The sequence below is a fragment of the Leptodactylus fuscus genome, chromosome 1, assembly GCF_031893055.1.
Source record: "Leptodactylus fuscus isolate aLepFus1 chromosome 1, aLepFus1.hap2, whole genome shotgun sequence".
NCBI classification, from domain to species: Eukaryota; Metazoa; Chordata; class Amphibia; order Anura; family Leptodactylidae; genus Leptodactylus; species Leptodactylus fuscus.
In genome coordinates, this window is record NC_134265.1 from 262319027 (window position 1) to 262429115 (window position 110089).

At 40.4% G+C, this 110089-nt stretch overlaps 1 protein-coding gene across 1 annotated transcript; it reads left to right on the forward strand.

Annotated features, from left to right (window-relative positions):
• Window positions 1-697: 697 nt before the first annotated feature.
• On the forward strand, window positions 698-104742 carry EGF (epidermal growth factor). Its single transcript, XM_075286825.1, has 21 exons — window positions 698-1265; window positions 21041-21240; window positions 23800-23981; window positions 24727-24951; window positions 27291-27490; window positions 29756-29860; window positions 36635-36757; window positions 39303-39425; window positions 41936-42061; window positions 42180-42316; window positions 49462-49610; window positions 59399-59503; window positions 61832-62055; window positions 67157-67324; window positions 75442-75603; window positions 77449-77565; window positions 80090-80215; window positions 85652-85799; window positions 88952-89113; window positions 97305-97382; window positions 103894-104742. Exons 1-20 carry the CDS (start codon window positions 1136-1138, stop codon window positions 97357-97359), a joined length of 2967 nt encoding a protein of 988 aa, XP_075142926.1. The 5' UTR covers window positions 698-1135; the 3' UTR covers window positions 97360-97382; window positions 103894-104742.
• The last annotated feature ends 5347 nt before the right edge of the window (window positions 104743-110089 follow it).

Sequence of the window (110089 nt, forward strand, 5' to 3'; positions counted from 1 at the left end):
GTAAGATAGTGGACAAACAAAGCAGTTTTGCTGAAGCAGTGTTTTTAGGAAAAGTCTTACATTCACATTAACAAGCAGTATAGATAGGATCCTTGTGATGGGACAACCCCTTTAACTTTCTGGTGCCTGCCAGGACTCTTTCTACTGTAGCTATGACCGGGTCCCTGACATCAGTGGACCTACATGGATCACATATCGATGAACTATCTTGTGCATAGGTCATCGGTATGAAAATTCTATATTTAAAAGTTTTTTGTTGCTTCCCTGGTGCTTCTCACTCTCAATGGTATAATTTTATTTTTTTTGGTTACCTAAATTTGCTATATCACGCTCTGTCGATACTCATCTGAAGTTCCCGACGTCTGGGTTGCATGAGTAAAGAATAGGTCTCTTATAATTCTTCCAGTACAGGACAAGTCAGACAGCTTTGTTTTGCAAGAGGTCACCTGTCGCTTTCACAGTTCACATTTCTTTATCAGGAAACATTAAAGTGGATTTCAAACATTTTATGAACCAAAAATGTCCTTGATTTCTAGCATCAGACTCATTAAAGAGTATAAAAACACATAAAACTGTCTGTACACACCATCCACCGTGAATGAAAAGAATTACAAGTGCTTGTGTGTTTGTTCTCAGTCTGCATTCTCTCATTCCTAGCAGGGAAAGGACCCAAGACAGGCTCCACTCCGCTGGCACTAAGGAGCTGGGAGGTGTGGCAAGAAAGCATTTTAAAGGAGGCAGTATTTGGGGAAGACAGACCCTGGCATAGTATTCACCACCATGAGAAGGTTATCACAAAGCAATTTGCTCTGACACTGTTGAAGAAAATCTCCCCAGAAGCATTCGCTGAAAGTGCTATATTTGTCACTAGGGTGCCTGGCATTTCATACTTTGCTTCGAAAAAAAAAAATCAAGACACGTAACTAATTAGAATAGTTGTGTACTGAGAGAGGTCACGGTATTGTCGGAGTAAGGAAAAAAGAAGGAGGACAAAGATCTGGGATTGCCACAAAAAATGATGTTGGGTCTGAAAGGTTATGTCCAGGAGACTGCGTGCCCCTCAGACACAGAGCTGCAAAGGATGAAAGACAAGTGACATGTAGCTTATGGACAGAAACCACAAGAAGAGGAGATTATGTTCCTTATATTAACTGTTTTCTGGACATTATTTTTATTCACTAGTTTACATCACACCAAAGGAATAGAGCAATGGGATTGCCAAGAACATTATCCCTACCTAGGTAACAACCAGTCCGCCTGTAATGGTGAGTACATCATTATCAAATATATCCATCACTAAAATGGAAATGTGGCTTAAAATGACTTGTTCTGTGATCATGCAATGTATTAATATTAGTAAGTATATGCTTATCTAGTGCTGCCTGGGCTCTGCTGGATATGAAGGTTTCATATGATCAGATGTTGCTGAAATCAGAGTTTGTATAGCAGGTGCTAGGAAGTGAAAATGATGATAAAAAATGTCAAATCCATAAGGTTACCAACAGCTCATAATACTGTACAACATCCACTTAGCATGAAATACAAGCAGCCTTGTGATAATTGTGGGTATAACATATCCTTATGTCACATGGTCTGGATAGGGAGATACTGTGATGTGTGAAAACTGAACTTCTAGACATAGGGCAGCTATGATATTAAAAGCAGACTGGGTATACCATAACTGAAAATGTTTTTAAAAAAATTGCCATTGGCTAAGGATTGTCTAAAAACATAAGATTAAGGGCTGCACTATGACAGTCAGGCAACAGGCTGTCATTGCTACAGGTTTCAGGTGACTATTGAACTCCCATTCTTTACAATGGATGTATGGTTGTTAGCCATGTAAGAGAAATAAGTGACATCACTTACAGGATAAAACTATATTTTGCAACTTTGTCCTGTATAAGCTTTGTATAAATCTTGAACACAGAAAATGATAAAAAACGGTATATTCAATCATTTTTATTTTATAATACAACATGATGACCGATATCAGTGTAACATGCATCATTATATGTATTATAATCTATATTGGTATTCATAACTATTAATGATCTAAATACAAAAATACTGAGCAGAAGATATTGGGGTATATTTATGAACCATTTACAGCAGGTAAGCAATAGTTGGTGGCTTGCAACAAAATTCCTTTGTCGGTGCAGGAAAAATTCCCCAGCTCTCAATCTGACTGAGCATATGTGAACTGTGCTCAAAAAGCCAGTATGATGCATAGAGTCCCCAGTTTCCAACTTAAAGGATCTACTGCTATTATCTTGGTGCCTGATATCACAGGACCCTTTCAGCGGTGATCTGGCACCCTAGATTTGTCAGCGTTGTTTTGGCAGTATTAGAAGGACCCAGGGTCGTAATATTCAGAACTTGGCCCAGAGGAGTAGGGGGCCCGCATCCAACTGGAAATGGCTGGGGTCCCACAGCATCATGACAGCAGTCTTGTAAAGGTCAATTCCCCAACCATTGTCCCCTTGTAATGATAATGCACCTCTGGCAGCAGAAATTGGCACTCTTCACTGATGCCTATGGAGGTCACTGTACTGAACTCTACTGGCAATAAAGATGAGTGCCAATCCCTGTTGCCGATAATGTATTATCTTTACAAGGGAGATAGTGGTCGAGGTATCATGGACCCCTCAGTGTTAACCCCTCTAAAGAGGTGTTGCGGTGTTCCAGTTAACTGCTGTTAATCCACAGGATAAGTCATCAATAAGAGATCAGTGGGTGTCCAACACCCAGAACAACAGCTAACTAGCTGTTTGAAGGGACTGCCCCATGACACCTTTAGTATTTACATCACATAGTCTAGTCCTATAGGTGTGAATAGGATGTAATTACATCAGATGGTCATTATGTGGGATGTAAACACTGAAGGAATCACAGTGCTGACACAATCAAACAGCTGATCAGCAGGGGTCACGGCTGCTTATTTGTGATCAATCCTGAGGAGCATCAACACCAAGTAACTGTTATATGCCTTTATAAGGGTTATCCAACTTTTAAAAATTGATGACATCATTAAGATAGTCCATCAAATTTAGATCTGCTGGGGACATGAAGGTTGTTGTTTAAATTCTGGGTGCTGTGTTGCATCCCTTTCAAATCTATGAGACACTGCTGCAGCACCCATAACTGCTGCTGTCAAAAATATGTCAAAGGATGGAGTAGTGGGCCACTGCTTGTTTAGTAATACATCTGATAAAGGATAAAGCTGGTCATACACATTAAATGTATGTTGATTAAACCTCCGATTTCAACAGGTTTCGCTGATCAACTAATATATATGGGGTCCTCCTGGCACTCCCCTGACAACAAATGCATACCTTCCAACTTTTGAACAACAGAAAGAGGGACAAAATTAGCCCTGCCCACTTTTATGTTGACTCCGACCATTCTCTTTCATTTTCCATGTCCCCCAACACAGTATAATCCTCCTACAGTCACCCGTACATTGTATGTCCCCACATTATAATGTTCCCTTCCAACTGCCCCACAGTAGTAAGTCCTCTCCTGGTGCCCCAGTTTAAACATGAAACTGGATCAGCTGGAGGGGGACATTAGTAATGGGGGTAGTTGGAGGGGGCAATAAATAAATGGCAGATGAAGTGGGACATTAAACAGTGGGCAACTAGAAGCAGACATTAAACTGTAGAGGTAGCTGGAGGGTGACATTAAACTGGGGGCAACTAGAGGCAGACAGGTCCCCCTCCAGCTACTCCCACGGTTTAATGCCCTCTCCAGTTGTCCCCCAGTTTAAGTGCCCCCTTTATCTGCTCCATTTCATGTCCCCTCCTCCATCTCTGCCCCCAGTATAATCACAAACACACACACACACACACACACAGACAGACACACACACACCCACACACCCACACTCTCTCTCTCCATCCTGCAACCCAGATCCCCCCTTCCCCCTCCCTTCTCAGTACCTTACACAGATCTCTTCTTCTCTTCACTGCACAGGACACTGACACGCCCACCTAGTCACATGACCGTGTGATGTCACACAAGGTCCTTGAACCATAGTAAAGCATTTCTCCGATCACCGCAGCCTCTTATCTGTTATAAGAGCAGGCGGTGATCGGAGGAATGATTGATTAGTAAATTATTAAAGGGACATAGCAGGACAAGTAGGGAGCTGTGCGGGACGGCGGGACAGGGGTAGGAAAGCGTGAGTGTCCCGCGGTTGGGCGGTATGCAAATCAGCTAGTTGGAACTCAGTTGCTCGATCCCTTTGCTCATGGGGGATAACTGTTATGGCAGCAGATTTCATACCTCTCCCATAGAGGGGGTCAGAGGTGCCCCATGTCAAATGTTTGCCTTGGGGCCCAGCCATTCCTACTTACGCTACTGTGCAGACATCATGGGGCATATCAGAGCTGGTTGTGGCTGGGCTGAGGGGGATCTCTGGTATAATTGGGTTGCACTATTTCCTATTGCTTTGTAGCCTGTGTGACATAGAAGGGGATCCTGAGTCTCACTATACAGCGCCACCTAGTGTGTCTCACACATGTATCACACCTCCCATAGGATTGAATAGTAACCAAATGTCCAATCGGAGGACATCACCTGGGTAAAGGGGAGGATTCAGCTGATCACTGCTTCCCATAGTAACACCCCTGCAGGAACTTCCTGTGAGTGTGTGAGGAGATGAGGAGATTGTGGTGTTAGTGAGGAGATGGTGGAATTGTGAAGTAAACAGAAAGCTTAATCCGGATGTCTGAAGTTGTAGACCAGGGGTCGGCATCCCCTGACATGCGTGCCACTCTTGGCACATGTGGCATATCTTGCTGGAACGGCAGCCAGCACAGGACCTATATATATATTAACCCCTTAGCGACCCTTGACGTAACTGTACGTCATGGGTCGCATGGGGATGTATGGAGCGAGCTCACACGCTGAGCTCGCTCCATACAGGGCAGATGCCGGCTGTATCATACAGCCAGGACCTGCCAATAACAGCAGCGGTCGGTGCCCGAGCCGATCGCTGCTGTTAACCCTTTACACACTGCGGTCAAACGTGACCGCAGTGTGTAAACGGCGCCGGCGGCATGGGCGCCGCCATGTTTTGCCGATCGCCGCCCTCCTGAACGTCACAAGAGGGCGGTGATCGGTTGCTATGACAGCCGGAAGCCTATTGAAGGCTTCCAGGCTTGTCTCTGCACTAGATCTATTAGACGATGCCAGAGGCATCGTCTAATAGAAGTGCTGCGATTTTCCTATTCACTGCAATACTGTAGTATTGCAGTGAATAGTATGAGCGATCAGACCCCCTAGGTTTCAAGGTACCTAAGGGGTCTGATCATAAATGTAACAGAAGAAAAAAAAAAGTTTTTAAAAGTATTAAAAAAATAAAAAAAATATAAAAGTTCAAATCACCCCCCTTTCCCTAGATTAGCTATAAAAGTAATTAAAGAACATTAAACATAAACATATTAGGTATCCCTGCGCTCCAAAATGCCTGAACTATTAGAATATTAAAACATTTATCCCGTACTGTGAACGGCGTAGCGGCAAAAAAAATAAAAACAGCCAAAAAGCGTTTTTTTCAACACTTTGCCTCCTATAAAAAATTGAATAAAAAGTGATCAAACCATCAGATCTTTCCCCAAATGGTATCAATAGAAACGTCATCTTGTCCCGCATAAAAAGACACCACAACCAGCTCCATACATGGAAATATGAAAAAGTTACAGGTGTTAGAACATGATGACACAATTTTTTTTTTCTATTTTGCAAAGTTTATCATTTTTTTTAAAAGTATCAAAACATTTCAAATACTATATAAATTTGGTATCACCGCGTTCGTACTGACACGTAGAACACAGGTAACATGTCATTTGTACCAAACAGTGAACGCTGTAAAAATTAAACCCATAAGAAAATGGCGCAAATTCATTTTTTCTCCAATTGCACCTCATTCTGATTTTTTTTCCAGCTTCCCAGTACATTGCACAGCATATTGAATGGTGCCATTACAAAGTACAATTTGTCCCGCAAACAATAAGCCATCATGTGACTCTGTGAACTGAAAAATGAAAAAGTTATGGCTCTTGAAATGTGAGGAGGGAAAAACGAAAATGCGAAACCAAAAAATGGCCTGGTCCTTAAGGGGTTAAGAGGAGAGGGAGCGTCCCTTCAGAGCTCTACTACAGCAATGATATAGGATGCTCTCCTTTACCTTGCTAGACAGACAGGAAACACTGGGCAGCACAAGGACGAGGAGAGGAGAGCAAAGTGAAATAAAAACACAGGTACCTGCTGGTGTTACTATTTCTAGTAATGTCAGACATTTGGGGTTATTAATTTAGTTTTAGTAACTCCATGTGCCTCATATTAATGGCAATTAACCCCATCATGTCCCTCACATTAACCCCTGCGTGCCTCATATATGGGATACTAATATGTGAGACATACATACATAGGGAGGCAATAATAAAGGACCCTATTAATGAAGATACCTCATTATTACCTCCATATGTCCCACATATCATTAACCCTTATATGAGGCACACAGGGGTTAATGTGAGGGACGTGATGGGGTTAACTGCTATTAATATGAGGCACATGGAGTTACTAAATTGTAATGCACATGACCAGACTTTTTATCTGTAATTGTGGATAAAATTATTAGTTATTATATTTCAGTGAACCCGTACATATAGATGGCATTGTTTTTGCGGTTGTGTGTCCAGGCCAAATTGAAGAGCTGCAAATTATGGAGCAGGTCCTATATCTGTCCTATAGCTGTCCTATATCTCTCTGCATTTGCGGCCCTGTCAATTCATTTTTAATGTATATGTCAGTAAAAACCACATCCGTACTATTTGTGTGCAGGAGGCCTAAGACTGAACATTGCGGAAATGCAGCGTTTTTGTTGCATATTTTGCTTTGTTTTTTGAGTCAAAGCTAAGAATGGCTACTAAAGGAATTGGAAATATCTAGGAAGCTTCTTATATGTCTCCCTTCTGCTCAATCTACTGCTTGCTTTGGCTCAGAGAAACGTAGCAATATCTACAACAAAAATGCTGTATTTCTGCAACGTGGGGCTTAAGTCTTAAGTTGAGACCACACATTGCGGAAATGCAGCTTTTTTTGTTGCAGATTTTGTTGCAGTTTTTTGAGCCAAAGCCAAGAGTGGATTGAACAGAAGTTAGAAGTATAAGAGCTTTCTATACATTTCCATTTGTAGCCACTCTTGGCTTTGAATCAAAAAACCGCAACAAAATCTGAAACAAAAAAAGCTGTGTTTCCGCAATGTGGGGCCTCAGCCTTAGACCTCCTGCACACAAATGGTACAGATGTGGTTTTCACTGACATATACATTAAAAATGAATGGACAGGGCCACAAATTCAGACAGGTATAGGACACAAAGGCTGAGGCCCATGCATTTCCATAACATGGGCTTCAGCCACGCGCGTGTATCTTGGCAAAATACAAGTGTAAAAAATACACGTGTAAAAATAAGACTCCCATTGACTTCAATGACATTTTACACATGTATTTTGACGTGTATTTTCACATGTTTTTTTTTACACGTGTAAATAAATGTCATTGAAGTCAATGGGAGTCTTATTCTTGGCAAAATACACATGTATTTTGCCAAAATATACGCGCGTTTACTCTGTGTGAATGGGCCCTAAGGGCCCGTTCACACAGAGTTTACGGGCGTGCATTCTGGCACGTATACACATGTCAGTATGTGCGCGCTCAAAACAGATCCCATTCATTTCAATGGGTCGTTACGGGCGTATAACGCGCATAATTTTGTGCGCGTTATACGCCCGTAACGACCCATTGAAATGAATGGGATCTGTTTTGAGCGTGCACATTCTGACACATGTATACGTGCCATAATACACGCCCTTAAACTCTGTGTGAACTGGCCCTTAGGGTGTTTCTTTTCAGGTAGTGACACTGTGATGCAGATGCAGCTATAACAAAATTCAGTTATTGGGCACCAGTGCTGTCACTTTGGGGTAATTGTGATTCTCATTAATTCCCGACTGGTTTTGCTGTTACCACCAGGAATTAAAGGTGGCTGAAATTAATCCATGTTTCACTTACAGAAAAGTGAAAGTACCGATGGCCAGGGATGCAGCATCCAGGTACATCGTGTGTCACCACCCTACAGGTGTTGCCTCACTCTGCTACCAGTCACATACATTTACCGTATATGCTCGAGTATAAGCCGAATTTTTCAGCCCAGTTTTTGGGCTGAAAAAGCCCCCCTCGGCTTATACTCGAGTCAGTAAAAAAAAAAAAAAAAAAAATTTTTTTTTTTTTTTTTTTTTTTAGGAGGGGGGTCTATGACCAGCCACAATATTAATGTACAGAATCTCCCATAAAATAGTGCAAAAGAAAAAAAAAGAAGATTTAAAAAAAATTAAAACATAAAAGTTGTAAATCACTCCTTTCCCTAGAGTACATACAAAAGTAGAAAATTACTGTGACACATACACATTAGGTGTCCCTGTGTCTGAAAGTGCCCGGTCTACTGAATATAGGGGATCTGCAGTGCTCCTGTTCCATCGGGAAAGTGTTAATAGGAGCACTGCAGATACCCTATATTCAGCCAGACTGAATTCCAAGTGGGGGGAAGAAAAAACCCCAGTCCTCAAGCTCAGGGAAGGGGCAGACAGACAATCAAAACACCCCCTCCCCTTTCCCAGCACTTACTGCACCCAACAACTCCGACCATTTTAATTTTTGAAATTTTCCAGTAGCTGCTGCATTTCCCCCCTAGGCTTATACTCGAGTCAATAAGTTTTCCCAGTTTTTTGTGGTAAAATTAGGGGGGTCGGCTTATATTCGGGTCGGCTTATACTCGAGTATATACGGTACCTTTAATTGCGGGTTACACATGTACTTACATTGCTTCTAATGGACAACTACAAATGTATCCAGGCAAATAGTGGTAAATGCATGTGGCTGGGAGCACAGTATGACAGTACCCCTATGTTACAGTTTCTGCTATAGGACTTTAGTGTAGGGATCGTCAGCCTTACAATTATTGCTCGGCACTCCAAGGACCTCATCTGTGGTTTTTTAATTTAAATTTGCACGCCGAACAAAAAAGGTTGTCTACCCCTGTTCTAGACAGACCAGGAAAGTTGGGGAGCTGACATACTCCAACTATTCAAAAGATCCTGTCCCATCTGCCTAGCCAATGCCCTGAAGGAAATCAGGCATCATCATTTTGTCAGCATGAGACTGTAGAGAGAACATTCTGGAACAGGTGCTCCATAACAAGTATCACAGGATCCAGGGACCAAGGTCAGACCTGTGGAACATCCAGCCACCCTGATTAATGCACCCCAAACTCTGAGCTATCAGGACCACATAACGTGAGTGGGGAATATTGTGTGCTAATATGGAGGCGGGCATCCTCCTATGAGCCAAATAGAAACCCAGATGCACCTTAGGGCTGTAACACTGAAATTTTAAGGGCTAGGAACACCTTTCATCAAGACTACCCTGCACTCCAGGACTTTGTTGTGTCACCAGGTGTACCTTGTTATTGTGTACTGAAGAAACTGTTTAAGCATTTGCGCCTCCACACCCTTGGAAGAGTCTTAACTAGAGATGAGCGAACACTATTCGAAATGGCTGTTTCGAATAGCATGCACCCATAGGAATGAATGGACGCAGCTGTTACGCAGGGGGTTAAGCGGCCGGCAAAGTCTGTGTGCCGGCCGCTTCCTTTCATTCCTATGGGTGCGTGCTATTCGAAACGGCCGTTTCGAATAGTATTTGCTCATCTCTAGCCTTCACTAAAACTTCAACTCTGTTTCAACTGTTACAGTTGTTTCTGTGTCTTGATAAGTCGGGAGTGAGCGCTTATATAAAGGTAAATGAATGTACTAGAATGTCACATAATGCACTGTGTGAACCAGTTCATATTATAGATTTTTTTCACTGGCTGGATTAGCTCATTTTTATGACCACGCTGAAAGCTGGCAGAGGTGAATGATAAATGTATGTTTACAGGAGTAAGCTCAGAAGCATATGATATAGTGTCCTAGAGAATGCAGTGTTTAGAATACACAAGTATACCGGAATGTGCATTTAAAAGAAAATTGCATGACCGGATTTTCAGTAGAGAGAGTAGTGTATACAATGTGCACATACTAAAATACAAAAAGTACGGTCAGGTACTGCTAGCAAAATAAAAAAATAAAACATCATATCAATTATATACATTGACATTGAACATGGAAGTATCAAACTAATGCAACTATATTGTGATCAGTACAGTAATATACAGTGTCTGGTCCTGTTGAAATGACACTGCTGCAGCTGCTATGTATACATACAAAGGTGACAGCTGAGCCAGTGCAGGTAAGGAGTGGAGGATACATTATAACCCTCTCCTGCTACCTGCATTAAAAGTTATGATTTGGGATAGCCCTTTTAATTAATAATACCCCTGTGCCCCATTATGTAATTATCCTGCTGCTCAATAATTCCCACCTTACATTAATATAGCCCAATACCCCATAGGTTAATTCCCCTTACATAAACACTGCATCCCAATAGCCCCTTATATTAATAATATCCTCTAATGACTTATTTGTATTACCACTGCTTGCCTCAGTGATTCCTTATACTAATAATACCCCTTATGTTGTTATTGCCCCTGAATATTAAGACACCCAGCTGCCCCCCAACTCCCCAAAGACAAAACTCACTTGCCTTCAATCACCTGATGCACGGACTTGCCACCACTACTTCTTCACATGCCACTTCAGACACCGTCAAGACTGCAAGACATCAGCCTCTCCGAACATGAGAAGCAATGTGATGATGTCATTGCATCTACCTGTCTTTAGCTGTTGCTGGGGCACTAAATGGTAGTGCAGTAAGCAAACAGCTACCTGCTTTACCATGTATTAAACTGTCCTGGATACGGCGATACAGTTGAAATATCTATGTGTGGTCGCGGCGGTGTCTGGCTGCTGACACTTCCCCTGCCACACTCCCCACTAGATTTGCTTCTGTTGCATTCCACTTAGGCATTTAGAAATAAAAATAAAGTTTGCATTGATTTGTAGCGCTTTTGCATGCTGTCCCACCATTCTCTTTATCCATCAGCTTGTTGTTTTTTGGGCAGGCTAATTTCACATTGAATCCGTGCTGTTTACACAGTTGCATATACACTACATTGAGAAAAGTATTGGTTCCACTTCCCAGCTCTTAGTCACTGTATTCTGGTATTTTGTTCAGTCCCCTTGCCACATGTACATAAATTCCATCACCTGCCATGCAGTCTGCCATTACGGATATTTCTGACAGAATGGGTTCTTCTATAGACCTCAGACTACAGACAGAAGTCTGCTTCCCAGTGCAGATGGGAGCCATGACATCACAGCATTGCGCCTATTGTACTGAGACACAGATATCTTATTTGGGCGCCTTGTAAGTAGGCCTGTAGTAGCTTGCAGTTTACAAGTAATATCAAAAAGTAAGAAGATGTGGCAGAAGCTGCGGTTCCATGCATCAAGGGATTGGAGGCAGGTGTGTATAACTTTTATTATTTTTTGTTGCACACTTTGTGGGCCATTTGAATTGTCATTTTTCTCAGTTGAATTTTGTATTGTATGTGATGTTTTATATTAAAAGCGGGATATTATATTATAATTAGCATATTATAAGTGGCATTATTAGTCATATAAAAATGTATCATTTATATAAGGAGCCCTTATTAATGTAAATTAATTAAAGGGGGCACTATTTATTAATTACGATGGTGCTATTTTAAAGCGGTTGACCAGCTAATTTTTATTGATTATCAATCCTCAGGACAGGTTATCAATACGATATCTGTGGAAGACACCTGATGTCACTGTTGATAAGCTGCTTCAAGGAGCCACGATGCACATGTAAGCCTGGTGACCTCATCATGGTGTACATTGCTGTTTTATAGTAGTCGTACTATGTAAATACAGCCTCATCCAATAGAAGTGAATAGGATGAGGCTGTAGTTACAGCTCATGCCAGTTGTGAAATAAACATTACAATGTAAATAGAGAAGGGGGTTATAGCACTTACACAAGCGCTGTGGTCCCTTCAAATAGCTGATTAGTGGAGGTCCTGGGTATTGGACCCTCACTGATTTTTTTATTGATCACCAATGCTAAGTATAGGTCATCAATAAAAATTAGCAGGACAACCCTTTTAATGAGGAGTGCGCACAAGGGGTTCATTTCTTTTCCACTGGATTTTTATATTACATATTTTATAACTGGGGGTAGCTGTAGGGTAGGGATTTTATGTAGGTGAGGAAAATATGGATTGGGTGCCTGGAAAAGTAAGGAGCCAAAGATGTCTGTGTTAGAAACTTTACAGATTACGAACGATTACAGACAGAGATGCAGCCTGTACGTCACTAGGACCAGGGCTACAAAGTAACTTTTTGTAGCACTACAAATTGATTTTAATTTCAGAGCTACACATGAAGTCTAAATGAATACCCTGCGGCTGCAGCTGTCACTCAATAGTAGCACTGCAAATAGTCGTAATGTAGCCCTGGCCTTAATGTTTCCACACTGTATGAACCTAAATGGTCTGCAGAGCCCTGTGTGAGCAAACCAGTGTTACTCACCTATCCGATGCAACTCCATGTTGTCTTTGGCCTCTGTAGTGATGTCACAGACGTCACATGGGTCAGGCCCTGGGCCACTTTAACCATGGGGCAAACGGATCCAGGCACCAGACTTTCTGCCCAGGACAGCACCACTCATAACTGTATACAGTTGAAACCTATGACAAGGCAGAGAGCTGTGTGCTCCTGCCCTGGGATCTGTAGACGTGACGTGATGAGGTCACTCACATTGCGTCTGCAGCTCCCTGAACAGTCCGTGACAAGAGACATAGAGCAGAAGGGGAGTGAGGAGAAGTCTGTATCAGTTTTTTATTATGTTAAACTGAGGGAAGATGAAGAAGGGACATTAAACTAGGGGCAGATGAAGGGGGGCATTAAAATGGAGGCAGATGAAGGAGGATATTAAACTGGAGGCAGATGAAGAGGTGGCATTAAACTGGGGGAGATGAAGAGGAACACTAAACTGGTTGGCAGATGGAGGTCGACATTAAACTGGGGGAAGCTGAAAGGGGCATTAAACTCGGGGTAGGTGAAGGTGCAGTAGCAGCCCCAATAACAAAGTCCACTGACTCATCAATTTAGAGGCTCTCAGGATTTGGATAAGACCTGAAGAAGCCATAAGAACCGCACTGCAGCAAAGGAGAGGCAAGTAATACTATTTATTATGTTTGATCACTTCCCCTGGGTTTTAACATGTTATACTCTAGGGCAGGGGTATGGAACCTTGGCTCTCCAGCTGTTACAAAACTACAACTCCCAGCATGCATACTTGCTCTGCTGTTCTTGGAACTCTGATGGAAGGGAATGGAGCATGATAGGAGTTGTAGTTTCACAGCAGCTGGAGAGCAGAAGGTTCCCTACCCCTGCTCTAGGGTCTTAAGAGTATAATAGCAGTTTTGGTTGCAAAGTGTGCAGCCTAAACAAAATCACTTGGCAAACCTTGTGCAATGAATTTCAGCGAGATTCCTCTAACACATATTCTCAATGCAGCCCAGTGGCCTCCACTCTGTAGTTATAAAGCTACCGGATTGCACTCTGCAGCAATAGTCAGGGTAATGGGCCTTGGGGCAGGTAGCCCAGTGATATACATGGCCAGTCCGCCCCTGGTTGAACTCCATCCTGCGGTTATAATATCCTCCGCACTTTTAGGAAGGATTTCCACACAATGTTTAAGCGTGTATGTGACCATTTATTGTATTGTTAAAAAACTGTAATCTTTTCACATGATATACTGAATTAAACAGAGGTTGTATGTGAAATGTGACTGTTCTCAACATTAAAATTGTTCTTTTTATTTTTAAATTACTGTTTGCAGCTGTTCAACTAATGGTGGCCCAGTGGTTAGCACTGCAGCACTGGAGTCCTGGGTTCAAACTCTGGCTACTCTGGATTTTTTTTCCATCTTCCTAGTACATTGCAGAGAATATTAAATGGTACCATCATGAAGAAAAATTTGTCCAGCAAACATTAAGCTTTCATATAGCTCTGTTGATGGGAAAAGTAAAAAAAATGTTATGGGGTTTAGAAGGTGGGGAGTCAAAAACGAAAATCGATAACTGTCGCCAGTTGGAAGGGATTAGTACACTGCCTGTTCATGCTACACAGACTTGTTTTAGATTTCTGTCATTTATGGAAATAATCATATTGGAAGTAGGACCAATTTAACACAATGGGCCCATTGCATAGGTTTCATAAACTTTGTACCAAGCCTTGTAGTCTCAGGGGCAATGGCCTCTCTACAACATGAGAGGACTCCAATATTAATATAATATTTTGCATTTAACATCAACCCTTTAGATGCCTTTGTCAAGTGTGACTGAGGCATTAGAGGACTGGTAGTGCAGCCTCAGATCACTATCTCCTAAAGCGGGACCATATCTTAGGCAGACTGAAATAGAAGGGAATGCATTTTTCAATATACTGCAATGCAGTATGGATTTTGCAGCAAATTTGTGGTAAAATATCTTACAAATTTTGTTATGTCTTTCATTCTTTGCATCTGCTGTGAAAATTTGCAGAAAGAATTGGTGCACTATAAAGATAGATAGATAGATAGATAAATAGATAGATAGAAAATCTGCTTCACGTATCAATTTCTGTGCTGAGTTTTCTTGCAGCATGAGGATGGAATTTGTTAGAATCTCCTCCAATTTTACACTATTGTAATATTCTGCAGATTTTTTGCCTTCAAATTCAGTTGATAAATCTGCAGCACATCTGCCACAATATGTATGATGCTATAAGTCCTCCTATTAGGTAGTGACTCATGTAACTATGATGCAATGAGATTGGGTCTCTGGACAGCGCTCAGTCCAGGAAATACAATATACAGTTGAAGAATATGATGTGTTGTTTTGAGCCAAAGCCAAAATACGCTTCAAAATTAATGGGAAATATATAGGAAGCACTTATACTTCCACCTGTTCCTAAAACAAGCAGCTTTTCCACGATATGTGTTCTCAGCCTCAAGTAGTTTAAGGAGTTAATTTAGCACCATTTAGATAAATGGGACAGTCTGAAATTTTTTTGCAACAAATTTGCTACATGTGAATATACTAACATCGTATACTTTGTACTTCTTCAACTCCAGTCTCCAGGATTGTTTCCAGTGTGATCCTGAGAGTAGACGCCAAGCACAGAATTCTCATGGAATTCTCAATGATCATTCTGTAGCCAAACACATTGCATTCAATTGCATATTAGGGCTTATATTTTTGGGCAGCCTTTTGTCTGTTTTCATACTCATGTGATCTGCTCAGAATGGATGAGTGAAGAAGAAAGCTTTGTCCTCAGCAAATGAACTGTAAAAGCAAATCCTACCAATAACTATCATATGCGCTGTTTTTACTGGCATAAAAAAAGTTACCTCCTCTGTACTCGTATATCGAATGTGGATGATCCCTTTAAATTACTCTACTGTTCTGAAGTGCTGAAGTTCCTTTTCTTGAGTTTATAGGGGTTCAACACTATCTAGAGTGCAGCATACACTTGTATTTATCGTTTTTAGCTTCAAAAGTATTGAATAACAGCAAAAAGTACAGGATACAGATGCAGAAAAATGGCTAAAAAAATTTCAGAATGCCATGTACATAAAATATAACTTTTACTTAATCAGATTTAAAATAAACCATCAAATTGACAAGGATCTAAGACATGTTAAAATCAAATGTATAGTTTACGCATTTCGGGAAGCCACAGTTAGTCCCTTACTCATAGTAGCTAGGACTCGAAGCTACGAGTAAGGGACTAATTGTGGCTTCCAGAAACACATATGCTATACATTTGACTTTATCATGTCTTGGATCCTTGTTATTTGGACGTTTTTTTAATCTGATGAAGTAAAAGTTATATTTTATATATATGGCATGCTGGAATTTTTCGTATCCATTTTTCTGTATTGTATCAAGCTTCTTAACAGTCCAGAGTGTTTTTTTCTTTGCAGCCCACAGTTCATACTCTGCATTTAAAATTGCATATTTTCCTTATAGTTGGTCAAGCGATATCACTCTTTTGTTGTTTTTACAGGATACAGATGGTAACACGACATTAGTATAAACACTAAGTAATGTAAATTGTACATGTGATATTACAAGAAAAGAATAGTGTAATCCAAAATGCTAGAGCTTGTAAGTAAGCGGGATAAAAAGGAATATAACCAGCACAAACATAAAGGGATAGGGGAGAGGGTATACAGTGCCAAGGTGCATAGGTCAGGGGGGAGGGAGAGAAGGGAGACCCTTCCTAGGGGAAAGCATGTCACTTTCACCCAATGGGGTGTCAAAGCTGGGGACAGTATGACAGACTCGGGATATTGGACCTATCAGCCAAACCTTATGAAATTGTGGGCATGTATCCATTGCTTTTAATGGCACTTGCACTTAACATTATCTAAACTATTCTCATCTAAGAAACGGCACTGGCATCATTATCAAGTCAGTGTTCAATGCCACTAGCTACAGGTCCTTGTGTTCTTTTCTGCACATAGGATTGTACTGAGCAAAATGATTGGTATACATGATAATCATATCAATTGTGGTACTATAAGGGCCCGTGCACACAGAGTTAGCACGAGCGCATTTTAGCATAATACACGTGTAAAAATAACACTCCCATTGACTTCAATGAAATTTTTTACACGTGAAGTCAATGGGAGTGTTATTTTTACACGTGTATTCTATACACGTGTATTATGCTAAAATGCACTCGCGTTAACTCCGTGTGCACAGGCCCCATGTGTGTAAGAAACACAAAGTTTGTTATGAACTTATTTTCTACATTAGTATCTGTCCTGAACCTATGACTTCACATTCATGTCCCACAGTCTCTTCCTGCTTGGCATACTAATACCCTGCTCTGCCTCATCAGGGTCTTTCTCATGCCTTCAGATAAGTGTAAACTGTGTGTTTGTCTACAGTACCATTGAGAGCTGCCAAGGATTTCAGATTGTTCATTATTCTCACTTGTTCCTCTAACGCATTATGCGTTAAGGTAACATAAAGGGGCTTTTCATTCCTGCTTCGGGCACTTCATTCTTCTATTCACAGCAGCCTGGCTCGATGCTGCAGAGTGCCTTTGTATTTTGTTAAGCTACTTTTTTCAGGACACGGCCTCTATAATACCACAGTTGCCGGGATACCAGGGGCACTAAAATGTCATGGTGCGTCATGCGTAATTGAAAACTATGCTGAATTTATGGCGATTCTTGGTCATTGTGACTGAAGTATACATTTTTCAGATTTTTTTTTTTTTTTTACAAATGGTTCACTGATACAAAAAGAGGAATGTAACATTGGATGGTAATATTGTAAGACTTTGCTAGATATATTACTACCAAGTACTGATCTAAGCTCATTTAATATGATTATGTTGCTACATGCAGACTGTTTGCTCTCACATCAAGGTGATAATATAGGAATGAGATTGATGTTTCTGGGGTGTATTTGTTAGCTTTATATTTATTTTACAAAAATAAATTTAGAGTATTTGAAGTTGTTCAGATTTTTTTCTGACAGATGTACTAAACCTCTTGGGGCTCAGCTATTCGAAATCCCTCTCTAATATAGCATATTAAAAGGGGTACCTTTCGCAAACTTCCCAGAGGGTGCAAATTAATCCATTAACTATCGAACCTGTCGGGAGTGGATACTATCCCTGGCTGCTATTCCTCGGCTTCCTAACAAACTTCATAGTATTCGCCTATATACTGTATACCACTAGAAAATGCTCAATGAATACACATTTTCTTCCAAAATCAGCTGACAAATGTAAAATGGCCCCAGCTTCTCAGGCTACCTTGTGTATACTCTGGGTAAGAAGTGGGGTCTTCCTGGGTATCCTACCATACAGTCCCTTTTCATTCAGACGCCGACGGATAGTACGGGTTGACACTGTTGTACCCTCGGACTGCAGGGCAGCTTGAACTTGTTTGGATGTTAGTCGAGGTTCTTTATCCACCATCCACACAATCTTGCGTTGAAATTTCTCATCAATTTTTCTTTTCCGTCCACATCTAGGGAGGTTAGCCATAGTGCCATGGGCTTTAAACTTCTTGATGACACTGCGAACGGTAGACACAGGAACATTCAGGTTTTTGGAGATGGACTTGAGCCTTGAGATTGCTCATGCTTCCTCACAATTTTGCTTCTCAAGTCCTCAGACAGTTCTTTGGTCTTCTTTCTTTTCTCCATGCTCAATGTGGTACACACAAGGACACAGGACAGAGGTTGAGTCAACTTTAATCCATTTCAACTGGCTGCAAGTGTGATTTAGTTATTGCCACCACCTGTTAGGTGCCTCAGGTAAGTAACAGGTGCTGTTAATTACACAAATTAGAGAAGCATCACATGATTTTTCAAACAGTGCCAATACTTTAGTCCACCCCCTTTTTATGTTTGGTGTAGAATTATATCCAATTTGGCTTTTGGACAATTCTTTTTGTGGTTTTCCATTGAAGACAAATTAAATGAAGATAATAATACCAAAGAATTTGTGATTGCAATCATTTTCTGGAGGACAATGAGTATTATCTGACAGAATTGCAGGGGTGTCAATACTTTTGGCCAACACCTTAGATTTCTTTTTGGGAAGTCCACAAGCGGATTTGAACTGGACACTTCCACTGCTTTTGGATAGACCAAATGAGAGTAGGTGGGCTACTAAATCACAGTGAGCATAGAGTAGCATGTGGCCTTTTTACAAAAATGAGGGGTCTGGGAATCCAAGGAACCATGCCAGGAAGATTAAAAGAGAGGACAGCAAACATAGTAATTATGCATTATGCACCTACTGTGAACTTTTTTTTATTGTGAATCAGAAGTTTTCTTTAAGTTCAACATTACCTGTTACAAATCTGTATGTAGTGCGATCTTCCTAGTGTTGACTGCAGGTAGCCAGCGTTTTATAATTTCACATTATAATAGTGTGAAGAAAAACAGAGATTTTATGAGTATAAGAAGTAAAAAGTACCAAAGTGGACTTATCACAAAACTACAGTACAGTGGTGAAAACACAATTACTATAAGAGGTCTAATACATAAGTACAACTACCCAGCTGATATGATAATACACCTACATACTGCAGAATGAAATATGTATATTTATCCTGTTTATCACGTGGAGGAGACTATGCAAAGAATGATGGGCACTGACACTGAAACAAAATATGTGACACTTGCATATCTCCTAGATACTATTGTACGAAAAGATACGTGAATTATACATGGTATGAGGAATAATACTTCTATAGTACTTCTATTCAGAGAATGTCTCATATAAGTCAGTGTCAGTGTCAGCAGTGCAGATATGATTGTGAATACTGCGGATCCAGATCTGATCTACCGCAGGAGGAATGAACAGGTTCAGCATATATCTGCAATTTACGTAAGCAACGTGTACATTTTTAACATATTCTCACACTACATCGTTCAGTGTAAACAATCTGCAGCACGGAAACCTCTAATTTAGGGAATATCTCCACCAGTAGCCAAAATACTTGTTATGTGGAAACTGGTCATAACTAGTAATTTTACCTTCTTTGCATAAATTCTTTTTATTTTTATTATAAGAAGAGTAGGCTGCCAGAGGTCTGACCTTGACAATTAGAATATTATATGCGAATGTTCCTATAGACTACCAAAAAGACAGTGTATAGGCATTTGTTTGCCCATTAAAAGGGTATTCCCATCCTAAAAAAGTTAGGGCGTATTGCTAGGTAATGCCATTACAATTATGGGAGTTCAGCATCCAGGACCCCAACAAATCCAGAGAATTAAAGGGGTTGTCCACAGAACCTTAACGTCAGTAACCTCCAGAGTATAATGATTGGAGGCCCAGGAAGGTGAGTGAACATAGAAAACACTGTTACTTACCTCTCCTGCACTCCGGCAGGCTTCGGGCCTGTTTGGTGATGTCCAGACGTGACGTGGGCCAGGCATGCATCAAATGTTCACCTTGGCGTCCAGCCATTCCTAGTTACGCCACTGTTCATCTCCATAGTTATGTCAATTCCTAGACAATCCCTTTAAGTGATTGTATCAATAATTTAGCACTGTATCACATTTTTTACTTTTCCCCATATCCTGTGTAAGGAACTCCTAAATTACCGTAATCACTTACAGTTCTCCACAAAATGGATGGTTAGGGCGATATTGTGGAGAAAAATTGCTAAATTAGTGCTAAGACACCTTAATTCTCAGAATCTGAGAGGTTCCTGAAGTTAGACCCCCACCTCTCATAAAGTGATGGCACATTGTAGTGATTTGCCATAACATTATAAGATTGAAATGCACCTTTAATGGAGTCTTAAAGGGAACATCACATACACTTGAGACACTAAACCACCAATAGCGGATCAGTAATTTAGAGTCTCAAATATAGCTATATCTATAGGTCAGCTTGCATCCAATGCAGCCATAGTATGTGTATTTGTGCAATAAAGCCCGAGCACCTCCCTGACCAGAAGTGTACCTCTCTGGCTTTACCAGAGATAAAGCTGGTGCGACTCATTAGACTCATCTCCAGGTAAACATAAAGATGTTTTAAAATCCTGTGTATGAAGTCTTAATATATAGTGATATCTGGAAAACTAAACCATCAATCCAAAAGGACCTCTTGTTTGTTTATGGTCCCAAATGTAAGTGACAGGTAAATGTCATTGTACCACTGCATAATATAGTAAAACCTCATTGAGATGACCCCCAAAAGGAAGAAAATGGCAAGTGTACATTGTATATGATGGAACTGAAAATCTGGTTTAGATAAAGAGGTGGTCTTTTGGAAGGGTTTCATGCTTGAATGCAAACATAACGTTGGTGTCCTTATGGGCTTTAAGTGTGCACGGCATTCCCATTACTAAACAAATGAAGACGTTTTTGGCACATATTTTCATAAAAAATGTATAATATCTTTCTACTCTATATTTATAGGTCCCACACCTCTTCTACTTTTCAGCCGTGGAAACAATATTCTTAGCATTGACATTGATGGTACTAATCTTAAGACAATAGTGGGTAGCGCAGGACCGTCGGCGTTGCTGGATTTTGACCTTCAAGAAGAAAGACTCTACTGGCTTGATCCCAACAGAGGTTCTATACAGAGGATATTTCTGAATAAAACTAAACGTGAGGTAAATTTCCATTAACCAAGCAAAGTACTGAATGTAACTGTATTCACTATTATTTGCCATATATCAGCAAGACTAGTATAACATGCATACATCATATGTACATAGTTATGTCACAATATCATTTACATTTTCTGCTGTGGATATTCTTCTCTGCCATGTCTTACATAAGATCACATTCCTCCCGCCATTTCTGGTACATGTGTGAGAATGTTGCACTTGCCTTGCATCAGATCTAGAGGGCTGGATACTTTTTGTGAAAGATATCAGGATAAAGCTAAACCTAATCGCTGCTGCTGTATGTGACTGTATACTGCTGCATCTATTTGCAATAGATGAAATAAAATGTTGGGAATAAAATTTATCAAAAAAATTATAAGATAAGTTGATAATATAATTCAATTACCATTTTATTGTAAGTGTACCCCAATTTAGGCGGTTATACAAGGTCATTTACTGCTCTTGGCAAACCTACCTAACTGTACCAACCCATATGCCATGTGTTTGTTGTGTGTCTATTTGTATTGGTTTGGTGTATTGAGTTATGTGCATATTTATTGGGTCAAATAATTTAACTGCCTGTGGCTTGAAGCCTAGGACTCTATTGTCTGGTCAGTTCCTGGTGCAATAACTGGTGTCTCTATCCTTGAGGTTTAGTCCTTAGCTGGTCCAGCCTTTGATGTGCTTCTGTCATAGTGTCTATTATTTTGTGGGTCCAGTACCACACGTCCAAGTGCTTGTGCCTCACTTCCTGGTAGTGTTTTGCTTTCCATTTTTTGATCCAGTTGTTTTTATTCCATATGCCCTAATGGATAGGGGGGGTTGAGGGGTGATGTTAATTCCCGAACACTCTTTGCTCGGGGAAGGTATGTCACAATACATTATGCTCTCACGTTAACTAACTAGTGGTTCTGTGTCATATTCCTGGGGCTAACAGTATGGTTTCCAGTGGTGTTATGTTTTTTTGTCCCAGACCCGGATGTAGTGCAAGTATTTCAGACCTCGATGTCTAGTGATCATGTGTCCCAGCCTCTGTCCGTTAGTTTTGTAATCCCTTTCCTTGTGTTGGCTTTTGGGGATGATGAGCAGTGGTTTGTTGTCTAAACCTTGATGTCCATTGCTTAAGTGCTCCTAAGTAACCAGTCGTTTCTTTGCCTACATCATACTGACTACATGAAGATTTGTAGACTGCCACCGATATCTGCCACTGAGTGTGCAGTAGTTAACTAATGTCTTGTATTGTTTCTGTTGGTGTCATAGGCAGCTGGATCAGCCAGTGAGTCTGTATTACTGGTGTTAGTGCGCTGTTTGATGTGATAACTGTGGTGAGCGAGACTGGGCCATGTAACATACTATTCTAAGATTATGGGTTAATTTGTATATATTGTAGTATGCATAAGTTAATTGCTATGTCTTGTTGTGTTACTTGTTATTTTTATTATTTTGCTTTTTGTTAATAAAATAATTACAGTTTACAGTAGGACATGATACACTGTTAAAGGGATCCTATCATTAAAATGCTATTTTTTCTGACTTAGGGGGCGTTCACACTACCGTCTGTGTCCGACAGGTAGTGTCCGCTCCTAGTATCCATTCAAAATCTTGCACGGACATTAGGAGCGGACACTAGCTGTGTCCGTGACACTTGTCATTCACTTAAATGGCGATCGGGTGCGTTCTTTTGCACTCTGTGCCCTTCCTTCACTGTCCGCTTTTAAAGATGTCCGACTTTTCAAGCGGACAGAAAAAACCTACATGTCGGGTTTTTCTGTCCGCTTGAAAAGTCGGACATCTTTACATGCAGACAGTGAAGGAAGGGCTTGGAGTGCAAAAGAACGCATCCGATCGCCATTTAAATAAATGACAAGTGTCACGGACACAGCTAGTGTCCGCTCCTAATGTCTATGACAGATTTTGAATGGACACTAGGAGTGGACACTACCTGTCGGACACAGACGGTAGTGTGAACGCCCCCTAACATGTAGGAATAGCCTTAGAAAGGATATTCTTCTTCTAACTTTAGATGTCTTTTCCACGTCGCCATTTGGTAGAAATCCCGGTTTTCTTCGGAATGCAAATGAGTTCTCTCACAGCACTGGGGGCGATTCCCAGCACTCAAACAGTGCTGCGAGAAAACTCTCCAGCACCACCTCCATCTTCATCTGGAATGTCCTCTCCCCGCGTCTTCTTCCAGCGCTGGGGTCAAGCTTCTACGCATGCGCATTCAGGCCCGAAGAAAACTCATTTGCATACCGAAGAAAACCAGGATTTCTACCTTCTAAAGGTAGGAGAAGAATAGCCTTTCTTAAGGCTATTCCTACGTGTTAGTCAGAAAAAATAGCATTTTAAAGATAGGATCCCTTTAAATGTAATGCTATATTGTAATAGGGGGTTGCAAATTCCTTCTTGAAGATTCAATATTCTGCTTGTTTATGAGGAAATGAGCTTCTAACTTTTTTATTCCCATCATCATCAGCATAAGAATAATATTTATGAGGTAGTGAAAGACCTTGTTTTACTAATATTTGACTTCCCCGTAATACTGATGATTTTCTATTTCAGAGAATGCGTGCTGCAGTACAAGGGGCAACACGGTTTACAGTGGATTGGAAAAACAAGAATATTTTCTGGTCTAACCAGCAAAAGGGGACGATAGAGTGGACTGACATGAGTGGAAAGAAAGCTAGAACCCTTTTGAGAGGTTTAGTTCATCCCACCTTCATTTCTGTTGATCCAGTGGAGGGGTATATTCAACTTTAGAACTTTAATGATTTTCTAACGAAAAGTTTTTATATCAGATATGTAAATAACATTCATCTTGGCTTTTTCCATTAGTAATATAGAGTTTGGGTGGAGTGACAACGCAAATGTTCCATTCAGCTCCATCTCACTGTGGTTGTGTGGTCAAGGAGGAACAATTGAATGAGGACTCCTGTTCTAGTACTTGGTGGTGCCCCTGCGGTCAAACATTTATGACCTATACTTTGGTTTGGTTATAAGTGTATATGGTGGGAAACCCCTATAAGCTGACCTGAGTAATTCCAGCGTCTAAGTGACATTACCATTATAAATGGTGCACAATGTCTTAGTTATGAAATGTGTTATAAAGGCTTATTCACGTTACAGTGAATCAAGCCACCAAAAAATTGTTTTTGTCATTTTATACATCTATGAGGGATCTGTGAAAACTGATACCTTACACATGGAAATTGTCTAAGGACTGTGTCATCCGTTTTCAAAGCTGATTTACATTTGCCCTTATGTTATATTAAGCCATTTATTATCAGTTATTATCATTCCATGCAAAACAAAAGTATAACAATAGTTGGTTGGTTTGTTGTATTCAATATGTGTGTTCTACTGCCCACTAGTGGCCATAATGCATATTGCAACAGCAGAGATATTCTAAAACCACAAAATATTCTTCAATCTATTAGATTACACTTGGATACAACATTTCGGTTTATTAGATATTTTTCTAATTTTCAGGTTACTCTTCTGGACGTCTGGTAGATTGGTGTCAGTGATTCAAAAATCCAACTTGAATGAAACCGCTATAATATCTGTCAATGAAATGAGAGGAGATATTAAAGCCTTTGCACTGGACACAGCTGCCAAGCAAATATATTGGATTTTATCTAAACAAGGAGAATCCAGTATTGGCACTTGTACTTACTATGGAGATTCGATAACAATAATCAAGAAAATAGGCCAGTAAGTTTTGCATGTAAGCCTGTTGTGTGCACATGAAAGTTATTAGCAGCTGAATTAGGTCAATGGCTAAGGCTGCTTTCACACTGTATTTTGCAACGTCCATTTGTTGAAACAGCTAGTGATTCATATTGTTTGTTAAAGAAAACCTGTCACCCGGAAAATGCAGTTTAATCTGCAGGCAGCATATTACACTGGAGGAGCACAGCAAATAGATATATAGTTTGAGAAAAGATTCAGTATAACTTGTCATTTATTAATTGAAATGTCTGCAAGGAGGCAGCCTTATCAATGATTGGCAGCTATCTCTGTATGTACCATCTTAGAGGGGAGGATGTCAGTCAGTGATACGACTACTTCCTTGCACTGCATTTTCCTGGTGACAGGTTCCTTTTCAATGCTTACAAAAAGTGTCCTTTTAGGCCTGTTTTGAGTTACTATAAATTAATATACCTTTTGCTGTTGTATGGAATAGGTGCTGCATTATTCCATACAGAGGCCCCCAGCAAACTTAAACCTTTTTCCTGCTCACTGTCTGATAACACATTGCTTGATTCAGTGCACAGCACGGACAGATATACCACGTGTACAACTTATGCAGCTTCTCAGGGGCCTTGTAGGCAATGATCATACCACCAAGTTCAGAAGAAAATAAAATTAAATAAGTAATCATACACAGCACTGTTTTTTTTTTAAATAATTTAATTTTCAAGGGTTTCTACAAAAAAAATTGTGTGAGCAATCACAATATGTCACCTGATATTGTTTTGCAGTTCCAACTCTTGCCACTAAGCCTAAAATAGTTTTAGAACTTCCTGTCTCCTGGAGATGAGCTAGGGGCAGCAAACCCTATTTACTTCTATGAGAGAGTTTTGTAGACATTCTCTGTGACCTCTGCAGAGGTTAGGTCATTGTACAGAGAAAGGAGTAGACATGTTGTAATATCACCTATTGTGACTGGTAGATTCTGTTTCTTATTTACATATACATGATAGCTGTGGTTAGCAGTGTCCTGATAAGTGAGGGGGCTGCTGCAAAGAAATCTTCTACAGAAAATAGCTATTGTCAGCATCTTATTTGGCTTAGTGGCCAGAGTCAGAATTGCAGGATTTTTTTTAACTCCTTCCCGATATCTGCTGTATTTCTACGGCAGATAGCAGATCTTTAAAGATGGTAGCTGCCATAGCTACTGGGTCTCTGCTTTAATGTACAGTGGGAATGTGGAGCTAATGCCCGCAATCAGAGTTCAATGTGATTGCGGGCATTGCTCTTTGCTGTGGCCCCCCCAAAGTAAAAAACAAAAGTGGCGACTGACCCTGTCATTGCAGACTGGCTTCAAATATATAAAAGTAATGGTGTTAGAATATGGCAACTTTAAAAATATTTTTTTTTTTTAGGAAAGCTTTGGATTTTGTTAAGGGGCTAAAATGTTAATAACACCATATAAATTTGGTATCCCTGGAATTGTACCAAAACATAGAATACAGATGACATGTCATTTTGGCTGCACAGTAAACTCTGTAAAAAACCCATAAGAAAGTTGCACAAATGTATTTCTTCCCTAATTGCACCCCATTCTGATTTTTTTTCCAGCTTCCCAGTACATTGTACAGAATAATAAATGGTACCATAATGAAGAACAATTTGTCCCGCAAACATTAAGCCCTCATAAGGCTCTGTGAATGGAAAAATAAAAAAGTTATGGGATTTGGAAGGTGGAGACAAAAAAGAAAATTTAAAAATGCCACCAGCAGGAAAGGGTTAAAAATATAATTCAAAAACCTCACAAAAAATATTTAAAAAATATGCTTAATATAAAACTTGATAAAAAAAAACGCAGGTCATTTTCCCGTGACACATTCCTTTTAATAATTAGCTTGGCTAGTATTGGGGAACTGCAATCCAGACATGGGGGCAACCAGTGAAAGATTAGCTGGAGAAGCAAGAGACTGATTCCACAATGATCCCTAAGGGGTTTCTTGCACAGAACCCTCTGCTGCTTATGTTAATCCCTACTGTGGATTGATAAAGGTATCTTGCTCATAGACAACCATTTTGTTATCTGCTGCCAATGCAAACTATGAAGGTGCTGTACATGTTAAAAGGAGTTCCTCTCTGTCTGGGATAACAGTAATTTAAATTGGCGACTGCAAACATTTTATGTCTCCAATCTCAACTGTATAGAAATGAATAAATGAAAAGAAGTAATCTCGGGCATTGTTCAGGAGACTGTTACCCCATGTTTGTTTCACAGGAAATAAATTGATATCAGGTCTTCTTTAAGCAAGTTTAGGAATGATGTATAAAATATATATATATTTTTTTTTTCTTTTACTTTATAGCTCTACAAGACAAAGCAGTTGGGGGCTTTCACTATTCTCCGATCACATCTACTATACAGAGAGAAAATCTTCTGCCATCCGGACTCTTAATAAATACACTGGAAAAGAGACTGTAATAATCACTTTAAAACCCTCCATGGCAGACATCACCGATATAAAAATAGTCCCTCAGCTAACATCAAGCTATCCTTACAAGTCCGGTAAGTTAACAGATTAATATTCATACTTTGACACAGCTTGTAGCTAAACTCCAACTAAGTACTAAAGTAGTGTTTTCATGTAATATCCTGCTCTATATCAAAAAAAGTTAGCACTGAGTGTATGCACTCACTAACCAGCAGGTAAGGCCTCGTTCACATCTGCATTTGGATTCCGTCCGGGGGAGTCCGCATGAGGACCCCCCTGAACGGAATACCGAATGCAATTGCAAGCGGTGTGCCAGTGAGAGCACACGGACCCCATAGAGTATAATGCGGTCCATGTGCTGGCCACCAGATCTCCGCAGGGATCATGCAGACAGGAAAGTAGTTCACAATCTACTTTCTTGACCGCAAGATTCTTGTGGGCAGCGCGCACCCAGCACATGGATCCCATTAAAGTCTATGGGGTCTGTGTGCTTTTACTGCATATGCTTACAGTTGCGTTTGGTATTCCGTTCAAGGGGTCTTCATGTGGACTCCCCGAACGGAATACCGAACGCAAATGTGAACGAGGGGTTAGGGGTGTGATTCTGAGCTCTGACACTGTCCACCTCTGAATGAAGCTCTTACTCACACCTCTTGCTGCTCCAGCCTGGCACCGCCCACCTGACAAGACAGAGGTAGCACATCAGGCACCAAAACTAACTACATTGGTTACTCTGGAATGGTGGGAACTAGAGAAAAAACTGGAGTTGGGGGTGGTGAAAGGTCCTCCTCTATAATAGCCAGTATATGAAATGCAGAGAGATAATGTGCTAGACATTAAAAACAAGCATTTCTCGTTTGAACTGCAATAATTTGGAATCTCGTACAACCCTATTTTATTCACAATAGATCATAAAACACATATCAGAAGTTGAAAGTTGGATATTTTTCCATTTCATTTGAAAAAAAATCACTCATTTACAACAGCAGCAACATATCTCAAAAAAGTTAAGACAAGACCATGTCTACTAGACTAAGGCCCAATGTACCGGGCCACAGCAAAAAAGCACTGCTGGAAAAACCACATCGGCAATGCATCATGGTTTTTCCCAGAGAGCTTTTCACAGACTTTCTGCTTCCTTTATACCTATAGGGAAACTGCTGGCACAATTTCCCTATAGTTTCCACCGAATCCGCCCCTTCCTCACCCAGGAAACTACCAAGATGCTTGTCCAGGCCCTCATAATCTCCCGCCTAGACTACTGCAACACCCTTCTCCATGGACTCCCAGCTAACACCCCCGCCCCCCTCCAGTCCACCTTAAACTGCGCTGCTCGCTTAATCCACCTCACCCCCCCATCTTCATCGGCTGCTCCCCTTTGCCAGTTCCTCCACTGGTTACCTATAGCCCAGCGAATTGAGTTCAAGCTACTAACGCTAACATACAAAGCCATCCACAAACTGTCCCCTCCATATATCTCTGAACTAATCTCCCGCTACCTGCCCACACGTAACCTCAGATCCTCCAATGACCTCCTACTCTGCTCTGCTCTCATCCACTCCTCACACAACCGTCTCCAAGATTTCTCCCGTGCATCCCCCATACTCTGGAACTCCTTACCACGACACATAAGACTGACCCCCACAATCACAGGATTCAAGAAGGCCCTGAAGACTCACATGTTCAGGAAGGCCTACAACCTCCAATAACACTATCACCGCACTGCCATCTGTACAGTCTCCCCCTCTCCTTCTGTCTCTACCTCCCCTCCTTCATAGATTGTAAGCCCTCGCGGGCAGGGCCCTCTACCCCACTGTGCCAATCGGTCATTGTTAGTATTATACCTACCTGTATATTTTGTGTATTGTATGTAACCTCTAAATGTAAAGCACCATGGAATTAATGGTGCTATATAAATAAATAATAATAATAGTTTCTCAAGCACAAGGCAGTCAAGTGTACAAGATTTTGAGAAAGGTGGGCTTAGCTATCAAGGAGACTCCTGGTACCAGGTATACTAGATATGTGATTTTGTTATGTAATTGGTCTCTTTTACTAGTATGTCATTTTTTCCAGGTCATTTTCATTTTTTAGAGAATGGACAATAAAAGAGTTTACTGTCTAATATTATAATTAATAGTAATATACGTAGTATGTAGTTACCATCAAGGCTCCCCCTAGTGTCTGCTGCATGATATCTTTTAAATGCAGGGGATTTGGAGCTCTGTATGCAAAACATAAAGCTGCAACACTAAACATATATTAAGACCCGGATTACCTAAAAAGACATAATGGTAAAAGATGGCACTGAATTATTCTAATTCATTCTATCCTTCCAGAATCAGAGGTGTGCACCTTGGTCAGTGACCAAATCACTGGAGAGAGCCAGCAGTGTAAATGTAAAGAAGGTTTTCAACTTTCCTATGATGGCAGACAATGTGAAGGTAAGATGTGCCATGTTTATATCAAAATACAGACTCGATGCTAGGTCATAAATCGTCACATTGGGTACTAGGCTTCTACATGAAATGGTTGAATAAATATATCAATAATTAAACTTTTTATGTATAATATGAAGGGTGGATAGACAGCTGAGGGTCTCTGTGCAAGATAAGTTATGGCCCGTTGTTTTCTAATATTTCAGCATAGAGCGACCTCAGTATATCTCTAACAATCGTTCAGTGTTCATTAGTCATGACGTTCATTAACAATTGACATTTACTAACAGTCTAATAAACAGTAGAAACCTGCAGTAATTGTGATAGGGCCCCTGACCTACCCGACCCCTGTGCAGCTGCATAGTTTGCACCAATGGTATGTCTGCCCCTGATATTAACTATTGATATTAAAATGTATTGTCATATTAACATACAATATAACTAAATATTGCTATATAGCAAATAGGGAATATGCGATTTCTGGTAATGTTGGCAGTCTTGGCTCTGCAAGAAAAAAAACTAACTAAAAAAAACTAACAAGCAGCCCCAGTGTACATATAGCAACAATAAAAATTAAATATTAACCCCTTAAGACCAGGGTCCAGGTTCCACATCCCAACCACACATAGCAGAAAAAAAAATCTGCAGCGGAAACACTTGCGGTTTTGTAAATCGCAGGCTGTAGCATGTCATTTGTATCTATGGAAATGCTGGTGTTTTTGCGTATAGGTATAATAGACGCAGAAAGTCTGCAGAGCAAGACCTTGCAGTTTTTCTGTGCAAACTGGTGTGTTAAAAAAAAACAAATCAATTAATAGTTAACATTCACAATATGTCAGCTTTATGTCACCGTCATTTTTTCACTTCATTCAGAACAGGGCCTGTATTGAATTTGTCCACGCAGCAGCTTTTTTCCTTTTTTATTTTGAGATTTTAAAGCTATAACATTATGTTATGTTTAGGTTTTACTAATGGTTGTGAGGGGGCTGCATGAAAACAACCCTGTAATTTTATGACTGTTTTGGAGTTTTACTACTTTAACAAAACAAAACCTCAGTAAAAAAAAAAAAATTAAAATTCTGTGCGGCACCAAATTTTGCCCATGACGTTTTGATATATCTATGGTATAGCTTTTATGGCACTACCAATTAATTTTTTTTTAAAAATTATTTAGGAGTAGTAATTGAAATTCCACATTAATTGAAAACAAATTATTTTAGAATTTTTGTCAATTTCTTTTATTTGAGCAGTACTATGTCCTTGTAAATGAAATACAAAATATTGTTATTTTGTAGCGGTAATATTTTTAAAACTACACTTTTTCAAAACTTTTTATAGTTTGATATTTCATGTACAGTATACTGCAACATTTCTGAGTGGCAGAATGTTGTCTTTTTCAGCTACCTATTAGGTCAGCTCTGTTCCTGCAGCTAACGTATTCATACACAGGGTCATAGTAACACATTAGTATTCCCCTTGACATAAGTTTATGTCCCCTCAATTGCCAGACACAATATAGTATCCCCTCAAATAGCCACCACATAATGCTCCCTGTTACCTAGTGACGATTGAATCGATATATGACCTACAAATATAAAAAACAAAAACAAAGTTATATACGGTACTCACCTAATCTTGTTCCCACTAAGTTGCCTGTAGTATCCTTCTGTAATGATGTCTCTGGTTCAGCACTCATTGCGCCTCCCTGACACAGTCATTATCAGTTGAAGTCTGAATGGTAGAGCACAGAGCTGCCATATCCGTGCTCTACCACTGTATTCAACTATAGAGTTGAAGTTGCTACCTGCTGCACCAAAGTGTGCGACTCTCTCTCTCAATCTGGGCCGGCTGAGTGGTCCCACACTACTATAGGACTTGGTGTGGATGCCCCGCTGTATAGTTAAAGCGGCCCTGTCCTTACATGACATCCTGGAAGTCATTGTTAGGCATCCTTCATCCTCAGTCTGTATTAGACCTAAAGAAAGCAAAACACGTTCAGCTTTTCCAGTGACTGCTGAATGCCTTCTATGTAAAGCCCAGTGAAAAATGAATAATAAAAAAAGGGTGCCTCAGAGGTATTTTATGAATAAATAGTGGACAAATTATGTAGCAAACATATGATAAAATAAAATACAAGTAAAGGTTACAAGCACCACCAAATGCAATCCATTGCCATAGCTGCCCTGTGTACCCAAGACTAAACTATATTATATGTCAAAATGAATGTAACACAATAGAGAAAAATAAAAGCACTATAAATTGTCAAAAATTGTAGTATTTCACTTTTTTAAATTTATCTAAAAATAAAACAAATCTCTCTATAAAGGTGTAATATAGCCCTTTAAATAAGAAGGTTAACCTTTTCGCTGCCAAGGGTCTCTGGAAATTTTGCACCTCCAGTAGCCAGAGCAATTTTCACAGTTTTGAGATGGACAAATCAAACCTAAATTGCAACATTAAAAAAAGCATCCAACCCCCCATACCTATATATTTTCTTAAAGTAGACACCTGCAGCATTGTCATAATGCCACTTGGTACTTTATACGAACAGGCACCTTCATGCGATCTTGATTTAAAGTGAATGTTTTATGAAAAAATGCAAATAAATGTATATTAGTTGTTAAAAGCGGAAACCAAACAAAAAATTAAATGCACCAAACCTCCTAAAAATAAGAGTTCAACATGTGCAGAGTTCATACATATCACTATGGCCTGAACCCGCATGCACGTGTCTTCAGAAAATAGCTAGAACTGGAAGGAACAAAAATCTGCTTTGAAGCTGGAAATGTTAAAAAAGTATCATCCTATAAAATGTAGGGATTACACACCATGAAAAGTAAGTGAACCCCTAAACCCTATATATTTTTTGAAAGTAGACAACCTGAAGATTACAAATGTCTTAATGGGACATCGATAGCCACATCCACCTTCATGCAACTTTGCGACCAACACAAATAATTTTTTGAAAAAATACGCTAAAACACATATTTGCACCTAAAACTCATGTTCAATCTCAGATTCATATACAAAATACTTTTAAAATAATAGCTTAAGGTGTATACAATGTGTAAATATACTATATGTACCGCAAACATCAACTACAACAAGAGCTCGGACTCCCAAAAACACGAATACAGAAGACAAGCAGGATTTTGCTGTTGTTCACTAATATGTTAAAAAGCTATACTGCACCTACCAAACTGTGACTGTGATACCAAAATCTAACTTTTTTCAGAGTACACAGCATACCGTATATAAAAACACAATTTAATAGTTTATATATACAAGCACTTTCATTCAACTTTGCAGCAAACAGAGATTGCTAGCAAAAATTGTGCAAAAATTCAAATTTGCCACTAAAGTGCGGCTCAAGAAATTCCTTTCTGCAAACATAATGTACTGTACATAAAACTGCAATATGTGAGGAGTTCATACATACCACACATGTATATATTTACAGGGGGTGTTAAAGAATCGCCAAAATCGCAGAAATGCGCCATCCCATTTTGTGCATGCAAATTAAATAGGACTTTACATAAAAATGTTATTTTCCATCCCCCTATAAAAATTTTAGCAATCTATGTGTTCATCTCTAGTGATAATCGTTATTACTATTATTTTAGTGTGTAACGGATATCACTAGAGAAGTATTTTACTGTAGAAAGCTCAGGTATAGACAGGACAGGGATTGGGTGAAATGTAAACTTTATTTGCGACTTTATGTATATGTTGTGTAAGTGTTTGGTGCGACTTTTTTTTTTGGCGCTGCGACCTGTACAATGGTAAACGTCTGGGTCACAGCGCCAATAAACTTCCTGGTTATGTTCAGGAGGTATAACATAAGAATACCCCACTAGTAAAGCTCAGGGGGGAATTACATTATAACTGTATGTGACAATCAGAGACAAATGTATAGTATGTTCTCTGATTGGCAGGAGAAGGCTTAATAGGGACAATAGAGTCCCTGCCACCCCCCTCCTGCTGTCACATACAAGTTATGCAGAGAGTCAGATCGTTTCAATGTCTCTCTCTCTCTGCTGAACTGCTGGTGTCCCTCTCCCTTTCTTGTTAGAGATCGCAAATTGCTTGCTTAGACAGGAGGGGGGGGACACTTTGGAGCTCTATATCTTTGGACTGCATCAACATATCTTGATGCTTTCAATTGCATTTTAAAGAGGAGAATCCCATCTTTAAAATGATATCAAGATGATTGGATGTACAGTTTTGGAGCGATTCACTGTTGAAACGCTGTCGGGAATTGAGATCTGCAGTTGGATCTCAATGCCAAATAGTGTTTTCAACAGTGAATCACTACAAAACTGTAAGTAAAATCATCAAGTTCCTGGTATCATTTTAAAGATGAGAGTCTCTTCTTTAAAATGCATTTTAAAGCATCAAGATATGTTGATGCAGTCCAGAGATATTGGCATTAGTAGGGAGGTGGCTACTGAAGTGCCACCTTGGGAGCACGTATAGCATACGTGCCTGGCGATGAAAGGGTTAAAGGAGTTTTCCCATATCCCTCTCTCACCAGTTTTACTGCTGTTCCTTCTTTTCGCTTCCTGTATTCTTCAACAAGCTGGTGGGCAGGCTTTCACTATGATGGCTAGTCCTTCTAATATTATAAATGTGAAAGTTTGGATGTTTGTGTATTTGTTACTCTATCACGCTCAGACCACCAAGCTAAATAATATGGCACCACGTTCTGCTTTCAGCACACAGATGAGCACATCTATCATGTTTATGTAGATAAGACACAGAATCCAGCAGTTATAAGAAGTAACTTCACAGCTTGTTTACTCCTCTCTAATCATAGGTTACAGAACAAGCCTGGAAAGCTCTTCTATAGAAGTCAATAGTATCTATTTCTATGGTTCATAGTCCATCACCAGGAAGTGACAGACTTTTTCTTTAGTATTAATCATAGACAGTAACATGGAAAATGAAAAACAACATTGCTAAAATTTCTTAAAAAGTATGTTTAATATACAAGTGTGATTTAAACAATAAGTCATTTTCTGGTGACGCATTCCTGTGAGGGGGTTGAAGGAATCTCCAGTGGTGCTTTAGAGGAATAGCTAGACTTGGCACGGCATTCAGCTCTAGCTAAGTAACTCAAGTAGTGGACTTCTTACTGACATATCCTAATAAGACAAATGAAGTGGGATGTCTAAAACATAATAGTAGAAAGTAAAAATAGTGAGAACTCCTTCTGTATAAGGCGGCTGAAGCCCCACATTGCAAAAATGCAACATTTTACAGTAACTGCAAAATGGATGGGATGCTGGCTAATCCCATGCACCCACTGCAGAAAAAAAATCTTCAGCAGCTTTTGAAAAACAAAGCGTGTCAACTATACCTGCAGCAACGCTGACATTTACTGTATTCACATGGAGGAAAATGGACTGGATTTGGTGTGGAATCAGCCTCAGATTCAGCGCTGAAAAAAAGCCTCCTATTGACTTCAATGGGTTCCTTTTTCTGCTTTTTTCAGCTCTGAAATTCCACACCAAATTCCTCACCCTTTTCCTCCATGTGAAAAGACTCTAAGGCTAAGACCCCACGGGCCGGAACCACCGCGCTAAATTGCTGCTGGAACAACCACGGCGTGAACACACCGCGGTTCTTCCCGCAACGCTTTGAACAGAAAGTTCACAGAGTTTTCCTCTGTTACAATTATTTCTATGGGAAAGCTGCCGGCGTAGATATAATTGACATGCTGTGATTTTCAAAACCGCAATGTTTTTGGAAATCGCAGCGTGTCCGCGCTGTGATTTTTTCCACAAAGTGGCCATGGGATTCACATGAATCCCATCCACTTTGCAAGTACTGTAAAACGCCGCAATTTTTAAAACAAATATTCCCAAAACCCAAGTAAGGCCCCTTTCACATCAGCATTCGGGGAATCCGCTTGGGGACCCCCTGAACGGAAACCTATACACATTAAAAAGCTGTTACCTAAGGAAACCACTTGGACCCCATAGACTATAATGAGGCCTTTGTGGTTTCTGCTCGGTTTCCGCAAATGCTTGCAGTACTTTTCTCTCTGCATGTTTCATGCGGAATCCACACAAACCCCTTAATAGTCTATGGGGTCTGCGGTAGAGATGAGCGAGTACTGTTCGGATCAGCCGATCCGAACAGCACGCTCCATAGAAATGAATGGATGCACCTGGTACTTCCGCTTTGACGGCGGCCGGCCGCTTAACCCCCCGCGTGCCGGCTATGTCCATTCATTTCTATGCGAGCGTGCTGTTCGGATCGGCTGATCCGAACAGTACTCGCTCATCTCTAGTCTGCGGGTTTCCAGGTGACCACTTTTTAATGTGTATAGGTTTCCATTGGGGAGAGGGGTCCCCAAGCGGTCTTCCCGAATGGAAACCCAAACGCAGATGTGACTGGGGCCTATTAACACACATCACATCAGTTGTCTTCTACGTCTTTTTTTCCCCCTATTGCTGTCAATGTGAAAAGTCCCTGTAGAAATGCCATTGATAGAGTGTGCTGTGATAAAGAACAATATGGAGGTAATAAGCACAAGGACTTTGTATATGAGTTATGTGTAATATTACTACAGAGGGGAGCAGTCCCAGCTGTTTAGCTCTAAATGTTTACTGGAAGGGGTTAAAGGTGGCCTTGTAGACTTTCACATTCAGGTGAACTTAAACATATTTAACATGGAAAGAAAACAGGCAAGACAGATTGTTATCTTTATCTTTGGAGGACTGAAGTGCAGGTATGTAACCAACGCTGCTGAAGTTTAATGTTCTCTGTCATTAGATATTAATGAATGTGCCTTATGGAGCCATGGCTGCACGCTTGGCTGTGAAAATATCCCAGGCTCCTATTATTGTAGCTGTCCCAGAGGTTACGTCCTTCTCCCTGATAACAGGTCATGCCATGGTAAGTAGGGAACTGACAATATTTACTTGCTGTATCTATGTAATGAAGTATATTTACATTTATTGTACATTGTACTTTGTCTCTGAATGTTGTTTGTGCTCATGTTTGCTAGTCCAAGTTCTTACGTGTCCACTAAGTCATATATCTTATGGTTTATGCAAAGATTTTATCCCAAAGGATCTGTTTATTTGTTTCTTGGTGTGCTTGAGACATGGAAAAAATACTAGACCACATGCACGATTTTGTTGAGGGAGTCAATGGATGCTTTAGTATACCTCAAGAGAGAGCCCCTTGTGTGGGCCAAAACATTGTGTATTGCTCTTTCCAATAAAAGGACATTTTCATTATTATTATTATTTTTTTAAATGTTGATGGACATTCTATCTATCTATCTATCTATCTATCTATCTATCTATCTATCTATCTACAGTATCTATCTAATGTGTGCTGTTCATATATTTTTGCTAAACCTACCTTGCCCCAGTTCCATCAGTTCTTTTAATAATACAAGTATACTATGATGGACAGAATGACCAACATTTTTTTACAAAAACCTGTTAGGTAAGGCTTAGTTCACACTGGAGACTCCATTGTCCACCTGACTTTTTCCTGCACTGCTTTCAGTTTTCAAACAATGGACACCCAATGGACCACATTATAGTCAATAGGTTCCACCGGGCTCCATGTGTAAGCGCTATTACAGCAGATTCTAGAACAATGAATAGGCCAACACTAGTGTAAACCTAGTAAAGACAAGCTGAGAATGTCATGGCTTCTCTGCAGTAAGGAAGAAGTTAACCAACTATCTGTCCATTATATTTGTTACTACTGAATTTGCTAATGGATGATATGCCAAAATAAAATTAAAAAAGAGAAACCATAGCAAAAAAAACAAGAAATGAAGCACCCGGCCTCTCTCTTGGTATATTCTCACCACAAAAACTATTACTTGTATAGAGTACAACTTGTAAAATTAGGTTATAATTAGTGTTTTTCTCATAGTTATATTCAGCAATTATTCCAACCATTAATACAATTGCTTAATACTAGGAGCAGCCTCATAGGAAACTGTCAGTTATATTAGATTAGGAAGACTCTCACTACAGTACAGTCACTGCAAGCAATGAAATGAATGATACATTACACATTTATGGCTGGCATTATTCTGGCTTCTAGTTACCTGCTTATTAACATACATCAGCAAGAACAATTCCTCCACAAGATTACACATTTCCAGTAAATGCTGCTTTTATTGGTAACTAGACCTTCTCCAGCCAAATGAATTGCTCTTTTAATACGAGTTACTTTTGTTCCCCATGTTTTACAGGCATATTCAAGCAACCATAATATACCAATTACATGAGAACTCTAAATTGCCGTATATATACCGGTATTAGCTCCAAGACACACATTTAACTAGCCAGCACTTTGCACACGGGCTAAGCAGCTATTATAGTAACATGCTTGGCATCCATAATTCTAGGACAAAAGAGTCATAAATAGGGAAGCGGCTTCTGTATTACAATAACAGCATTTCATAAAGTCTCTCTATGAGTTGTAAACTTAGAGAAACTGCATTTTATCAGCAGAAAGATATTAAATATACTCTGTATTTTAATAGAGCTTTTCCATTACAGTGTAAACACATTGTGCGCAAAGATATATATATATATATATATATATATATATATATACACACATTAGCATATAACCTATAAAGAGCTGCATTTTAGATGCCACTTCGAGTTGCCCATATCTTTGGTCTGACTCTGATACCCACGATAACAAAAATTTTACTGGGAGCCCCTGACATTAATGCAGGAAACTTTATTTCATATGCAGTTGACAAATTTCCTGGTTGGTGATAGAGATAATAGCCATGAAGAGTAAAAGCCACACTGGAACAGCAATTGTACAGCTATACAACATCCACAATGCCTATGTGTTAACTGATCTGTTTTAATGTTTGACACTATTGTGGTGAGTTATACTATTACATACATTGGAGGCTCCATCAGAAACCTCCATTGAAGATAAGTTCAGAAAATACAGACAAATACTATATAACAATGTGCTACACTAGTTTGTCCAGTAAAATGATGGATACCATGATGTCAACCCAATGGACCTCAGAGTCAATGTGATCTGTGAGGCATAATTTGTATTGCCATTCAACAAATCTGGTAATGTGAACATTGCCTTATACTGTACATACCATGTATGCACCGAACCACATGAAGTATTTAACTGCTGAAGAAGAACTTCCTTTATAAGCTTATTTCCTTTAGAATCTATTGGCCTTTCCCCCATAAACCGCATTAAAAACCGCCACAAAAAACTAGTGTTGACACAAGGCTCAGGCTCCACATTGCAAAGCGCAACAAAAAAATGCTGTGGAGAAAAAACGTGGGAAATGCATCCCAACCGCATTTTTCATTGTAATTTTGCCTGTATGTGCTTTACTTTCATAAGCAAAATTTTCAGAATGTTACGAAGTATTTAGAAAGTATTTCTAGTATCAGACATTCTTGTTTGACTCTAGCAGATGAGACACTGTGCTTACAAGACAACCGGACCTGCAGTTATGGCTGTGTACAGACCGCTGGAGGACCTGTCTGTTTCTGTCCTGAAGGGTCTGTTCTTGATAGTGATGGCAAAACATGCAGAGGTACAGTATAAAGAAAATATGGAAAATAGTGTATCATTTATTGTGCGTCCCATATTCCCTCCTGGAAGCATGACATCACTGAGTCCATACACATGGCATTTCTGCATGAATAAAGCCATATGCCCAATTATCCTGCATCATACACATTAGGATAGCTATAGACCTGGACCTGCTGGCTGATACTTCAGATAATATATTTACTTTATTCTTTAGTGTCCTTAAGATTTTTTTCTGTAGAATTTGATAGAGCAGGAATGAACAGTTTGGCACCACGCAGTACCAGAGAGTAAGAAAGTTCTGCTTACTAACAACATAAAGAAATAGTGGGTAAAAATCCAATAGGATTTAGTGGAAGACATCCAACAGAATCTATGAAGTGGATTCCTTTTTGCCTGGCAACTCACATTAAGTAACATTACTGTCACAATGGCGTAATTAAGGAAGAAAGGGATTATAAACGCCAGTCTTTATATCCTCTGCGCCAGTAGAGGTTGTGACTCATTTACAATAAGGCAGACATTTCTTTACAGTCCTATGAAAAAGTTTGGGCACCCCTATTAATCTTAATCATTTTTAGTTCTAAATATTTTGGTGTTTGCAGCAGCCATTTCAGTTTGATATATCTAATAACTGATGGACACAGTAATATTTCAGGATTGAAATGAGGTTTATTGTACTAACAGAAAATGCGCAATATTCATTAAACCAAAATTTGACTGGTGCAAAAGTATGGGCACCTCAACAGCAAAGTGACATTAATATTTAGTAGATCCTCCTTTTGCAAAGATAACAGCCTCTAGTCGCTTCCTGTAGCTTTTAATCAGTTCCTGGATCCTGGATGAAGGTATTTTGGACCATTCCTCTTTACAAAACAATTCAAGTTCAGTTAAGTTTGATGGTCGCCAAGCATGGACAGCCCGCTCTCAAATGATCTGAAAACAAAGATTGTTCAACATAGTTGTTCAGGGGAAAGATACAAAAAGTTGTCTCAGAGATTTAACCTGTCAGTTTCCACTGTGAGGAACATAGTAAGGAAATGGAAGACCACAGGGACAGTTCTTGTTAGGCCCAGAAGTGACAGGCCAAGAAAAATATCAGAAAGGCAGAGAAGAAGAATGGTGAGAACAGTCAAGGACAATCCACAGACCACCTCCAAAGAGCTGCAGCATCATCTTGCTGCAGATGGTGTCACTGTGCATTGGTCAACAATACAGCACACTTTGCACAAGGAGAAGCTGTATTATAGGAGAGTGATGAGTAAGAAGCCGTTTCTGCAAGCACGCCACAAACAGAGTCGTCTGAGGTATACAAAAGCACATTTGGACAAGCCAGCTTCATTTTGGAAAAAGGTCCTGTGGACTGATGAAACAAAGATTGAGTTGTTTGGTCATACAAAAAGGAGTTATGCATGGCGTCCAAAAAAAACAGCAAAGAAAAACAGCAAGAAAAACACTTGCTATCCACTGTAAAATTTGGTGGATGTTCCATCATGCTTTGGGGCTGTGTGGCCAATGCCGGCACCGAGAATCTTGTTAAAGTTGAGGGTCGCATGGATTCCACTCAGTATCAGCAGATTCTTGAGAATAATGTTCAAGAATCAGTGACGAAGTTGAAGTTACACCGGGGATGGATATTTCAGAAAGACAATGATCCAAAACACCGCTCCAAATCGACTCAGGCATTCATGCAGAGGAACAATTACAATGTTCTGGAATGGCCATCCCAGTCCCCAGACCTGAATATCATTGAACATCTGTGGGATGATTTGAAGCGGGCTGTCCATGCTCGGCAACCATCAAACTTAACTGAACTTGAATTGTTTTGTAAAGAGGAATGGTCCAAAATCCCTTCATCCAGGATCGAGGAACTGATTAAAAGCTACAGGAAGCGACTAGAGGCAAAAGGAGGATCGACTAAATATTAATGTCACTTTTCTGTTGAGGTGCCCATACTTTTGCACCGGTCAAATTTTGGTTTAATGCATATTGCACATTTTCTGTCAGTACAATAAACCTCATTTCAATTCTGTCCATCAGTTATTAGATATATCAAACTGAAATGGCTGTTGCAAACACCAAAATATTTAGAACTAAAAATTATTAAGATTAATAGGGGTGCCCAAACTTTTTCATAGGACTGTATATATGAGGTGGACTCTCCCCCAGGACATGCACCTGGACTGAAAACTACACCAGTTTTCTGACACACATGATAACAAATTTGGCAGGGCCCTCTGCACATCCTCACCAAGTCCCCTTTTTGGAAAGTTTGTGTGTGTGTGTGTGTGCATAAATGGTGAATTTCATTTCTACTTACTTGGGCAGACTCTTGGTCCCCAAGGCAGTCTGCATAGCCTTCAAAATGCTCCTTTGCCAGATATTACATATATTTTCTATATGGCAGAGGAGTCTTGTGGTTTCCTGGGCCTTGGATATGACTACACTGTCTGCACCTCGTACAGCTATATCCCTGTGATACGGTATACAGTAACCATACAAATGCTTTTTCAGGATGTTCCTCTCCAGATAATGGGGGATGTAGTCAGGTATGCAGGAGATCCAGAAATGGCAGCTGGATATGTGACTGCTTTCCAGGATATAGTCTTCAGAAGGACAGGAAAAGTTGTCTTGCTTCAGGTCAGTTAAAACTTTAGCGATTTGTCAGTGTAAAGGTTGACATGTCCATATATTAATTGTTATCATGTTCTTATATATCATACTCAACTTTGAAAATGTTTTTATGCCTCAAGTACAGGTCCTCGGCCATTCCTAATGTTTGCAAATGGGCATGACATACGGAAGATAGACTTTGATGGGACACATTATGAAAGTGTTCTAGACTCACAAATGGGGAAAGTCCTGGCACTGGATTATGACCCTGTGGAAAATAGGGTAGGACATCCTTATTATACTGCTTTTCTAATGACATTTACCATTCATTATGCTATATTGCTACATTGTTGGTTCTGATATGTCTTTTCCATTGTGTAAAGCTGGGCAAAGATGTCTTTATGATGTAATAGCAGAGGAAATGGTGGATTCAGGGGCAAGTCTCTGGTTTCTTTTTTACAAGTATCGGGAAGGGTTGTGAGATGACATAAACCAACACTACAAGAAAGTCTAACTGTTGTTATTTTGCCAAGACTCCCCTCTTCTCTTAGGCCTGGTTAACATCTGTGTTCGGTATTTCGTTTGGGGATTCTGCTTGAGGACCCCCCAAACAAGAATACCAAAAGTTTTAAAAAGCGGTTTGCTAAGAAACCACATGGACCCCATAGACTATAATGGGGTATGTGTGATTTCTTAGCTAACCACTTTTTAATGTGTTTGGTATTCCATTCGGGGGGTCTCCAAGTGGACTTCCCGAACGGAACACTGAATGCAGATATGAACTAGACCTAAGTTAAACATATTGTGGAAAATTTATCATGTTTCTGGCTCAGTAGTGGATTATAATATGGCCTTTTTTGGGCAGCTGCATGCGGGGCCCATCACCACTTAGCAGTGGCCTGTGGAGGTAGTAGAATTTTGTATGTACCTTTAAATACATGCAAGGCTGCTACTGGTTTTCCAACAAGCAAGGGGGCAGCATGTGCAGTGTGAGTCTACTGGGGAACCTGCTGTTTTTTTCACAATTAAAGGGGCTCTATCAGCAAAATCCTGCAGATAGAGCCCTACATATGCGTGCATAGCCTTTAAAAAGGCTATTCAGGCACCGTAAAAGTTAAATTAAACTACCCCCCGTTTTAAAATAAAAACTTAAAAAAGAATGTTCTCTACTTACGGAACGTGCACCCTGGGCAGGCATTCTGGGTGCGTCTTCATCTTCTTCCCCGCCTCTTCTTCCTCTGACGTCTTCGGGTCCCGTCCTCCTCCGGCGCTTGCTCGCGGACACTGATAAAAAAAAATAGCCCGGGCGCATGCGCAGTAGCCATAGTAGAAGCTGCGTGCTACTGCGCATGCGCCCGGGCTATTTTTTTTTTTATCAGTGTCCGCGAGCAAGCGCCGGAGGAGGACGGGACCCGAAGACGTCAGAGGAAGAAGAGGCGGGGAAGAAGAAGACAGCACACCCTGAATGCCCGCCCAGGGTGCACGTTCCGTAAATAGAGAACATTCTTTTTTAAGTTATTATTTTAAAACAGGGGGGTAGTTTAATTTAACTTTTACGGTGCCTGAATAGCCTTTTTAAAGGCTATGCACGCATATGTAGGGCTCTATCAGCATGATTTTGCTGATAGAGCCCCTTTAAAGGGGTTGGCCACTTTCAGACAAATATTGACAAACAAATGTACAATAAAAAGATATACAATTTTCCAATATACTTTCTGTAACAATTCCTCCTGGGTTTCTAGATCTCTGCTTGCTGTCATTCATTCTGTTACTTCTAGAGGATAAAACTCTGACCATGGTCATGTGATTTACGGTCCATGGTCATGTGATGGGCACACAGGTGCACAGCTGATTACCAGGCAGATGTCTGATTACTGTGCTGTGACTGTAACGAGCAGCACTTGTGTACATCACATGACCATGGACCCTAAATCACATGACCATGGTCAGAGTTTTATCCACTAGAAGTAACAGAATGAATGACAGCAAGCCGAAATCTAGAAAACCATGAGGAATTGATACAGAAAGTATATTGGAAAATTGTATATCCTTTTACTGTACATTTGTTTGTCAATATTGATCTGAAAGTGGCCAACCCCTTTAACGTTCTCTCTTCTTTACCCTGTGGCGATTAAAAATACAGTTCTAATCCTTGAGTATGGCATATTGTCAGGTGCATGTTGTACATACTGCACGCACTGTTGGTATATACATACATTTTATGCAACAGTATAGACTTATTGTGTTATACTGTGTTGGAGGAACTTACAGCTTCCGGACACTAGTTGGCGATGTTATTATTGTTATGTGTTGAATACATGTAATAATATGCTATGGAGACTTGTCTATATCTAACTATGCTGCATCTATCTATGGTTAGTTCTTTCCAGTCATTTCATTCATTTCATTTTCATTTCTTGTTATATTGCTATATAGACATGCTGATGTTACCTCATGTTCTGAGAAGTAAACTGAAGATTAACCCATATAATCTACTCTGAAGCTTTCTTCTGCGACTGCACTCTGCAACACGCACAATGTACTGTATAAAGCCAATCTAGCATTCCTATGATTTCTCATTCAACTGATATCAGCCCATGGTAGTTTTCATTCCTCCAATCTGGATTGAATGTTACCAGTATTTGAGGCAAAGTTGTCAAAAGATTAAGTGGTATTGCTCAATTTGTTGGATCTTCATACTGAAATGCATGTCGGGACGGTGTCAGCGGGCGACGGACCTGGGCTTTGTACTTGCTTAACATATGAGTATGTCTCTGCTAATATTTGGTCTATGCAATCATTTGTGTGCTATGTCATATGACTGGTTGTCTGTGATGCTGTAGTTTGTGTCCCATACCACTTGGGTTTGACTACCATTTATGATTGTTAGTTGGGAGCTTTGCATAGTTGTGCAGCACTAACAGACACACAATTTTGGATTCTATTTTCTAATCATATATTTGGGGACATACATTATAGTATTTGGTGCTTTATATAGTGTAGCATCTGCTGTCAATTTGGCATCAGTGTGCGGGTGTAGGGTGAGGATGTCAGGTCTAATAGCTGTCTGTCTGACACCCTTTTTGTGCTTAGTCTGTGATACTTCTTCTGTTTTCACCACATCCCCTATTGGAGTGAGATTGTGCAAAAAGTTGCAATTCATGAATGTGTTTAAATCCTGGCCAGCAGCAACATGTACTTTACATTCACTCCACTAGACTATGTGGGACACAGTGAAGAGTGAAATGTATTTGCATATACAGTAGTACAGAAGTACATTTGCAGACTATGCCACCATCTGAAATTGCATTGTCTACCTAACTAAAAACTACATGCCCCCCCCCCCCCCCCCAACATATTTCACTAAGGGCTTGTGCACATCTGCGCCCGGGTCTCCATTACGCAGGTTTCCATTTCCTGCCCGTAACTGGACAGGAAACGGAAACCTGCAGGCATTTTTCAAACCCATTCATTTGAATGGGTTTAAAAAGTATCCAGCTGTGAGCGCCGGTGAGCGTTTTGTGCTCTCCACCGCGAAACCGTTTTTTTTAACCAGATACAAAGTCGGACATGCAGGACTTTGTGTCCGGTTAAAAAAATAAACGATTTCGCCGCAAGAGCACAAAACTCTCACTGGCTCTCACAGCTGGACACGGTCTGACAGGTTTCCGTCTTCTGTCTGCAGAACGGAGATCGAGGCGCAGGTGTGAACCCAGCGTAACAGATTTGTGTCTTCAGGGAATAGGGGCAAAGATGTCTTTTCGTCAAAACATGTTAGGGGCTCACATTTAGTTTTAGATATTTTCTCTTAATCCCTGCAGATGCCTGTCTGGCAAAACATATCGGGGGCTTGTATTGGCATAGGGAAGATCAGTAAAGCTGCATGAACCACCAGTTAGTTGTGTATGTATCATAGACACCCCTGGAAAAACTGAGTTTTCAATGTATAGTTAAGACTGTCAATAAGCAAAGCTGAGCAATTCTTACAGCGAGTTTCACATAATTTGAGGGATGTGGTGTAATAATAGAGGATCATAGTTTTATGTCATTTTCTGAGCAAACAGAATGAATAGGTTTCAGTACAAATATGAGAATTGAGATGCATGTTGTGCAGTATTGATAGATAAAAAGAACAAATTGACATCTGTGATTATGATGGATTGAAACTAAGATTTAGGGTCAGTTCACACGGCAGAAAATGAAGAGGAAATTGCTCTTCATTTTCCACCGCTGGCTTTTTCTCATGGCTAGCTGCAATGCATCAGCATTCCGTCACAGCATCCCGCTCCTGATTAGGCCTGGATGAATGGGCCTAATCAGGAGGGAGTCTCGAGCCACGGACCCCTTTTTTTTCCACATCCTGCTGCGACCTCTGCCTCCCATTGAAAACAACAGAAGGAGGATTTGGGAGGAATCTGCTCTGGATTCGGGGTGGAATAGCCCTCAAATCCGTGGCGGATTCCTCCGTGTGAACTGACCCTAACTGTTTAGTAATGGATAATGATAACAGTGAGGTTTGATCATAGTTTGGATTAGTGGTTTGACAGGTAGGGGCTGATTCAAGAGTAGGTTTGGTGTGGGAGTTACCTCAACAAGATTTGACAATGGATTGAATGTGACTAAGGCTAGGTTCATATCTGTATCAGCAGAAACCTGACGGACAACTGTTGTTTTAGCGGACTGGCTCTCTGCTGGAGAGTGCAACATTAGTGTGAATCTAGCCTAAGTACACCTCAGAGTTAAACTTAACACTCGAACAAGAAGCATGATATCCTAGGGAGCTACTGGTGCTATAGTTCCATTACTAAGACCATGGATATCAAATTTGTGTCTTAGGAACATGACCCTTATAACCTTACCTGGAGTAAAGCTTTGGCTAAAATTGTTCATTATAGGGTCTGCAATAAAAAGTTGATGTATCTTTGATTATTTTTTAACCCTAGAGGAGCTTGTGCAGAGCCTTGTGATTGTAAGACTCATCATGTCAGAGAAACATATCATAGCTATACATTGTGAGTATTCCCTAACATATATCTCTGACAAATGCTGCTATATGGTCATACGGTGACATATGTTAGACATTCGTCACAAAGTACACTGCTTGGTACAGGTTTTAGACTATGTTTACATTGGCCTTCTTTTGTCCATTGTTCCGATCCATCCTAGGTTAATAAAATAATGCACCTTTTTTGTATTTGGCATATGCGTTTTTTTTCATCTGTCGGGTAAACAAAGGTAAGAAAATGCATACAGTGCAGGCCAAAAGGACATTTTTTACATCTTTTGGGTGATTGGGGACCTATGGCTACTTTTGCATCATAGCGGAAGCTTTCCCAAGCACCAAACGTATTGAGAGATGAAAAGAGCCTAAGGCTCCATGCACACAACCATGTTTTTCATGGCTAGCACACTGACCCATTATATTGTTATGGCTTTATACACGTGATTGTGTACCATCACAGGTCCAGGCATTGGGCCATGAGACCATGCAAAACTCAGGACTGGCCCTATATCTATCTGTTTTGCGGCTGGGGATCACTGAAGAAAGTGAATAGGTTTGGAGAGACATCCATATGCTGCCGTGCCTTTCGACCAAGGCTCACGGTCATGTGCATGTAGCCTAACAGAGACAATTTTACAGCTGGCAGGAAACGCTATTAACGTGTCCATATGAGCTGTAGATATGAATCACTTATAATCTATAATTTGTCCATAAAAATGATATCTACCTATGATTTTGCATAGATTGGCAAGAAAAAAAGAGAAAAAAAGCCCAGATCGGCAACCTTACAAAGGGGTTTAAACAACAATTTCATAGGTCGAGAAATATATTAATGACCTAATAACAATCTGTTAGGAATAGCAGTAACTTCATATACAGAGAGGATTCTGTATTAGAAGCTGCATAATCTAGAATCTGATTGTAATGCTATGATGTACCACTAGATGGCACTCCTATCTGGTTGTAAGTCTGTATGATTTACAAGGGTAAGCATTGACCTATTGTATTTGTGCTGTGATTAATCAGAAATTAGGCGAGCATTTCAACAATTATCTATTTGATCGCTAGAACTTGAGATTAATCCAGCCTTGATTAAAGGAGTTATAGTAGTATATACTAGATATTGTATGCCAGCATTCTAGGGCTCCCCAGCGTCCCATTCTAAAACCTTTCTGCATTTTCTCTGCTGTCAGACTGCTGATACATATATTAACTGTATTAAGTGGAATGTGGGAAAATAAATGTCTGTGCAAAGTTAACATCTTGACTGGAATACTCATATGCTCTGAAAAGGTCTCGTGGATAGCCCATTATGGTGGGTACAATATATTTGCATACCACTATGTCCTGCATATTTTTATGGCAAATCCTATAAATGTATTGCCTGACAACTAACTGTTCATGCAAGAAAATTAGCCTAGACATGGTATACAGTATGTGTGGTGCAAGGGTGCGATTTATGGCACTTTGATGGTTTTGCCCCCGAGCGGGGCAGAAATCAAAATGGACCAAGTCATGAACATCTCGACCCTTCAGATTTACTATAACTCATGTCAGAAAACTAGCATTTATTCTAGCTGAACTCTAGGCCAGTCTCTGGCTGTATAAGATGTTCATTCTGGCTCATGAGATTGTCCATGAGGCTCTGGCTTTTTAATGATCCTGGGGAAACTTTTGGCAATGGGGCATGAAGTCTGGTGTAGGAAATGAGAGTCTTAATATAGTTTTTTAATATTTTTAAATATAGTTTATACTGTTTCACTTTATACTATTTCCTCAATATTACCAGTAGCTGCCAAAAATGTCTCCCATCGCTGATAGTGCCGTGCATCTATTGGCTATAGTTGTAGGGTATTGACATCCTTGATCCCTCACTCTTCCAGGATTGTCAACATTGACTGCATTATGTTCTCTTAAAGCTTATTCATTTAACTTTTTTTTCATTCAAAATTTTATAATATCATGGCACGTATGTTTAAGAAGGTTGTCCCATGGTTACATCTTTTTGCCTACCCTTGGGATAGGCGATAAGTGTCATTTTTCATGCGTCCCAGGTCCCCCTGTCTGAATGTAGTGGATTCAAGCTCACTCGTGCTCCATTCAGCTATATGGGACTACCAGAGAGAAGACAAAGATAACTATTGGCTACATCCAGCAATCCTATACATCAAAATTGTATGGCAACATGGCTGTTCAGTTGCTGCAACTTTCAAATTGGGGTACAAGAGACGGCACTGATTGCATGTTTATGAACAATACAGTGTAACTGTACTTTTATATCCCTATATGGTTGTACATTAGCTACTAATGTAAACATTAAAGCTCTAGATATACAATTTTGTTGATTCCATTCATGTAAATAGCAGCAAACTTTCCCCAGAATGTAGTGAGTATATCTTATGTATCTGCATAATTTTATTCTTAGATTTACTTTGCACATACAGCTCTGAAGTGCATAGAAAGTGCAAAGATGGACGGCAGTGCTCGAGAAAAGGTGATTTCAGAAGATGTGGACACACCCGAGGGTCTTGCCATAGATGCCATTAACAGAAAACTTTACTGGACAGATAAAGGGTACGTATGTCTTACCTGTGAAGCTAGATTGTGCTGCATTTATTACTACAGGATTGTTTCTGTAGAGCGTGCCTTTATAACAGAGGTGAATTTGTAATTTTCAGAGTACCTAAATCTAAAATGTCATATTGCTGCAAGATGGATAATCATTCTGTGTAAAGGCTCAACTGTTGTTCCTGCCAGACATTTCAATATTCATCATTTCTTGGCCATCCACAGTCTCTGAGACTTCTACTGATTTATCATCATAGTCATCCCAATTGCATGTTCCTATCGGTCAGTGGTTACACCTTATCATTATCATACCCCTTCTAGGCTAAGGCCCCATGTGGCATCCTACAGCACAAAATGCTACATTTTACAGTCACAGTCACAGATCTGGCGAATCTCATCCACACTTTGCAGTAAAAAACATGCTGCCGACAGGCGAAGATTTCCATAACATGATTAGACATACATAAAACCCCCCACTCACTAGAAAAGTAATGAAGACCATATTTAGCCTAGATTCACACTACTGAGTTTCACCCATGAAACTCAGTCTGTGAGTTCACCAGATTTACTGTCCTGACCTTCATTCTCGGAGCGGAGCACCTAGCATCATAGTTATATACAGGGAGTATAACTATAATGGTAGGAGTCCTGCTTGAAGGCCAGACAAAGCCGACGAACTCACGGACCGAGTTTCACAGGTGAAACTTTGTCATATGAATCTACCCTTACAAAAGTCCTTTCATGAGAATTGTTGCATAAGGGGGCATTCACACTGAGGAAGTTGGCACTGATTCTGGCATGATAACTCGCGGAAGAATCAGCGCTGAAAAAAAGACCCCATTGATGTCAATGGGTTCCGTTTTCTGCGCGGACCCCATTGAAATCAATGGGACAAAAAGTCTCTTATTGATTTCAATGGGTTCTGCGTGGAAAACAGAGCCCATTGAAGTCAATGGGAGTCTTTTTTTCAGTGCTGATTCTGCCGCGAGTTATCGTGCCAGAATCAGCGCCAACTTCCTCCGTGTGAATGCCCCCTAGGTTTCACCTTCTTTTGATGCAAACCAGATAAATTTGACACATCTGGTGACTGTGGGGTCCAAGTTTCCATTGTCTAACATACTGGTTCTCAAATTTTCTGAAGCCAGGATCCACTTTTGGATGAGAATTTTGTCCCACACAGTATAATCTGCTCCCCAGAGGAGTGGGCTACTCCATTATTAGAGATGGACGAACTTCATGAGATTTTTCTTATATTATTTGTGAGGTTTGCTATGCTGGTCTCTGCTACAGATACGGCTGCTGATCTTTATCAAAAGCCATATTGGGACTGTAGCGCAGAACTGCAAAGCATAATGATCACTGATTAGAGATGAGCGAACACCGTTCGATCGAATAGGTATTCGATCGAATATCAGGCCGTTCGAGGTATTCATTCCCAATCGAATACCACGCGGCATACGCAGTAAAAATTTGTATCCCATCCCACCCTCCCTGGCGCGTTTTTTGCACCAATAACTGTGCAGGGGAAGTGGGACAAAAACTACGACAATGGAGGCAGTGAAAAAAATGTAAAAAACCCATTGGCTGCCGAAAACATGTGACCTCCCATTTATAAGAACGGCTGCCGCCATATTCGCCATTTTTGTGGTCTGAGATAGGGAGAGAAACATATCTGCTGAGGGCTAGATAGGCATTAGCTTCAGATAGGCAGGGAAAAACCGAAGAACAACAAAAGTTCTTCTCAGAGCTATACACTGCAGGGACAGGAGTCCAGCTTTTCCCGGACGGTGGAAAACAGGGATACAGAACAGTTACTTGTTGCTATATATGTGCAAACCAGCTTTTATTAGGGCTGTCCCCCACAAAGTAGCAGGAATCCACAGCAGTTACTTCTTGCTATATACGTGCAAACCAGCTTTTCTTTGGGGTGTCCTTCCCCCCCCCCCCACAGATTTGCAGGAAAACAGAGCAGTTACCTCCTGCTATATACGTGCAAACCAGCTTTTATTAGGGGTGTCCCCCACAAAATAGCAGGAATCCACAGCAGTTACTTCTTGTTACATACGTGCAAACCAGCTTTTCTTTGGGGTGCCCCCCCCCCACAAATTTGTAGGAATACAGAGCAGTTACCTCCTGCTATATACGTGCAAACCAGCTTTTATTAGGGGTGTCCCCCACAAAATAGCAGGAATCCACAGCAGTTACTTCTTGCTATATACGTGCAAACCAGCTTTTCAGGCAGTGTGTAACCCCAAAACAGGGATACAGAGCAATTAGGTCCGGCTATGTACGCTCAATCCAGATATCCAAGGTGTGTACCCCCAAAACCTAGGTGGGAGACACCGAAATTCAGTCAGGCTATGTACGCTCAATCCAGTTTTTCATGGTGTGTACCACCAAAACCTAGGTGGGAGAGACAGAAATTCAGTCAGGCTATGTACGCTCAATTCAGATATCCAGGGTGTGTACCCCTAAAACCTAGGTGGGAGACACCGAAATTCAGTCAGGCTATGTACGCTCAATCCAGTTTTTCACGGTGTGTACTGCCAAAACCTAGGTGGGAGAGACAGAAATTCAGTCAGGCTATGTACGTTGAATCCAATTTTTAATGGTCTACCCCCCAAAGCTAAGTGGGAGACACAGCAATTCAATCAGGCTATATCAGCTCAATCCAATTTTTAAGGGTCTACCCCCCGAAGCTAAGTGGGAGTCAGGCCATGTATGGTCAATCCAATTTTTAAGGGTCTACCCCCCAAAAGCTAAGTGTGATACACAGCAATTCAGTCATGCTATATCAGTTCAATCCAATTTTTTGTTCAATCCAGTATTGTTTGCTCTCCATGATGTGAACTTTTCATTTGTCTCTTGAAAAGCAACCCAACATGAAGTCAGCCATGTGTGCCAGTGTGTTACTTGGCATGACTTCGCTGCCCCCAACTGTAAGGATCACTCTCCATTTCCTCCATTTTCCACTCCCCTTCACACCATCCATGCTGAAGCAATGGGTTTCACTGAACTTCACCCTCAAGCCTCGTGTGGGACAGTGACATGAAATGCCACTTCATCCCCCTCGCCTTCCTCTGCCAGCCAACGGTGCGAAGATGACAGGATTGTGCTCTGAATGTTTTCAGCCTAGCAGAGGCTAATTCTCACTTACGAAAATGGCCGCACTTTGACCAGTATATCAGGCACAATGGTGTAGATTTCAGAGAACCTTTGCACCAACAAGTTGAAAACGTGGGCCATGTGTGGACCGTGTTTGAGTCTGGCAAACACCAGATCTGCTACCAGGTTCCGGCCATTATCACATACGCAAACTTGCCTGGGCCCAGGTGCAGCGTGGAAAACCATATTGCCATATCATCCTGGATGGCATCCCTCACCATGGAGGCAGTGTGCTGTCTGTCCCCCAAGCTGATGAGCTTCAGCACGGCCTGCTGACATCTCCCCATACCAGTGGTACAGCGTTTCCAGCTCGTAGTTGGGGTCGAGGTTGCAGCGCAGGAGTAGGCTTTCAGAGGAACCCAGCCATGAATTTTGGGCTGAGAGAGGAGATAGGCCACCCCAGTTTGCACTCCGGGCGCAGACTCCACTACATTCACCCGGCCTGTTTTTAAAGATAAGCAGCATCCCTAACCGCAGGCGCTTGTCAATGCGTCGGTGGTAAAGTGGACCTTGCAGCAAAGCGCGGAACTCTGGGCCCGACTGATGGGACACGTGCAGGCGCATGGCGGGGACAGCACACCAAGAGAAGTAGTAACGGTAGGCCCAGCATAGGGAGGTGCCCCAGCTGCCATCTAGTGACTGAAGGCCTGGGTATCCAGAAGCATAAACGCCAACATCTCTAGGGCCAGCAGTTTTTAGATGAGGCCATTAAAGGCTTGAGCATGTGGGTGGCTTGCGCTGTACTTCTGCCTGCAATGAAACGCCTGGGAGATGGGGAATGGCTGGGAAGAGGCGCATGATGGTGCAGGCCAAAAGGGCGGATGAGGGTGAACTCCCAAATGTGTCAGAGACAGATGTGTAGGTGTCCAGGCTGGTGTAAACAGTGGAAGAGGCAGTGTCGGCAACACCAGGCGACGATTGTCCTGCGTTTGCTCTCTCCCACTGAGCCTAGGGCTTGCCTTCCAAATGACAGCGCACGCAAAAGGTGGTAAGGTTGCTCTTTTCAGAGCCCCTACTCAGTTTAGACTTGCAAAGTGTGAAAACCGCACTAAATCTGTCATGTAACTGGTGACACTAGGCACCTCAGTGGCGGTAGCTTTGCCAGGGCGTGCCGCTAGCCTCCTGTGTGACAATGAAATCATCTGCCACTTCGTCATCCTCCTCTTCCTCCATCAATATACGCTGTGAAGCGGACAGGAGTGTGCACTGACTATCCTGCTGGAATAGTTCTGCTCCTATGCCCGACTCCTCAGCGTACAATGCGTTATCCCTGATGGTGATGAGGGATTCTTGCATCACAATCAAGAGCGGGATTGTTAAAATCAGTAATGCGCCATCAAAGCTGACCCTCTTGGTGGACTCCTCAAAAACACAGAGAGATCTCGCATAAGTCTGGCAACATGGGTGAGTTTTGCATGAGTAGCTAGTACATGGAAAATCTTTGGCCTTGCTGCCTCTGCACATGCCTCTGCCTCTAGCCATCTTTTTTTCTGCATAGCTCGCCTCCACATCTACACTGCTTTCCCCGCTATACATCACCCCTGTCCATGCCTCTGCCTGTAGCCACCTTTTTTGCTGCTTAGCCTGCCTCCATATTTACATATCATTTGTGCGATTTTTTTGCTCTCCTGTACCAGAACAAAGGATGAGATTTTTAAATTATACTGGGGGCTGAGGATTGCAGAAATCCATTATTGTTTGCTCTCTATGATGTGAACTATGCCTTTGTCTCTTTAAAAGCAACCTAACATGAAGTCAGCCATGTGTGCCAGTGTGTTACTTGGCATGACTTATAATGAGCTTCTAACCAGCACAGTTGGGGGAATTAGGTTGGATTGGGCCTCTAACCAGAAGAGTTTGGGGGCATTAGTGTGAATTGAACCTAGTAGGAGCAGAATTGTGCAACGCTGATGGTGGAGGAGTATGAAGAGGAGGAAGAATTGTAGAGGGTGAGCACACACATCAAACTTCATGTCAGGGTGCTTGACACTGCTGGAAATGAAAATGATGGGTCTATCCAGTGGCTGTTCATTTTGATCAGCGTCGGCTGGTCAGCACTGTCAGCGCTGTCAGCTGGCTGTGCTTATCCGTGATGATGCCACCAGCTGCGCTGAAGACATTTTCCGATAGCACGCTGGCGTCAAGGCAGGAAAGGACCTCCAATGCGTAAAGCGCAAGTTCCAGCCAAAAATCCAACTTGGAGACCCACTAAATGTAGGGCGCAGAGGGATCGGAGACGACAAGGCTGGGGTTGGCCAGGTTTGGCCAGGGGGTGCCATTAACATGTCCCAGACCTTGGAGAGTGTACCCCTGGTGGGTGTGGACCGGATGGCAGTTGCTAGCCTGTTGGAGGAATTAGTCTGGTAACATGGACGAGTTTTGCATGAGTGGCTAATACATGGAAAATCTTTGGCCTTGCTGCCTCTGGACATGCCTCTGCCTCTAGCCACCTTTTTTGCTGCTGCGCATGCATCCACATCTACACTGCTTTCACCCCTAGACATCACCCTAGTCCATGCCTCTGCCTGTAGCCACCTTTTTTCCTGCTTAGCTTGGCTCCACATCTACACTGCTTTCCCCGCTATACATCGCCCTTGTCCATTTAGGGTCGGTGGCCTCGTCGTCCACCAACTCTTCTTCCAATAGCTCACTCTCCTCTTACTGCAAACCGCATATGACAACAGCATGCCCTGATGGCAACTGTGTCTCATCATCATCACTGAGGATGGAAAATGCTGGTTGCGGGTCCACAACCACAAAATCGCCAGGTGATGGCGGATGCTCCAGTGTTTGGGCATCAGTACACAAAAAGTCATCTGGTAGCTCTGGGATTCGGGAAGTGGTTCAACAGAGGGAGAGACAGTAAAAGGATCCGAAAAGAGATCCTGGGAGGGGGCAAGGGAGGGATGACTCTGTTGTGAAGATTGGGCCTGCTGGGAGGAAGGAGTGGCAGACTCTTGGGTGTGAACACGACTGCAGGTAGTGGCTGACCGGCTGCTGGAAAAGCAGCTAGAAGCACTATCCGCTAGCCATTGTAACACCTGTTCCTGGTGCTCGGGCCTGGTTTGCGTTGTACCCTGCACCCTGCTTAACGCAGCTGTCATATCAGCAATTGTGATGAGTTCATGCTAATGTTTCTTGTCCAGTGGAAAGGATGGGATAGGATTTCACATACGTCTGCCACCCATGGAAACTCATGGTGCAGAAACTGAGAGAGCTGACTTTGATGAACCCTTGGGTTTTGTAGATGGAACTCCATCAAAGGTCTCTGCTGTTCACACACCCTGCTCAACATATGGTATCTAGGGTTTCAACGTGTGGTGACCTCGCACAACAGCCGGTGCTTCAGGCAGATGTAGGCGTTGCTGGAGTGTATTGAGGATAGCACCAGGTACTGTAGATTTGCCAAAGTGGGAGCACAAGCGCCGCACTTTAACCAGTAGCTTGTGTAAATTGGGGTAAGTTGTTAGAAACCGTTGCACCAATAATTTGAAAACGTAGGCCATGTGTGGAATGTGTTTGAGTCTGGCAAGCTCCAGATCTGCTACCAGGTTGTGGCCATTATCACATACGCCAACCTGCACCTGGGCCCAGTTGCAGTGGGGTAAAAAAACATTGCCATCTCATCCAGGATGGGATCCCTGACCTCGGAGGCACTGTGCTGTCTGTCCCCCAAGCTGATGAGCTTCAGCACGGCCTGATGATGTCTCCCCACGCTAGTGTTGCAGCGTTACCAGCTCATAGCTGTGCGCAGAGGAGGAGGTGGGTGGTGTTTCAGCACTCCTGCCAGGAATATTGGGCGGCGAGACAAGGCAGGCCGCCACAGTTTGCGACCCGGTCCCAGCCTCAACTACATTCAGCCAGTGTGCCGCGATTGAGATGCAGCGTCCCTGGCCGCATGCACTTGTCCAGGCGTCGGTGGTCAAGTGAAACTTTGTGTAACTTAGCGCAGAACTTAGGGCCCGCCTGATGTTACGGGACACGTGCTGGTGCAAGGCTCAATTCACCCTAAGGCCCAAAAACACTGCTGGTGAATTTTGTTCCATTCCAAAGGACTCTGTGTTTAGATTTGGCTCAGTCGCAGCTCCAGAACATGCTTTTGATGGCAAGGTTTCCTTTAGTGACTCCATCTCAGCAGGATGATGATGGTGAAGCTTGGTTAAATCTGGTGTCGGAAGGGAAAGTGGTTTCTGATCTACATCTAAAGTACTGGAGAATGTTGTTTGGACTATTAACACCTGATCAGAACCCTGTAGAGGTAATGTAGAGTCCGATATTAGAGGACTATTACCGGTAGTAGTGGTTGCAGCCAATTCTCCACCTTTGCGGTCCTCTAAATAATAGTTACCCCCAGGACTTGATGCCAAAATGTTATCAATTTCCCAATCAAAATCAAGGTCAATGTCTGGGTCCTCAGTCCAATCCACTGCATCAATCCAACACAATGAGAGTGATGGTTCTGGAACCACCATTTTAGGGGCTAAGAATTTTAAAGGGGCTAACACTCTGCTGGTGCAAGGCTCAACTCACCCAAAGGGCAAAAAACTCTGCTGGTACAAGGCTGAAGTAAGTTAAAGGGTCTAAAACTCTGCTGGTAAGAGGCTGAAGTCACCTCAAGGGCCTCAATCTCTGCTGGTAGCTCAGCTTAAGGGCCTCTAACTTAATTTGGAAGGGCTCACGTTAAGGGCCATAAAAGTGAATTTTGGAAGGTCTTACCACATCACACACACACACACACACACACACACACACACACACATCTACAATGACAGTTCAGGGTGGGTACTGTTGGATTTCCCATTGCCTACTCCATCTGTGGTTGTCATGGGCAACGTGATTTAAAGGGGTGCTTGTTAATGATTCTTTAGCTTAAATTTGGGTTTCTGTCCATCCATTTGGGGAAGAAAGAAGGTTTCCAGGTATTTTCCCACTTTGATAGAGGTTTTTTTGAATGTGGAAAGTGTGTAGTTGTTAGACTGTGATAGTGGGGTAATAGAGGGTCTTTGGTGTGTTAGATGCCCCCAGGCATGCTTCCCCTGCTGTCCCAGTTGCATTCCAGAGGTGTTGGCATCATTTGCTGAGGTGTCATAGTGGACTTGGTGACCCTCCTGAGTCGAATGGTGGGTTCCCCTGAAACAAAGCATTTTTCCCCATAGACTATAATGGGGTTCAATATTCGATCGAAAAGTCGAATATTGAGCGGCTATTCGAAACAAATATCGAATATTTTACTGTTCGCTCATCTCTATCACTGATGGTTCACAACCCCCCCCCCCCCTCCCCCGGCTGTCCTTCTTACGATACTCCAAGAAAGTACACTTTGGGAACCATTGGTTTAACTAATATACTAAATTAGTAAATGGAGGCGGGAGGCAATATTTTCGCTATGATTATATAGTTGAATGCAAAAACATTATGCCACTGTATTATTTAAGTAAGTTGATGACTGATGTAAAATATACAATTAAACACTTTTGGCTGCTGAATGTGGTACCACAAGTTATCACATTGTAAAGGGCAATTACTTTTTCACAGGTTCCCATAGGAAATAGATAACTTATGTTATAATTTATGTGTCTAGTCACTCTGGTTGTGTTTTCCAATATTTGATTTTGTATGCAGATGGGAGATCAATATTAGGAGTCATAGCTTCAGGGTAGTGTATTATTTGACCATCCTTACTTTTCTGCCCTTATTGAACACTTTGACAGGCTTATAGGCAGGTCATGATCTTATCTTTATGTGCATATGCAAGAAATATACTGAATTTACTAAATGTATAAGTAATTATAACTAAAAGTGTATATGCGCACAATGCAGATTTGTGATTCCCTAACTGTCCTGTTCATATGAATGGGGATTGTTGAAATTGAGGCACAGGTGTAGCAGCTGGTAATGTTTGCATTGGGATAGCAAATGTTCATTTCAAACTTATGCAAAATCCATATTGTGGCCGCTATTCACTTTCAATACGGAGCAGCAGTGCAATGCAAAGTGCATAGTGTAGAAATCTCCTTTCCTTAATGTGATGAACAGTCTATTGGCGGCTGCTACATCTAAGTATCTCCATGGGCGTATACCTGCAGTAGTATTATTTATCCTGTATGCTGAACGCCTTAAAAAAATGTATATACCACATTCCACAAATTATTGTGTTTTAGTCATATGTTCCATGTAGCGAGCTGCAGCAAAAATAGTGTTGCGGGAAAAAACGGGGGCGGCAATGCATCGCAGTTTTTTCCGCAACGCTTTTCACAGAAAATCCACAGAGGTTTCCTCTGTGGACTCTCTGCTTCCATTATACCTATAGGGAAACCACCAGCGATTCTGTAACTATACTTGGCATGCTGTGATTTCCAAAACAGCAATGGCCCAAAACATTAACATAAGCTAAAAACATTGTGCCTACTGAAAGTACATCTTGTCACACAAATTATAAACCCTCACACAGCTATGTTGGCAACAAAATAAATACAGTTGGATTGTTTTGATTGTTGAATATTGGAAGGTGGAGCATTAATGCCCAAACTACCCTGCATTATGAAAGTGTTAACATTTATGTACTCATAGAGTGTTATTTCTAAGCCTATGACTTGGTTTTTTAGCTTTGTTTTTGTCTTTTTGTATAGAAAATCTTGTATAGAAATCAGTGATTTAAATGGAAGAAACAGGAACATAATTGTGGAGGAAAATATACATCAGCCAAGAGGAATTTGTGTTCATCCAAGGGCTGGGTAATAAACAATTATTTACAATGTCTTTATTACAAAAGAAATATGTGTCTAATTCTTGATTTTTTATTTCTTCTTCTTTTTTTTTCTCAGGCCCAGTTCACATCTGTGTTCGGGTTTCCGTTTCCACTTGGGGACCCCTGAAACCTATACACATAAAGAAGCTGTTACCTAAGGAAACCCGCGAACCCCATAGACTATAATGGGGCCGTGTGGTTTCTGCTCGGTTTCCGCACTAAACATGTGAAGAGAAAAGTCCTCCAAGCAGTATCTCCAAACGGAAACCCAAATGCAGATGTGAACCGGGCCTCAGGTTTATACACAATGTAATATTTTCTGGTTTTTTTTAGGGCTATTATAGTTAACAGTATATCCTTCACTTCAGTTGTATATTAGTTTACTGGTGATTCTAGTGTTATTGATTGGAGACAGATGTTGGTAGGAAAGTTTGTTACTGATATTATCACTTTCATTGGCTGAACTACATGTAGCAGAACATGCTCTATAACTGCTTCCGGACTGCCGTTGATTATTAATGTCTGGGCAGTCCAATCTTAACTCTGCAAGGATATACCTGTACATTCTTACAGTCTTAAACGGACGCACAATATCTTGCAGTTGCAAGCCAGGAACCCAGCTGTTACTACAAACAGAGATCCTCTAGAAAGGCAAAAATGGTTTATTAACATCCCTGCCTTCCCAATTGCCAGGAGCCATTGTTGGGACTCCCTTCCGCCCTGGCAGTCAAGGGATCCACCAGGAAGTTCAAGTTACGAGTCTGAATTATTTCTGTAACTGGAGCTAAATGTATCAGCCCCAGTGACAGGGGAAATCAGCTAAAGAAATAAAAAGTAATCTTAAAATGTCCTCCAAAGGTCTATTATGCCAATTCTACAATGTAGAAAAACAAAATAAAAAAGACAAATGGAAAAAAAAAAAAGCTTATGCCATGCCCGCATCACAGGTTCTAGCCTTGCCCCGGCAACACATCATTACATAACAATTACCATAACAGAAAGGAAAAAGGTATTTAAAAAAAAAAAATTAACAGTTTGTTTACATTTTTCCCATATAAAAAACATACAAGAATAAAAATAACTTACAGATAAATCCCTATATGTCACCGACAAAACGATGTAAAATGTACGGTATTTGAATACCCTGAGAAAATATATATTATAGCCCTCAAAACCAAACGTACAAAAAAACTCGAATTAGGAAAATTGGTCTGGTACTGAAGTGGAAAACAAATTAATGAATTGTTCATCCCTGTACAGTTTGCATTCGGCAAACAATGATTTTAGGTGCTGCATAAATGATGTAATAACTCAACAAACAAGTGTCAGCTCCTCGCAGGCCAATTATCAGGTATTGTTTTTGAAAGAGAAATGGACTGTCAGCCTTATAAGGGAGCGTTCACACTACCGTCAGTGTCCGATAGGTAGTGTCCGCTGCTAGTGTCCGTTCAAAATCTTGCACGAACATTAGCATTGGACACTAGCTGTGTCCGTGACATTTTTCATTAATTTAAATGGACATCGGGTGCATTGTTTTACACTCCGTGCCAGTCCTTAAGTGTCTGTTCCCAAAGATGTCCGACTTTTCAAGCGGACAGCAAAACCAGACATGTAGTTTTTTTCTGTCCGCTTGAAAAGTCGGACATCTTTAGGAACGGACAGTTAAGGACAGGCACGGAGTGTAAAACAACGCACCCGATCTCCATTTAAATGAATGAAAAATGTCACGGACACAGCTAGTGTCCAATGCTAATGTCCGTGCAAGATTTTGAACGGACATTAGCAGCGGACACTACCTATCGGACACTGACGGTAGTGTGAATGCTCACAGATCAAGTTACTTCTAACATAGAAGTCTATGGGAAGGGAAAGAAGCTGCTGAAGCTAGAGCAGATGAGACACACACACTACTTACTCTACTGTATTCAGTAAGTTAGATAACTACCACTGAAGACAGTAAATACTTGCTAGACATAGCAGTGTGTATGTTTCTTCCTCCCCTTTCTTTCTCCATAGACTTCTGTACAGAGTAGGCTGGCAATCACTGAGTAGGACCATCCACCGAACTCCTAGGTTCAGAATAAGCAGAGATTTAGATAAGATCATACAAAATGTACAACATGACAGATTGTCTTTCAAGGCTCCCCTAGCAGTATTATAGATCTGTGTTGATAAATCAATTTGTCTATACTATTTGATTTCATACAGCTTTGCCTAATGCATGGAACTCACATAAAACTCACCTTAGGATCACTACTAATACATGTGTATTGTTTTACAAGGCTGCACTGATTTATGATTTCTTACTTTTAAGGAGATTATTTTGGACAGATATTGGACACAATCCCCATATAGGAAGCTCCAGTCTAGATGGTCATGAAAGGATGGTCGTGATCAGCACTAATCTAATATGGCCTAGTGGGATTACTGTGGACACCCTCACGAATAAACTGTATTGGTGTGATACCAAGAGATCTGTTGTTGAATCGTCTGATTTGGATGGATTGAACCGACTCGTCCTTTCCCAGAATGATGTAGGTGAGGTTTTGGGGTAATATATATATATATTTATACTAGTATATAAATTCTCTACCTTTGTTGGACCAACTCAAATACAGTACAATCCATAATAGTAGGAACTGGATAAATAACAATTGCCTTTATATATTATTTATTACTTCATCTTTTTAATCTCCCTATATTATAAAAATGAATTTCTGTCTGTCTGTCTGTCTGTGCTCTAATGCGAACCAAACGACTGGACCGATCTTCACCAAATTTGGTACAGAGATACTTCAGGTATCCGGGAAGGTTTAAGACGAGACTCCAACTCACTCGGACGTACCGTTGCTGAGATACAGCATTCCAAACACAGTGCCCCCCCCCCCCTTAGCCAATACAAACCTGCAAGTCTTTCACTCATATTCCAACTGCAATACACATGGTCACTCCACATGCACAATACAACACTGATATCCAAACTGAGATACACGCATCAGAGGATTAGATATACAGATCAGCAAACAGTATCACACTCCAGAAGATTAGATACATGCGTCTGCACACAGTCCCACAAACCAGAGGATTAAATACGCACTTCTGCACACAGTTCCACACACTGAAGGATTTGATACGTGCGTCTGCACACAGTTCCACATGCCGAAGGATTAGATACACGCGTCTGCACAAAGTACCACATCCCGGGGGATTGGATACATGCGTCTGCACACAGTCCCACAAACCAGAGGATTACATATGCGCTTCTGCACACAGTTCCACACACTGAAGGATTTGATACGTGCGTCTGCACACAGTTCCACATGCCGAAGGATTAGATACACGCGTCTGCACAAAGTACCACACCCCGGGGGATTGGATACATGCGTCTGCACACAGTACCACATGCCAAAGGATTGGATACACGCATCTGCACACAGTTCCACGCACCAGAGCATAAGATTTGTACGTCTGCACACAGTACCACATGTCGTCGGATTAGATACGCGCGTCTACACACAGTTCCACACTCCAGAGGATTAGATACACACGTCTGCAGACAGTTGTACACGCCATAGGATTAGATACACGTGTCTACACACAGTTCCACACACCAGAGCATAAGATATGCACATCTGCACACAGTACCACATGCCGCAGGATTAGATATGTGTGTCTACACACAGTTCCCCACGCCGTAGGATTAGATACGCGCCTCTTCACACAATACCACACAGGGGAGGATTAGATACGTGTGTCTGCACACAGTACCACACTTTGGAGGATTAGATACATGCCTCTGCCCACAGTACCACAAGTCAGAGAATTAGATGTGTGTCTCAGCACACAGTACCACACGGGGGAGGATTAGATACGCTCATCTGCACATAGTACCACATGCCAGAGGATTAGATACGCGCATCTGCACACAGTACCACACAGGAGAGGATTAGATACGCACATCTGCACACAGTACCACATGCCAGAGGATTAGATACACACATCTGCACACAGTACCACACGCCAGAGGATTAGATACGCGCGTCTGCACACAGTACCACATGCCGTAGGATTAGATACGCGCGTCTACACACAGTTCCACACGCAATAGGATTAGATACACGCCTCTACACACAATACCACACAGGGGAGGATTAGATACGTGTGCCTGAATACAGTACCACACTTTGGAGGATTAGATACATGCCTCTGCACACAGTACCACAAGCCAGAGAATTAGATACGTGTCTCAGCACACAGTACCACACAGGGAGGATTAGATACGTGCGTCTGCACACAGTACCACACGGGGGAGGATTAGATACGCGCGTCTACACACAGTACCACATGCCATAGGATTAGATACGCGCGTCTGCACACAGTACCACATGTCGGGGGATTGGATATGCGCGTCTACACACAGTTCCACACGCCATAGGATTAGATACGCGCCTCTTCACACAATACCACACAGGGGAGGATTAGATACACGTGTCTTCACACAGTTGTACATGCCATAGGATTAGATACACGCGTCTGCACACAGTAACACATGTTGTAGGATTAGATACGCGCGTCTACACACAGTACCAGATGTTGTAGCATTAGATACGCGTGTCTGCACACAGTACCACTTGCCGTAGGATTAGATACGCGCATTTACACACAGTTCCACACTCCAGAGGATTAGATATGCGCATCTGCACACATTTGTACACACCATAGGATTAGATACACACGTCTGCACAGAGTACCACATGCCGTAGGATTAGATACACGCGTCTACATACAGTTCCACACTCCAGAGGATTAGATACGCGCGTCTGCACACAGTACCACATGCAGTAGGATTAGATACGCGCGTCTACACATAGTTCCACAAGCGGAAGGATTAGATACACGCCTCTTCACACAATATCACACAGGGGAGGATTAGATACGTGTGTGTGAACACAGTACCACAGTTTGGAGGATTAGATGCATGCCTCTGCACACAGTACCACACTCCAGAGAATTAGATACGCATCTCAGCACACAGTATCACACGGGGGAGGATTAGATACGCGCGTCTACACACAGTACCACATGCCATAGGATTAGATACACGCGTCTACACATAGTTCCACACACCGAAGGATTAGATATGCGCCTCTTCACACAATACCACACAAGGGAGGATTAGATACGTGTGTGTGCACACAGTACCACACTTTGGAAGATTAGATACATGCCTCTGGACACAGTACCACAAGCCAGAGAATTAGATACGCGTTTCCGCACACAGTATCACACGGGGGAGGATTAGATACGCGCGTCTACACACAGTACCACATGCCGGGGGATTGGATACGCGTGTCTACACACAGTACCACATGCCGGGGGATTGGATACGCGTGTCTACACACAGTACCACATGCCATAGGATTAGATACGCGCGTCTGCACACAGTACCACATGCCGGGGGATTGGATACACGCGTCTACACACTGTTCCACACGCCATAGGATTAGATACGCACCTCTTCACACAATACCACACAGGGGAGGATTAGATACACGTGTCTTCACACAGTTGTACACGCCATAGGATTAGATACACACGTCTGCACAGAGTACCACATGCCGTAGGATTAGATACACGCATCTACATACAGTTCCACACTCCAGAGGATTAGATACGCACGTCTGCACACAGTTATACACGCCATAAGATTAGATACACACATCTGCACACAGTACCACATGCTGTAGGATTAGATACGCGCGTCTACACACAGTTCCACACGCCAAAGGATTAGATACGTGCCTATTCACACAATACCACACAGGGGAGGATTAGATACATGCGTCTGAATACAGTACCACACTTTGGAGGATTAGATACATGCATCTGCACACAGTACCACATGCCAGATAATTAGATACGCATCTCAGCACACAGTAACACGGGAGAGGATTAGATACGCGCATCTGCACACAGTACCTCACGCCAGGGATTAGATACACCTGTCTGCACACAGTACCACATGCCAGAGGATTAGATACACGCGTCTGCACATAGTACCACATGCTGTAAGATTAGATATGCACGTCTGCACACAGTTTCATTTACCGGAGGATTAGATACGTGCCTCTTCACACAATGTCACACGGGGGAGGATTAGATACACACCTCTGTACACAGTACCACACCAACAAGGATTAGATACTTGCGTCTAAACACAGTACTGCATGGGGAAGGATTAGATACAGCTTTACTCCAGGTATCCATAACAACTGATCACAGGTTTTTCACTGATATCCAAAATGAGATACATAATCACATGACGCTTATGGACATATACACAAACCACATACAAAATACACCAGTGCAAAACTGGACTATTCTTATGAGGCCACTACACAAACATAACATGTAATATACCCGTGCGAAGCCGGGTCCTCCCTCTAGTGTTATATATAATGTATTATTACATATTAGAAGTAGGTATAACTATAGCTAAAGGGGTTGACTTGGTACAAATATGGATGGCATAATAAATGATTGTCTTATTAATGCCATGATATGAGTGACCCTTTCATATCACTTGAAGGAAAAAGCATCTTTTTTTTAGAAATGTTCCACGCCATCTCCACTTAGCCCAATAAAGTCAGTGGACTGTAACCTTAGGAAAAAGTTGAGTCAAGAGACAACTCCTTTATTGTCAAACATGATCATATTGTGTTTATTGATATATTGTATTATTATTTTACTGAACAACCTTAAAGGGGTTTTCCGGGCAAAAAAATGTTTTTCTTTTTTTTTCCCCGTCTGTTAGTGCTATTAATGGGTTAATAAATGCACCCATATACCTTTAGCCGTGTTTTGAATGATTTCTGTGTCTTTCTGGGAGCGCCTGGTATCTCTTGCATTTGTATACATGATTCAGCTTTCTGCTATGTAACTTCTACACTAACTCATCTTACCTCACTACCCCGTCCTTCCTCACTCCCACATCCTCCTCACTCCACCCCTCCTTGCTCATTACTCCTCCTTTCTCTCTCTCCCTCGTATACAACCTCTCCCTGTCTCTCTAGCTATCCCGCCCTTCCCTACCTACTCAGCACAACCCCCGATCCCATGATATACTTACCTTCCTGCGAGACGACTCCATCTTCTTTACTGATTCTGCAGGTGCACACTCTTCTCCAGCGCTGGTCTTTTCTCTGCAGCGATGATCCACCTCTACTGCGCATGCGTGGAAGCCGTGCAGTGGACGTGGATTGGAGTAGAGCAGCACTTGGAGAAGAAGGTGAGCCTGCAGAATAAGTAAAGAAGGAGGAGCCGTCTTACAGGAAGAAGCGTGGAGGCAAAGTATAATGATAGAGTGGATGGGAAAGGGGGGAGTAGTAGTGATGATTTGTTTCCGGAAATGGGGAAATGGATCGTCACTGGATAATCAGAAAATGTCCCTAGGATGGTCACAAGACCGCCTCAGGAATATGGCAATATACATTTTTGAATAATTGTATTATTTAGAAAGTAGGAGGTGGGAGGGTGTTTAGATTAGTGTAGAGATTTCAATTTATCTCAGACAACCCCTTTAAGTTCACAGTACAGGCTAGGCAACCTGTATATTATTGTAAATACATATATCTTACAGGCCATCCTTTTGGTATAGCAGTATTTGAAGATCACATATGGTTGTCTGATTTGCTGCAACCATCTATAATTAGATTGCACAAGAGGAAAGCAAACAGTCGGGTACGTGTACAGGGCGATATGAAGAGGCCGTCAGCTCTGGTGGTCATACACCCTTTGGCCAAGTTAGGTAAGCCTTATAGATTTATAAATATTTCCTTTCCTGATATTATGACTGAAACTTTCTTTGGTTCACATAAATATTACAGCATCTCCCCATAAAAATAACAAAAGAAACAAATGGAAATATATGTTATTGATGTGCCTTGTTCAACCGAACAAATCTGCAAAATTATGGAATGTAGCACTGAAAAATAGAAGATATAATACATGTGAAATAATGAAAAAAAAAAAAAAAAAAGATTGTTGGGCTTAGGTGTGCCAAATGTATTAAAAGTAGCTCATATTTTAATACGTCTGAAGTATTTTATTTTAAATTAGGTTTTTATTGTATAAAGAGAAACAGAGAAAAACAGATTTTACAAATATCGTAAAACAAGTAAAATAGGAGGCAAAGGTGCAATAGCATATCTCCTTGTGGGATAGCACGCAAAGTCTTATAAGATCAGGTACAAGAAGTCCGACTCAATCGGAATCCGGGTGGAGGAACGCAGAGTTGCGTGCGGTTACGAGTATACACTATGCACATTACAATCTGCAATATATACACAATCGAGAGGTTACAAAGCAAGAAGAATAAGCCAAACAAACAAAATTAGGGAAACAGTATAACAATATATAGCTCTGTACCTATGAAAATGATATGTACTCATACGGATACAAAACCAGTATATCTATCATATATCAAGAAGTAAAATATAGCCGTCCAATGAAACTACAAGATAGAAAGTTCAGGATTAATTGATTTGCAGCTGCCATAGGGAGACGTACAGACCATTTCGAGGGGGCCCCATCATCTGACGTATTTTAGACCATATTTAAAGTCAAAAAATGAAAACTACACTTGTTAAGAGCGGTCAAAAATATCTAGACCACACTGCCTCACAGCAAACCACACTTAACTTTGCGGTACTTTTTAAGACTGTCAAGTGCCAATGTGTGGTGACCTTCATTCCCCTGCCAACAATAACCAAACATCTGGCCGCTGCATGGATAAAAAGTGCCTACCAACCTGAGGGAAATGATGTACATGAATCTAGCTTTAGTGAATTAAGCCCTATATTTTATGATCAGATAAAACAAATGTAGGCCAGAAGATATTTACATTTTTGTGTCATTGCCTTAAAAATCCATCTGAGTAGTTTTTAGAGTTTGTGCAGTTGACCAGGTTCCATTACTAAATTTAATTCTCTACGGCTTATGTGTTCCATTTAGGAAATGAATTTATCATAAAATCTTTTTGTACAATTCTTTACTGTATCAGTATAGGTAAACCCATATGTTAAATTCTCATGCAAAAGGGCATATAATGGCTGTATACTATTCCAAGACTACACCATATACAGTGAGGATATATGCCAGTCCTCTCTTGTATTTTATACCACTAGAAAAACTGCATTCTATACAGGATTCCAAGTGTCGCTTCCATTAAGATTCCTTTATCACTGGAAAACTGCTCAAAAAGTGCACTTATACAAATCTATATTTAGACAAGAATTCTATACATGTGCACCATTATCTATGTCAGTTAAAAAAAAAGCAAAAAAACAACATAAATTACCCAAAGTATGTGATGTGGACATCTCAGACTATATATCAGATTATCCTCTCATAGATAAATTTAACACAAGCTAAATAGTGACATCACCGTTAGCACAAAGACTGAGCACCAGCCCATTTACCTAAGAATAGAGGAGTACAATAAAGGATATACTGAATGAGTATCACATGGGGTCATTTTTTTCTACTATCAGACCTGAATAACCAGGACCAGTATTAAACTGATGGTATTTAAAGAGGACCTTTCATCAGACTGGGCACAGGCAGTTCCATATACTGCTGGAAAGCCGACAGTGCGCTGAATTCAGCGCACTATCGGCTTTCCCGATCTGTGCCCGGTGTAAAGCGCTATCGGTCCGGGTACCGTAGCTCTTTACAGTCAGAAGGGCGTTTCTGACAGTCAGTCAGGTATGTCCTTCTCCACAGCAGCGCCTATCGCGCTGTACAGTGTGAGCGGGGAGGAACGCCCCCTCCCTCTGCTCACAGTGTTCGTCCATAGACGAGTATTATCAGGAGGGGAGGGGGCGTTCCTCCCCGCTCACACTGTACAGCGTGATAGGCGCTGCTGTGGAGAAGGATGTTCCTGACAGAGTGTCAAAAACACCCTTCTGACTGTAAAGCGCTACGGTACCGGAACCGATAGCTCTTTACCCGGGGCACAGATCGGGAAAGCCGATAGTGCACTGAATTCAGCGCACTGTCAGCTTTCCAGCAGTATATAGAACTGCCTGTGCCCAATCTGATGAAAGGTCCTCTTTAAGTATATATCTACAGGTGTCTACCCTACCTATTTACAGAAAAATTTAAAAGGATATGTCAGAATTATACAAAACATTTATGGAATATTTATAGGACTAAATGGCTGAATGTGAATGTCTGTCTGCTGGAATCTTCATGACTGTCCTGAAGCTGATCCTGACTGACAAGTAAAGGATGATGTTTCTGTCTTCATTGGGCTCTTTAAGGCTAAGGCCCCACATAGCGGGCTACAGCAAGAAAGCATTGCAGGAAAAACTGCGGCAGCAACACATAGCGGTTTTTCCAATAGCGCTTTTCACAGAGGTTTCCTCTGCGGACTTTCTGTTTCAATTATACCTATTTGCTATAATCCCATACAGTTTACAGTAACTGTTAAATGCTGCGTTTTTTCCATAGTATTTTCCAAGGCCAAACTGTTGCATTTGCGCCATGTGGGGCCCTGGCCTAAAAAAATATTTCCCTCTATCTCCTCTTTAAGCCTGTTGTCCATCGTCTGGTCAACAAGGTTCACAGGACCTCCTTTCTCCCAATGAATGGGACTCTCATGAATGTCTTCCAGTAAATACCCCTATTTAGCTGCTACAATTGCTCTTTGGATAAAATAACAATTGCTCTTTTTCTAGTGGTAAGACTAGAAGGAAACTGAATAAAGGCCTATGCAGATTTTACCACAGCATTTAACAAATTCACTCTATACATCAGATAGAAGAAAGCTCAGATAAATCCAAAGATTTAGGTAGAACCACTGACATCTAATAAATAAGGGAGTGCCATGACTTTACCCCCATGACAGAAGGATGGGGTATGTTGAATTTCAATTTGGGAGATAAGCTTTCCTACTGAAGACACATGCACACTTTTTTTTTCTTTTTATGTAGATTATGATCCCCATAAAGGGATCACAATTAGAGATGAGCGAGTATTGTTCGGATCAGCCGATCCAAACAGCATGCTCCATAGAAATGAATGGATGCACCTGGTACTTCCGCTTTGGCGGCGGCCGGCCGCTTAACCCCCCGCGTGCCGGCTACGTCCATTCATTTCTATGCGAGCGTGCTGTTCGGATCGGCTGATCCGAACAGTACTCGCTCATCTCTAATCACAATGTACATTATTTTTTTCTATCAGTATGTCTTAGTAGTAGCGAGGAAATCCATGCAAACAAAGGGAGAACGTACAAACTCCTTGCGGATGTTGTTCCTGGTGGGATTCAAACCCAGGACTCCAGTGCTGCAAGGCTGCAGTGCTAATCACTGAGCCACCGTGTTGCCCCTGACACATGCACACTTGACCAGTGCTTGTGTATGGAGGAGTGAGGGGGACTAGCTGTCAGATGGAGGAGCGTTTGTCCAAAATCTATATGATATACCTTTAATACTGAAATTTGTGATTCTCTCTAATCTGTACACCTATCATAATATACACTGCTTATGTATACATGAAGTGACACAAAAGGCATTAGAAAAAAAGCCAAGACTAAGCTGCTGAACCACATCCTGTTAAGAACATTATTGCAGCTTCTCAATGCAAATAATCCATCAAATGACAGTATTCTTTAGCAGATTTTGTAGCCCGGACAGATAACTGTGACGAGTTCTCGGGTTTCTACATTCCAGACTGCTGTCCTCAACTTTAGGCTGTTGTCCTATTACTAACAGTGGAATTACACGCAGACTCTAACAACAGCTGGGGGGAAGGATGGGATGGCAGAAGCCCCAGTAATCCTCATTGTCATCATGTCATTCATGTTCCCTATTTAAGTAGTAACTAGAGGCAAGAGTGATAACAAAGACAGAATGCATTATTACCACTGGCTGCAAACTTTTTGAGGCCATTTGGAAAACTCGCTGACCCCATAAACATGACACATGACAACATAATTGTGCCAGTAGGGTCATATTATGACACCATGTTGTCTTAAATAGTCACGTTATCTAATGAGGGACTAAATTACTCATAAATATGACAACACTTAAAGACCTAAGTACTGTATTACTACATACAACCACCAGTCCAGTGTCTATTTTGATATTATGGAGTCAGTACCAGAACACGGTGTACAAAGTTATTGTGAGCCTTTGTGATATATGACCTGAGCAAGCAGCAAGTCCTTATTGTGCTTGTCTATGACATATTCCAGACACTTGTGGTAAATCATTTCTTTCTTCTTTTACCAAAGAATTATTATTAAAAAATGATTGAATTTGAAAAGTAACTAAATCAGCACTTCACAAGCCGCACTGAAAAGGGTTAAAACTGCATAAAAATAGCCTATCAGATAATTCTGGTCACATTCAGTTATGTTCTTGTGAATAAACTGATCTAGCTCATGTAAGTAATTTTTACCTGTGATCAGTATTAGGCTGAAGTGACACGGAGTAAAGTGGAGCACGATCTGGCACGTATACGGCGTGTCAGAGTTTGCACGCTCAAAAAGATCCCATTGATTTCAATGGGAGTTACGAGCGTATACGCCGCGTTATTTTGTGCCGAAATTACACGGTGTATACGCTTGGAACTCCCATTGAAATCAATGGGATCTTTTTGAGCGCGCAACCTCTGACACACCGTATACGTGCCAGATCGTGCTCCACTTTACTCCATGTCACTTCAGCCTTACAATCGATGGGTGTGGGCTTAAAGGGAATCTGTCATATAGTATATGCAGTCCTATCTGCAGGCAGCAACATGAGATGAGCAGATTGATATGTAGATTTCTGCTGATTCTATGTTTAGGAATTATATGGATGGGTCTACCTAGTCATATACAACAATCACTGAGTCACTGAGTAGGACTGATCACTGAACTCTATAAACCCAGAAAGTTATACTGAATCTTTTCCTACAAAACCAATATCCATCCAATTACCTACTTCTGCTCTATAACATGTTCCCTGTAGGTCAGACAGCATATGTAATGTTACCAGGAGTTATGACAGTATATATATGTATAATGTAGACTAGTAACACATTACTACAGTTGTTCCATACATATATCTGCTGCGACCAAGCTGTTGTGCACTATGGCCAAATACCCAGGATTATCAGCTTCTTTTTTTTTTTTTTTTTTTTTTAAATACAATGGATATTGCAATATGTTAGCACTTACTTTGTATATTAAGATACAGTATATGGACTTATTAATGAAGACTATTCACATCTGCGTTCTGGTTTCTGTTCAAAGAGTCTGCCTGAGGACTCCCCGAATGGAAATCTGTACGCATGAAAAATGATTACCTGGGAAATCCGCGGACACCATAGATTATAATGATTCGGTGTAGTTTCTGCTCGGTTTCTGAACGAAACATGCAGAGAGAAAAGTCCTGCAAGCAGCACCCAAAGGCAGATGTGTGCCTGGACTGAATGAGGTTTTTTTGTTTTTTGTTTTTTCTAAAAAAACAAACAAAAACCTTAGACATACAGTTTTATTTTTGCCATACAAAAATGTAATTCAAAACCCAAACTAAAATTTCGCTTTTGTCTTTACACAATCTGAGTCAGAAATACAGTAGATCCAATTGACATACAATATACAAATGACTGCAATGTAAAAAATGTAAACAGAGAGATTTTTACATTATATATTTTTGGGTAGAAGGGATACACAAGTAGTGCATTTTTGCATTAAATGTCCAACCCATTGACTCTGTTGATGTTAGAGATGTTGCAGAAAAATTGAATTCAAAGTGAGATGTATCGTCACACAACAGACAACTAGGGCACCCAAACAATCCCACTGATTTATAATGGGATCCTTTGTGTTTCGTTATGGTGTTCATCATTCCAAGAGAAAAAAAAAATAAGGTTGCAAACGTTTTGTGAGACAGAATCTGCTCATGTCTCATGATGGAACCTCCAATACAGATGGTAACAGAATTTAATACGGAGCCTAAGGGTCTATTCAAATGATTGAGTTGTGCATCTTGAGAGCAGCTACGTGTGCCAATTACCCACTTGATTTGTGGTAATACTTGGTTCATTTTTTTTTCATGAAGGGGTACATGGCTTGAAAAGCTTGAGAAACACTGGCCTAAGGCATACATCCTTCTTGGTGCCTTCAGTTTTGGCAAACAAATATTAACATGATAGCCTATAAAATTATGATATACCTTAAAGGGTTTTTGTGTTCCCAGGGTGGTTTTTTATACTTATGACCCATCCATGGGATAACTCATCAGTATCTGATTGGTGGGGTCAGATACCCGGACTCCACACTAGTGAGCTGATGTGACTAACTCCCAGTGCTGGATGCTTCTGCAATAGGCAGGGTCAGAAGTAGCTCTGCTCCTATTCTGCTCTTCTGCTATAGAATGGATGGGGCAGCAGCTTTTGGCTTGTCCCTTAAATTGGAGCAGAGCTGCTTTTATCCCTGTCCAGTGCACTAGCTTCTGGTGCCAGGAGCTAGCCGGATCAGCTGATTGGAGGGGTACGGGTGTTAACCAGTGATCAGACACTGGTTGATATGACACAATTGGTGTGCAGTGTACACAGTGAAAAGGTTGCCTCTTCAAGTAACTGATCAGTGGGGTTATAGGTTTCAGACCCCACTGATCTCTTATTGATGACCTATTCTGAGGATAGGTCACTAATAAAAATGAAATGGACAACCACTTTACATTTCTGTTTGCATTAATTAAAATTCACCAATATAATCCTATAAATAGAGGCTTTTTACATCAGTTAAACTATACATCAGGGAACTATACATATGGGTTCATCAAAGAAGTATTGTACTTTCAGATAGGTCCAAAATAAAAACTACCATCTATCCCTATGTAAAACAGAAAGTGTACATGATGAATGCTGATACAATGTATAAGCAGAACCAGGCAGCAGTATTACTATACCTTCCCTGAGTCTACCTGGAAACTGCGACCTGCCAGCTGACACTGCCGAGCTCATTATGGCAGAGCACTTTTCCATTCATAAAAAGGTGTCAGAGTGGTGAAGTGTCAGCAGACCGCAGGCACCTCATTTACTCAATAAAGACTTTATGAAATGGAGCCATGGAAAAACTGCTAATACCCCTGAAACAACAGCAGGTAGCCTGGGATTAAGGTAATCTCCACCCAAATATGCTTTTATTTACAGGGTGCACTCAGGTATATCATTTATAAGAGTTTTCTTATGTGAGCTTATCATGTCACTGCACTGTGGGTCCTCTGCACGTTCTCCCTAAATAGACAATAAAGCACATGTGAGTCATTGTTTTTCTACGCGCTCAGAACTACATTGCAATCATAATCTTTTATAGTGTTAGGAGGATGGAATTAGAAGATCCACTTTGTTTTGATACCCTTCATGGATTGAATTGTATTTCTGGCTGCAGCATAAAGAATGGAAAAGGGGAAGAGAACTGCTTTAGATGCCTTGATGTAGCATAATGGAAGCTTTACTGTGCTGACTATCTAATCTGAGAATACTTGTGATGTGTCCAGATATCCTGGCTTGGCACCCACTGTGTTCTGAGGGAGTGTCCTCGTTCATCTTCTTTAAAGGCCTGGAGCTTAAGCCCTGGCTCATGTTCAAAGTGAAACACATTAGCTTGTTAGAAGTGTAACACTTCTATTCAGCCTTCAGTTTAAACTTAGTCTCTGCTTAGAACAAAACATGCACCAAATTATGAGACAGTCCACCAGGCACCTGACTATAATAAAACATAATTCGACTTCTAGCTGTCTATATTTATCTCCTGATCCTATTATACTCATAATGCCCCTTATAATACTAGCAATAATAAGAAAGCTGTGTGATATAATGAAAGCGTAATTACTTTAAGATGAAGTTTGACGGTTTTCTGTGTTGCAGCCATTACTGACAACATACCCCAACCTAGAAAAGACATAACTGTAGGCAACAAGACAACACACGACGAGTCCTCCCTCCACGGTCCACTAACTACCGTCTTTTATGGGATAGTTGATGGTTCTCATGCTAGTAAAGAGCTAGTTGCTGAAATATTGGTGTCAGGTAAGATACTTTCTACTTAAAAGTAATATTCACGTTATGAACCTCTTTCTAGTATTACTGTCTTAGAATTATTCACATTTTTTGTTATGTTTTGTTACTTTATTATCTACGACAAATCTTTTTGTAAATGGGATTTGTGATTATTTTCGCTGTTTGTCTGTCTCCCTCCATTTGTATAGGGCTCGTGTGTGAATAGTATTGGAAGTTGCAAAGGTGGTGGCAAAAGTCAGTCTTAAAATGGATCATATGCTTAGCTGGAAAAAAAAATAAAAACACTAAAAAAGACAAGTTTGTCGTGTGCAAAACATTATACAGCATTTCAAGTACACAACATACAATAGCAAATGGCTTACAAAAGTCTTGTGTCCAGCATATTCCATATATAGAGTTGGCTTTTTTCATCTTGAGATGTAGAAAACACTTTGTATCCATGACCCCTATTGTGTTGTATAGGTTTCTGCTATATTTCATGGTGAATGTTTATACTTATGAAACTGGGCGTTTTTCTATAGATATCTTTTTATATTTTCCGATTTTCCTAATAATTTATTGGATTTTACTCAGATTTGGTTGTGCACCACTGTTTACCATGAAACATTATGACAAGCGGCTATGTATGCCTATTGTCTACAGTCTGATCAATGATGATGTAAATTCAAGGCTTTATCATTTGCAAATATTCGTCTTACTGGAGGTAATGTAAGGTGTAGATCTTACAATTTGCTATCAAGGCCAGGTTTATAGAAATGAGGCTCCTTGGGTTGAGGCCTTAGAAATGATCCTGTTTGCACAACAGTGAAACCAAATCTACTTGCAATGTGACCAATGAAATGATTAGAAATGATTGCATACAGAATGTTTGCACATTCCATATGTCTAATGAAAAATGGGTGGTCTCATGACTGAACAACCCGGCTGTTTATATGGCCCACTGACCTCTATTTAGTTTCTATAATGTTAAATATATATTCATGATTAGATATATGAATGTTTAATATATTTCTGATTAACTATATTTATGTTTAATATGTAAGTCTAAGAGGTAATTCTTACAAAATATTTCATTTTAGTTTTTTTTTTAAGAGAAGGAATATATATATATATATATATATATATATATATATATATATATATATATATAAAACTCCTGCTGCGTGTTTTCACTAAGTCCTGAAATATAGTGTAATAGTTTTCTGAAAAGCACTACTAGAGTAGAGAACACAGAACTGGCATTCACAGTTTACGTAAATGAACATAGATCTGACCAATCTCAAGACACTTACTTATTAAATGGTAACCTGAGGTTAGTGATCCTATTAGTGTATGCACTCACCTTATGAAATGGTTAATAGCGACTGACCAGCTTGAAAAAAGTAATATTTAACATTAATACCATTTACTACCATTGTATCCTACAAGATCAGATGAACACTAAAACATGACAGTCTTAGAAATGTACTTGAATAAAATATTGTTTATTTGCATTATATATATATATATATATATATATATATATATATATAATTTAGCATATCTTTATTTTTATAGTAATTGGTAAAAATAATTTGTTGCTCATTTGTTGAAATTGTAGTGAATCTGTGTTATTTTATTTACTTTGTAGACCTGAGCTGGGGATTCACACTGTTAATCTAGCCAAATCTTCCCTTGTTGGAAACTATAGACAGCTATATACTCTAATAACTAGTTGCTATGATTGTATTTTAAGAATAATCCATATTGACCTGAAAAAGTGATTTTAAAAGGTCACATAGTAGGTGCACCTGTTCTGCATGTAATTCTTTCTTTGGCAGATTTGTAAGCCTGTAAACTTTGTTCTCTAAACAGATGAGAGTTTCTGTGTGCACAGTCAGTGCGATATCAATGCACGCTGTGTGCCATCAGAAGATGGACCAAGATGTCAGTGCTTGGAAGGCTATACTGGAAATGGCAGGACCTGTAATGGTAATGACATTTGGCAACTCCTTCTTTATGACTTTATTGTTAATAGTAGGTGACGTAAATGTATGCTGAACATGTTATCAGCTTCAAGCAATAAATTTCTCCCCAAGCTCCCAGAAATGCAGAGTGCCTCACTAAATCGCAGTTATATGTCTCGGCTCCCAGAATCTGTACGAAAGAACACACGCACAGTGACACAATACTTAAAACATTTACATTTATTTCATCCAAATTTTTTTTGTCTGTTTAAGAACTTTGGTCTTGTGAGCCCACACTGCTGAAAATAAATCCATTGTGGATTTTTGATATCACATTTTCAAACATCATTGAACTAAGTAAAATAAATTAAGCTTGCTAAAATGACCATAGAAAATTCTATGCATCTTGCTATAGCTTCAAAATTATGCTTGCAGATAGATATATTCTCATTCCCTTTAAAATAACGTTATCTCAAAGAAAATATAAAATACTGTAATTAAAAATCTATTTTTTTTCTAACAATTTTTTATTCTGCTTTTTTTTCCACAATTAACAAGCATACACATAGAAATGACAGATGGGGAGATGAAAAAATGGGAAGGGTCTGGCATGGGACAATAGTAGAAAAAGACTCAGGTAATTGAGGGTAACTGCTCTTATGGTCATCTTTATTCCTTACACTACAATAAGCACACCTAGAACTGGCACCATACCCTTGGGTTCAGTGGCATAACTACCATAACCACCATTGCAGCTGCTACGGGACCTGCGACCTTAGGCCCATGACCTTCTAGCGAAAATTATCCCCACTTTGCGGAAAAATAAACTCAGATGACACACTGTGATTTACAAAACTGTTGCAGTTTCTGAAATCGCAGCATGTCAATTATACCTACGGAAACACTGGCAATTTCCCTATAGGAGTAATGGAAACAGAAAGTCTGCAAATGGTTTTTTCTATAAAAAGCGTTGCGAGAAGAATCTGCAACCGAAAAAAATGCTGCGGTTCCGCAACGTGGGGCCTTAGGCTTAGGCAGCTCTGGGAGGCTATTCTGACATTGTGCAATGAAATTCAAGCAGAAACTATCAAAAAAACTCACACGTTCAATTGATTCAAGAATTGCTCCTATGTTAACCCACAACTTGGCCTGTTAAAATGTTTTTGATTTAAATATGTGACCTTTTGTACTGGAGCCTATCTAGCTAGAGAATGGTAATGCCTGACACTCATTACCATGTCAAGTTAAGAAATATTGCTTATTTTACCTTTCATTTCTCTCTATACACCAGTATAACCAGTGTCACAACTAAAGTCTTGTGGGCCTGTTGCAAACTTTGAACGGGCTCCCCTACCCCATTGTGAATCATATTCTTGATAGCGGTGGCTATGGATGCTGCAGCAGTATTGCAGAGACTTTAAAGGGATACAACTATAATACCCACAACTGCAGCTATCAAGAATATGGTCAGTGAGCAGTGCAGCTCCACAAGCTACTTACTCTGGGAAGCTGCCTAAAATTTGGGCCCATGCTGATCTACAAATTGATGTTTTGTCTTAATGGTAGGTCATAAATTTTTAAAAGGTGGATAATCACTTTAAAGGGGCATTCCAGTTTTATTGATGACCTATTCCAGACACAATTTTCCCAAAATTTCGGATTTATTATTTAGGATGCTTCATGATACTGGGTTAAAATTACGTCGTGCCCCATGTGACCACTGAGGCCCAATCACACCTCAATGGTGAGCCTTGGTGCATATAACATTAGCCAGAGGCCAGCAGAGGCCTGAAGAGTACACCAAGTGACAGCCAGATTCCAAGGAGAGGTGAGTATAATTGTTGGTTATCTTTATTCATCTCCTCTGGGCCTGCACTTATAATACTCTAGGGTCTGAAGATACCTCGGTGTAATAATAATTTCATTTCACTGTCATGATTCTGCAGGGCCCCATCTGCCCCCCCCCCATACAATATGTGACTAGATTACAACCAGTGTTCCTGCTGATAGATTTCCTTTAAATAAAAGTATAAAGGCAAAGGCATCCCATTGGAAGTCCCTACTGCTGTATCTTTAACACCATGAAAATAGCATGATTGACTCTGTCAGGGACATCTTTGGCAGAATTTTGTAAAACTACTAAAGATAAATATTGTGTGACTCGCACATAGAGAAGCGACATTTCTTTTCAAATACAGCATGGACCTATGTTAATGAACTATTACATACTTCTCATGCACTATGCCGTGTCTCACAAATTAAATAAAACGCTATCCTGATAAAAACCACTGCTATACTAACACTAACACTACTAGTACTAAGCTAGAAATGAAAAAGCTATGTCCAGATTTCACACTTCACCTCCGGAATATATCCACTTATAAAAAGAATATTAGAATGAAAACAGTTCAATGTTATGAGTGGAATTTACAAAGGATAATAGAGGCACTGAGGCTTTATTTTGTGTCATAGTAAAGAATGCATATATGATGATTTTTCATTGTGCATATGTAACGCTTTTATGATGTAACTTATTGTTCTCCCATCAGATATTGATGAATGCCATTTACAAATTGCTGCTTGTGACCCACATCGAGCAGAATGCATTAATATGGAGGGTGGTTATATCTGTAAATGCATGGAAGGTGTTCTGGGAAATGGCCTTGAGTGCACTGGTAAGTGAGATCAAGTTATTCGCAGACATGTTATGTTTCTTGGTGTTTATGCAAAACTACAGGTTGACAAAGGTTGGAAGTATCTCATGGTTTCTAATATTGTACAGCAATTTTAGTGAACTTTTTGTTTTCCTGAATTTACCGGTCTCACAGGTTTACCTGCAGGAATTCCTACTCCTATCCTAATCCTACCTTTGCTGGTCCACGTACTCCATCCTACATTGTGTTGTAAACTCTGTATAACAGCCATTACAGCCACTGGCTCATACATGTATGGATTATGTAGAAATTTTCTACATACTACATTTATCGCCTTCCCGTCGCAGCAATTTTTTGATTTTTGGTTTTGATTCCCTGCCTTCAAAAAGAACAATCTACTGTGAAGCTGAAAAAAAAATGAGAATGGGGTAGAATTAAAGAAAAACTGCATTTGTGCGACTTTCTTACAGGCTTCATTTTTATAGCTTCTATCCTTGTTACTAGTGCCGCCTGTAATTAAAGTTTCTTAATGACAAACCTAGGAACTTTCCTGTCTCTCTTGCCTGTCATGTTAATGGATTGTCATCACCCGTATCTCGTTCTGGGGACAGCGATCATTGCCAAAAGGCGTTGCACAGGCGCCACTGGCAGAATGGTGTCTTGGCCAACTGTGACTGAGGCTTCAAGAGGGTTAATGTAGTTCGGGCACTGTAATGTATAGTAAAATCCCTATAATTCTATTACAGGCTACTAGAGCAGCCTATAATAAAAGCAATCTAATGACAAGCTTGGGAGCAATTAATAGACTCCTGGTTGTCATGGTAAAAGATCGCCACCCCTGGATCTTGTTCTTGGGGGCTGCAATCTTCCCCACCAGGAGAATGCTGCCCGAGGTATACAAAGGGTTAATCAGGGCACTGGTCACGGGCATTGCCACCTGTTCTCAGCTATATAATAAAGTTGAACTGAGTGGTGCCATATTTAAATACCCAGCTTCTGCCATAATAGTACAGCGAATGTTAGAATAGGGTTAATATTGCCCACACATTGCTTTACCGATTTTGCAAAGCCACAGTGTTTATTATAGTCCAAATTGAGTATTTATAGGACCAGCTTGGACACCAGCTTCAGTAACCTGTGAGTGTACATAGTCACATACACACCTATGGGAAATTCTGCTACAGGATACCACATATCCACAAGAAACCTGTATGCCTCCTTGGCCAACCATATCTCATCTGGTATCCAAAGGCTGCCCAACAGGGTATTAGAGCCTCCATTCAATTGTACAGTTTCCCCCAATAGAGAACCTTCTACTCTGATATTGTAGATAGTTATATCATTATTACATTGACACATATAATGTCTTGTTCAATTCCAACAACTAATTCTCAAGCATTAGCTATTTTTTCTCAATAGTGTATCATAAAAATTGCTTGAAAATCAATTTGAAAAACATCTAGGTATAGCTGTAGCCTAATGCTACTACTGAAATCTACTATAATGCAGTCAGAGAATACTTGCTGCGACCATGGCACTTTCCAGAATTTCATAACCTGCCGAAACTCTGTGCCAACTTTGAGCCACAGCATTAATGTATGATAAATAGAGATGACCGAACCAAAGCTGCCAAAGAGAAATTGGATCCAAATTTCAGGAAATATTCTATTTGCATCGAATCTGGAATTCCTCACGCTTCAGGATAATGAATCGCACAGCTCTGATAGGAGTTTTTAACCTCTTGGATGCCGTGTTCAAACATGACTGTGGCATTCAAGGCTTCCGCCATACTACATGTCCCCCTCAACACTCAGTGGCAAGATCGGAGGGTGCCGTTGTGATTAAAAATAGAAAATACTGATAATCACCTATCCTGGGCTCAGCATCCACTCCAGAGCTCTTCCAGCCGGTGACTGAGGTCCTGCTCTCTAGGCTTCACTGCTGGGGCCTGTGATTGGGCATCAGCACCCCCCCTAAAATGTCACTGGAGGTTTTTATGGAAATACATAAACAATGAAATGATGCCCCATGACAGGTATACATTTAGTGTTTTGACTGAGTTATCATGTCGATGTTCTTTTATGGAATAGATAACTGCTTCACATCCTAGGATTGCTGAAAAAGAGTGAGCATTTCTGTATTGACAGCTCCCCTTTGTGTGCCGTAGATGTGATAGGTCTAGCCTGCATGTTTCTGCACCATTTTAGACTTCTTGGATTCATTTACACCATAAAACTGAAACATATTGATACCTGTGGCTATTGCAATGCAGGTCTTTCTAGTTGCACAGGTTCAAGGCTTTTGGAATTTTTGAGATAATGGTTTACTTTACTAAACTAATCCTTGCAGAAACAGAATTTGAGTAACTTTTTGGCATCAGTCTGCAGTCACAGTGAAGCAGTAGGCAATGACTATGATGTTCTCTAGCCCTTGTGTATTTCAATATAGCTATATATTTGCATTTCCTGTGCCAGCTGTACAAGAAAGGACATGAATGGAACAAGTAGATAGATTTATTGGAAATCAATATCAGGAATACAAAGCTCAAATCAACAGTGACACAAGTTGTTAAACCCATCAGATTGTAGCTTCTGTTGAATAGTCATGAGGGTCATGGAGATGACACTTAGATGTAACACTTCTCCAGGTTTAGGCAGAAAATGTTGCTATTTATATTACTTTTATGAATTATAAGCAATTTGTATTTCCTCTGAATCCAGAAGCTCTAATTTATTACAACATATAGTAATCCCTGCTAGAATGCAGAACATGTTCTGTTCAGTGGGAAACTATATTCCTGATATTATATCCATATTGTTTGGTAAATACACATATTTTGCTGACATTGTTTCAATATTTTGCCCAGTGTTTTCTGGCATGTCCTGTAGTGTTCATGATGTGTTTACATTCATTACCCAGCATTATAGTTAAAGTGTCTCTTTGGAAACTGCAGAAGGAAATAACTTTGCTTATGATAGAACTGTGGTGCAGAAACATACCAGACCCTCCAACCCACCCTATTCTTTTATGTAACTTTCACCTTCTGATATATCTTCTTTGTTCTATTGTGTAGCTTTCATCTATGATATGTCTTCTTTGTTCTAATGTCTAACTTTTATCTTCTGAAATCTATTCTATGTTCTATTATGACTAAAATATGGTTATATGAGATTTCCAAATTATTGCATTGTTGGTGTTTTTTTTTTCACATTTTACACAGCTCCTACCTTTTTGTAATTGTGCTTGTATTATTGTATTTCCAGTAAGTGTAGCAGCAGAGCTGCAAAGTTACAAGAAAACATGAAATAATTCAATAGGAAATACAAGTTAATGCTGAAACAGACAGATCAGGAGAGTTGGTTCGACTCCTCCTTAAGGATTTCTTTGCATTTTATAATGTACCTTACTTCCTCTAATTGTGGTGCTAGCACCCCAGACACTGTAAAGTACTAACTGTAAGCCATTGTCTGGCAGGTGTCAGTACATACACAGAACACTTCAGTGCACAAAGACACTAGAGAATTACACCTGCACATACTATGATGTGTTTCCTGGAACTTCGTGGTGGAGAGGAAGATTGACTGAGAAACCTAAGTGCAGATAGGGATGTTGGTTAACCAGAGAAATCTTACTCTGGAGCCAAAGTATTGTTGCATTTTTAATAAGCTTTTCATATGTCTCCTACCTCAGTCTTGTCATTTTCCACTTAGTGTCTATTTGTATAATCACATATTGAGAACTTTAAGTTTATCTATCACCAGACAGGGCAATATAACGTAATGAGGCAAACATACAGTATATATATACAAAGTGCATGACACAAATTGTGTTATGTAGTGATTAGTGTATGGATATATATTGTAAATTGTAGGATCATTGCCAACTTCCTTTCTTATGTCAGTCTTTCCACCCGATGAGAGGACCAGTAGGACTGATTCAGTGGAAAGGGTGCATTGTGGATTGCACTACTACTGTGCAGTGAGGTATGGGTGCATTTACATGACCTGGCATACACATTTACATGGGCCTCTAGCTAAATACTCCGGCATATTCCAAAATCCAAAAATAATAATAACTATTTGTTCAAGATAGATATGAGTTCCTGTTGGGACCCCTCTCTCAAAGCATTATATCGACAGTCATGACCTGGCCAGATAAGGCTCCCCAATAACAGTTAAAGGGAACCTGTCACCATGAAAATGCAGTCTAATCTGCAGACATCATGTCAAAGAACAAGAGGAGATGAACAGTTTGCTATATAGTTTTGTGGGAAAAGATTCAGTATAACTTGTAATTTATTCATATATTTCTCTGTTCTTTCTATACTTGGAAGGAGTAATTGAGTTCAGTGGAAGGTCCTATCAGTGACTGTGCATACTGAGATAGCTGTCAGTCATTGTTAGAACCGCCCACTGGACTCCATTATTCCTTTTAGGCATAGACAGAACAGAGGAATAAATGACAAGTCATAGTGAAGCCTTTCCCATAAAACTATATATCAGTGTGCTCAGCGGTGCCTGCTCTGTAACATGCTACCTGTAGATTACACATCATTTTTATTGTGACAGGTTCCCTTTAATCTCTAGAGGATTACAGAAACTGGACATTTAAAATGGAATAATCAGATTTAATATATATATATATATGATTTCTATGGCTGTGACTGAGTACAATGTTATTATTCCTATTGTTCTGTGATCATATTACTATTCTCTCTGTCTTTGTTTCTGTGTTTTTGCTATTTATGGCATATAAATAATTCCATGCACTTAGTCTACATTCTTTTCAGCTCAGAGTGTGTCTTGTCTATACTGTACTAAGTGTAGTCCTATTGGTATTAATTATGTATGTGATTCATGGATATTGAACTGTATAAGTATATTACTTTTTCAGGAAGAAGATAAGATGCCATAGTGTTTGCACTATATAGGGTGTAACCTTCTATATTGTACCCTCTTTTCATTCTTTGATACTGTCAGTGATGATGAAACTGTCTATAAGACCTTAAACACTGTAGGGGAAACAAATAACTCTAGGACACTAAGGCTAAAGCCCCACGTTGCGGAAATGCAGCTTTTTTTGTTGCAAATTCCGTTGCGTTTTTTTGAGCCAAAGCTAGGAGTGCACTGAGCAGACGGTAGAAGTATAAGAAGCTTCCTATATATTTCCCATTCCGTTTGTAGCCACTCTTGGCCTTGGCTTAAAAAAAGGCAACTAAATCTGCAACAAGAAAAGCTGCCTTTCCGCAACGTGGGGCCTCAGTATAAAGAAGGGTAGTTTTAGGTGTTTTATTAGATGTGATCTCAGTACACAAAAAATTATTTTTATATTGACGATGTATTTTAAGTTTTTCTTGATGATGGAAAAAATGCCAGTCTTGATATATTCCCACCAAGGAGTAAATTATAATGTGGGATTCTCTTATTACACTGTATAACCTATATACTTTTTTTTCAGAATCATCCACAACTGTCGTCACTGTTAATATGACAATAAATGACACATCTGGAAAGAGTCACACACAGGACTGTCCTCCTTCCCATGATCACTTCTGTTTCCAAGGCACATGCAGATACTTCCCAGATTTGGATGATTATGGCTGTGTGTAAGTTCTGCAGATTACTAGTATATGGTTATATTGGTCAGTTATGAATATTTGACATGTAATAAAAAATAGTTGTAAAAGTAGTAACAGTTTCAGATTCTACATTTAAAGATCATTAGTCATCACAAAAATAACTAAAAATATGTAAAAACCAAGACAAAAGTAAAACTTTATCATATTAATAATGCTAGGCCTACTGGTTGTCATCCAGCATAGCGAAGAATCAGTATAATTAAACAGAATTTCCAACATTGGAGTTATACTTTTCTAATAATCTTAGTATGCTGCTATGTACCTATTGTTGACTTAACAATAGTACAGAAATTTTTCTTAGATTATATACTGTTTGTGTATTATTATTTACAGTCCTATGAAAAAGTTTGGGCACCCCTATTAATCTTAATCATTTTTAGTTCTAAATATTTTGGTGTTTGCAACAGCCATTTCAGTTTGATATATCTAATAACTGATGGACACAGTAATATTTCAGGATTGAAATGAGGTTTATTGTACTAACAGAAAATGTGCAATATGCATTAAACCAAAATTTGACCGGTGCAAAAGTATGGGCACCTCAACAGAAAAGTGACATTAATATTTAGTAGATCCTCCTTTTGCAAAGATAACAGCCTCTAGTCGCTTCCTGTAGCTTTTAATCAGTTCCTGGATCCTGGATAAAGGTATTTTGGACAAATAATTCAAGTTCAGTTAAGTTAGATGGTCGCCGAGCATGGACAGCCCGCTTCAAATCATCCCACAGATGTTCAATGATATTCAGGTCTGGGGACTGGGATGGCCATTCCAGAACATTGTAATTGTTCCTCTGCATGAATGCCTGAGGATTTGGAGCGGTGTTTTGGATCATTGTCTTGCTGAAATATCCATCCCCGGCGTAACTTCAACTTTTATAACCAAACAACTCAATTTTTGTTTCCAAAATGAAGCTGGCTTGTCCAAATGTGCTTTTTCATACCTCAGGCAACTCTATTTGTGGCGTACGTGCAGAAACGGCTTCTTTCTCATCACTCTCCCATACAGCTTCTCCTTGTGCAAAGTGCGCTGTATAGTTGACCGATGCACAGTGACACCATCTGCAGCAAGATGATGCTGCAGCTCTTTGGAGGTGGTCTGTGGATTGTCCTTGACTGTTCTCACCATTCTTCTTCTCTGTCTTTCTGATATTTTTCTTGGCCTGCCACTTCTGGGCTTAACAAGAACTGTCCCTGTGCTCTTCCATTTCCTTACTATGTTCCTCACAGTGGAAACTGACAGGTTAAATCTCTGAGACAACTTTTTGTATCCTTCCTCTGAACAACTATGTTGAACAATCTTTGTTTTCAGATCATTTGAGAGTTGTTTTGAGTAGCCCATGATGCCACTCTTCAGAGGAGATTCAAATAGGAGATCAACTTGCAATTGGCCACCTTAAATACCTTTTCTTATGATTGGATACATCTGGCTATGAAGTTCAAAGCTCACTGAGGTTACAAAACCAATTTTGTGCTTCAGTAAGTCAGTAAAAAGTAGTTAGGGGAATTCAAATCAATAAAATGATAAGGGTGCCCATACTTTTGCACCGGTCAAATTTTGGTTTAATGCATATTGCACATTTTCTGTTAGTACAATAAACCTCATTTCAATCCTGAAATATTACTGTGTCCATCAGTTATTAGATATATCAAACTGAAATGGCTGTTGCAAACACCAAAATATTTAGAACAAAAAATGATTAAGATTAATAGGAGTGCCCAAACTTTTTCATAGGACTGTATTTATATATTATTATTATTATTATTATTATTATTATTATTATTTATTTATATAGCACCATTAATTCCATGGTGCTTTACATTTGGGGGTTACATACAATACACAGAATATACAGGTAGATATAATGCTAACAATGACCGACTGGCACAATGGGGTAGAGGGCCCTGCCCGCGAGGGCTTACAATCTATGAGGGAAGGAGGGTAGAGACAGAAGGAGAGGGGGAGACTGTACAGATGGGGGTGCGGTGATAGTGTTATTGGAGGTTGTAGGCCTTCCTGAATAGGTGAGTCTTCAGGGCTTTCTTGAATCCTGTGATTGTGGGGGTCAGTCTTATGTGTCGTGGTAAGGAGTTCCAGAGTATGGGGGATGCACGAGAGAAGTCTTGGAGACGGTTGTGTGAGGAGCGGATGAGGGCAGAGCGGAGTAGGAGGTCATTGGAGGATCTGAGGTTACGTGTGGGCAGGTAGCAGGAGATTAGTTCAGAGATATATGGAGGGGACAGGTTGTGGATGGCTTTGTATGTTAGTGTTAGTAGCTTGAACTCAATTCGCTGGGCTATAGGTAGCCAGTGGAGGGACTGGCAGAGGGGAGCAGCTGATGAAGATCGGGGTGTGAGGTGGATTAAGCGAGCAGCGCAGTTTAAGGTGGACTGGAGGGGGGCGAGGGTGTTTGCTGGGAGTCCATGGAGAAGGGTGTTGCAGTAGTCTAGGCGGGAGATTATGAGGGCCTGGACGAGCATCTTGGTAGTTTCCTGGGTGAGGAAGGGGCGAATTCGGTGGATGTTCTTGAGCTGGAGGCGGCAGGAGGTGTTGAGGGCTTGAATATGTGGCTTGAAGGATAGGTCAGAGTCCAGGGTTACCCCAAGGCATCGGGCCTGTGGGACAGGGGTAATTGTGGTTCCATTAACTTTGATAGATGGTTCAGGAGGAGGGGCCATACAGGATGGGCTGAAGATGATAAACTCTGTTTTCTCCATGTTGAGTTTGAGAAAGCGGGAGGAGAGGAAGGAGTTTGTGTATATATATATATATATATATATATATATATATAAGTTTACTAATAGAAACAACTATTCGGTCTCAGTTTTCACATTTAATCCTTAGCTGCTTTTATTTACCACCTCAATGTCCTTAGTTCTCATTTTTACATTTAACACTTCATATAGGGATTATTGTCAGTATTCCATATGACCAGTAGGTGGCGCTGTTGGTCTAATAATCCTAATATCTCACACTATTAAGACAACCACATGTGGCATTTTAATTAATTCTTTTATCGAGATCATGAAATTATTTTCTTATTATTTTGAAGATGTTGTTCTTATGCCGATTGACACGCTATGTAGGTATTAATATGTGACATGTTTGTGCTTGGTTATCAGATGTATTGCAGGGTATTATGGAGAGCGATGTCAGACTGATGACCAGAATTGGTGGGATAGGCATACTACACAGTCAAAGATTCGGAATGTCACGATAAGTGTTTCATTCATTGTTCTCCTCCTGGTTCTGGGACTTTTATTTTTTGCATTATACTATTACAGGTAACTACATTTTATATTCATTTCAGCTATGATGTCACAGATTCTTGAAATGACAATATCTGTTCTATAAGACTCTTATTTTAGAGCAGACCGACATAAGCTTCCCTGTAAAGCTAAACTAGCTGCAAAGTCCATATGAAGTGCCAAATGCCATGTTCTATATGCTGGTATGGCATGCCTGCCTTCAGTGAACTGCCTGTTAAATCCTCTGAAATATTGTGCATTACTGGTGCTATTAACTAGCATTAAAATTCTGAGTAGTATTTTAATACAACAGTGACTCAGACCTCTGACTAGCTGAAGACTTGTATAATGACAATGCCTAATATCTATATATTTCTATATATTTATACTGGTTAAATAAGTTTAAGAAACATATTTTCACATACCCTTTAACTCCTTCCTGGGGCAGCCATTTTATACTTTTCCCCAACTTTCAAAAGATGTAATTTTTATTTTTTATTTTCCTGCTCACAGGTCTTAACGTTTGCTGGATAAATTGTACTTCATAATAGTACTATTTAATAATCCATGTGATGCTGGAAAAAAATTATAATAGGGTTTAGCTGTGGGCTTTGTTTTTCTACGTTCATTGTGCAGCCAGAATGGAATATTACCTGTATTCTGAGGCTTGTTACGGTTGCAGCAATACCAAATTTATATAGCTTTTTTAAAGTTTTAGCCCCTTAAAAAAAACTAAAAAAAACTAAAACCCTGATAAGTAAAAAAACAATTCTTGGAGTCGCTATAGTCAGGCACCTGTAGCTTTTTTTAAAATATTTTTGTAAACAGAGCTGCATAAGTCTGTTTTTGCAGGGCCAGATGAATTTTTAATTTCTACCATTTTGGGCAATGTCTATTATTTCATCAAAAATTTTATGGGAAGTACACCTACAAATAGCCTAAGATTTGTCTCTTTTGATTTCTCTTTCTCAGAACGGTGTTGGAAAAATTATTTTTAGATTTTGGTAAGACTGGGCATTTTTGGACATACACAGGGATACGTAATTTGTGTTCTTTCTTTCTTTCTTTTTCTTTCTTTCTTTCTTTCTTTCTTTCTTTCTTTCTTTCTTTCTTTCTTTCTTTCTTTCTTTCTTTCTTTCTTTTTCTCTTTCTTTCTTTCTTTCTTTCTTTCTTTCTTTCTTTTTTTTTTCACACCCACTATTAATGCAGTAAGGCAGATGGCAGGAATGGTTTAAAGGAATTATTAGTTTTTTGAGAATATTCCTCCATTATTGGTCTATAATGTAAATAGTATAAATAGTTTAAACATGAATTTTCGGGTAGGGCCACACGCAGTTTTTCCCACAGCACTTTTCAGAGAAAAGCCTGTAGAGTTTTCCTCTGCCGTCTTTCTGCTTCAATTTTACCTATAGAGAAAATGCCAGTGTTTCTGTAGGTATTTATCAAAAACACAACGGTTTTTGTGTATGCGTGTATTTTTCTGCAATGTGTGGATGGAATTGGCTAGAATCCCATCCGCTTTGCAGGGACTGTAAAATGCCAAGTTTTTTGCTGTTTATGTGGGGCCCTGACCTCAAAAACAGTTACAATAAACATCACAACACAGACAATTACATAGACATATTTAGTATCCCTGTAACCTTAAAAATCTCTACAACCCAGTGATCACATTATTTATAGCGATCAATAAATTTCATATATAAAAATGTTGTAGTTGCTTTTTTTTGGTAGTTAACCCATAATAAATGAGGCTTTCATGATTAAAGTATTGAGGTCTCCCCTTAGGCCTGGTCATCAATATAGAATCAGAAGGGGTCCAACATTCAGATCCCCCCTGATCAGCTGTTTGAAGGGTTTGTGTTACCGCTAAAACCTGTTCTCTGTGCTGATGATATTGCGTCCATAGGTCACATGGTACAGTTGCTGCTCACTCCCTTCCAAGTGAATGGGATTGAGCTGCAATACCAAAATCAGCAGCTATACAATGTATGACTTCATACTTGGTTTGCTGTTTAGAGGCTCATATGAGCCCTGTAGCCCCTTCAGGCTAAGGCCTCACGGGCTGGAACCGCCGCGCTAAAGCGCTGTGGGAACAAATGCGGCGTGAACGCATTGCGGTTCTTCCTGCAGCGCTTTGAACAGTAAGTTAACTTGAGTTTTCCTCCACGGACTTTCTGTTACAATTATATCTATGGGAAAGCCACCGGTGTTTCTGTACATATAATTGACATGCTGCTATTTTCAAAACTGCGATGGTTTTGGTAATTGCAGCGTGTCCTCGCTGTGATTTTTTCCACGAAGTGGGTATGGGATTCGAATGAATCCCATATCCACTTTGCAAGTACTGTAAAACGCCGAGATTTGGGCGTTAAAAATCGCGGCTTTTCCGGCCCATGGGGCCCTGGCCTCAAACAGCTGATCAGCAAAGGATCCCTGTGGTTGGATGCTCACCAATGTAATATTGATGCTGTACCTTACAGATAGACCATTGATATGATATATGATATACAGATATATATTGATATGAGTCATGGAAGCACATTTAAAGGGGTTGTCCCGTCACAAGGATCCTATCTATACTGCTTGTTAATGTGAATGTAAGACTTTTCCTAAATACATTGCTTCAGCAAAACTTTGTTTGGCCACTATCTTACTTTATTCATTTTTTTGTGGCCACAGCCCTGACCTAGCTGCTCCTGAGTCAAGTGATGTATCTGCTGCTCTCAGGGGGAGGGAGGAGGGGCTAAGTGCATGGGAGCCAGCCTGGTGGGAGGGTGGGTAGTTTACCCTTTGGGGGAAGGGGCCGCCAATGCAGGGTTAGACGCCGGCACAAGTGAAGTCAGCAACATCTCTATGCTTCTGCCCTGCATGAAGCAAGCAGCGGCATTAGCGATGCTGCTATTCCGGGGCGGGGGGCGGAGGAGCGGAATAGCAGCATCGCTTCTGCCGCTGCTTGCTTCATGCAGGGCAGAAGCATAGAGATGTTGCAGGCACCTGTACCGGCGTCTACACTCCCCGGCATCCGCTGTAATAGAGAGGCAGATGCCGGGGACAGTTAGACGCCGGCACAGGTGAAGCCAGCAACATCGCTATGCTTCTGCCCTGCATGAAGCCAGCAGCGGCAGTAGCGATGCTGTTATTCCGCTCCGGGGTCACATATGCAAAGCCAAGCGGCGAGATGCCGCCGGCCCTGCGTGCGTGCTCATACACCAGTCTAGCCTTCACAATGCAGACCCGGCACCCTGTCGGGTCTGTATTCACATTGTGAAGGCTAGACTGGTGTATGAGCGCGCACGCAGGGCCGGCGGCATCTCGCCGCTTGGTTTTGCATATGTGACCCCGCCCACCAATGACGTGCCAAAGCCGGAAGACAGAAGAATTCACAGAAACGAAGACTGGTGAGTATGCGACGTGGGACAACCCCTTTAATATAAATTAAATGTTTACTTGCAAAATGGAGCCTAAAAAACTATAACTCATCTTAAAAAAATAAGTCCTCATATAGGTATGTTTACATAAAAATAAAAATGTTATGGCTTATTTGGCTATGAGTGTGAGACCTTGAAAAGAAAATCCTTTTTGTTTTTGTACCAAGTAGAGCTGCCACATTTACAGAAATACCAGGTTTACCTGACAAACGTTAAGACTGAAACCACATATTGCAGTAATGCAGGAGTAAAAACACTGCATATTATAGTCCCAAGAAAGTGACTCAGATTCCATTTACTCTTATCTACACATAGAAGGAAAAAAAATACTTTTTGACGAATGCAGCATGTTAATTTTAAAAATGCAAGTATTTCTTTTTTCCTCTTAATTGTTTTAGCAATCTACATAGGGCCTTAGCATAAAACCATTTACTGGTACACCATGTGGTCAAAAGTATCCGGACACCTGGCTGAAAATGACTTACAAGTTCGTGGCGCCCTCCATTGGTAATGCTGGAATTCAATATGGTGTTGGCCCACCCTTAGCCTTGATGACAGCTTGCACTCTCGCAGGTATACGTTCAATCAGCTGCTGGAAGGTTTCTTGAGGAATGGCAGCCCATTCTTCACGGAGTGCTGCACTAAGGAGAGGTATCGATGTAGGTCGGTGAGGTCTGGCATGAAGTCGGCGTTCCAAAACATCCCAAAGGTTTTCTATAGGATTCAAGTCAGGACTCTGTGCAGGCCAGTCCATTACAGAGATGTTATTGTCATGTAACCACTCCACCACCGGCTGTGCAGTATGAACAGGTGCTCAATTGTGTTGAAAGATGCAATCGCCATCCCCGAATTGCTCTTCAACAGTGGGAAGCAAGAAGGCGTTTAAAACATAAATGTAGGCCTGTGCAGTGATCGTGCCACGCAAAACAACAAGAGGTGCAAGCCCCCTCCATGAAAAACATGACCACACCATAACCCCACCGCCTCCGAATTTTACTGTTGGCACTACACACGCTGGCAGATGACGTTCACCAGGCATTCGCCATACCCACACCCTGCCATCGGATCGCCACATTGTGTACCGTGATTCATCACTCCAACGTTTTTCCACTGTTCAATCGTCCAATGTTTACGCTCCTTACACGAGAGAGGCGTCATTTGGCATTGACCTGCGTGATGTGAGCGCCCCATTCTGCTCTCTCATGATGTCTAACTTCTACTGAGGTCGCTGATATGGAGTACCTGGTAGTAGGTGGCAGCACAATGCACCTAACATGAAAAACGTATGTTTTTGGGGGTGTCTGGATACTTTTGATCACAGTGTATTTTTTAATGGTCTATTGCTAGAATAGGTCATCACTAGCTAATCGGTGGGTGGTCTTGCAGCAACCCCAACCACCTGACCCCCACAAGTTAGATAGTAATGGTCTGCCCTAGGGATAGGCCAATACAAATACAAACTGCTTTAGGCCGGGGCCCCATGGGATGGAAACGTCGCTGGAAAAATCGCTGTGTTTTACAGTATAGCCAAAGAGGATGGGATTCTAGTTGACTCTCTACAATAAGTTCATGAATGGTTCAGGGTTTTTGACATTCTTTTGTAGAAATAACATTAAAAGATAGTTGTAATTTTCACAAAAAAAGAAAACTACCTGTAAATAAAGTTGTATCCATAAAGCAAATCTTTCTCTCACACACCTTGTATGTCTATGGATTCATTTCTTCTGTAATGGCAACTCCATAAAAACTAAACAGCTTCTGTTAGATTCTTGGTGGTCCCAACAGGATTTATCATTGAAGAACCCTAACAAACAAGGATTATTCATCACTGAATGCCCCTTTCCTTTATTTAAGGCTATAATTAACTCTTTATGTTTCATTAAACATATTTGATATCACTAATAATAATGGACTATTTAATTGAATATATAAATCACATCTATGATGGCAACCTTTACTTTTCCTCAAAGCATGTGAGATCTGAAGTCTACAAATTGAGCAGCCAGTATGGATACTGAGATACTGGCTCCTACTGAGAACTGGCATGTTTAGATTGAATATCAGTAATATAACGTCTTAATAATCCCTGGCTTCCTCCATCTGTTCCTGATTTGGCCATAACGCCAGCATTATCTTCGCTATCTTGAGTTGGATGACTATATGTGCTGCTGAGTGTTTCCCCAAACCCTGAAAACATTACATCTCTATCAGCTGTGAAGACATATGGTATATAGACCACTACGTCCTCACTCATTTTAGTATCAGAATACCCATCCTGGCTGACATGTGGGTTCACTTGATGACATAATGAATATACTGGTGCTAGAAAACATGTGTGGTGCACAGAATAAAGACTTTATGTGATATCTAAGGTCTTCTATAAGTTAACTAAGTACATGTGTGGCCAACGCTACTGATGTAGTGAAGAACCATGTAGATGTTGCTTGTGCGCCCTGTATGATGATCACCCTAGTCAGGCTGCTTTTGTAAGCTGTATCATTGTACTGCTAGATCTGAGAAAGTGGTTGCATAAAAGGCAAGTTATACTGAATCTTCTGCCAGAAAACTGTATATCAATCTGCTCAGCTCTTTCTGCTTTATTTGACATGTTACCTTTAGTTCAGCCCTCACTTTTGATGTGGCAGGTTTGGACAATCCCCTTTAAGGCAGGGGCTCCATATTGTGAAAACACCACAACAAAAAGTGCTGTGTTTTACATTACCTGCAGAGTGGATAGGATTCTGGCTAATCCTACCCACACATTGCAGAAAAAAATCTGCAGCAGAAAAACTGTGATCTCAAAAATGATTGTGTTTTTAAAAATCGCAGCATGTCAATTATACCTACAGAAACACTGGTGGTTTTCATATAGGTATAATAGAGGGAGAAAATGTGCAGAGGGAAACTGCAGACTTTCTATGGAGAACGCTGTGTAAAAAAATGCAATGCGTTTTCACCGCAGTCTTTTCCACAGCATTTTTTGGCTGCGGCTTGCTATGTGGGGCCTTAGCCGTAATGAATCCAACGACAGTATACTGATCACAGCAGCGCAGCATATAAGCATGTGTTCAGTTTCCCTGCACCACTTTATGGGGAAATACAGTGTTACACAGGGACAGATAAACTAATAAAAATGCAAAAGAATTCTGGTGTACATACCTTACACTTCATTTCCTTTGTACTTTAGATACTTTTTAACAGTTTCTGCTCCTCGTCCAACAGGTGAACTACGTTTTTGAAAAAGCTGCTTTTCCGCAGCTTGTTTTTTCTACAATGAGTGGATGAGATAAATCAAAATCTCATTCACTTTGCTGATACTGGAGAAGGATGTGTAAGGGCTCGTGCACAGGGAGTTTACACGAGCACATTTTAGCATAATACACGTGTATAGAATACACGTGTTAACTCCCATTGACTTCAATGAAATCTTTTACACGTGTAAAAAAAAATGCGTTGCGTTTTTTGACGCATTGTTTATGCGTGTAAAAATTTCTATGAAGTCAATGGGAATGTTACTTTAACACATGTATTTTTTTTTTTTTTTTTTTTAATGTAGATTGTGAGCCCCATATAGAGCTCACAATGTACATTTGTCCCTATCAGTATGTCTTTATTTTGGAATATGGGATGGAAATCCATGCAAACACGGGGAGAACATACAAACTCTTTGCAGATGGTTTTATGCCCTTGGCGGGATTTGAACACCAGGACTCCAGCGCTGCAAGGCTGCAGTGCTAACCACTGAGCCACCCTGTGGCCCCCTAACACATGTATTCTGTACATGTGTATTATGCTAAAATGCGCTTGCGTGAACTCCGTGGGCACGGGCCCTTAGGGTCCATCAACACGGAGGAAAATGGTGAAGAATTTGGTGTGGAATTTCAGCACTGAAAGAAAAAGCCTCCCATTGACTTCAATAGGTTTCTATTTCTTCTAGCAGAAAAAAGAACCCATTGAAGTCAATGGGAGGCTTTTTTTTCAGTGCTGAAATTCCACACCAAATTCCTCACCATTTTCCTCCGTGTAAATGGACCCTTAAAGGTTGCATTCACATGGAGTTTTTTGGTCAGGAATTTGGTCAGGAAAAATCCACTCAGGAAAATTCCTGAGGTGTATTTTTGAGGCGTTTCCTGAAGCGTGTTTTTTTTTTTTTTTTTAGCGTTTACCACCTGAAGAAATCAATGCAAGTCAATGGGAAGCAGAAGATCCGCTTGGCATTTTTTGAGGCGTTTTTGTCAAAAACGCCTCAGGAAAGGCCTCAGAAAAAACGGTAGTGGTTTTTCCGCCTCCCATTGACTTGCATTGAATTTTTCAGGCGGAAAATGCCTGAAGAATGGACACGTTGCTTCTTTTTTTCCGCTAGCAGAAAAAAAAAAAAAAACAGGTTACATAGGACTGTATGGTGAGGCGTTATTTGGAGGAAGATTTTGAGACAGATTCCTGACCAAATTCCTGACAAAAAGCTCCATGTGAACGCAGCCTAACTGCAAAGTGGGGCCTTCTCTTTAATTCAATTGTACCTTGCATTATCAGGGTAAATATTGTACCCATTATACCCCTTTCCCTATATTTTTGTGTTTCAATATGAGGTCTTTACAGATGATTTTATTCTCCTGTATACTGAAAGCCTTATGAGTTTAGGCTGAGTTGTTGTTACCTATCATGTTTTACAAGCAGTTGCTTGAGTATAGGGCTGCATAATGATGTCCATAAAATACACTTTATTAGCATTGAACTTTACAAAAGCTTCCATGCCTAGTCTGATTTGGCCATCCATCTATTTTTGTTTTTATTACAAGGCATCAGTTCAAGCAAAGCAGAAGCACTGGCAGGCGCCACGTCGCGCAGCATTAGCAGCGAGTGGAAAGCAGCCTACGGTACAGTAACTCTTTATTAATAATAAGTCATTGGGAAGGATCAAAGGGCAGGAGGGATCCACTTGAGATTATCCATGAAATAATTCACATCTTCTATACATTAAGTAGCTGCCAGATTCATCCAGTGCTTTGCCCTGAACTTCAGTTCATCTTACTTTATTGTTATCCCTCAAAGTTCCCAGCTGCCTGGATATACTGCAGCTATGAGCCAGTGTTATTGTTAGCCACGGCACATAACAGTTGGAGAGCACAATCTAAATTAAGGAAATGACAAAGTGATGACATGGCGTATCAGTGAGAGACACCAGCAAATTAGTGGAAACCCTTTTTCCAATACACATGTGGATGGATGGATAGATAGATAGATAGATAGATAGATAGATAGATAGATGGCTAGATAGATAGATAGATAGATAGATAGATAGATAGATAGATAGATAGATAGATAGATAGATATTTTCTCCCTGTTTGCAGTTAGAATATTTATAATGGTTATCATTAGACTCAAGAATAGAAAGTATAATTTACACAACATTATTCCTTCCTAGTCTATGATCTGCAAAAGGGAGGTGGACTACAAACTACAAGGGATGTCACAGTAAACTAAAAATTCTGAAGCCTGTCTTCCAAGTTTACCCTTCTATCCTGCATGGGATTTGTCTATTGAAAGAAATAAATAAAAACCTCATAGCTATAACCTTCTAAACATGCCTCCTTTCAAGCGCTGTTGGTCCAGATCTTCCAATCCCCATCACACTAGAAGCGATGACGTCATCCATCATTCACATGACCACTTACAAGTTAGAGGTCACGTGTCATTCATTTACATATGACTGCTGTTGGCAGTGACTGGCTGAATATTCATGTGATTGATAGATGTGATGTCTGACCAGGACCATAAGACCGGACTGGGGGTGCTGGAGCAGAGGGACATTTAGAGGGTAACTTGTGTTTTTTTTTCTTTTATAGGCTTATCTGCTATTTGGTCAATTTTACAAGATATCAAAAAGCCCTTTAAACCAAGTTAATAGGCTCAAAAATAGGTAGTTTAGACAGTGGAATACACACCATTCTTAAAAATTAGTCAGTACTAACCATCAGTGATGACACAGAATCACGAGTAGTCATTCTTCATTGATATAACTAGAAGCTAGCACTCAGAGCTTTCATTAACTGTTGAACTCAGTGTTGCACATTTGTGGCTTCTACTATAAAGTCATGATTATAAAGATATATCTTGGGGCATCTTCTTTAATGTTGATTGTAGCAGTCCAGAGTCAGACTCGATTTCCTTGGGCCAACAAGTAGGCGGATTCTGAGGACTCACCATTCATGTGTGTGTCCATTATAATTTGTATCATTATTGGACACACAGGAGACTTCATCAATAATGACTAATAGATTATTTGTGAATCATCGCATAAGAAATAGACCATGGGGGCAAGGAATTGGAATCAAAGTCAGCTCTAACCCCACATTCACATTACCGTGTTTCACCTGTGAAACTTGGTTCATGTGTTCATTGGAATTACTGGTCTGAACAGTATGTCAGGAAAGGAACTCCTAGTTACCCATGCGGCTAGGAGTCCCTGCCTCCCAGTGACATACTGGTCTGTACTATAATCACCATGGGACAGTATGTTGCTGGGAGGCAAGGATTCCTAGCATCATACATAACTATAATACTAGAAGTCCTCCTGGCATACTGTTAAGGCCTTAAATCTAGCCAAAATGTGGACCATGTTACATGGGTGAAACTATGTCGTGCGAATGCAGAGGGTAACATTGTCTTCAACTACACCTACACTGAGAATGCTCTGATACCATGGTGAGACAGTTGACCCTGCAGTAGTCATATATGAAATTACTTCACAAATACTTTGCATAAGTGCTGTAAAGTTGGAACATACTGCCTATATGACCAAATGTTATAATTGAGAGGAGAGTTAAAATATGCAGAGAAAAGCAACCATTTTCTCAACATGATAGAACATTTTTCTAGGGTGAACAGGATTGAGAAATTTCTTATAAAATGAGGAGACGTTCACAATCATAAGTAACCAGCCAAATCTGCCATTTTATATTACAACAAACGTGAAATAAGAACTCCAAGTGCTTTTAAAAACTAAGTGATAAAACATCCTCAGAACCACTTAGAATGGCATAAAATAATTAAAAAAGTATAGAAATTCTTATATTATTATATGATACCATTTTAAGTAGTCTATTCATGGTAAGACAATACCTTTAGCCATTTTTTTTTTTTTTTTTTTTTTTTTTGGGGTGGAATGACAATGCTTTTCTTCTATAAAGTCAACTTGAAATGTGTTGCTTGACTTTTTAGCAAACATAAACAGCATTTATATACAGTATGTGATTTAAAGGGAACCTGTAACATGGAAAGGTTGTTCAATCTGGAGCTCAGCATAATTCAGTATAACCTGTCATTTATTCATTGAATCTCTGCCCTTTCTATGTTGAGATGTAAAGGAGGTGGTTGTATTAATGACTGTCTGCCTCCCCTTTGTGTTAGGACCGCCTCCTTGACTACATATATGACTAGTTATACAGAATTGTTTCACACATAACTGTGTCAGACATCTCAGCTCCTGCTTCTCTATAATATGCTACCTACAGTTTGAACACCATTTTCCATGCAAATTTTCTTTTAAGAGATTCTAACAAGCCTGATCTTTAGAGAACTATTATTTGATGCTTGATACATATGGTATATTTTTCAACCTTCTTTTAGATCAAACAAAGAGATAATAAAAATCGATAGCACAATATGATATTCATATCTACTTCATGATGTATATATTAATAGCACAAACTTACATATAGTTGTGCTATCATGCAGCTACCACAGGATACACATATCACTGCATAATTTTTCTATATAAACTATAGGCGGCAGGAATGTAAATGTCATCTAGAGACCATGCGGAGAGAATAAAAAGGGCCTAGATCCACAGCACAGTAGAGCAGTGTATATTCATTGCTTAACCACATCTGTCTGTTCTAGAAAACAGGTCTCCATATTAAGTTTATTTACCATACCTTCATAATTTGTATTTTCCTCCAGGGGATTTACTGCCACATGTATGTTTTCTTACCATTAATAAAAATTGTACACAAAAGGCATATGAATCATAGTGACATTTAGGGAGGGAGAGCAATGAAATGTCTTTTTGTATCTGAGGTCAGTTTTCTTATTGCTTCTAAAGCTGTGCAACTAAGCTCTGTGTCAGCTGCTTTTCTGTGTTAGGTTGTATTGCTCCAAATTGAGTTTTTCGCTCTCTTCATCTCTTACACTGAGGTAGTATAAAATAGTGCAAAGCATAGTAAGAAAGAATATATCTACAAATAAAATTAAAACCCGGTGAAATGAGTAGCAATGACTATTTTGTTACAATGGCATCTGTCAAGTTGTCGGAAATATGAAGCATACAGTAAATAGGTTTTAAAGTTGATGCGTCGGAAGCTAAAGTAGAATAATAGGCAAGCAGAATGATCTGAGCAACTTTAGCAAATTGTGATGGATCAATGACTGGGGTAGATCAGTTTTAAAACTACAGGACTTGTAAAGTGTTTCTGGTATTGGCAGTGGTTAGTATCTTCCAAAAGTGGTCTAAGGAAGGACAATAGGTAAAAAAAGCAACAGTCATAAATGACAAAGGCTCATTGATGTGCATAGTTTAATCCCACAGAAAAAACTACTGTAACATAAATTGCTGAAAATGTTAATGGTGGCTATGAGGCTATGATAGTAAGGCGTCAGAACACACAGTGCACCCTGGCGTGCAGTATATAGGGATGCATAGTGTGGGGAAGTTAGTTTGATAGCAGCAATAGTGCAGACCCAACCGGTCAAGACAGGGACTCAAAATATGCAGCAACCTGGTTTATTTAGAAAAAAAAAACAAGAAAAGAAATAAACCTTGACTTCAGGCACAACATGAACAAAACAAAATACAGCCTTAACTTTAGGCAAAAAAAATAAAACAAAACCTGTTTGTCTGAGTGCTAACGAAACAAAGGTACTCTAACTGTACATGTGACTTACTACCAGCAACGTGGTCAAAACAAAACAGAGGCTATTATACACAATGGTCTCTCACCAGATAACAAGGTGTTGAGACAGAACCCGGCTCCTCCACTCTCCCCCAGGAACGGTTCTGAAGTGCAGGATCTGCAGCCTTTTACAGTGTTGGCCAAAAGTATTGGCACCCCTGAAATTCTGTAAGATAATACTCATTTTCTTCCAGAAAATGATTGCAAGCACAAATTCTTTGGTATTATTATCTTCATTTAATTTGTCTTCAATGGAAAACCACAAAAAGAATTGTCAAAAAGCCAAATTGGATATAATTCCACACCAAACATAAAAAAGGGGGTGGACAAAAGTAATGGCACTGTTTAAAAAAATCATGTGATGCTTCTCTAATTTGTGTAATTAACAGCGCCTGTTACTTACCTGAGGCACCTAACAGGTGGTGGCAATAACTAAATCACACTTGCAGCCAGTTGAAATGGATTAAAGTTGACTCAACCTCTGTCCTGTGTCCTTGTGTGTACCACATTGAGCATGGAGAAAAGAAAGAAGACCAAAGAACTGCCTGAGGACTTGAGAATGCAAGGAACCATGAGCAATCTCAAGGCTACAAGTCCATCTCCAAAGACCTGAATGTTCCTGCGCAGTGTCATCAAGAAGTTTAAAGCCCATGGCACTGTGGCTAACCTCCCTAGATGTGGACGGAAAACAAAAATTGACAAGAGATTTCAATGCAAGATTGTGCGGATGGTGGATAAAGAACCTTGACTAACATCCAAACAAGTTCAAGCTGCCCTGCAGTCCGAGGGTACAACAGTGTCAACCCGTACTATCCGTCAGCGTCTGAATGAAAAGGGACTGTATGGTAGGATACCCAGGAAGACCCCACTTCTTACCCAGAGACATAAAAAAGCCAGGCTGGAGTTTGCCAAAACTTACCTGAGAAAGCCAAAACACTTTTGGAAGAATGTTCTCTGGTTAGATGAGACAAAAGTAGGAAAAGGCATCAACATAGAGTTTGCAGGGAAAAAAAGAGACCTTCAAAGAAAAGAACACGGTCCCTACAGTCAGACATGGCGGAGGTTCCCTGATGTTTTGGGGTTGCTTTGCTGCCTCTGGCACTGGACTGCTTGACCGTGTGCATGGCATTATGAAGTCTGAAGACTGCCAACACATTTTGCAGCATAATGTAGGGCCCAGTGTCAGAAAGCTGGGTCTCCCTCAGAGGTCATGTGTCTTCCAGCAGGACAATGACCCAAAACACACTTCAAAAAGCACTAGAAAATGGTTTGAGAGAAAGCACTGGAGACTTCTAAAGTGACCAGCAATGAGTCCAGACCTGAATCCCATAGAACACCTGTGGAGAGATCTCAAAATGGCAGTTTGGAGAAGGCACCCTTCAAATCTCAGGGACCTGGAGCAGTTTGCCAAAGAAGAATGGTCTAAAATTCCAGCAGAGCATTGTAAGAAACTCATTGATAGTTACCGGAAGCGGTTGTTCGCAGTTATTTTGTCTAAAAGTTGTGCTACCAAGTATTAGGCTGAGGGGTGCCAATACTTTTTTTTTTTTTTTAAGAGGGGGGGGGGTCTATGACCAGCCACAATATCAATGTATAGAATCTCCCATAAAATAGTGCAAATAAAGAAAGATTAAAAAAAAAATAAAAATAAAAGTTCTAAATCCCTCCTTTCCCTAGAATACATACAAAAGTAGAAAATGACTGTGAAACACATACACATTAGGTATCCCTGTGTCTGAAAGTGTCCGGTCTACTGAATATAGGGTATCTGCAGTGCTCCTGTTCCATCAGGAAGGGGTTAATAGAAGCACTGCAGATACCCTATATTCAGCCAGGCTGAATTCCAAGTTGGGGAAAAAAAAAACAGTGCTCAGGGAAGGGGCAGACAGACAACCAAAACACCCCCACCCCTTCTCCAGCACCCAGCAACTACTGCACCCAAAAACCATTTTAATTTTTGAAATTTTCCAGTAGCTGCTGCATTTCCCCCTCCCCCCCCCTCCTTGGCTTATACTCGAGTCAATAAGTTTTCCCAGTTTTTTATGGTAAAATTAGGGGCCTTGGTTTATATTCAGGTCGGCTTATACTCGAGTATATACGGTACATCAATATAGTAAAAAGCTATAGATTAAACAGGTTTATACAATCTAAATTATACTATAGAGGGAATTACCAGTATGTTGAAGCGTTCTTTATCATATAAAATTCCTGTTTCATTAAGTGTATAAAAAATTTTTTCTATTCTGAAATGTATTATTTATTTGTTAACAATAAAGGATAGCTAGGCATCCTTACCACTTATAATCATATTCTGTCATATCATGTCTGCTTCACCTCCCCCCTTATACCGACAGCAGAAATGTTTCTGCATAACTGGAATTCTGCTAATATTATATGTACGTGCTATTGACTTATCAGCATTCTTTCTTTTGTGCAGTGTCCAGTGAAGCTGCGAAATTGGAGAATGGACAAGTTATTGGTCTACAGAGCATGGCCCAAGCACTTTGTCATGTGTAAAGTAATAGAATATTGTCCAAGCCTGGCGAAAAGGCAGTTTTCTGTAAATCTCATTGTGAATAACTCGCTAAGGATTCCACAGTCCAGACCAGATCATTTCTATCCCTTTTTTTTTTTATCTGGAAGATAATGGTCAAAGAATCAGTCTTGGAAGATATATGGAAATCTGGGGATACATGATTAAAGACTGTAATATTGCCAAAAGGGCTGGTATGTCACATATCCCCACCTACTCGGTTTATTGTTTTAGATATTGCACCACCTGAATCATGACTAGTTCATTACATGATGGATTCTACTGAAACTAGATGTTCATGTTAGTATTAATGTACATATTGTCTATTATTGCTGAAATGGACACAGCAAGAAATACATTGCATGCGTCCATTGTGAAATCCATAAATCATCTCAATTTTGTCTAGAGCTGCTGTTATTGTAATCCACAATCACAAATATAAGTGAATTGCATTTACAAATGACTTTGACTATAAGATGAGCCACAAATGTATTACACCATGTGAACATTAAACCTAAAGTAAATGATATCCCCAACCCAAGGTTGTGACTCTTAGTCACCAATAAAAACAGACCCATTCACTTACATTAGTTGTGGCAACATGGTGATCTTTGTCGAGAAGTCCAAAGTTGGTGTGCAGCCCACCTTTGGGTTTAGTGTCCATTTAAAGCAGATAAGTATGCTTTGGCATATTTCTTATTTCTTCATTAAATAAAAATAGCTGAAATTGTACCTGTATTTGACTTCTCAAGATGTCTCGAGCCTTACGATTGTTTTAGACTTTGGTTTCCTCTTTTGATAAAAAAAAACTACATGTAATTGGTAATTATGATCTGTATCTACAGTGTGCAATAAAAATGCTTAAAGTACTCCCTCAGTTATAAGCAATTAAAATGTATAGTACAGGTTAAAATATGAAACTTTGTCATATATCTTATTAAAGAAATTTGTTTTCTTCTACACTTTTCAGGCAGCTACTTTCTCTATATTAGTCTATGATGAGGGGAGCGGAATAGAAAAGACACTCAAATAATTGTTGTTACATTGTGCTATTCCTTGCATTTTTTTTTTTAACACTGCTAAGTTGTAGATAACAGTGCACAAAATCCTACTAATATTATAAATGTGAAAGCTTGGCTGTTTAGATGAAATTTGGCACATAGTTTGTCACCTCGATTAACACATAGGCTACTTTTTATCCCGGTAAATGACATGGTTTCGCAACTGTTATGAATCTATGTTCTTGCAGCAGCTTATCTCAGCTAATTGCAGATAAAGCTAGGTCTGTTATCTCTCTATGTAAACACACAGACAACACGGATTCCATTGTGTACATGCATTTGCATATTATCTGATCTGCTCCAGGCAGGATGCTCACAAACCCTTTAATCCAAATTGGCAGTTTGCCAATTTTAAACAAGCTGGGAAAAAGAAAGTTTAATTTGTCGCAAATTTCTAAAACAACGAGAGGTGTGAAGGAAGCCAGAAGTCACAGACTTTTCCTCAAGTGGAGCTCAGGGGTATCATTGAAGCCAACAACACACTCATTATATGGCATCCCAGCGAGCTGCTGAGATGCTGGAACAATCACAGGCACAGTGCGAGGAACAAGTTCAGCAGCAGCCCAGTTTGAGAGCTGCTGAAACGCCAGAGCAGGAGGATCATCAATGGCAGTAATTTGCTGAATATAGGTGGATCATCAACACCAACAACACGCAGATGAAATCGCCGTCAGAGGCTAGTTAGACAATAAATCAATTAACCAGAAGGTGGGAATATCTCACTCTCTCCTCCCCCCTCCATATAGTTATAGATGGGAAGCTGGATAAAGAGAGGATTCTAATGCAAACAAATCAGTCAGACTGAAGATAGGGAGACAGATATCCTTAATACAATATATTACAAATTTTCTTCTTTTCATCTGTACTATTCATTTATGAAAAGTTTTTTTTTATAACTGGGGGTACGCTTTAATATTTTTGAATAGTTTTATATGGCATATACTGTATGTACTGCTGATTTATTCTTAATGAAGTAATAGAAGCTGTGATAATGTAAAGTTTACAATTATTACTGGTACACACCACAGTTCTTCTCCTTGCACTAGAGGGTCAGTGTGCAATATGGTGCTCAACTAGCCATGCCGAGTGCCACAGATCTCTGGGCCAATGAGTTGCTTGTCTGGTCAGCCCTCATGGAGCACCTGCCCATCTTGCAGGCTTTTCACTTGTGAGGGCAGCCTGCAAGATGGGCCAGGTTAACAGTAATTTTATATGTGACTTGAGCGCTTTATGTCCTATCACGTTGGAATAAAGGGCATAACTAACCAAAAGTGGTTTGGCTATATTCAAGAGGAGTCGTGGTCATGTTCTGAAGGGGCATGGCTTCACCCAAGCATTTCTCGCTTTCACTTTTCTCCTTGACAGACTCCTCTCCTGCCCTGGACAGCTGGACTAATAAATAAACCAATATGTAATAAACCAAAAATAGAAGTTGAGTAGCGTTCTAAGTGTATTCTGCATCAGAGGAATGGTAGCAAAACATAGCAAAAGATATGTTTAAAATAAAGATGGTGTCTGATCAGAGCAAAAGAAAAGCTGAAGTGTGGGTAAATGAGTGCAATATACACAAAAGACGTGCAGAGTGTGAAAGACAATGGCAGATTAAAGGAGTGGGGAAAATGATTTGCTGATACCCATAAAACAGTGGTTACCAGAACCTTGTCTCATCATAGGTCATAACTCCTTTGCGAGATAAAGATATAAGTCTTGTCTCTTGCTAAGGAGAACTTGCTCATGGGAACTTCAGGGGAGCAATCCACAATTGTTTATTCAAAGTTCATAAAACATATAATAGGAATTTGGTGGATTCAGCCAACTTTAGTTTAATGTGCATGGCCTCATTTACCCTCTACCTTGCTCTCCATAAATTGCTTGCAAGCACACAAGAAGATAGTCTTGAAATATACTTACAGGAAAGCAGATAAGTCTCTGACTGGTGGGTGTCTGACCACTAGGTCACAAGAATTAGGATACCGGGTCCCTTCTTTGAATGGCACAGGGGTTGTGCAATTCTATAACACCACTGGAGATAGCCGAGCACTGCACTTAGCTTCTCTTCAGTAGTCCCATATAGAGGAATGAAGCTCCTGTGTGCATGCGCCACCACTACACCATTGAAAAGTCAGACTGTTGTCTCCTAACCTGTGGACAACACCTTTAAGATTTGCCTGTAGCTTTTCTTTTGTTATAGTTTTACCTTCCTTAGAAATCTCTACAAGCTGGTTAAAATACATTGGTTCACCTCCTCTTGTGTCCCAATAATTCTAATACATGTAAGATATGATAACATATTAAGACGTTGGCACAATATTGTGCGCTCTACTAAACGTCTTTGGTTTAATGGAGTCATGAAAGGCATGCAGGCTGATATACAGAGAGTTATTTGCCATCTTTTTCTCTCTGTTCCTATTGAACTCTACTTGTTTATTTAGATTACAGCTGTTTTAGATGGAACGTAAAGCATTGGATTAGATTGCAAGGTAAATATCGAAACTTCAAGCAGCTGGGATCCAAACTCAGAGTAATCTACCGTTACAATCTTCAACACATGCTTCATCCTCTGTATGACAGTGTACATGGATAACAGATCATTTTGTAAGGCTTCGCCCTATTCATTCGCTGGTGTGATGATTTTTCCTAAAAATGTTAGAGAAACAATGGAACCTAAAATTGAATGAGATTAGGATAACTATGAATTAATGGAATGTATTCCTTGATATTAGAGAATTCCATAAACACAACAACTGCCTTGCATCCCAGTCTGAATGGAGCAATAGTCGCAAAGAGGTGCGAACGTGCCATTCATTTCTATGGGACTGCTGTAGATAGTGAAGTGCTACACTCAGCAACTGTATCTCTAGCAGTCTCATACAAATTAATACCGTATTAATACCGCATAAGTATACAGCATACATCAAAAATGTGTAGGATTTACAATGTAAACACTAAACATATATGTAAATGTTATCTGAATAGAGTCTAACGTCTCCTGAACTAAGTGGAACAAACCTACTATACAGGTTCAAAAAGCTGAGAGGTTCATTGAGTTTTGGTACAGGGAATAATCATTATACTAAATATGTTCTCAGTCTGTGTGGTTTACCTTCACTGTATATGTGGCTGTGAATGTATACGGTAACCCAATCTATGTGACTACAGTGCTTGGGCTGGCAGTTTTTTGGAGGGTGGACAGACTATTCAGAGTATGTAAACTGTGTTCTTGGTACCCATATGGAACACATAAATTTGCCACAAGGCTTGCATGCATGCTTGTTACGCTATCCTTCTCGCTTAGATTGCCGTATAACAAGTCTCTTAGCAATGAATGCTAGCCAGTCAGTTAATATACAGTAAGTACAATGCACTAAACAATATTGATAAACAGTACTATGTACATTTATTGCATATAACCATTTGCTGAGCAGAGTTTCTAGTCGTCTGGTATTCCACTATGATATGTTTTCTCTAATGCTTGGGTCATGAACTATGTTATTTGAGAGCGCAGCACATATATAGCACAGAAGACGTACATCCAGATAGAATACAGCCGTCTCCAAGATATATTTGAATTTTAATTTAAAAAGGACTGACCCTTGCCTCTGCATCATAACAAACATGGTGGTTTTCCATGCGGGCCTTCTAGGCAATATGAAAAAGTACAAATCTATTTCTAATGTGAGCTTTAAGCTTATTGTCAATACAGAGAAGAGGCAGTGCTGGTACCCTGGTAGGACAACTTACAGAGCTATCAAAGCAAATGGACAGTTGTACCATCCAGACCAGAAATAATGAATCAGAACTAATGGAAACCAGTGGTCAAAGCCCATGCCACCATGGTTGTGGTTCTCACTATGGCGGCCTACCCAAGGGATGTACAGTGTAATGGGCTCCCTTCACTCACCACACCAACTCACAGGTCATTTTGTCACAGTTTTTTTTTTTTTACAAAGGTGGTCTACAGGTACAACAAAGGTTTACCACAACTTCTTGGATGTGGCGTTAATAGTTTCTCAGTAACTTAGTAGAACATAACATGAACCTTTCAACAGCATGGGTGTCGCAGGTGCGGGGCAACACACAGCAGTTTCAGGTGGCACAAACACAATGCTATGACTGGTTGCTGCAATGGTTGTAGTTGAACCCTGGATAGAATACCTGAAAGGTGAGGGAAAACCTCTTTTTTTTTTTTTTTTTTTTTTACAAAGGCTCTACTGTCCCATTGTGACTAAAAGACATCAAGCTGCAGTGTGCAAAGGCTGTATCACAATCATTGGGAAAAAGCATTGTATTTTTCATAGCCAGTGGACCCAACAGAGCTTTCGTTTAGAAGAATTGTCCTGTCACCCTACATTCACAATATAGCAGTACAGAAAGAACCATGGCTCAACTGCCCAACTAAAGAGGCAGTGGCATAAAAAACTCACAATACAGTCAAATGTCATCATAAATTGCAGTAAAGCATGTTAATACACAGCAAAAATACTTAGCATAATACACAGTAACTGCACATGCATAAAATGTGTACAAGTTCATCCTGAGTGGGCACCTAGTGTCAGTCACCCACTTAATAAGGAGACTTCCACTACTTTATTAAGTGCAGAGCATGTAACGTCATCCCCCACTTTATTTTGTTGTATTTTACCCATGTATACCATATGAGCATTTGTCTATGTCTTACACATGATTGTGGTGTGCAGAGGAGACAGTAGAAGGCAGACAACTATGGTTGTGACAGGCAAGTGTTATCTTCTTTTGGGCTTTAATGTCAGCATAGGATTGCTTGATGAGTATAGTTATTATTCGTGGTTTGGTTCCATTTAGAGATGAGCGAGAAGTATTCGATTGAATATGACTATTCGATCAAATACTTGTATCGGTTGAATACCACGCAGGAGAAATCCATTGAATTCAATGCAAAAACCTCCTCGTGCTCCTCATCCTGCTACTTCCGGAACTTGGAGGATCCAAGGTCTCGAACTTTGGTTTGCATGGAAACCGGAACAACATTCCCATTTTTTCCCATAGACTATAATAGGATT

Coding starts and splice junctions, on each gene's coding strand:
- EGF (XM_075286825.1), top strand. CDS start 1,136: ATGTTCCTTATATTAACTGTTTTCTGGACATTATTTTTATTCACTAGT. Junction 29,861..36,634: donor TGATGGCAGACAATGTGAAG/GTAAGATGTGCC, acceptor CTCTGTCATTAG/ATATTAATGAATGTGCCTTA. Junction 49,611..59,398: donor CTTTACTGGACAGATAAAGG/GTACGTATGTCT, acceptor CTTTTTGTATAG/AAAATCTTGTATAGAAATCA.